General features: G+C 44.6%; 2 protein-coding genes and 1 pseudogene across 6 annotated transcripts; 1 reads left to right on the forward strand and 2 right to left on the reverse strand.

The window, feature by feature from the left end:
* Positions 1-10,322: 10,322 nt before the first annotated feature.
* On the reverse strand, positions 10,323-13,250 carry LOC105476907 (E3 ubiquitin-protein ligase RNF126-like; annotated as a pseudogene).
* A 41,142-nt stretch (positions 13,251-54,392) lies between these two features.
* LOC105476792 (serine carboxypeptidase 1) lies at positions 54,393-84,069 on the reverse strand. 5 transcript variants are annotated; one of them, XM_011732983.3, is made up of 13 exons: positions 83,943-84,069; positions 80,933-81,081; positions 75,712-75,801; positions 73,660-73,815; positions 73,220-73,294; positions 70,368-70,440; positions 66,512-66,549; positions 65,895-66,023; positions 64,484-64,577; positions 63,037-63,150; positions 60,355-60,492; positions 59,166-59,329; positions 54,393-54,985 (listed from the first exon to the last, which is right to left on the reverse strand). In XM_011732983.3, the coding sequence occupies exons 1-13, from the start codon at positions 84,016-84,018 to the stop codon at positions 54,923-54,925; spliced, it is 1,359 nt and encodes a 452-aa protein (XP_011731285.2). In that variant the 5' UTR covers positions 84,019-84,069; the 3' UTR covers positions 54,393-54,922. The 5 variants fall into 5 exon arrangements, with proteins under 5 accessions (XP_011731285.2, XP_070939000.1, XP_070938999.1 ...); XM_071082899.1 differs by lacking the exon at positions 64,484-64,577 and adding an exon at positions 65,048-65,140 and having other exon boundaries at positions 65,849-66,023; XM_071082898.1 differs by having other exon boundaries at positions 65,838-66,023.
* Positions 84,070-98,399: 14,330 nt separating this feature from the next.
* LOC105476791 (coilin) lies at positions 98,400-121,501 on the forward strand. Its single transcript, XM_011732981.3, has 7 exons — positions 98,400-98,674; positions 109,429-110,533; positions 110,655-110,741; positions 110,989-111,036; positions 114,049-114,118; positions 118,156-118,244; positions 121,281-121,501. Exons 1-7 carry the CDS (start codon positions 98,430-98,432, stop codon positions 121,362-121,364), a joined length of 1,728 nt encoding a protein of 575 aa, XP_011731283.2. The 5' UTR covers positions 98,400-98,429; the 3' UTR covers positions 121,365-121,501.
* The last annotated feature ends 395 nt before the right edge of the window (positions 121,502-121,896 follow it).

The raw sequence follows: 121,896 nt of genomic DNA on the forward strand, positions 1-121,896 counted from the left end.
GTTTTTTGTTTTTTGTTTTAGTAGAGATGGGATTTCGACATGTTAGCCAGGCTGGTCTCAAACTCCTGACCTCAAGTGCGCCTCCTGCCTCAGTTTCCCAAAGTGCTGAGATTACAGGCATGAGCCACCGTGTCTGGGTAATTTTTCTACTTTTTGTAGAAACAGGGTGTCCCAATGTTGCGCAGGTTGGTTTTGAACTCCTAGGCTCAAGTGATCCTCCCATCTTGGCCTCCCAAAGTGCTGGGGTTATAGGCATAAGCCACCGCTCATGGCCTAAATAGTTGTAATACACTGTTTATTTGTTTGTTTTGAGATGGAGTTTCACTCTTGTTGCCCAGGCTGGAGTGCAATGGCGTGATCTCAGCTCACCGCAACCTCCATCTCCTGGGTTCAAGCGATTCTCCCGCCTCATCCTCCCGAGTAGCTGGGATTACAGGCATGCACCACCACGCCTGGCTAATTTTGCATTTTTAGTAGAGACAGGGTTTCTCCATGTTGGTCAAGCTGGTCTTGAACTCCTAACCTCAGGTGATCCACCCGCCTCAGCCTCCCAAAGTGCTGGGATTATAGGCGTGAGCCACTGTGCCTGGCCCCAAAGTCCTGGGATTACAGGCATAAGCCACTGCTCATGGCCTAAATAGTTGTTATACTCTATTGTTTAAAAAACAACAATCAAAAAAAGTCTGTACATGTTCAGTAGAGATACAATATTTTAAAATATGTTTGATCCTCGGTTGGTCGAATCCATGGATTTGGAAACTACAGATATGGAGGGTCAACTGTATATCCAAAGTAAATGAAATCAGTATCTAAAAGAGATATCTGCACCCCCGTGTTCATTGCAGCTTTATTCACAATAGCTAAGATGTGGAAACAATCCATGTTCATCAGCAAATGAATGGATAAAGAAAATGTGGTATATATACATACATAATGGAACATTATTCGGCCTTTAAAAAGGACATTCTGCCATTTGGGACATGGATGAGCCAGGAAGATATTATGCTAAGTGAAATAAGCCAGGCGCAGAAAAACAATTACTCTATGATTCCACTTGTATGTGGAATCTAAAAAAGCTGAACTTGGCTGGGCATGGTGGCTCACACCTGCAATGCCAGCACTTCGGGAGGTCAAGATGGATTGCTTGAGCTCAGAAGTTCGAGACCAGCCTGGGCAACATGGCAAAACCCCATTTTTATAAAAAATACAAAAATTAGCCAGGTGTGGTGGCATGCACCTATAGTCCCAGCTACTTGGGGGGATTGAGGTCAGAGGACTGCTTGAGCTTGGGAGTTCGAGGCTGCAGTGAGCTGTGGTACCACCAGTGCACTGCGGCCTGGGTGACAGAGCAAGACATTGTCTCAATAAATAGATAAATAAAATAAATAAAAATTTAAAAATTAAAAAGTTGAACTCATAGAAGCAGAGTAGAATGGTGGTTACCAGAGGCTGGGGTGTGAAGGAAGTGAACAGATGTTGATGAAAGGGTACAAACTTTCATTTATAAGATGAACAAGTTCTAGGGATCTAATTTACAATGTAGTGTACCTTACGGTATCATTTACTTGAAATCTGATAAGGGAACAGAATTTAAATGACCTCACCCCACCACACACACACAGTGGTAACTATGGATGATGACAGGTATGTTAATTAATTTGATTGTGATGATCATTATATAATGTATATGTATATCAAATCATGTTGTACATATTGAATATATATAATTTTTTTTGTAATTAAAAATATTGACTGCTGCAAGCTCAAGAGACTAAAAGGAAAAATGAAATGGATTCTGTGTCTCAGACATCTCCCGGTTCTTCATTTACCTGTAGCTTTGCACACACTTCTTGCCTCTCCCTGCAACGGACCCATAGCTGGTCCACAGCCACTTGGGAGCACCCTCGAGTTAGGGCTAATCTGTTCTTCCTCCTAACAGGTGCTTCAGATCCCAGCCAGCAAGGATCATTTTCAGAAACTTTCACTTTCGTATCTAGCCAGAGCTGGGAACGGGGCATGTCCTTCCAAACACTTGGCAGGAAGCTGGTTCCCAACCGTTAAGAAGCAATAAAACCAAGGCCACTCCTGCAGAAGAAGGCTTCTAACAGCACAGGATTCAAGCTGTGTAGAAGTAACTCCCAGCCCAGCAGTGTTTGCAAGTGTGGCTGGATCAGTATTTCAGAGTTCCCCTTCACTCTTATCAAATTCCCTTACGACCTCCCTGCACACCTCACCTTTTGAGACTGAGTCACCCGCCTACAGAACCAGAAAACAAAGAAGGTGAATTCAGGACAGTTACATGCAAAAATGCTGTTGGGCTGAGCCAAGACAAAGATTGGAGGACACATTTGCAGAGGAGTATGATTATTGTGTTTTTTTGTGTGTTTATTTGTTTGTTTGTTTTTGTGTGAGACAGAGTCTCCCTCTGTTACCCAGGCTAGAGTGCAGTGGCGCAATCTCGGCTCACTGCAGCCTCCACCTCCCTGGTTCAAGCGACTCTCCTGCTTCAGTCTCCCAAGTAGCTGGGATTACAGGCATACGCCACCATGCCTGAGTAATTTTTGTGTTTTTAGTAGAGACAGGGCTTTGCCATGTTGGCCAGGCTGATCTCAAACTCCTGACCTCAAGTGATCCACCCGCCTCGGCCTCCCAAAGTGCTGGAATTCCAGGCATGAGCTACAGCACCCTGCCCTGATTGTGTATTTTTGGCTGTCTTTTAAAGTTTTTAGGATTTCCATTTTTTTCCATTAATCTGTAATGAGAACTTGGAGTCATTTGGAAAAAATCTGAATGTAGAATCCTTCTAGATGGAAACAGTTTTCTTCCAGTCATTCATAGTCATTTCAACCAAATCCTATTTCAATGATTTTTTTTTTAGCAATTCTCCCTTTTTGAGAAATTCCAAGACATCTAATATGGATCTTTCTTCTTTTCTCCTTATCTTTAAAAAAATTTAACAGACATTGTCTTTTAGAGCAATTTTAGGTTTACAGAAACACTGAGCAGAAACTACAGAGTTTCTACATACCTCCTCTTCCCAGGCACAGTTGCCTCTACTATTAACATCATACAACGTTAGTTATTACAAATTAGTGTGCTACATTTGTTACAATTGATGGATCGATATCGACACATTACTATTAACTCAGGTTCGTAGTTTATGTTAAGGTTCATTCTTTGTGTTGTACAGTTCTATGAGTTTTGACAAATGCATAATGTCATATACAGTATCAGAATAGTTTCACTGCCCTAAAAGTTCCCTGTGCTCCACCTATTCATCCCTCCTTCCCTTCTATTCCCTGGCAACCACTGATCTTTCTACTGTCTCTATAGTTTTATCTTTTCTAGATTATTGTCAGGGTGCGTGGCTCATGCCTATAATCCCAGCACTTTGGGAGGCCGAGGCGGGTGGATCACCTGAGGTCAGGAGTTCGAGCCCAGGCTGGCCAACATTGGAGAAACTGTCTCTACTAAAAATACAAAAATTAGCCGGGAATGGTGGCACACGCCTGTAGTCCCAGCTACTCAGGAGGCCGAGAGATGATCAGGAGGCCGAGGCATGAGAATCCCTCAAACCCAGGAGGCAGAGGTTGCAGTGAGCCAAGATCACACCACTGCACTCCAGCCTGGGCCATGGAGCCAGAATCTGTCTCAAAAAAAAAAAAAAAAAAAGAATATGTATAGTTGTTGAGTCGCACAATATATATAATTTTCAGATTGGCATCTTACATTTAGAAATATGAATTTAAGGTTCTTCCATGTCTTTTTTATCTTGTTTTTTGATTTTTGAGATGGGGCTCTCACTGTTTTTCCCAGGCTGGTTACAAACCTCCATGTTTTTCCCTGGCTTGATGCCCCATATCTCCCCTTCCCATTTTTTTTTATTGCGGTAAAATACATACAACATAAAATGTACAACTGTAACTTTTTTGTTTTGTTTTGTTTTTTGTTATGGAGTCTTGTTCTGTCACCCAGGCTGGAGTACAATGGCATGATCTCGGCTCACTGCAACCTCTGTCTCCCGGGTTCAAGCGATTCTCATGCTTTAGCCTCCAGAGTAGCTAGGATTACAGGCACACAGCACCACACCCAGTTAAGTTTTGTATTTTTATTAGAGACATTGGCCATGTTGGCCAGGCTGGTCTCAAACTCCTAACCTCAGGTGATCTACCTGCCTCGGGCTCCCAAAAAGCTGGGATTACAGGCATGAGCCACCATGCCCAGCCCACTGTAACCATTTTTCAGTGTACAGTTTAGTGATATTAAATACATTCATAGTGTTCTGGTACCATCACCAGTATTCAGCTCTAGAACCCTCTTCATCTTGTAAAACAGAAACTCTATATCCATTAAGTAATAAAATTCTCCTTCCTCTTTGTTTTTTAGAGATGTGGTCTCATTTTGTCCCCCAGGCTAGAGCACGGTGGCACAATCATAGCTCACTGCAGCCTCAAACTCCTGGGCTCAAGGGATCCTTCCACCTTAGCCTTCCAAGTAGCTGGGATTACAGGTGTGAGCCGCTGCAGCTGGCTTGCTTTTCTGACAGGTTCTTGAAGGGAATCCATTAAAGCCTAATTAATCAGAGGTATCCAGGAGTGAACTTTCCTTCACCCTTTTGTATAAAGCTTCTCTTTGCTTTGTGAAGATCTGAGTGGCTATTGTTACAATGTGAATCAGGTTTCACTCTTAGGGAGTGGGTTCAGGAATAGAAAAAAACACCAACTTGCTCAGACACGTGTATCAAATGGCAAGATGATCTCACCAAGCACTGTCCTCCTCAGAATTTATTTTGGGTGCAACACACATTAAGGACATAGTGGTAAACCAGGCTTGGAAGCCATCTGTGTGAGAGATTTGCCAGAGGCATGAAGACATCGTATCCCCAGTGTCTCTGAAAAGGAGAGCTCTTTGCCTTCCATCACAGGCATAGGCAAGTACCCTGCAAATCGCTTCCCACTCAACACAATAGTTCTTGTTGCTATTTTATTTGTGAGCTATGTCATACATGCAGAGGAGTAAAGAAAACATATGTGTTGTTCAATTGTCAGTATAAATTGAACACCCATATAACCACCACCAGGTCTAGAATAGTATTCAGCCCCCTCCCAGCATCCCTTGTGTGTCCCCCTATTCCATCCCCTTCCCTCCGCTAGAGGTGGCCACTATCCTAACTTGTGGAAACCATTTTCTTTTCTTTCCTCTTTTGTGTTACAACTAAGTGTGCCCCATAAACAAGCATCAGTTTATGAATGTCGTATAAATGGAATTAGACCGGGTGCAGAGGTTTACTTCTGTAATCTCAGCACTTTGGGAGGCCAAGGCAGGTGGATCACCTGAGGTCCAGAGTTCGAGACCAGCCTGGCCAATGTGGTAAAACCCTGTCTCTACTAAAAATACAAAAAACGTAGCTGGGTGTGGTGGCAGGCGCCTGTAATCTCAACTACTCAGGAGGCTGAGGCAGGAGAATCTCTTGAACACTGGAGGTTGCAGTGAGCCAAGATCACACTACTGCATGCCAGCCTGGGTGACAGAGGAAGCCCCTGTCTCAAAAAAAAAAGAAAGAAAGAAAAAAGAAAAAGGAATGATATCGTATGTATTCTTTGTGACTTGTTTCTTCCTCACTATTGTTCTCAGACAAGGTGTGAAGAGGCCTTTTTGGTGCCTCCTGATGTTTTCTAGGATGGTGGATTCAGGAGTATGCTGTCTTCAGAAACATTTCTGGCCTCAAAGTCACACTGAGCAGCTTGGGCCTCCTAGCTCAGCCACTTACTAACGGCGCGACCTTTCTTGTCCTCCTTTGTAAAATCAGAACAAATTATTCCTGTAGACATGAGCACCTCAAGAGCAGGAGTGTTCCTCATTTGCCATTCTGTTCTCAAGAACTCACAGTGCCTGGTGCCTAATGAATCCTGAGTGAACACAGGAGACATGGTGAGATCGTGTATGTAAGGGCCTAATGCCACCCCTGATTTATAGCAACTGCTCAATACATGAGATCCAATCTTATTATTGCCACAGTGTTATTTATTTGAATACGGGAGGCAGCCTCTCAGATGGCCGCCAAGGAGTCCCACCTCCTGGTATTCTTGTATTTGTACATCCCTTGACTGTACACCGGATATATTCACTTACTCCTAAGAAATAGAATGCAGCAGAAGGAATGGAATGTCACTTCCAAAATTATAAAAGACCATGGCTTTTATTTTGAGTCCTCTTTCTCACTGAGGTCTCTTGGACTGCTCACCCTGGAGGAAGCCAGCTGCCATGTCAAGAGGCAGCCCTGTGGGGAGGCTCATGTGATGAGGTGACCGAGTCCTGTAGATAAACACAAATTGTGAGCTTGGGAGTGGATTCTCCATCCAGTTGAGCCTTTGGATGGGGCTGTGGTCCAGGCTGACAGCTTGACTGCCACCTTATGAAAGACCTTCAGCCAGAGGCACCCAGCTAAGCCATGCCTGGATTCCCGACCCACAGAAACCGTGAGATAACAAATCTTTGTTGTTTTCCACGACTACATTTTATGGCAATTAGTTACACAGCGATAGATAACTAATGCAGTGCCTTCTCTTGGGTGAAAGTGTGCTGACAATGTTTAGAGCCTGTGGCAGACAAGGAGATGCACTGTTCAGATCCCCATTTAACGGTGGACTCACTGCCCAGCTGCAAGGAGTTCAGTTCACTGACAGCCTTCAAGTCCACCTCAGCTTTCCAGCCAGATCATGCTCTTCTTGGGACATTCTCCCTGGCCAATGACTGGGCAAGGGTTAGAACAATGGCCTAGCCATCTCTGCTCAATGCTAGACCCCTCGAATGGGTAGTTTTTGCTTCAGAGCTTCCTGTTTGGCTGGTAGAGACTTTGACAGGTCTCCTTCCATGGGTGTTGCTCCCCAATAAATCTTTCTGTTCCATCCTCATCATAGCTTCTGCTTCCAGAGAATCCATTCTGTCATGAAACATCTACCACACAGAAACTCAAGCTTTCAGCCAGGTGCAGAGGTTCTCACCTGTAATCCCAACACTTTGGGAGGCCAAGGCAGGAGGATCGCTTGAGCTCAGGAGTTCAAGACCGGCCTGCGAAACATAGCAAGACCCTGTCTCTGTGACACACACACACACACACATACACACACACACACACAAATTAGCCAGGCATGGTGGTGCATGTCTATAGTCCTAACTATTGGGAGACTGAGGCAGGAGGATCACCTGAGCCTGGGAGGTCTAGGCTGCAGTGAGCCATTATTGTACCTCTACTCCAACCTGGGCAACAGAGTGAGAGCCTGTCTCTAACAATCAAACAATCAAATAAAGCCTCAAGCTTTGTAGCCAACCCAGACCTGAGTCCAAATACAGACTCTGCCCCTTGCTAGCTCTGTGACCCTGGGCAAGTTACTTAACTTTTCTGAGCCTTGATTTTCTCACACATAAAATGGATGACAAATAACGTAGGAGCTGAAATGGGATACTTATAGTGTAAAACAGAGTTCCCAGCTTCTAAGAATAGTTAAAGGATAATTTTTTTCTTTTTTTTTTTTTCATTGCACTACTTTGTCACCCAGGCTGTAGTGCAATGGCGAGATCTCGACTCACTGCAACCGCTCTGCCTCCTGGGGTCAAGTGATGCTCGTGTCTCAGCCTCCCGAGTAGCTGAGATTATAGGTATGTGACACCATGCCGGGCTAATTTTTGTATCTTTAGTAGAGATGGGGTCTCACCAGGTTGGCCAGGCTGGTCTCAAACTCCTGACCTTAAATGATCCACCCGCCTCAGCCTCCCAAAGTGCTGGGACTATAGGTGTGAGCCACCGTGCCCAGACAGGAGAACTATTATCTATCCACAGACTACACACCAACTAGTCGCTTTACATTTTGCATAAAATGTTACTGGCAATTGATTCAATACATTGCCTATTATATCTATAGTAGACCTTTGACATTTGTGAGGATTATACCCTTTACCTTTGTGAAAATACCACTGTAGCACATATTGTCACATATAAAAGGAAATAAAGTACAACTCAAAAGTACACATTACTTTTGTGTGTGTGTGTATGTGTGGGTGTGTGTGTATGTGTCTAGACAGGGTCTCACTCTGTCACTCAGCACCCAGGCTAGAGTACAGTGACATGATCACAGCTCACTGTGGCCTCGAACTCCTGGGCTCAGATAATTCTTCTACCTCAGCCTCCCAAGTAGCTGGAACCACAGGCGCACATCACCACACCTGGCTAATGTTTATTTCATTTTTATTTTCGTAGAGACAGGGCCTTGTTAGGTTGCCCAGGCTGATCTTGAATTCTTGGGCTCAAGTGATCCTCTTGCCTTAGTGCTAAGTACTGGGATTTAACAGGCGTGAGCCCCTGTGCCTGGCCTTCATTACTCTTTTAGGTCCTTAACAGTTCTATAAGTAAGGCACTAAAGCTGTATAAAGCTATTAAAAATAAGTATGGCTTCAGTAATGCCAAAGCAATTTGGAGGATTGTTTCTCTTGTTGGCACTGAACCTTATCACATCAGAGGGCTGAGCCACTCCTGAATGCCACCCTTTTAATAAACCCAGACATCTGAAATGTAACAGGTCAAAACCTGTTTCTCCTACAGTCTGTGTCACCTTGATAGATAATTCCAAGCCAGAAAACAGGAAGCCATCAGTGATAGCTCCCTCTTATCCCTCACCTCCAATCCAACATCATGTCTTATTTATCTATTTGTTTTCCTTCAAAATGGCCTAAATCCCCTCACCCCTTTCCATCCTCACTGGTACCACCCCAGCTTCTTCTCTTTGAAGAGCCTCCTCACTTGCTCTCCTCTAGTTTAGTATCCATGCCACAGCCAGATAGCTCTTTTTAAAATGCAAACAATGATGAATTTCCACAATTCCCCATGCATTTGGAATAAAGGCTATACTCTTTATCAAGACATCTGAAGCTCTGCGTAAGCTACCCCCAGCCGCTTTCCACAATCTGACCTGCACTCCCCAAACATTCCCTTCCAGAAGTCAATTTCTCGCTTGTCTTAGATCCATCCAACCCATAGGCATTCCCTGTGTCTGGAACTCTCTTCTACACACTCTGACTGCAGGCTCCTTTTTCTCCTTCGGGTCTAAGCCTAAACATCACCTCCACAGGGAAGCCTTTATTAAGCATCCTCTGAAATAGGTTCTATCACATACAGCTTCCTCCTATTATTCACAGCCACAGCACCCACATCATTTCTTTCTTTGCATGCATCCCAGTTGGTCAGGACACACTTACTGGTTTATTGGAGGTTTCTCTCCATTTGTTGCATTTTCTTTGAGTGCAGAGGCCTTATTCCTTGTGTTCATCCAGAGCCAATCCCAGTGCTGACCACAATACAGACTTCATAAATACAGTAAATCCAGTAGTTCCCCCTTACCCCTGGGGGACATGTTCCAAGACCCCCAGTGGATGCCTAAAATCACAGTACCAAATCTTTTTTTCTCTCTCTCTCTTTGTAAGTAGTGTATTTTAAATAGCTTTCAAGATACACATATTTTTTCTTTAAAAAATGTCTGTTGGTGGCCGGGTACGGTGGCTCACACCCGTAATCCCAACACTTTGGGAGGCCGAGGAGGACGGATCGCGAGATCAGGAGTTTGAGACCAGCCTGGACAACATGGTGAAACCCCGTCTCTACTAAAGATAGAAAAAAAGAGCCGGGTATGGTGGCGGGCGCCTGTAATCCCAGCTACTCAGGAGGCTGAGGCAGAAGAATCGCTTGAACCTAGGAGGCGGAGGTTGCAGTGAGCCGAGATTGTGCCACTGCGCTCCAGTCTGGGCGACAAAGCTAGACTTAGTCTCAAAAAAAAAAAAAAAAAAAAAAAAAAAAAAAAAAAAAAAAAAAAGTCAGTTGGAGCAGTTTTGTTCTTGAATTTTGCTGATCATTCTCATGGTCCCGAGCCCCCGAACTCCGGGTCGTGGAGGTAGCCGAGGGGGAGGCTGGGGGCCTACGCGGCCTGTCCTGGCGGCGCTCACAGCGCTGGTGGAGCAGCTGTGACCCGTCTTGTCACAGATCATGCATGGCCGTCATGTGAGCTAAAACTTCCATTTATTTCAAAGCAGTAATAATTTAAAATTATAAAAATCTTTCCACCGCTGAACGTTTAGAGGGTGAGGTTAGACAGAGGACGGGGAGGATGAGGACGTCCCAGAAGGGACGATGTGGCCCACGCCTTCCCGAGCCAGGGAGCCGGTGGGCCGGGCCAGGATCCTGCCCTGGAACAGGCGGGGGCCTGTAGCGCTGACCAGTCAAGAGTGGCGCCGCTGGGGCACCCGGTCTGTGAGCGCCGTGTGGCGCTGGCTGAGGCCCCGCGGTCTCCCCGCAGCCTCAGGCGCAGCGGGCACGGGTGGGTCCCGGCCGACGCGCGCTCAGGAATTACTTGTGGCGTTCTCGTTGCAGGGTGAGCTGGAGGAGGAGGAGGACAACGAGGAGGAGAAGTTCATCCCAGTCAGGCCCGGGGGGGTGGGTTCGTGGCCGTGTTGTGTCCCGGGAGGCTTTTTCGGCAGGCGGGGCAGCTGTCGTACTGCTCCAGCAGGTGCACGATGCAGCCATCGTGGAACAGGTGGTTGCAGGGCAGCTGCTCGCCCGGCGCGTCGTCGTCCTTGCACACGGGGCACTCGACCCGGGAGCCTACGTGCTGCTCGGTGACGGGGTCGGTGGGGAGGGACTGGATTTTCTCTTCATCTGCCGGTGGGGGGCCGGTGTTTTAAAGCCGAGGAGCTGTGCGACGGCCCCTCAGGCGTATTCGCCCCTCAGGCGTATTCCATAGGGTTTGAGTGCAGGACTCCCCAAGGACCCAGGCTGGGGATGGTGGCGGACGTGATGATGCCGTTGACGAGCTGCTGGATGATCCCTTCTAGCGTGGGGAGGCCTTTGTACCGGGCAGTGGCCCGCCGCGTGGGGAGGCGGAGACGGGGATGCCGGGCTCGGTACGGGGCCAGGACTCTCTCCCACGGTCTCTCAGAGTCCTTGCTGCCCCAGGAGGGCACGTGGGGATCTCGAAGCTGTCGTCAAAGATGACAAAGATGCCGAAAGCAAACTGTCCGTAGCCCTGCGGCAGCGTGAACAGGTGCGGGTCCACGTTCTCCAACGGCGGTCGGCTCTGGTCCGTGGGGACGGTGGCAGGAGTAGAATCGTTTTCTGTGCTCCTGGTCTCTTCAGGAAGCTCCTCGATAAAATCAGACGTGCATCTTGGACAGATATAATCCGACAGGCGCGGGACGATGTCCAAGGAGCAGCAGAGGCAGAAGAACCGTCCAAGCTGCGGCGACGCCTCAGCTTGCTGCTCCCTCGCTGATCGACGCCCAAACCTTTTATATACTATGTTTTTTCCTACCTACATATTTATGATCAAGTTTAATTTACAAAATAGGCGCTTACAAAGTAAGCGATTAACAACAATAACGAATAATAAATAGAACAATTGAGTCAAATAAGGGTTTCTTGAACACAAGCACTGCAATACCATGGATTGGTCTGATAACCAACAGCTACTAAGAGACTAATGAGCAAGTAGCATCTACAGTTCAGATACACTAAACAGACGGAGGATTCACATGCCAGGAGGGGTGAAGCAAGATGGTGTGAGATTTCATCACCTCACTCAGAATGGCAAGCAATTGAAAACATGAATTATTTCTGGAATTTTCAATTTAATATTTTTGGACTACAGTTGACTGCAGGTAACTGAAACCGTGCATAAGGGGGTACTACTGAATCTGTATTTTGAATTTTCTAGCTAAGAATATCACTTTTTTTACTTTTTTGAGATGGAGTCTTACACTGTCACCCAGGCTGGAGTGCAATGCCACGATCTTGGCTCACTGCAACCTCCACCTCCCGGGTTCAAATGATTCTCCTGCCTCAGCCTCCCAAGTAGCCCGGATGACAGGAACCCGCCACCACACCCAGGTAATTTTTGTATTTTTAGTAGAGACAGGGTTACATTATGTTGGCCAGGCTGTTCTTGAACTCCTGACCTCAGGTGATCCGTCCGCCTTGGCCTCCCAAAGTGCTGGGATCACAGGTGTAAGCCACCGTCACCGGCCAGAATATCACTTTTTTACAATTTTTTTTTTTTTCCCCTTAACTTTGAGACAGGGTTTCTCTTTGTCGCCCAGGTTGGAGTGCAGTGGTGCCATCACAGGTCACTGCAACCTCTGCCTCCTAGGCTCAAGCAATCATCCCGCCTCAGCCTCCCTAATAGGTGGGACGACAGGTGCCCATAACCATGCCTGGCTAATTTTGTGTTTTTTGTAGTGAAGCATTTCACCATGCTGCCTAGGCTTGTCTTGAACTCCTGGGCTCAAGTGATTCACTTGCCTCAGCCTTTCAAAGTGCCAGGATTACAGTCATGAGCCACATGGCCAAGAATATCACTTTTACCTTTAACAGATATTTTTCTTTTTCTTCTTCTTTTTTTTTTTTTTTTTTTTTGAGACAGGGTCTCACTCTGTTGCCTGGGCTGGAGTGCAGTGGCATGAACAAGGCTCACTGCAGCCTCAATCTCTTGGGCTCAAGTGATTCTACCACTTCAGCCTCCTAAATAGCTGGGACCACAGGCATGCATCACCCTACCTGGCTACCTTTTAAAATTTTGTGTAGAGACCAGGTCTTACTATGCTGCCCAGTCTAGTCTTGAATTCCTGACTCAAATGATCCTCCCGTCTTGGCCTCCCAAATTGCTGAGATTACAGGCATGAGCCATCGCCCCTGGCCAACAGTTATTTTTCTTTACTGCAAGAGCATTACGTTGTCATGGTAGAAAAGATTAGACTCCATAGATTAAATAAAAACATAAAATCATGTTACCCCACATTTAGAGATAGCCACTATTAGCCTTCAGATATATTCCTCCAGGGCCTTTTTAATGAATCTCAATGCAGGGATATACATGCTCCCAAGTCCTTCAACTTTCTGTGGTTGCCTGTTCTTTGACAGCCAGATAAAATATCTTGGTCTCATGCCACGTGCTAAGGGACATCAAGCCTTCTCCTGGTAATTTTCCAATCCCTGATTCAGCCAGATTCCACCTCCATTTCCTAAAGTTGCTGTCTGCTCTCTTCTCTGCTTTGTCCCTGCACCCTCTACTCCATCTATCTCCTCCTTTTGTCCCAAAGGTCACCAAGCACTCAGTGGATAACAGATTCTTCTTTACTGGAGTTCGGGATCAAGAAGGTGACCCCTAACCAAGCACAAAGTAGGAGATGACATAAGGTTCAGCGCTGACCATTGCTGTCAGCAATGGAGATTTCTTATGGACTTCTGTGTCCAAGGTCTTGCCCTGCTGCCATCTTGGTCTTCTCCCTTCCACCTCTAACCAGGTCCTTCTCCACTTTGCTACACATGTCAGGACCCTGAAAATAGAGTCTTTCTGACCTATCAGAAAGAAAGATCAGATTCCTGGCACTTCTGTTGTGCAGAACAGCTTAGCTCATCTATACATCTATACTTTTCTCTCCTAATAGAGCTTGTCCAGGTACCTGTTCTTTCATAGTAGGGGGAGGGGTGATAGTGGGATGGGGATGGAGACAAAAAAAGACAGAGATATCAAGAGAGTTTCCAAAACTAAGAAACAAGGTGTCATAGGGCCCTACGACCACCCTCTGTTTCAAAGACTCATTTGAATGACTCACAGAACTCAAAAAAATGGCTAGACTCATAGTTTAGTTCATTGCATTGAAAGAATACAGATTTACATCCTGATCTAGTTTGAAGGAAAAAGAAAGAAGGAAGGAAGGAAGGAGGGAAGGAAGGAAGAAAGGGAGGGAGGGAAAGAATACAGATTAGCAGCCTGGGCAACATGGTGAAATCCCATCTCTACCAAAAATAAAAACAAAATAAAATAAAACAAAATAAAATAAAATAATTAGCTGGGTGTGGTGATGGGCACCTGTATTCTCAGCTACTGGGGAGGCTGAGGTGGGAGGATCACCTGAGCCTGAGAGGCAGAGGTTGCAATGAGCCAAGATCACACCACTGCACTCCAACCTGGCAGACAGAGAGAGACCCTGTCTCAAAAAAAAAGAAAAAAAAGAAAGAAGAAAGAGAAAGAAAAGAAAAAGAAAGAAAAGACAAGACAAGACAGGAAGGAGGGGTCGGGCGCAGTGGCTCACGCCTGTAATCCCAGCACTTTGGGAAGCTGAGGCTGGCGGATCATGAGGTCAGGAGATCAAGACCACCCTGGCTAACACGGTGAAACCCCATCTCTACTAAAAATACAAAAAATTAGCCGGGCGTGGTGGCGGGTGCCTGTAGTCCCAGCTACTCGGGAGGCTAAGGTGGGAGAATGGTGTGAACCCGGGAGGCAGAGCTTGCAGTGAGCCGAGATCGTGCCACTGCACTCCAGCCTGGGTGACAGAGCGAGACTCCGCCCCCCAAAAAACAAACAAACAAACAAACAAAAACAAAAAAGAAAGGAGGGAGAGAGGGAGGGAGGAAGGACCCTTATTTACTTAACTGATCCCATATTATTAGACATTAACTTGTTTTCCTTTTTTACTGTAATGGATAACACTTTAACAACATCCCTGTAATTATGATGGTGGTGCTATGTCCAGTGCTGTTATGACTCAAAGAGAAATTCCCACATGATTACACCCTGGTTCACCTTATGAGGAGGGAGAGCTCCCCTCAGGCTAAGTCCTAACACATCCTGTCTAGGGCACCTTACAAGTGTTGTGGCCCCAGGATAGTTACAAGGAAGCTGTTTACAGACAATGGGACAATGAGAAGCTGGCTGCCTTGACTCCCTACCCCATCCTCCAAATGGAAGGTGCCTCTCTCTAGAGTCCATCTTGAGGGCTCCGGTTTCCTCCTCATTTTCCTCTTCCTCTGTTGTCCCTCCCCTCCCCTATCCCACACCAAGCCCAGGTGCATCTCATCTTGGAGTTGTGAGGGAGAAGGCGCCAGACCCTTCCTGTGTCTCAGTCCAGCAACTGCTTTTACAGAGCTGTAAGGAGGGAGGAAAGCAAACCAAACCTTAGGGTACAGTGAATGAACAAGAGAAGGAGAGGAATACATCAAAAATACTCATTGTGAGTTGGGCACGGTGGCTCATGCCTGTAATCCCAACACTTTGGGAGGCCAAAGCAGATGGATTGCTTGAGCCCAGGAGGTCGAGACCAGCTTAGGCAACAAAAATTAGCCAGGCATGGTGGTGTGCACCTGTAGTCCCAGCTACTTGGGAGGCTGAGGTGGGAGGATCACCTGAGCCCAGGAGGTTGATACAGGACTAAGCCATGATCTAGCTACAAAACTCCAGCCTGAGTGACAGAGAAAATATGCATTGTGACATTTGGAGCTACAACTCTGCCACAAAACAAAAGCAGCATCTGCATCCTTCATTCAATATTTCCTTAAGACAGTTACTATATATTAGGCATTTATATGGTTTGACTGTGTCCCCACCCAAATCTTATCTTGAATTGTAGTTCTCGTAATTCCTAAGTGTTGGGAAAGAAAGCCGGTGGGAGATAATTGAATCGTGGGGGCGGTCCCCCATAGTGTTCTCGTGGTAGTGAATAAGTCTCACAACATCTGATGTTTTTATAAGAGGTTTCCCCTTTCGCTTGGGTCTCAATTATCTCTTGCCTGCGGCCATGTGGGACGTGGCTTTCTCCTTCCACCATGATCGTGGGGTCTCCCCAACCACGTGGCGCTGTGAGTTCATCGAACCTCTTTTTCTTTGTAAAATCCCCAGTCTCGAGTATGTCTTTGTTGGCAGTGTGAAAACAGACTAATACAGGCATTGACTGTTACAACTGCTTTCCAAATATTAACTTAATTTCCCTAGTATCCTATGAGTTTAGGAACTGTTATTATCCCCACATTACAGATGAAGAAATTGAGGCATGAGGACATTGAGTAATTTGCTCAAGGTCATGCAGGTGTAATTGGCAGAGATGAGATTCCAACCTAGGCTGTCTGCCTCTGTTTGCTATGTGGCCTCTGCTTAGGAGTGAAATTGAAAAGAATGCATGCATTTCAAGGGTTTCAAAACAGGTGCCCTCCTGAAGGTTGTTACCTATTTTAAACTTCTGTGTAAACAGAACTGTATTCATTCAATAGTTATTTGTTGAGTGCTTACTACATGCCAGATGCCGGGGCCACATCGACGAACCAGACATAAACCTGCTCTCAAGGAGTTTCTAGAAAACAGGACAAATGCCATACTTGGCTGGCTGTGCTGTGGTATAGACAACAGCAGGGTGCCCTGGAGCAGTCAGAACCATACTTAGTTTAGTTTTAGGGTTAGAAAAGACTTCTGGGCCCAAGTGCAGTGGGTCATGCCTGTAATTTCAGCATTTTGGAAGGCCGAGGCAGGAGGACTGCTTGAGTCCAGAAGTTCAAGACTAGCCTGGGCAGCACAGTGAGATCCTGTCTCTACAAAATTTAAAAATTAGCCAAGTATGGTGGTGCACGCCTATGGTTCCAGCTACTTGGGAGGCTGAGGTGAGAGGATTGCTTGGGCCTTGGAGGTCAAGGCTGCAATGAGCCATGATTGCGTCACTGCACTCCAGCCTGGGCGACAGAGACCCTATCTCAAAAAAAGAAAAAAGACTTCCTGCAGGGCAAGATTTATGAACTAAGAGCTGGACTGATGAGGAAGAGTTAGCCAGGAGAGTGGGGACTTTGGAAATGTAACCAATGGGGCTACATTATAGCTTTTGAGGGTCCTAGGCATTTCACTTTCATGGCCCCTCCCTCCCTTAAACAAACATATTAAAATACATATTTTATGGCTGTGTTGGTACAAACACATAAATTACTATTATATATTAAAACACCTTCTGCGATTTAAAAGTTCATTGTTTTTCTTTCTAATTTTAAAGAAATTAAAACATGTTCATAGATCCCTAAAAATACTGTGGTCCCCAAGTGCTGTGCCTTCAGAAGTCAGCAGAAATGGAGCCTGGAGGTGGCAGGTGCAGGTGAGAAAGACCTTTGTCAGCCAAGGAAAGGGTTTAGATGTGATCCTGAACGTTCTGGGAGCTACATATGGATTTTAAGGAGGGCAATGTGAACGGGTTCATTTCAGAAAGATCCTGTAGCTTCAGTGTGGAGCATGGCTGGGAGGGGAGGCTGGAGGTGAAGTCATGAGCTCTGAGTGTGTCAGAGGGATCCAGGGGAGATCTGAGGGCACACACAACCAAGGAAGGAACCCAGGGAAGGGGACAGACAAACTTAGAGACTAACGGGGTAAAATCAATGGGACTTGGCAATTGGTCGAATGCAGGGGTGAGGAGAGGATGCATCCAAGGAGATTCCCAGGTGTGTGACTTGGGCCCCTGAGTAGAGTCATTTGTTACACTGCAGATGAAAAGGAACAGATTGGAGGGCATGGTAGGAAAAAATAGTTAAGCTTTTATTTTTTTAGCAGTATTGAGTTTGTGATGCCTTTGAGACATCCATAGGGAGAGATTTTTCAGAGGCAATGGGTCAAATGGTTCTTAAAAAAATTGCAGTGATTTAAAAAGTATCAAGCCACTATCCACTGTCAATAGAACATATACTCTATATTTTCAAGACATTTTAGATTTCTTAAGGTAATGTCACATGTGTTTTCATTTTGTGCTTACACTATCATGGTTAAGAGCATGAACTCTAGGCCAGGCATGGCTCACACCTGTAATCCCAGCACTTTGGGAAGACAGGGTGGGCAGATGGCTTGAACCCGGAGTTTGAGACAAGCCTGGGCAACATAATGAAACTTTATCTCTATAAAAAAAAAAGCCAGGTGGCATGGGCTTATAGTCCCATCTACTCAGGAGGTTACGGTGGGAGGATCCCTTGAGTCCAGGAGGTTGAGGCTGCAGTAAGCATGATTGTGTCATTGCACACTCCACCCTAAGTGACAGAGTGAGACCCTATCAATAAAAAGAAAGGGAAGGAAGGAAGGAAGGAAGGAAGGAAGGAAGGAAGGAAGGAAGGAAGGAAAGAAAGAAAGAAAGAAAGAAAGAAAGAAAGAAAGAAAGAAAGAAAGAAAGAAAGAAAGAAAGAAAGAAAGAAAGAAAGGAAAGAAAGAAAGAAAAGAAAAGAAGAAGAAGAAAAGGAAAAAAGGAAAGAATGAAGGAAGGAAGGAAGGAAGGAAGGAAGGAAGGAAGGAAAGAAGGAAAAGAGAGAGAGCATGGGCTCTAGCCACAGACTGCGTGGTTCAAATCTCATGAGTGCCACTTTGTAACTGTGTCATGTTGGGAAAGTTATTTAAACCTTCTTTGCTTCAAGTTTTCCATCTGTAAAATGGGTGGAATAACAGTCCCAGCTCAGAGGTATATGATTAAGTGAACAAACAGCTATAAAACACTTAGAGCAGGTGCCTGGCATTTAGCAAGCACTCAATAAGGACAACTGTTCCTATTCCCACCGCAGCAGCAGCGCCTATTATATTCCCCACTTCCCTAGACCTTTCTGTGGTAGCGGAGTTTGCAGGAATCCTCATCTGCAATATCTTTCATTGCATCTCCTCCTGGCCACTGTTGCAATATCTGCCATATTGATGAGAAAGGAGTGTGAAGGTGATCAGGGTTTTCCGGAGGGTCTATGATGGGGCTTGGCATCCTGGGAGAAGTCAACATTACAAATGGTGGCATTCAATGGCAAAAGCCTTTATGAAGGTCTCCGAAGGAGGGAGGAGTTGCTAAAATGGAGACCTGTTCAAAGCTGGAGGAAAGGGGGAAACATATGGTTCATGGTAAATGAGCTTGACTTCGTTTAGTCCATGTTAGCTAATAAAAGCTTCCCAGAAGTTCGCAAAGCAACTCCTGTTGCTGCCCTGACACTGCAGCTGCAGTCAGGGTTCAGCCAACCTGCATAGCAACACGCTGAGGTGAGGCCAACTGGCTTCCCAGATAACACAGAAGCAACAAATCCCAGAGTTTGTTTAATTCCGGCCAAACTTAACCAAATGTAGAAAAAAAAATGGATGGGCCGGGCGCGGTGGCTCAAGCCTGTAATCCCAGCACTTTGGGAGGCCGAGACGGGCGGATCACTAGGTCAGGAGATCGAGACCATCCTGGTTAACACGGTGAAACCCCGTCTCTACTAAAAAATACAAAAAATTAGCCGGGCGCGGTGGTGGGCGCCTGTAGTCCCAGCTACTCGGGAGGCTGAGGCAGGAGAATGGCGTGAACCCGGGAGGCGGAGCTTGCAGTGAGCTGAGATCCGGCCACTGCACTCCAGCCCGGGCGACAGAACGAGACTCTGTCTCAAAAAAAAAAAAAAAAACAAAAACGAAAAAAAAATGGATGTTCCTAGGAGGTCTGAAAGCTATTGAGAATATGTGTATAGTAAAGCAGACTAGGGCAGGGGAGTCACCAGATCATCTTGTGATTAAATCAGATGGACAGGACTTTGCCAGGCACTTTTTGTATTAGTTCACCCTCCCAACAATCCCACTAGCAAAGTGTTATTCACCTCTTTAACAGAAAAGTGAAATAATTTTCCTGCAGTGATCCAGCCAGGAAGGGGTAGAGCTGGGATTGGAGCTGGGTCTATTTGACTCTAGGACCTAAACTCTTTCTGTGGATCAAAAAGATGGATAGGCTGGGTGCAGTGGCTCACCCCTGTAATCCCAACACTGGGAGGCAGAGGTGGGAAAATTGCTTGAGCCCGGGATTTCGAGACTGGCCTGGGCAACATGGTGAGACTCAGTCTCCAAACTAAATAAATAAAATAAATAAAAAATTAGCCAGGCGTGGTGGCATGTGCCTGTGTTCTCAGCTACTTGGGAAGTTGAGAGGGGAGGATCACTTGAGTCCAGGAAGTTGAAACTGCAGTGAGCTGTGTTTGCAACACTACGCTCCAGACTGTGCAACAGAGCAAAACCCTACCTTGAAAGAAAAATTAAAAAGATGGATAGCAGTGCTGAGCTTTGGGGCCGTTCATGGCACTGTTCTGTGTTGTCATTAGCAAATAATAACAACAATGAACGTTTATTGCCCTGTGCTAAGACTCTTATGTATATAATTTCATTTGCTTCCCCTAGTAACCCTATAGAGAGGGTACTACTATTGCCTTGCTTTTGCAGATAAGATTAAGGTACAGGGAATCTGCATAATGTGTCCAAGGTCATGCACCTAGTAAATGGCAGAGCTAGGACTCAAGCCCAGGGAGTCTCCAAAACCCATGCATTCATGCCGCATGCTGTTCTCCTACCAGAAACAGGAACCAGCAGCTCTTGGCACTAACCCTAACCCCAACAGTTCTGAAGTCCTGTTCAAGGGCAGGAGGAGGGACTTGCAGGTCCATGTAATTCCCGCATGAGCTTTGGAACCAGGCAGCGCTAAATTCACACCGAGCCTGGCAACTCATGGTGAGGACTGCTTCTCAACTTGGCCTCCAGCCTCCTCTTCTCCACCCAGATCCAGCTGTGGCTGCCTGCTCCTTTCTGCCATTTTCCAGGATTGTTAAGTGAACACACAGGGAAACAAAAGTGCTACAACCCTGTCTGTGTCCCGCCCCGTCCTCTCTTGCTTTCCGCCCAACATCAACAGACCACAGCGCCCCCTCAGTTTCCCCAGAAAGAGGTTGCTCACCTACACTCACAATAGTGAATGATGTGAAATTTACTGAAAGTTTCAAGGCAGAGCTGGGGAAGGGGATCTACTGAAAACAATTTCATTTTTATTCTTCCATACTTCTTTTTAGCCTACCACCCATTTCTTGTCACCCCACCACCACCACCACCACCTGGCTTTTCTCCCCACACATTCCCTGCCATGGTAGGGGTGGTGACCCAGAGGGGCTTCTCTCTTCTCCATGTCTTGCTCTTCTCTGCGGTTTTTCTTGGACCCCTGCTCCAGTTAACCACCATCTTTTCTTACCCAGCACACCTTTGGGTGCCTCCCTCCAGCCCAGGTGGTTTGTTAAAGTGTTTCTTCTGAGTAAGTGCCATTCTTTCCCTGCAAGGGGCTTCCTTGGCCAGTAACCATTTGTTAATGCTCTTTAGTAAAAGGACAATGATGAAAATGGCCATTATAGCCAGAGCTGTAGTGCTTATCTTGGGAAGGGAAGCGCAACAGACTTTGCCTGCAATGGCCTTTCCCCTACTTCCTCCATTTCCAAAGGTCACTGGTTTCAAAGGTCTTGGCAAGTCTGCCCGAGCTCCTCTTTTCCCATCTGTGGGTTTCTAGCTCCTCCTAACAGCAAGACGGATTTGTCTCTGAAGGTTGCCAAAGGGAGTGGCAAGAACCTCTCAGAGAGCAATTACGCTGAAGAGCCCTCCCTGGAGAATAGGCTCTTTCTCTTCCAAATTGGAAAATCCTCACATTGCGCCAATTAGTCCAGAGGGCACTTGGAACTTCACCAACCGAAACACTCACAACTCTTAAAGGGAAAATGAACAAGGAACAAAGGCAAACTTCAAGGGGCCGTGGCAGGAGCCAGGTGGCTTTTAGAGAAAAAGCACAAGGTAAGAATGAGCTGTGACCCTGGTGGAACACGGCGTTAAATCCATCTCAGAAACAACCGTCACTGATTCAAGTTAAATTCGGGGCTTCTTTCCCTGAGAAAGTGTAGATTTCATTGCCAAATGCTACAGCCAACCCCAGTACCCTGGAGGTGAAATGTCTATTTTGAAAAAGATGTAACATCAGAAACATCCTGCTGCCCATAAGTGAAGGGATCATATGACCCACTGAAGGTTAACTATTTGTTATAGTAACAGAATGGCCCCAGCCTGGACAACATAGAGAGACCCTGTCTCTACCAAAAATTTAAAAATTGACTGGGTGTGGTGGTGCTCACCTGTGATCTCAGCTACTTGGGAGGTTGGAGGATCACTTGAGTCCAGGAGGTCGAGGCTGCAATGAGCTGTGATTGTGCCACTGCACTCTAGCCTGAATGACAGAGCAAGACCGTGTCCCCCCCCCAAAAAAAAAAGAATGACTGTCCGGGCACTGCACAATGACTCACATCTGTAATCCTAGCACTTTGGGAGGCTGAGGCCAGTGGATTGCTTGAGCTCAGGAGTTTGAGACCAGCCTGGACAACATGGTGAAACCCCATTTCTACAAAAAATAGAAAAAAATTTAAAATACAGGCATGGTGGCTTATGCTTGCATTCCCAGCTACTAGAGGGCTAAGGTGGGAGGATCCCTTGAGCTCAGGAGGCAGAGGTTGAAGTGAGGCGAGATTGCGCCACTGTACTCCACCCTGGGTGACAGAGTGAGACCCTGTCTCAAAAAAAAAAAAAAACAAGAATGGCAAACATGGTTACATGTTCCTTTTTAATCGTATTGGCTTTGGGATGCAGTGTAAGATTTATTTTGAAATATATTTGCTGCCTTTCTTACACTTTGCCAAAGACAACATCCAACTTTGTTTGCTGTCCCCAGGTGAACAGCAGCTGATTGTCTGGACGAGTCTGAAGGTATGCAGGCTGGCAGAAGGAAGCTGGCTTGGATGAACATCTTGCCATATGGAGTCACAAATTGAATGGCCCCTTTTCAGCTTGGTTGAGAGCAAGCTCCTGAAGCTTCAATCTGGGGTCAGTTTGGGGAAAAGAAGAAATCTTACAGAAACTGTCCAGGACGCATCACATGTAGGTTGGAAGAGGGACATTGACAGGGGCAATCTAGTCCAGGGCGAGCTCTGTATGCCAGAGGACATCAGACCAAGGTATATCATTGATGATACTATTTAATTCCAGAGGCAGTCAATCGGATACAGCTCTTGCTTTTGAGTCTAGCCTTAATGTTCTCAGCTGACAAATTTCTTTTTTTTCTTTTGAGGCAGCATCTCACTGTCACTCAGGGTGGAGTGCAGTGGTGCCATCACAGCTCAGGCGGTCCTCCCACCTCAGCCTCCCAAGTAGTTAGGACTACAGGCATGCACCGCCGTACTTGGTTAATTTTTGTATTTTTTGTAGAGACAGGGTTTCACCGTGTTGCCCAGGCTTGTCTATAACTCCTTGGCTCAAGCAATCCTCCCACCTTGGCTTCCCAAAGTGCTGGGATTATAGGCATGAGCCACCGTGCCCAGCTTGGCTGACAAATTCTAATGGCAGAAAAAATGAAATACCAAGTTTGTTTGTAAACATCACAGCAAAATATTGCACTTATTTCACTGCCCCCTGAAGTGACCACATTTTTGTTTTGTTTTGTTTTGTTTTGTTTTGTCACAGGGGTCTCACTCTGTCACCCAGGTTGCAGTGCAGTGGCATGATCATAGCTCACTGCAGCCTCAGCTTCCTGGGCTCAAGTGATTCTCCCACCCCACACTCTTAAGTAACTGGAACTACAGGCATGCACCACCATGCCTGGCTATTTTTTTTATTTTTATTTTTATTTGTAGAGATAGGGGCTCGCTATATTGCCCAGGCTGGTCTAGAACTCCTGGGCTCAAATGATCCTCCCACCTCTGCCTCCCAAAGTGCTGAGGTTACATGTCTGAGTCATTGCACCCAGTCAGTGACCACTTTTGAGAAACAAAAAAACAAATTCCCAATCCTAACATATCATGGATCTGAGCCCCAAAGCATGTGTGTCTTCACCAGATTTAATTTACTTTAACTAAGTACATTCTTTAAAATAAATAAATAAAGGGTCTCCCTATGTTGCCCAGGCTGGTCTTGAACTCCTGAGCTCAAGCGATCCTCCATGTTGGCCTCCCAAAGGGCTGGGATTACAGGTGTGAGCCACTGCATCTGGCTTTAACCAAGTACATTCTAACACAACTTCTTTTAATTTAGGGTTTTGGGGTTTGTTTTTTTTTTTTTCTTTACTTTTTTACATTGGTGTATTAATTTTTAAATATTTTCTCAGCAGTTGCTTTTTCCTAATTCAGATGAAAACAGGGCCTGGCTTGGGCTTTAGCAAGTTAAAACAGGTTATGCTTCTACGAGCAGAGTTAAATGTGTTCCCAGAGAGTGGCCGGTGCCACTTTATTTTTGGTTACAGTTCTCTCAAGAGTACCTTTTAATAGCTCTTGAAGTAGGGGCAGTAATCCTTGGAAACAAAACAAAGCAGTTTTCTCCCCTCTACCCCACAACCCCCTTTTGCCTTTACCTGAAGCAACTAAATTAGAAGCTGAATGTCATGAATCCCATCGTTTTACTTGAAATTTCCTGCTGCTGACACTGAGGTTTCCTTTTTTTGTTAGAATCAGGAACACTTAAAAAGTCAAACCTCCTCATGACCTGATCTCAAAGTACATTTGAATTTTTCTTTTTTTTTTTTTTTTTTTTATTGAGATGGCGTTTTGCTCTCGTTGGCCAGGCTGGAGTGCAATGGTGCAGTCTTGGCTCACTGCAGCCTCTGCCTCCCAGGTTCAAGTGATTCTCCTGCCTCACCCTCCTCCTGAGTAGCTGGGATTACAGGCACCTGCCGGCACACCCAGCTAATTTTTGTATTTTTGGTAGAGACGGGGGTTTCACCATGTTGGCCAGGCTGGGTCTTGAACTCCTGACCTCTGGTGATCCGCCCACCTCAGCCTCCCAAAGTGCTGGGATTACAGGCATGAGCCACCGCGCCCGGCCTGTAATGTTTTTTTCCCATGGCAATATTTCTCAGCGACTCTGGGCTTATGAAGAAGAGTATAACAATGCCTTTCCCAGTTTTAAAACCACATTGTATTTAGTCACAATTAGGCAAGGCTGTGAGTGATAGAAAACCCAAACCCACGGTAGCTTAAGACAGAAATTTATTTCTCTCCCATGTAAAGCAAGAAAAGGAGTACAAAGGTGGAATGGTGGCCCAGTCCTCAAAATCCTCAGGGACCTCGGCTCACTCTAGCATATCTTCCTACCATGATCCCAAATGGTTGCATTCACATTCCAGCCAGCAAAATAAAAGATGGGGAAAGAGAACAAAAGGCACACCAAAGGGGACAGTTTCCAGCTGCTGCCAGAAGAACACTTCTGTTTATATCCTGGTGGCCAGAACTTAGTCACGTGGCCACACTTAACTGCTGGGAAATGTAGTATTTTTTTTTTTTTCTGGATGGCTGTGTGCCCAGTTAAAAATTCTGCCTCTATGCCATACACCCTAGGGCCTATGGTCTTAAAATTTACCAATTTCTATCAATTTTACCTTGAGAATTTGAAACACCTCTTACGATTACTAAATAACAATATAAGGTGGTATAAAATCAGTATCAGAAATACCCCCACCCTTTATAATATTCATACAACATTTTACCAGAATTTTGCTTTGGGAGTCCATAGGAATTGAATAACTCTAAAACCAGAAAAAGCTTTAAGCAAAAACAATGTTCATCACAGTTATTTAAAATCAGAAAAACTGAAATGACACTTTGAGAGGCCCAGCTGGGCAATTGCTAGAGTCCAGGAGTTTGAGACCAGCCCAGGCAACATGGTGAAACCCTGCCTCTACAAAAAAATTTTTTAAAATAATCCAGGCATGGTGGTGCACACTTGTAATCCCAGCTACTCGGGAAGCTGAGGTGGGAAGATCACATGAGCCAGGGATGTCGAGGTTGCAGTGAGTCAAGATGTCACCACTGCACTCCAGCTGGGTGACAGAATGAGACCCTGTCTGAAAAAAAAAAAAGAAAAGAAAAAATGAAATTTGAATAAATGTCAAAATATGGAGGACTGGTCAGATGAAGTGTAGAACATTATTTATTGGAATATTATGTATCTGTTAAAAATGATGTTTACAAGGCCAGACACAGTGGCTCAGGCCTGTAATCTCAGCCCTTCAGGAGGCCAAGGCAGGAGGGCCACTTGATGCCAGGAGTTCAAGACCAGTCTGGGAAACAAAATGAGACTTTGTCTCTACAAAAAAATTGAAAAATTAGCAGGCTGTGGCGGTGGCACCTGTAGTCCCAGCTACGCGGGAGGCTGAGACAGAAGGATCACTTGAGCCCAGGAGTTCGAGGCTGCTGTGAGCTATGACCATATCACTGCACTCTGCTCTCCAATTTGGGCAACAGAGCAAGACCTTAGGTTTTTAAAAAAAATTATATTGCAAAGAACCCACAGTGATATAGATAAATTCTTATAATGCCCCGTTAAATAAAAATATGGGGATATGAATTAAGCCAAATGACTTTTTTGGATAATGAGACTTTTAATAACTATTTTTCCTACATTTCTTTATTTTCTAAATTTTGTTACTATTACACTTATTATTTTATTAGAAATAAAAAATGCCGCTGGGTGCGGTGGCTCATTCCTGTAATCCCAGCACTTTGGGAGGCCAAGACGGGTGGATCACCTGGGGTCAGGAGTTGGAGACCAGCCTGGCCAACATGGTGAAACCCTGTCTCTACTAAAAATACAAAATGAGCCGGGTGTGGTGGCACATGCCTGAAATCCCAGCTACTCGGGAGGCTGAGGCAGGAGAATCGCTTGAACCCGGGAGGCGGTGGTTGCAGTGAACCAAGATGGCACCATGGCACTCCAGCTCGGGCTACAAGAGTGAAACTCTGTCTCAAAAAAATAAATAAACAAATAAATAAATAATATCCTATCCCCTAGTCTCTCTGGGTACCTACACTTTACAAATCTTTAGGTACCTATACTCTACCCATCTCTAGATACCTATACTCTACCCGGCTCATAGGGCTCAGTTTAATCTGACCTCCTGTCCAAAAGCTTTTCTGGCCATTCCCTCTCTTCTACATTATTGCTGACACCACTTGTAATGGGAAGTCGTTTCTTAATTTTTTTTTTTTTTTTTTTTTTTTTTTTTTTTTTTTTAGAAGAGCCTCAATTGGTTGTCCAGGCTAGAGTACAGTGACATGATCATGGCTCGCTACCTTGACCTCCCAGGCTCAAGCGATTCTCCCACCTCAGTCTCCTTGAGTAGCTGGGACTATAGGTGCATACCACCATGCCTGGCTAATTTTTAAACTTGTTTGTAGAAACGGGGGTCTCCCTATGGGGCCCAGGCTGGTCTTGAACTCCTAGACTCAAGCAATCCTCCTGCCTCAGCCTTCCAAAGTGTTGGGATTACAGATGTAAGCCACTGCACCTGGCAAAAGTCTTTTTTTTTTTTTGTCTTGCCAGCAGAGGGGGAGTCCTCTGATGAGAAGCTATTTGGGCCTCAAGGAGGTTAGACCTTTCCTCTCTCTCCTCCTTGGTAGATACAGAGTAGTCCTGTAGGCCCACTAATCAGATGCTCCAGCCCAGGACTTTGGACTTTGAATTGGTGGAAATAACTCTGTAGTCTACGTGGGCTTTGGATATTTGAGGATATTAAGATATTTTTAACTTGGGGGGTGGTAGGGGAGTGATAATGGTATTATGGTTGTTTTTAAATTTTATTTTAAAAATGTAGGTGTTCAAGCCCAGCAGAAATGTCCTATCTCCCCATCTATTGGAATCTAATTGCCTATGGGATAGTACTAAAGAAATGGGGCTAGGGGCCGGGGCGGTGGCTCACGACTGTAATCCCAGCACTTTGGGAGGCTGAGGCAGGCGGATCACCTGGTCGGGAGTTCGAGACCAGCCTGGCCAACATGGAGAAACCCCGTCTCAACTAAAAATACAAAAAATAGGCCGGGCGCGGTGGCTCAAGCCTGTAATCCCAGCACTCTGGGAGGCCGAGACGGGCGGATCACGAGGTCAGGAGATCAAGACCATCCTGGTTAATACGGTGAAACCCCGTCTCTACTAAAAAAATACAAAAAACTAGCCGGGCGAGGTGGCGGGCGCCTGTAGTCCCAGCTACTCGGGAGGCTGAGGCAGGAGAATGGCGTAAACCCGGGAGGCGGAGCTTGCAGTGAGCTGAGATCCGGCCACTGCACTCCAACCCGGGCGACAGAGCGAGACTCCATCTCAAAAAAAAAAAAAAAAAAAAAAAAAAAAAATTAGCCAGGCGTGGTGGAGCATGCCTGTAATCCCAGCTACTCAGGAAGCTGAGGCAGTAGAATCGCTTGAACCCGGAAGGCAGAGGTTGCAGTGAGCCAAGATCACGTCATTGCACTCCAGCCTGGGCAACAAGAGTGAAACTCCATCTCAAAAAAGAAAAAGAAAAAGAAAAAGAAATGGGACTGGCACAAGTGCCTCTTGCCTGTAATCTCAGCACTTTGGGCAGCCGAGGTGGGAGAATTGCTTGAAGCCAGAAACTCGAGACCAGCCTAGTCAAAATAGTGAGACCCTGTCTCTACAAAAAAAAAAAAAAAAAAAAAAATTAAAAAAAAAAAAAGAAGAAGTAGGGCCTTTAGGAGTGATTCGTTCATGGGGGTGGAACCCTCATGAAAGGGCTCTCACCAGACACCAAACCTGCTGGCTTCTTGGTTTTGCATTTTCCAGGCTCCAGAACTGTGAGGAATAAATTTCCATTGTTTATAAATGCCCTAGTCTAAGGTAATTTTGTTATAACAGCAGGAAGGGACTAAGACAGTATGTAGCTTCAATGACACCAGACACAAGGCATTTAGAAAAAAGGGTTTTTCTTCTTCACAACGAAAGGAAGCACTTAGTACTTCACTTGTGACACCAGATATGTGTGTGTAGTGGGGGTTCCTATGCCAAGCAATTCTCCAATTCTCTGGAGACACCAGCTGGGTATCCTACAATTCAATTCAATTCTGACATGATCTATCTGAAGTTAGTACCGACCCCACAGTTGGTTGCCAGTCAAAAGTCCAGGTTGTCACCTGGTGTTTCTGACAGGCTATGAGTCAGAGGGTCCCATGATCCCTTTCTTGAGTTTAGTCATTTGCTAGAACAGCTCACAGAACTCAGGAAATGTTTGTTAATCCATTCCCACATTGCTATAAAGAAATACCTGATTGGGAGGCTGAGGTGGGCGGATCACGAGGTCAGGAGATTCAGACCATCCTGGCTAACATGGTGAAACCCCATCTCTACTAAAAATACAAAAAATTAGCCGGGGGCAGTGGCAGGCACCTGTAGTCCAAGCTACTCTGAAGGCTGAGGCAGGAGAATGGCGTGAACCCGGGAGGCGGACCTTGCAGTGAGCCGAGATTGCGCCACTGCGCTCCAGCCTGGGCGACAGAGCGAGACTCCGTCTCAAAAAAAAAAGAAAGAAGTACCTGAGACTGGGTAATTTGTAAAGAAAAGAGGTTTAATTGGCTCGTGATTCTGCATGTTGTACGGGAAGCATGGTGCTGGCATCTGCTCAGCTTCTTGGGAGGCCTCAGGAAACTTACAATCATGGTGAAGGTGAAGGGGGAGCAGGCACCTCACATGGCCAGAGCAGGAGCAAGAGAGAGACTGAGGTGCTGAGAGGCGTTTGAACCAGAGCGACTCCATCTCGAATAGGGACTGGATGAAATAAGACTGAGACCTTCTGGGCTGCATTCCCAGGAGGTTAAGTCATTCTTAGTCAGAGGATGAGATAGGAGGTCAACATGAGACACAGGTCATAAAGACCTTGCTGATAAAACAGGTTGCAGTAAAGAAGCTGACCAAAATCCACCAAAACCAAGATGGCAACAAGAGTGACCTGTGGTTGTCCTCACTGCTACAGTCCCAGCAGCATCATGACAGTTTACAAATGCCATGGCAATGTCAGGAAGTTACTCTATATGATCTAAAAGGGGGAGAAACCCTCAGTTTTGGGAATTATCCATACCTTTCCCAGAAAACTCATGAATAATCTACTCCCTTGTTTAGCTAAAAATGGGCAACCAGCAGCCCTCAGGGCTGCTCTGCCTATGGGGCAGCCATTCCTTTATTCCTTAACTTTCTTAATAAACTTGCTTTCACTTTACGCTGTGGACTCCCCCCAGATTCTTTCTTGCGTGAAATCCAAGAACCCTCTCTTGGGGTCTGGATCTGGACCACTTTCTGGTAACATCTTTCTGGCAACCACAAAGGGACTATGCTGAAGAGACCCCTGACCCACAGGAAACAGACTGCAGCACCATTTGGCTGACTTTGGGTAAATGATGGAGTACCCGAGGATGGATGGGATTGGGTTAGAGGCCCAACTTAGGGGAGTTTGAGTCTCTCCTAAGACAGAGAGGGTTAAAGGCCCCTCTCAAGAAAAGGCAAGGATGCTTGACCCGACCTGGGTTCGAGGCCCAACTTAGGAAGGTTAGAGTTCTTCCTAAGATGTAGGTGGTAAAGTCCCCCTCAGCTAAGTACAGGTTTGGCACTATGGGATGTTAACTGCTCTTCTATTTGGATTAATCTGCCTTGCACTCTGCTGACAGCTGTGGGTGACAGGATTAGGCATGCACAGGACCGTGGGACATGGAGAACTATTTTTTTTCCCCAAAAGGGGAAACTTGAGAGCTGATGGGACTGCTGGAGAAGTTCCCTTCATGACTAACAAGCAGCCGCCTGAACTTTTGGGTCAGTGTTGCTGCAATGGGTAGGTCTTTCTCTGGCCTCTCTTATTGCCTCACCTTCCCCACCCTGCTGCCACCAACGCTTTTCTCGCTTTCTCTCCTTTTCCTACCTTTTCTGTTACTCAGGGTGATCATCTTGCCCAGAGACCACATATGGAAACTCCTGGTCGGAGGTTAAATTAAAGATGACAGGGCCCAACCTGGGGCAAGTTTGAGCTTTGCCAGTTCAATGTTGGGTGCTAAGCAGAGGGGCTAATGTCTATGTTTTGTCACACATATTTTACTCTGGCCGGAATGGAAAATGTTAATTCGGGTCCCCTGTGTAGCCGATTGGATGTCAACTTACAATATTGAGAGGCTTTTGCCTGTGGTTCCATGATTTTCCTTTGTGTCGCCGCTTGGCCCCCAGGGCTTTGATGCAGCAAGCAAGGTCGCTAAGACTGCTCAGGGGACTGCTCAGGGAAAGAAAATCCAGAAACCTCATGATGCAGAAGTTAAGGAGAAATTACTTAGGCAGATAGTGAGGATACAGAAGTCCTCAGCAAGGTTTTCCTTTTAATGAAAAGCAGTCCCAAATCATTTTCCTTTCTAACAAGGAGCAGTCTACAAAATCAAGCTGCAGACGTGGATACCGGCAGTCATGCCAATCACGTTTAAAATGGCGGCTCCATCTTCCCTTCTCTGCCAGCCATGTGTAGGTTAAGGAGCAGGCAAGATGGCACCGACCAAGGGGAAAGTTCATTTGCATAATAAGATTAGGGTGGGGCAGCCAGCCGTCCCAGTGCACTATATAACCATCATACCTGATGGAACCAATCTGTGAGTCCTGTGTAAATCAGACATCACCTCCTCAAGCCTGATTATAATATCTGGCGCATCCACCACCAGCCAGTCTCTCACTAGAGAGAGAGCAGTTTTCCTTTCTCTTTTTCTCCTCTTTCTTTTGCCTATTAAACCTTTGCTCCTAAATTCCTTGTGTGTGTCCATGTCCTAAATTTTCTTGGGGCGAGATGGTGAGCCCCAGGTATTTACCATAGACAACATCACCACTTCACTGACATGTCAGCAAAAGGGTAAGGATTTCTTACCAACCTTCTGGCCTCTCTGTGGGTGTGTGTGCAAACTGGTTGAATAAATGGTAAAAATCAGTTTTTTGTTTTTTTTTTTGACATGGTGTTTCACTCTTGTTGCCCAGGCTGGAGTGCAATGACACGATCTCGGCTCACCGCAACCTCTGCCTCCAGGGTTCAAGCAATTCTCCTGCCTCAGCCTCCCATGTAGTTGGAATTACAGGCATGCGCCACCATGCCAGCTAATTTTGTTATTTTTAGTAGGGATGGGGTTTCTCCATATTGGTCAGTCTGGTCTCGAACTCCCAGCCTCAGGTGATCCACCCATCTCGGCCTCCCAAAGTGCTGGGATTACAAGTATGAGCCACCGTGCCCAGCCCAAAAATCACTGTTTACTACCTTCACAGTTTTAATTAATGAGAAAAAGGATTCATGAGGCTAGTCTTAAGCTGTAGCAAATCTGGTATGCTTTGTGTGTTTTTATGTATTGTTCTGTCAGAAAGAGGGGCACCTTAGCATGGAACACAGGCCTAGGACCCCATAAGCCCACTGTTCAAGATGACTCAGCAGATTGTTCAGTTATGTCCTTGGGAGCTTGACCTTGTAACCACATGACAGTACTTTCTCTTAGTTTCTGCCATCCAGGGAACAAGAATTTTGAGGTTCATGTTATAGTTAGCCCTAGAAATTATCTTGAGCAGTTAAAAGCTTTTGCAGGCTCAAAATTGGCTGCTCTGAGCCCTTCTGGGAAGTGCAATAGAAACCACCCAATCCTAGCCGGGCGCGGTGGCTCAAGCCTGTAATCCCAGCACTTTGGGAGGCTGAGACGGGCGGATCACGAGGTCAGGAGATCGAGACCATCCTGGCTAACACGATGAAACCCCGTCTCTACTAAAAAATACAAAAAACTAGCCGGGCGAGGTGGCGGGCGCCTGTGGTCCCAGCTACTCCGGAGGCTGAGGCAGGAGAATGGCGTAAACCCGGGAGGCGGAGCTTGCAGTGAGCTGAGATCCAGCCACTGCACTCCAGCCTGGGCGACAGAGCCAGACTCAGTCTCAAAAAAAAAAAAAAAAAAAAAAAGAAACCACCCAATCCTGTAGCTCAGCAGCTAAGGCTCTGCTGTTTTACAATGGCAGTCTGGGTTCAATTCCCGGCTTAAGGAATGAGTCCTTTCTGGTTTGATATCTGCATAACTTTCACCATTTGTTAATTCTCTTCCCCTCCATGAACAGTCTTGAATTTTCCTTTGTCTAAGCACCCAGGAGGTTACCTTTGGTAAAGTGCAAAAACCAGAAATATTGGTTGTTTTGCCTGGCTAGAGTCTGGTAATAAAAGATTTATAACAGCCTTTTATTTTACTTTTAATTTTATTTTTTAATTTTTTGAGATGGCGTTTCGCTCTTGTTGCCCAGGCTGGAGTGCAATGGTATGATCTCGGCTCACTGCAACTTCTGCCTCCTGGGTTCAAGCAGTTCTCCTGCCTCAGCCTCCTGAGTAGCTGAGATTACAGGCATGCGGCACCCACCCGGCTGATTTTGTATTTTTAGTAGAGACGGGGTTTCTCCATGTTGGCCAGGCTGGTCTCAAACTCCCGACCTCAGGTGATCTTCCTGCCTTGGCTTTCTGAAGTGCTGGGATTACAGGCATGAGCCACCACACCTGGCCAAAACAACCTTTTTTAATTTGTATTTTTTATTTATTTATTTTTTTTAAGAAAGAGTCTTGCTCTGTCACCCAGGCTGGAGTGCAATGGCACAATCTTGGCTCACTGCAACCTCTGCCTCTCAGGTTCAAGCGATTCTCCTGCCTCAGCCTCTTGAGTAGCTGGGATTACAGGCGCCCGCCAACACACCTGGCTAATTTTTGTATTTTTATTAGAGACAGGGTTTCACCATGTTGGCTAGGCTGGTCTTGAACTCCTGATCTCAGGTGATCTGCTTGCCTCGGCCTCCCAAAGTGCTGAGATTACAGGCATAAGTCACCACGCCTGGCCCAAAAACAACCTTTTTTTTAAGAAGAGAACTGTGGTTAAAAGTCAGCTTAATTAAAAGTGGGTATTCAAGCTCTAACAGCCTGGGATTCCTTAGGAAAAATAGGAGGCACCACAGACCCCATTTTGGGAAAAATGTCTGTTGTCTTCATGGAACCCCAGGAAACAAAAGTGGAGAGATTCCTCTCAAAATCTAAGGCTTTATCCTGTTTTGCATTGCCTTATCTGATGTTTTTAACTTTTTGGGGTATCAGAAATTACTTTGCATTATGAGAGAGCTTTGATGTATAACAACTAGGTAGGAATATACTTTTGGGGATAGCTAATGGCAGTTTTGGGGGAATACGTGTCTGTTTGCACGTTTGGATTAGAGAAGCATGCTCTTGGCTACCTAGAAGGTATGGAAAAGACCCCACCCCCACTGAGAGAGAAGACTCCCATGGGAGATGGACTGATTCTCTCTTTTGGGGATCCAGGATTTGGTATAAATATGGGACCCTTAATTTTTGGGAATCTGTTTTGCTTTCAGCTGTGCCTGCTTATTAGGCTGTAGAAACTGCATGCTTTCCTGGCTGTGTTCCTCCAAGGGCTCCACCCTGAAGCCAGTAATCCAGTTAAGAAACTGGCAAATGAAAAATCTTTCAACTACTGCATCATCTTCTTTGTATTTATATGTGTTATGTGTATAATGTTTCTATATGAAAGAGCTTTGATTAATTGGCTTAAAATAATAAGTGCTTAAATCAAATATTTTGTCAGAAAAATGAAAACTGTAATGCCTTTTGGTTCACATGACTTTAGTAAGTATTGGGAAACACAGTTTTTTTTTTTTTTGTTTGTTTGTTTGTTTGTTTGTTTGTTTGTTTTTTTGAGACGGAGTCTCGCTCTGTCGCCCGGGCTGGAGTGCAGTGGCCGGATCTCAGCTCACTGAAAGCTCCGCCTCCGGAGTTTACGCCATTCTCCTGCCTCATCCTCCCGAGTAGCTGGGACTACAGGCGCCCGCCATCTCGCCCGGCTAGTTTTTTGTATTTTTTAGTAGAGACGGGGTTTCACCGTGTTAGCCAGGATGGTCTCAATCTCCTGACCTCGTGATCCGCCCGTCTTGGCCTCCCAAAGTGCTGGGATTACAGTCTTGAGCCACCACACCCGGCCGGGAAACACAGTTTTAAAAATTATTGGTAAAACCCAAATGTTTTCAAAATTTAGGCATTTGGTCTAAATTATACATTAGATATTAGGTTTGCTAAATGCGTTAAGGTCATAAACTGCTTCTTTGACTTTCAAAAATTGTTCAATTTGCCTACTTTGGAGCATTAAGTTCTATATAAAACCTGGGGACATGTGGAGCTAGCCATACACCCTGGCTATGCTGAAAAAAGTCAGACCTTATTTGTACTTCTCTCTGGGTCCTAGGCTCCACACACACCTGGTACATAATTAAAATCACTTATTGGCTGGGCACGGTGGCTCACACCTAGAATCCCAGAACTTTGGGAGGCTGAGGTGGGTGGATCACTTGAGGTCAGGAGTTTGAGACCAGCCTGGCCAACATAGTGAAACTCTGTCTCTACTTAAAAAAAAAAAAAAAAAAAAATTAGCTAGGCATGGTGGTGGGTGCCTGTAATTCCAGCTACTCAGGAGGCTGAGGCAGGAGATTCACTTGAACTGGGAGGTGGAGGCTGCAGTGAGCTCAGATTGTGCCACAGCACTCCAGCCTGGGCAAAAGAGCGAGACTCTGACTCGGAAAATAAATAAATAAATAGATCACTTATTAACCATGTTTTTCACCAAAAGTAAAAGTTGTTAAAAGTTAACATTGCAACATGTAACTGAGACTACTGAAGAAACAATTTTGCATGTAAGGTATAAGGAAAATAAAATGTACTTTTGGTAAAAGATTATAAGGTATGAGAATGTGGATTTTTCTGCCTAGATTAAAGCATTAAAGGATTGTATTAAGTTAGGATAAATCTAAAGGTTTGGACAAGTTAACGAAGTTTTGTGAAAAATTATTCTTGTAAAAGAAATTCTACGTGTGAAAATATTGGCTAAAGTTAAAGGGATATTATTCAGTTTTCCCATAAATTGAACATTAAAATAAAATCACAATGAGGTTTTCTCTCAGAGGATTGATCTGCTCTTTAACAAAAATTGTAAAGGTTATAAAAAAGATCTATGAGAATCTTACCTTATGGTCAGACATTAAAATTGGATAGATTTATCTGTAAGGTTTTATTAAGAATTGGGTTTGACATCAATAATGCACTAATGCAATGGTAAAGTGTGGCTCATTTGGTATAAAACCATGCAGGAAACAATGTCGACTATGAAATGGTGTTTGGCTTGCTTTGGGCTGTATATGTATAAATATGTTATCGGTATGTGTTCAAAAACTATGCAATTCTAATATAACAGTGCATGTTATTAATAGTTATAATTGTTATGTAAAATTGTTTATGCCACAGAAGTAACCAAATTTCCTAGTCAGTTGTGGCTTTAACAGTGGCTGTCCTAAGATGTTTCATCATCCACAAACAATTGTGGTCTTGTTTTGATCCTCTTTAAACGGTGGTTTGTAATCAGCTATAGGGCCCTAACAGGTGTTCTCAAATGCAAGTTTCTGATATCTTTGGAGATTGTGACATTAGAATAGAGGAAAAAAACTTTCAGTGTTCATGGAGAACTGAAATGTTCATGAATATCAAGTAGAACAGAAGTTAATTGCATGGACTGAACTAATAGAATAATGAATTAGCCTCCTTTTTCTTTTTGCTTAAAATGTTGCTGATCCTTTGTTTTGTTTTTCAGAGTTAAGGAGAATTTTCTTTGGAGCTGTTTATAGCTTTTAACAATTGAGTAAAGAATACCTGTGAACAAAATTTGAAGCATATTTGTTTCCCTCTACCTGATTTATCCAGAATTTAGAAACTATTTGTTGAGTATTCTTAATTTGTGGCACTATAGTTATCTGCATAAGTGCAGTAAGAATTTGTTTTCTTTTATAACATGACACGACTGGAGATACTGGTTATTTTACCAAGGCTTTGACTGGAATGGTGTACTTTCCTTTAAGTAATCAAAATTGACTTACAAAGCCAATAAAGCCCCTTGGGAAAACTGGCCTCATACCTTGCCTACATAGTCCCTGTACAGGGTTCCCGACCTGTGGTAAGTAAAGAATGTCACTTTCTTACAGGTCCAGGGGCCCCCAGTTGTCTTGGGACCTCAAGAGGAGAGGAATTCACCCAACTCATAGGTATTTGAGGGTATAAACGCATGGGCTGGGCTTGACTTTTTAAAAAGTCTTATCTGAGATTCCTGATAGAACAGAGTCCATTAAAGACCATTTTAGTTCAGACTCCATGGCTCACACCTGTAATTCCACGCTTTGGGAGGCCAAGGCAGGTGGATCACCTGAGGTCAGGAATTTGTGACCAGCCTGGCCAACATGGTGAAACTCTGCCTCTATTAAAAATACAAAAATTAGCTGGGTGTGGTGGCAGGTGCCTATAATCCCAGCTACTCAGGAGGCTGAGGCAGGAGAATCATTTGAACCTTAGAAGCAGAGGTTGCAGTGAGCCAAGATCATGCCACTGCACTCCAGCCTGAGCAACGGAGAGAGACCCTGTCTCAAAAAAAAAAAAAAAAAAAAAAGCCAGTTTTAAAGCTTATGTGAACAATAATTATTCTTGCTGCTCTTTATAGAAATAATCAGGCCAAGTATAATAAAGCAAATTGGTCTTGCTATGATTTATTTTTAATAAAAATGGGAGACTAGAGAGAGAAAAATTCCATTTCAAAAATTTTTTCTTAGATTCTAGTCTCATCAGTTATTTTTCAGTTTTTTCCTGTGATTTAGACTAACCCTGCTTATTTCTGTGAACCAATCAGTGATCTCTGGCTGCAGTTCAGAAGAAACAAGAGGGATGGGTAATGTAAATATCTGGATGAATGTTCTAATTCTGGTCACATATTGGAATCAGCTAATGTCCCCATACCAGCTTGGTTTCAACAGTTGCCCAGTTCATGGAAAGTCTTCTTACTTAGTTTACTTGGGATAATTTTACTTATTTTGCTTTGCTGTTGTGGAACATATTGTGGTTGTACTCTTTGTGTAGAGATGCAGGATATGCTTACGTAATGTTTTCTTAAATTGAACACTTATTAATTTTCCAGATATCACTTTTTCTCAGAGTTATGAATGGTCCTCACCTTGCCTATGCCTTCTGACTGAGCTCCTCTCTACCCTGGATGCAAAAGACACTAATAGTCAGCCATATCATTGCCTCTATTCAGCCTTAAGAAGTTACAGAGGATACATCTTTATCCCTCACAACCCTTAGGATTAAGTGTTCTTTTATAAAAGGAAGAGGAGAAACATGTCAGAGGCATTTGAACCAGAGCGACTCTATCTTGAATAGGGGCTGGGTAAAATAAGGCTGAGACCTACTGGGCTGCATTCCCATGACTTAAGGTATTCTAAGTCACAGGATGAGATAGGAGGTCAGCATGAGATACAGGTCACAAAGATCTTGCTGATAAAACAGGTTGCAGTAAAGAAGCTGGCCCAAACCTGCCAAAATTAAGATGGTGATGAGAGCGACCTTTGGTTGTCCTCACTGCTACACTCCGACCAGCGCCATGACAGTTTACAAATGCTATGACAATGTCAGGAAGTTACACTGTATGGTCTGAAAAGGGGAGAAACCCTATGTTCTGGGAGTTGCCCACACCTTTTCAGAAATCTCAGGAATAAACCACCCCCTTGTTAGCATATAATCAAGAAATAACCATTAAAAATGGCAACCAGTAGCCCTTGGGGCTGCTCTGTGCCCCCAATTTTTTCTCTTTTCTTTTCTTTTCTTTTTTTTTTTTTTTTTTTTGGAGACAGAGTGAGTGCCATGTCATCTCATTCCAACCTCCACCTCCCAGGGCTTAAGCAATCCTCCCACCTCAGCATCCCAAGTAGCTGGGATTATAGGCATGTGCCACCATGCCTGGCTAAATTTTTTAATGATTATTTTGGTAGAGATGGGGTTTTGCCATGTTGGCCAGGCTGGTGTCAAACTCCTAGGCTCAAGCAATGTGGCCACCACAGCCTCCCAAAGTGCTGGGATTATAGGTATGAGCCACTGCACCTGGCCTCATCCCAAATTATTTCTTGCAGGAGATTGAAGAGCCCTCTCTTGGGGTATAGATGGGGACCCCTTTCCAGTAACAGTGGCACCCAGTTTTAAACAGCCAAATCTTATGAAAAGTCACTCATTATGGTGAGGACAGCAACAAGGGGTTCGTACTAAACCATGTATGAGAAATCAGCCCCCATGATCCCATCACCTCCCACCAGACCCCATCTCTAATACCAGAGATTACAATTCAACATGAGATTTGGGCAGGAACACATATCCAAACTATCACTCTTCATTTGCTAGATTACCAGATTGTTATAAAAGGATACGACTCAGAAACACCCAAATGAAAGAGATGTATGGGGCAAGGTATGTGAGAAGTGGTGTGGGGCTTCCACGCCCTCTCCAGGCATACTGCTCTCTCAGCACCTCCACATCCTCACCAGTCTGGATGTGGCCCTTTGGGGTGTTTATGGAGGCTTCATTATGTAGACATGACTGATTAAATCATTGGCCATTGAGATTAACCTAATCTCCAGCTTCATCTCCCCTCCCCTAGAGATGGGGGTGGGGTGTGGGGCTAAAAGTTGTGACCCTCTAATCACTTGGTTGGCTTCTCTGGCAATCAGTCTCCCACCCAGAGGGGGTTTCCAAAAGTCACCTAATTAGCATAACCTTTAGTGTGGTTGAAAGGGGCTTGTTAGGAAAAACAAGATGCTTTTTCACTCTTACCACTTAGAAAATTCCCAGGGTTGTAGGAGCTCTGTATCAGAAATGGGGTTGAAGTTCAAGTATACATTTCTTATTACAAATCACAGTATCACACAAGGTGATCTGGAATAAATTCTAATAAGGGCATTGCTGACTTTCCCCTGCTTGCTTTGTCAATAGCTTCAGGATTTGCATTGTGCTATGATTTGAACGTAGCCCCAAAAAGCATGTGTTAGCAATGTAATCCACCAGTGCAACAGTGTTGGGAGGTGGGGCCTAATAAGAGGCAACTAGGCTGTGAGGAATCTGCCCTCATGAATGGATTAATGCAGGAGGGGGCTCCACATAACAGGATGAGTTCAGTCACTTTATTGCATTCTCTGTCTCTCAATGTCTCTTCTTCTGTCACAGGCTGACACAGCAAGAAAACCCTCACCCGATGCTCATCCCTTAGTCTTGGACTTCTCAGCCCCCAGAACCATGAACCAATAAATTTCTCTTGATTATAAATAAATATTATAAATAGAAAGTCTCAGGTATTCTGTTATAGCAGGACAAACTAGGTGCTATTAAAACAACATGACTAAGAGAAGTTATTTTTCCTGCTTTAGTAAAACTATTTGTCAAGACTCTAAAGAGGCCAGACACAGTGCCTCATGCCTGTAATCACAGCACTTTGGGAGGTGAGGTGGTTGGATCACTTGAGGTCAGGAGTTCGAGACCAGCCTGGCCAACATGGTGAAACCCTGTCTCTACTAAAAATACAAAATTAGCCGACCGTGTTGGCATGCACCTGTAATCCCCATTGCTTGGGAGGCTGAGGCAGGAGAATCCTTGAACCTGGAAGGCAGAGGTTGCAGTGAGCCAAGATTGCACCACTGCACTCCAGCCTGGATGACAGAGAAAGATTCCGTCTAAAAAAAAAAAAAGATAATGGAAAAAAAAATGTAACCCAAGATTTTCAAGTAGACCAACACTAATGTATAATAGACCTAACTCTTTAGATGATACAAGGAATATGCTGCATCTGGCAAGAGTTCATCTAACGTCTCAGAATGATGCAAGAGACAGGTGAACCATAATTTATTAAGACAAGCTCATCAATGTCTGGGGTGGATTGCATGGTGAAAGGGATCTCTCATATCACTTAAGTCCCAAAGGAAACTAGATGGAAACCATTAACTGGAAATGCAGTTCTTAATTTCTTAGTCAAGCTCCAGGTTCTCAGTGTGATACTCCCAATTTAGTTCAGTTCGACAAATATTTACCCAGTGCTATGTGGCAGGCACTGGACCAGGTGCTAGAGATGTAAAGCTGAGTAAGACACATTCTGCTCTTGGAACCAAACTGCCTAAGGCCAGTTCCTGGAATTCTTTAAGTGAAAGGCATGGCTCAAACATTATGGCATCAGTGAAGTACTAGTATAGGTTTTGTGATCAGTGAGGATGCATGAAATAATGCTCTAGTAGGGGTGAGCTGAAGCCCAGCCCCATTACTACTCTGTCTCATTCCCCACTGAGAGATTTCACTCTCCTTATTCTTAAGGAGAAAGGTCCAAAGATCTCATCTTCTGAAGCTACTTCCTGCTGAAGTTACTTCCTACCTAACCTTGCAGGGCATGGAGATCTCTCCCTAACTGCTCTAAAAACCTGTAGAGACTAGGCACTGTTGAAACCTGGAAGACATAAATTTTAACCATCCATACTCCTATTGAATATAACAAACAATTATTTTAAAAAATTAAATAATACCCAGTGATAATAACATGCTTAAGCTCAGTTTGATAATTCTTGTAAGAGATCAGCTGCCATTAATTTAAGTGAATGGGCCAGAGAACCAGTCTCCTGTTGCCTGAAATATAAAGCTAACAGATTTTTAATAAGAGGCACTTCCCAAAAATGGAAGAAACAGGAGAAAAACAAACGTTAATAGTGGGCATAATCCATCCAGATGTTAGACTCAAAGTATCTTAGTTACAGAGGAGGAAGGCAGTGACAATCTGACATGTTCTTATCACGTGTATCACAAGGAATAAGCTTCAGCTTGCAGGGCCTTTGGAAAAAATTCTATTGAGTTTGTAAACCAAAAAGTATCTGAGACAGGTCTCAATCAATTTAGAAGTTTATTTTGCCAAGGTTAAGGATATGCCCGGAAGAGAGGTCTGTGCCTTTCTCCAAAGATGATTTTGAGGGCTTCGATATATAAAGGACAAAAATGGACTGGAAGGGAAGAGGGAGGGTATGGTCACATTACTGAATCACATATTACGGAGTAGGTAGGGGAATCGTCAATTAGGTATTTGTCTTGCACTCAGTAAGACAGAACTTTGCATAAGATAAGGTGAACGTAGAGTAGCGACCTGTGGAGATACTTAAACTTTTATCTGTAGCTCTCTGCTTTGGAACAAAAGGAAAGGCAGTTTCTTGCATGACTCAGTTTTCAGCTTAACTTTGTCCTTTTGGTATAGTAAATTGGGGTCCCAAGTTTTTATTTTCTTTTCACAAGTTTAAGTTAGAAAAATGGAAGAAAAATTTCCAAACATTAGTTGGGAGACTTGTAGCCCTGAAAATATTTAAGATCCCGTCCATGTTGTAAAAATCACATTTAAAAAACTCAAAAATAACAGACAAGACTAGAACCTAATAGAAGGTATATTATAATATTTTTTCTCTCGTCTTTCATTTTTAATCAAAGACAAGTCATGGTAGGACCAATGTGTTTGCAAAATAAGTTTTAGTCATATTATACTTGGCCTGATTATTTGCATAAAGTGCAGCAAGAATAATAATTTGTCATATAGGTTTTTTTTTTTAATTGACTTTGCTAAAACTTTGTTCCATAGGAATCTCAGATTAGATTGTTTAAAGCCTGGAGCCCAGCCATGGATTTATCTCTGCCTGCAAATTCCTGTATGAATTGGGTGAATTCTCCTTTGGTGGTCCCAAGATAACCTGGAGCCCCCACACTCAGTCCCCACCGGGGCACTGCCTAGTGGAGCTGTGAGGAGAGAACCACCCTCCTCCAGACCCTAGAATGGTAGATCCACCAAGAGCTTGCACCATGTGCCTGGAAAAGCCCCAGGCACTCAACGCCTGCCCGTGAAAGCAGCTGTGGGGGCTGGACCCAGCAGAGCCACAGGAGCGGAGCTGCCCAAGGCCTTAGGAGCCCACTGCTTGCATCAGCATGACCTGGATGTGAGTCATGGAGTCAAAGGAGACTATTTCCCATCTAGATATTACACACCAATGCTAAAAATGTTTTTCAGAATGCAAGGCAATTTTTGATGCCCCCAAGAGTCAAGATGATCCAGGTAATACGATGCAAAATGAGCAAAATGAGCAGATTTTGAGAGGGATCTGTCCAATTATAATTTTGGGGGTTATGTTAGGGAAATAGGAGCATAGCAGAGCCAGAGTGATGCCATTTTGAGTTCAGTTCATCTCGAGACTAACAAGGCGCATTCCATGCTTGTCACAACCCACAGTCATGAGATGTTTACAGTTCAGGAAACAGCTTGAAGATACCTGCAAAAGACACATTCTTACAATGATGGAAAGTCCAGATGTTCCAATATTCACAACAATACATGCTTTTAAGACTGCTATGCTTTGGCCGGGCGCAGTGGCTCACGCCTGTAATCTCAGCACTTTGGGAGGCCAAGGCAGGTGGATCTCTTGAGATCAAGAGTTCAAAACCAGCCTAGCTCACATGGTGAAACCCCATTTCTACCAAAAAATGCAAAAATTAGCCGGGCATTGTAAGGACAGCTGAGAGAAAGGACAAGAGAAAGAGACCCAAGTTCAGGCAAGTAAGTTTATTGAACCTGCTGGCTGCTCCATTACAGAAAGAGGAGGCAGCCCTGAGTTTACAAAATGAGGGGTTTATTTTGGGGAGAGAGACCCCGGGGTCGTTTGTTGGTTAATTCTGCCACATATCACCTTGTGACGTTTATGGTACCAGAGGGTGTAGGTAAAGTTTGTTTATGCTTCCCACGACCTCCCGCTGTGGGGTCCAGATGGTTTCTAATTAGGGTTTGCTTTATAGCAGCAAGTCCTGATAGGTGAAGTCTGCTGGGTTCACTGCAGTGCCTCGATAAGGGCTTAGAAATGTAAAGAGGCTTGGGGCAGCATGGAGAGGAGTTGCAGAGTGGGGAGGGGCGGGCAGCACGAAGAAGCTTTTTGGGGCAGTTTGTCTCTAACAGGCATCGTGGCAGGATTGGAATGAGAGCCAACAGCAGGGAGAAGCCTGGCAGAGGGGCAGGCACTTTTGAGCCTAAAAGGGCAGGGAGGCCTTCCTGAGCCCCCAGGAGTGGGGACTTGTGGTGCCTCTTCTGAGTGGGCCCATGGACCAATCGGCATACACTTCCTCCCCTCCGAGATCCATAAAAGCCGCGGGCTCAGCCAGAGCAGGGCAGAGGATGGAGAGATGATGGGATGACCAGCTGCAGGGAGGAGCTATCCTCTCTGCTGAGAGCACAGACTTCAGGATGACCAGTTGCAGAGCGGAGCTTCCCTCTTGAAGGCCTCCTCTGTGCTGACAGCTGAACACCCGAAGAGATGACCTGTCTACAGAGGAGCTACCCACTGCAGGTCTCCTCTGAGCTGTTGTAACACTCAGTAAAGCTCCTCTTCATCTTGTTCACCTTCCACTTGTCTCTGTACCTCATTCTTCCTGGACTCAGGACAAGAACTCAGTCAAAGGGGCCACCAGCCACAGAGGTTTCCAGCCAGAAAAGTGACACCCCGAAGATCTCGTAACACTATCTCAGAATCACAGGCCAAAGCCTCTTAAATTTCTTAATTTTATAGTTAGTTAACAGTTTGTGTTCTGAACTTTCCTCAGTGTTTAGAAAACCAATACGGACCATCACACCCAGGCCTCCCTGGTGCCTTCCTGAAAGCTATCTGGGTGTTTCTGGCACCCTGTCTCAGGCAGTCTCTCCAAACCAGCAGGACTACACATTCGGACAGACTCCGAAAGAGAGAGAGAAAGATTTTCTTGGGACTTGAACCCAAATCAACTTAGGCCAGGGGATGAGTGTAACTCATCCCACTGCCTGCTGGGTTGACCAGACTCGGATGGTCAACCAGACTCGGATGGTCAACCCTTTTAATTCGTCCTGTGTGGATGTTTATTCAAGTGACCCAGACCAGTAAATCAGGAAAATCATGTCAACCCATCCCTTATGGATGTCTAATATGGCGACCCAAACCAGTAGCGATTAGAAGAGGGGGGCAAAGCACCCCAAGTGACAGAAAAACTAGAAAAGGGATAGGAAACAGGCCAGGCGCGGTGGCTCAAGCCTGTAATCCCAGCACTTTGGGAGGCCGAGACGGGTGGATCACGAGGTCAGGAGATCGAGACCATCCTGGCTAACGCGGTGAAACCCCGTCTCTACTAAAAAATACAAAAAAACTAGCCGGGCTAGGTGGCGGGCGCCTGTAGTCCCAACTACTCGGGAGGCTGAGGCAGGAGAGTGGCGTAAACCCGGGAGGCGGAGCTTGCAGTGAGCTGAGATCTGGCCACTGCACTCCAGCCTGGGCGACAGAGCGAGACTCCGTCTCAAAAAAAAAAAAAAAAAGAAAAAGAAAAGGGATAGGAGAGAAAGACAGAGAAAAGGGAGAAAAGTGTTGCCTTGTGGGGTGGGCGAGGAGTTCCAAGCGGGTGGAGACTGATCTATTGTGGTGACATTGAATCAAAAGTTCAGGCATCTGCTGTCGGCCACTAACGGATATTGTCCAGCAGTCCCATCAGCCCTCAAGTCTCCCCACTAGCGGGAGAAAAATCTCCCCATGTCCCCTGATCCCAGATGAGCCCTCAAAGAACATGTTACCAACCATGGGTTCTTGGGTTCTCAAAGCAATAGAAATTGACCTGAGCCTGAAAAAGGTTTCCCAGACAAGGCCTCCTTGGAGCTTATGTCCTGAGGTAAGGGAGGCATAGAGAGCCAGTAGGGCTTTTGTTGTTGTTGTCGTTGTTGTTATGCAAAGCATGAGGATTGACAGTAGGGTAGGATATGCAGGCGGGGCTGAGCAAAGCCCGTGAGGGGTGGGGTATGCAAGGCAGCCTATCTAGTCACGATGACTATCTTGAGTAATGGGCCACTTGGTGGTCTGGCCTGCAGCAACAAGGCTGCAAATCAGTTGTCCATTGTCCAGCATCCCTCTCCTAGGTGGGACACTCCACAACCTTCATTATCTCCTAAGACGCATGCTGGGATTCTCTTTTTTTTTTTTTTTTTTTTTTTTTTTTGAGACAGAGTCTTGCACTGTTGCCCAGGCTGGAGTGCAGTGGCGAGATCGCGGCTCGCTGCAAGCTCTGCTTCCTGGTTCACGCCATTCTTCTGCCTTCGCCTCCCGAGTAGCTGGGACTACAGGTGCCCGCCACCACACCCAGCTAATTTTCTGTACTTTTAGTAGAGACGGGGTTTCACCGTGTTAGCCAGCATGGTCTCCATCTCCTGACCTCGTGATCCACCCGCCTTGGCCTCCCAAAGTGCTGGGATTACAGGCGTGAGCCACTGCGCCTGGCCCCATGCTGGAATTCTTTAAGTGAAAGAGGAGTGAGGTAGTGGTGTGGGTTTTGGGATCAGTGGGGATGCATGAAAGAATGCTCTAGAGCAGGTGAGCTGAAGTCAAGCCCCATTTCTACTCTGTCTCAAGAAGACTGAGGATTACAAAGTATAGGTAGAGTGCTTAGAGAGTGAGCAAAAGGGGGTTCTACCTTAGTCTAGGGGATCAGGGAGGGCTTCTTGAGAGATTTATATTTATTCTGAGAGCTGAAGAGAAATCAGAAAGTAGCTAGGTGGAAGGGGCAGGAGGTTTCCAGAAAGCTGGGCACATGGAACATTCAGTGTTGAGGGTTGAGGACCTGGGAGAGTAAAGGTTTCTTCCCCTTTTCTTGCTTCTAAAGAAGAGGCAAAAGTGATAAGATGTCACTTCTGAGATTTCATTATAAAAGATCGTGACCTTTATCTTGCACATTTGCCCATGCTCTCTCTCTCTGGCTCTCTCACTCTTTCTCTCGCTGTGTCTGTCTGATGAAGCCAGCTGCCATATTGTGAGCTGCCCGTGGAAGGGTCCACATGACAAGTAATTAAGGGAGTCCTTCAGCCCAACAGCCTATGAGGAACTGAATCGTGCCAATCATCTCATGGCTGAACTTGGAAGCACATTCTACCCTAGTTGGGCCTTGAGATGACTGCAACCCTGGTCGACCCTTGATTGCAGCCTTGTGGAGATCGTAAAGTAGAGGACCCAGCTAAGCCACAGCCGGACTCCTGACATACAGAAACTGTCAGATAATAAATGTTGCTTTAAGTCACCAAGTTTCTGCGTAGTTATTTTATTTATTTTAACTTTAAAAAAATTAATAGGGACAGGGCCTCGCTACGTTAACCAGGCTTGTTTTGAACTCCTGGCTTCAAGCAACCCTTCCACCTTGGCTTCCCAACGTGCTAGAATTACAGGCATGAGCCAGCAGGCCTGGCTTTCTGTGTAATTTTTTACACAGTAATAGATAACCAATATATTTATCAAATAAGGAGTCCCTGGATTTCTCACGGACTTTGCATCTTACCAAAGTTTTGGGTTCATCTTGAAGCTGGGAACACAACAAATTCTGAGCACTCATGTCATTAGGAAGGAAACACTCCCTAAGTCTTAAGGGACACAGGAAATAAGTTTCCAATAATTATTATCCAAGAGCTGGGCATTCACCGCCCTTAGGCCACTGAAGAGCTGTGAGGACCATATAGCTCCACCACATCCAGGCTTCCTGAATAAGAATTAAGTGGACAATCTGAAAAATAACCAGATGATCAATTAGATGATTCTATAACTGCCCTCATTCAAACATACATACACATAAAAAAGCAAACACATAAACATGGGGAAAAAAACACCTGCAACTAAAATGGAGGAAAATAACACAAAGTACAAAAGATAAATGAGGGACAGTCCTTGGAAGCTTTGCACGAGGAAACTACAGATATTTTTCTCCCTCTCAAGGAAATTAAAGCAAACCAGGAGCCTATGAAATAAGAAATGTAAATGAGATGAAAAGATAAGGTGAAACAGCAGCTGGCATAAGTAGGGAAAATAAGTTAGAGAGAAAGATAATTATAGAAGTTAAGAATCTTTTAGAAACTCAAAGTCTGGCTGGGCGCAGGGGCTCACACCTGTAATCCCAGCCTCCACAGACAGATCATGAGGTCAAGAGATCAAGACCATCTTGGCCAACATGGTGAAACCCCATCTCTACTAAAAATACAAAAATCAGCTGGGCGTGGTGGCGGGCACCTGTAGCCTAGTTACTCAGGAGTCTGAGGCAGGAGAATTGCTTGAACCTGGGAGGAGGTTGTAATGAGCTGGGATCGTGCCACTGCACTCCAGCCTTGGTGACAGAGGGAGACTCCATCTCAAAAAAATAAAAAGAAATTCAAAGTCTAGAGTGACATTACCGAAAATGAAGTAATGATGTTGATGGGAGTCTGGAGAAAAAGTATCTAGAATGAAAGCTAAAGGACAACAAAGTGGGAAAAAGATCTTAAAACAATATTCAAATAAATACTGGAAAGCATTGCTGAACTGAAGATCAGAGCCTGGGGATCCAAAAGCTCACGACACATCAGGCAAAATTAATTAAAAACTAAACATCAATGTAACCATCAGAAGTTCCTGATTTACACAATTCAACAAAAAGATTTACAGCATCCACTTATTAAACTGGTTGGCCAGGTGCGGTGGCTCACATCAGTAATCGCCGCACTTTGGGAGGCCAAGGAGGGCGGATAGCTTGAGTCCAGGAGTTCGAGATCAGCCTGGGTAACATGATAAAACCTAGTCTCTACAAAAAATACAAAAAAATTCGCTGGGCTTGGCAGCAGGCCCCTGCAGTCTCAGCTACTTGAGAGGCTGAGGTGGGATAATCACCCGAGACCGGGAGGTTGGGGTGGCAGTGAGCCAGTATCATGCCACTGCACTCCGGCCTGGGCAACCAGAGTGAGACCCTGTCTCAAAATAAATAATAAAAAAATAAACAAAATAAACTCATTATTTACAAAGGTGAAAAGAGGCGAACTGGTTTCAAATTTCTCAGCAACATTAGATGGTAACACTAAGAATGATGTGACTGAGAATTCTGTATCTGATCAATTGATGCTCACAAGTATAGGCAACAGAAAGACATCAAATATGCAGATTCCAATTGTGGAGAATTTTGAAGCCATTAAAATAATAAAGTTTTATATCAATCAGGATTCAATCAGCAGCTGAGCACAGTGGTTCCTGCCTGTAATCCTAGCACTGTGGGAGGCTGAGGTGGAAGGATTGCTTGAGGCCAGGAGTTTGAGACTAGCTGGGCCAACATAGCCAGACCCTGTCTCTACAAAAATAAAACTTAAAAAAGAATTAGCTGGTGGCCGGGTGCAGTGGCTTACACCTGTAATCCCAACACTTTGGGAGGCTGAGACAGGCGGATCACAGGCCGGGAGTTGGAGACCAGCCTGGCCAATATGGCGAAACCCCATCTCTACTAAAAATATGAAAATTAGCTGGGCATCACAGCACGTGTCTATAATCCCAGCTACTTGGGAGGCCGAGGCAGGAGAATCACTTGAATCTAGGAGGCAGAGGTAGCAGTGAACCGAGATCATGCCACTGCACTCCAGCCTGGGTGAGAGAGTGAGACTCTGTCTCTAAATAAATAAATAAATAAATAAATAGAAGAATTAGCTGGGAGTGGTAGCATGCACCTATAGTCCCAACTACTTGGGAGGCTGAGGCAGGAGGATGGCTTGAGCCCAGGAGTTCAAGGCGGCTGTGATCGCACCACTGCACTAAAATCAGATAATCCATGGAACTGGAGTGACAAAGCAAGACTGTATCTCACAAATAAAAAAGGATTCAATTAGAGAAGCAGAACAATGTGTGTGTGTTTGCATGTGCACAGCTGTGTGTATTGGGGAAGGTGTACCAGGGATTTGACTTATGCAGTGTGGAGCTGGTTAAGAAGTCTTCACAAGCTTTTGTCTCCAACTCTGATGCTGGAGATTGAAGTACACAGGGCAAGCAGTCAGGAAGGAGCAAGGAATGTAAAGTGGAGAAGGACAAGAACAATGTGAATCCCACAAGCAAGAGATGGAGTCCATGGTACAGAAACACATGTCAGTTCTTGGGTCCCTCTTCACAGTGCTGAGCACACTCACCTGGCCCGGGAAGCAGACATGCTCTAGGAGGATCCGAGGGAAGCGGGAGCAGCAGAGTTCAGCTGAGCGGAGCCAGCAGAAAAACGACAACATGCATGAGTGAAAAGTGGTTGCTGCTTCCCTTCACCCTCCACATTTTCCCAAGAATTTCTCTTGCAGGCCACCCTAATCAGAAACATACAAGGAAGGTAATTCTGAAAAACTTAGCCTAGGCGAGTTGAAACATTCCAAAAACACTACAGTCCACCCCTTGTCAACCTGGCACCCATAACACTGCCTTAAACCACACTTAATCTCCAAATGAAGTCAATAACAAAGTCATACTCTGCTTACCATGACACAACTGTCCCTCCTACACTCAGAAATACACATCTTTTTCCCCAGAAGAGCATCAAGATCCATTTTTTGTCTTTGGATGATGTTCATTCTTTTACTAGCTGTTTCACATTCCTTCCTTGACATCTTGTAATATAAATATTTATATGTAAAGTTAGGTACAAGCATTTTGGGAGGCCAAGGCAGGAGAATTGCTTGAAGCCGGGCGTTGAAGACCAGCCTGGGTAACACAGCAATATCTTGTCTCAAAAAAAAAAAAAAAAAAAAAAAATCCAGGCACAACGATGTGCACCTGTGGTCACAGCTACCTGGGAGGATCATTTGAGCCCAGGAGATTGAGGCTGCAGTGAGCCATGATTGCATCACTGCACGGCAGCCTTGGTGACAGAGCAAGACCCTGTCTTAAAAAAGAAAAATAAAAAAGGTTAAATACTATTAGCACATCAGAGATGAAAAAGGAATGAGAGATAAAACCAAAAATATTTGGTTCACCAGATGTGGTGATGGCTTACACTTGTAATCCCAGCATTTTGGGAGGCAGAAGCGGGCCGATCACTTGAGCCCAGGAGTTTCAGACTAGCCTGGGCAACGTGGTAAAACTTCATCTCTACAAAAAATACAGAAATTAGCTGGGCATGGTGGTACATGCCTGCAGTCCCAGCTACTGGGGGTGCTGAGACGGAAGGATCACTTGAGCCATGGAAGGTGGGGGGGTCAAGGCTGCAGTGAGCTGTGATTGTGCCACTGTACTTCAGCCTGGGTGACAGAGCATAACCCTGTCTCAAAAAAAAAGTTTTTTTGTTAATATTTATTAAAATAGATTCACATCAACAGAAGAAAGAAATACTCATAATTATTACAGTCCTCGTTCCTACAGTGGGTCACAAGGTCAGAGTACTTATGACTGCCCTCATCTATGATTTATGCCATGTATCTTTTGGCCTCGGCAAGCACTTCAGTTGGCCATGGCTTTTTGCCTGATGGAATGACTTAAATCTTCTTTTGTGAAGGGTCTGGGCCATTAGCGGTCTTAATAGGGTTGTTGTAGCTCTCCATTGACCTTAATCAGAGAATATGGCAGTACTAAGGGGTGCCCCAAAGGATCTCCTGCATTCTCCCTCCTTCCGTCCATTGTGTAGGAGTAACCCCATTTCCTTTTGATAGTCAGGATCAATCACTGCAGACAGCACTTTGCCTGTTGATGCAGTGCCCAAAGAGGCCAGATGGTGGCTTCAAGCTCCAGTGTCATGGATTATCTGCTGTGTCTCCTAGAGAAAACATTTCTCCCGTTGTAACTAAGACGTCTGGATCAGCAAAACCTAAAGTTGCAGGGATGGGAAGCAAAAATGTTACCACTGGATCACTAGGGTTAACAGCGAGAGGAGTCGCTTTCAGTTTTATCCCTTGATTACTGGACTCATGAATCTTGGGTATGGGAGAAACAAGGCTGTTGATTTAGAGCATATACCACATACTGGAGGGCAGTGCCCCAGCCCTGCAATCTATCCCCACCTAGCTGGCACTGTAGCTGAATTTTCAGCCATTCAACCATCTGTCAAGGCAGTTGCTTCAAGAGGATGGGAAACATGGTGAGACCAGTCAATTCCACATGTATAATTTCACCGCTGCCTTTCATTTGCTGTGAATACCATGGTCATGGATAAGGCACTCCGTAGGTCCACAGATGCTAGTTTTGGCAGAAGCATTGTGGGAAAGGAAGGCACATCTATGTCCAGAGCAAGTGTTAATTCCATTGAAAACACAGTGCTGCCTGCCTCATAATAAAAGTGGTCCAAAGTAATCAGCCTAACACCAGGTAGCTGGCTGTTCTCTTCAGCAGTGATGCCGTATTAGGGGCTCAGTGTTTTTTCTTCTGCTGGCAGATGGGGCACTCAGCAGTGGCTGTGACCAGGTCACCCTTAGTGAGTGGAAGTCCATGTTGCCAACCCCATGCCTAGCCTCCATCCCCACCACCATGGCCACTTTGTTCATGAGTCTACAGGAGGGGGTGAAGGAGGCTAATAGCCACAGAATGGGTCAACTACCCACCTGATTATTAAAATCTTCCCTTGCCCTAGTTGAGTATTCAGATGGAAAACAATGATCTTCATACTCAGCCATTCAGAGATCTAGTCTCATAACTCTTCCTCAGAGCTTCTTGTCATCAATTTTCTAATCAAGTATTTTTTCTTTTTGAGACAAGGTCTCACCCTGTCACTCAGGCTGGAGTATAAATGTGGTTCGCTGTAGCCTCAACCAACCTCCTAGGCTCAAGTGGTTCTCCTACCTCGGCCTCCTACGTAGCTGAAACTACAGGGGTGCACCAACATGCTGAGTTAATGTTTTTATTTTCTGTAGATACCGGGTTTTACCATCTTGCTGAAGCTGGTCTTGAACTCCTGGACTCAAGGGATTCTCAAGGGATTTTCCCACCTCAGCCTCCCAAAGTGCTGGTATTATAGGCATGAACCACTGTACTCAGTCTTCTAATCAAGTTTCTTCCAAGTCCCTGAATACCCAGCTAAACCAGCAGACTTATTCTTCTGTTTATTTCCCCTTCCAGGGACAATGAAGAGCTGAGTGCACTGTTCCAAGATCTGTACACTGGGAGGATTTCCCTTCACACCATCTTTCAGGGCTGTCCTGGAGTGTGGCCATGGTGCTACAGCTATGCACGTTCAGGTGATGCACGCATTCTGTGGAGCACTGTCTGTAAATCAAGCCTGAGAGTTGCCTTCCCTTGTCAACTGATCACAGGGATTCCCTAGGAAGGTAGGGGTGTGGGTTGAGGGAGAATGTTATACAGCAGGAATAAGAGCCCTGGGCAAGTCTAGGAATTTACTATAGGGTCTTAGGGCAAGACACGATTAACCTGCCCAGACAGCCATGGAAGGGCTGCTTCTAATGGCCAAAAAGGTTTGAGGTCCCCTAGCTTCATTGAAATCTGCCCAGGTGACTCATCTCAATGTTCAGAATTACATTTCTTCCCAACCAATGCACTAACTTTTAACAGAAGAGACTCTGTGAGGTTGGGAATTCAACTTGTTTTATAATTCACTGCTTTGCTGGATGGTTCACCAAGACTCACAAGGCTCAGTAGCAGGTTATACTAACAGCTAACTTTTTGGAACAAAAGATGCACATCACAAGCAGCAGGTAAAAAGGATACACATTGGTGACATCCAGGGGTATCCAGCACAGGCTTCTAAAGTTCTTCCTTTCCACGGGCACACTGGAGTTCTTGCTAACTGTGAACCATAGGAAAATGTGTAGTCTCTGCCCCAGGAGACTGTTTTTAGTCTCAGGGTGTGAAGGGGCTGGTCACGTAGACATAACCTGCTGTTAACTCTTTCCTCACAGTCTGCAGCTATAAGCTTTGGGTTTTTTTTTTTTTAATTTTTCTAATTTTATTTATTTATTTATTTATTATTTATTTATTTGCTTTTGAGACGGAGTCTTGCTCTGTCACCCAGCCTGGAGTGCAGTGGCGCGATCTCGGCTCACTGCAAGCACCGCCTCCCTAGTTCACGCCATTCTCCTGCCTCAGTCTCTCAAGTAGTTGGGACTACCGGTGCGTACCACCACACCCGGCTCATTTTTTTTTTGTATTTTTAGTAGAGACGGGGTTTCACTGTGTTAGCCAGGATAGTCTTCATCTTCTGACCTTGTGATCTGCCTGCCTCGGCCTCCCAAAGTGCTGGGATTACAGGTGTGAGCCCCGGCTGTTATTTTAAATTTCAACCCTTGGCCAGGCTTGGTGACTCAAGCCTGTAATCCCAGCACTATGGGACCCCAAGGCACGCGGATTGCTAGAGCCTGGGAGTTCGAGACCAGCCTGGGTAACATAGTGAGACCCCAACTCTACAAAAAAATTCTAAAACTTAGCTGGGCGCGGTGGTGCATGCCTATGGTACTAGCTACTCAGGAGGCTGGGGCAGGAGGATCACCTGAGCCATGACTGTGCCACTGCACTCTAGCCTGGGTCACAGAGTGAGCCCCTGTCTCAAATGAATGAATGAATGAATGAATGAATAAATAAATAAATAAAATATCAGCCCTGCAACTACAAGAGGTGGTATTTCTTTTCAGACAGTCCTAGAAGCTATTAGATCCCTTACGCAGAATTTTTTTTTTTTTTTTTTTGAGATGGGGGTCTCTGTGTCACCCAGGCTGGAGTGAGTGGCTTGATCATGGTTCACTGCAACCTTAACCTCACTGGCTCAAGTGATCCTCCTGCCTCAGCCTCCCGAGTAGTTGGGACTACAGGTGTGTGCCACCATGCTCAGCTAATGTTTTTACTTTCTTTGTAGAAATGGGGTCTCCCTATGTTGCCCAGGCTGTTCTTCAACTCCTGGGCTCAAGTGATCCTCCTGCCTCGACCTCCCAAAGTGCTGAGTTTATAGGTGTGAGCCATGGCGTCGAACCTCCTTATGTGGATCTTGAGCTATGAATAAAAAGTTAAAAGTCCTGAGCTAATTATTTTGATTTTAAGGAAATGTGGCAATCCTTGGACTAAATAATTACACTTTTATGAATTTATTCTAAGAAAATAAGGAGGTACAAAAAATCTAACTATCAGGGTGAATCAACAGAGCACTGTGTATAATAGCAACAAACTAGAAATTATTATACTTGTCCGAAGCAATTGGGAATTTTGTAAATAAACTAGCGTATAACCATAAAGTAGAATGCTCCACAGCCATTAAAAATGTTATAGAGGAACATTTATTGACATGAAAAGGTGTTTTGGATATACTGATATGTCAAACAAATAGTGAAACAACATACAGTAATGATTCATTTTGGTAAAAAATATATATGTATATATAGCAAAAAAAAAAAAAATCTGCAATGACATATGCTAAATTGGTAACCCTGGGAAGGGGGTATACAGGTGTTGATTTATTCTTTGTGTACCTGTATTTCCCAGTTTTTCTATAAATCACATCATTTGCGTCTGTCATAAGAAAAAGTAATAATCTATTATCATCCTTCATTTTGATGAAAACAAATCCATTTTTTAAAAAAATCTTAGGTTTTTTAAGCAGCAGAAATAATTTCCAAATTGCCTCCAGAGACAATGATTTTTATCCTCGGCGGCAGCTGGTCAGAACCTTCTTGATCACTCAGGTAGATACAGGGAAGAATGGCGCTTCCTAAAGCTTCAGCGGCCTCAGCTCAGCTCTGTGCCCCAAGGCCAAAGAAACCAGCTCATCTCCAGCCCCATTCACCCTATTCTTGCTGAGTCACCAGTCTCATCATCTTCAGAGCCATGTCCCCTTGGTCAGAAGGAACCTAGAAAAAACCAACATCTGAGTTAGTGCTCCTGGTGCTATTCCTAGGACTGGGGTCAGAGGCAACATCCTGAAACCTTGCTCCCAAAAGGGAGCCAGGTCTATGACAGCAACCTGTGCAGACACCTGGGCACATCCCTGAGAGAGGGTCCTTCCTGAAAATGACTCCTGCACTGGATGAAAGCTCTTCTGGGCCCTGACTGGGTTGGGTGGCAGGGACCTGGAGAAGTCAGCGTTTAAGGCAAGAACCTTCTACTCCATATGGGGCTGATCTGTTGATTTCTTTTTTCTTTTTTTTTTTTTTTTTTTGAGACGGAGTCTCGCTCTGCCGCCCAGGCTGGAGTGCAGTGGCCGGATCTCAGCTCACTGCAAGCTCCACCTCCCGGGTTCACGCCATTCTCCTGCCTCAGCCTCCCGAGTAGCTGGGACTACAGGCGCCCGCCACCGCGCTCGGCTAGTTTTTTGTATTTTTTAGTAGAGACGGGGTTTCACCGTGTTAGCCAGGATGGCCTCGATCTCCTGACCTCGTGATCCGTCCGTCTCGGCCTCCCAAAGTGCTGGGATTACAGGCTTGAGCCACCGCGCCCGGCCCTGTTGATTTCTTGGTAAGGGTCATGCTCATGATACTGAGACCTAGCCTGTTCAAGGAAGAAGGAAGATTCCAAACATTTTAAAGGAGTCTGTCTAGAAGGGATCCCGGATTGAGAACAGACAAATGGCTGAGAAGGAAGCTCACAGGAGAGAGCCACAAATAATAAAAACAAACAGGGGCCTTTGGATGGGATCCGATTTTCACATTGTTATTCAACTTTCTTTTGTTTTCCCCCAGATTTTTAGAATAAGTCCTTTAAAATTTCCTTCCCACACAGCATCAAAAGGGGGAAGGGCAGAGGCCTCAGTTTCTCCCCTACACAGAGGGGGTTGGAGTATATGGTCTCCCTGTTCTGCAATTCCCTGGCCCCATGATTCTCTATGGCACACCCATCCTTGACTCTTCTGCCAAGAGTCCCCAGGAAGCACAGGCACGGTAGGGCATCCTAAAATGTCATTTAATTAATGAAAGGGGAAGTGGTTTGGGGACGACTTAACAACAGTCTCCAAGGGCTATTTTAAGCCTGTCCCCAACTGGTCCGTTGTTCTATATGTGACACACCAAGAGGAAATGGACCTGAACTCTAGTACATGAGAGTGTGGTTGGCTTGTTCCATGCCCTCCTACCAGCCTCGCCAGGGACTTCTCTCTAGTGCAGGCTGAGCATCCCTCACTGGAAAATCCAAAATGCTCCACAATTCCAGCCTTTTTGAGTGCCACCATGAGGCCACAAGTGGAATATTTCACACCTGCCCCATGGGGGGTTGCATTCAAAATGCAGGCGCACAACACTCTTTATTTCTGCATCCCCAAGGGGGTTACAGTACAGTAACCTTTTAATCAAAACACAGCATTGTAGGTAGAGACTGAAAGCTGCTGTTGCTTGCTGTTGCTGTTGTCTAGCAGCTGACACAGGTATTCTGGTGATGCTACTGTACTGCTCAGTTACTCTGAACACACAATTTTTCCACTGTATTAATGGTATGTTGTATGTCTTACTGTGAAGTACTTATGTGTGACTATGTGCAAGAAAAAGATTGCTTATTGGCAGCATATACATTTGGAGTCAGAAATGATATGATGCTCAACAGCCACAGATTGGTTGAAGAGCCATGGGTGGCTGAAATAGCCACCCTTTGCTCTCTAATAACTCAATGCACACAAACGTTGCTTCATGCACAAAAATATTTAAAACATTGTACAAAAGTACCTCCAGTCTATGTGTACAAGGTGTATATGAAACATAAATGAATTCCATTGCCTAGACTTGGGTCTGATCCCCAAGATATCTCATTATGGATATGCAAATATTCCAAAATCCAAAAAAATTAAAAATCTGAAACATTTCTGTTTCCAAACATCTCAGATAAGGGGTACTCAATCTGTAACACTGCTTTGCTCTAAGACTTCCTAATTTTTTTTAAGTCAATATTGAAGGTACTCAAATCCTGAGAGCCATAAATAATGCCCTCTCCCTCTGTGCCCTGCTGCCTTGTTTGTTCTCCCTTTAGATTAAGTCTATTTGTTTGTTCATTTATTTATTTACTTTTGGAGACAGAGTCTCGCTCTGTCACCCCAGCTGGAGTGCAATGGCACGATCTTGGCTCACTGCAACCTTCGCCTCCCAGGTTCAAGCGATTCTCCTGTCTCAGCCTCCTGAGTAGCTGGGATTACAGGTGCCCACCATCATGCCCAGCTAATTCTTGTATTTTTAGTAAAGATAAGGTTTCGCCATGTTAGCCAGGATGGTCTCGAACTCCTGACCTCAGGTGATCCATCTGTCTTCACCTCCCAAAATGCTGGGATTACAGGTGTGAGCCACCACACCCAGCCTAGATTAAGTGTCTTTTAAGAGTGGGCTGCTTTCTCTGGCTTCTTAAAGGAAGCTGCTGTCTCTTCTCCTCACTACTCATTCATTTTCTCCAGTCTTTACATTCTGGCTTCTGAGTTTGCCACCTCACCAAAACATCTCACCAACGCAGGTGCCAAGGATATCGGTGTAAGCACATCATCACTCACGTTCCAACCCTTCCCCTGAGTTCTCACTTGGCACTACGGACCCCTCCCTGCTTTGGGGATGCCATGCATCCCTGGTCTCCCTTCTCACTTATCTGGCTGCTCCTTTCTCAGTCTCATTTGTAGGCTCTTCTTCTGCCTTCTGTTCCATAGGCAATTCAAACTTAGCTTGTGCAAATTGCCTCCATCCCAAACCACGATGCTGGAGCAGAAACCTGCAAGCCATCCTTCAGTATTTTTCCACCCCAAATGATTACCAAGTCCTGCCAATTTTCCCTTCTTTACACTTTACCAAATCCATCCACTTTCCTCCTTTCTGGATTTACCTGACAGCCTCATTGACTGGTCCTTGGCCCCAGGCTTGCCCCATGCCCTCTACTGCTAGAATGGTATTTCTTGGACAAATCTCTTAATTCCACTCCCTTACTTAAAACCCCTGCTTGGTGTTTTAACTCCTTAGTGTGGTATGAAAACTTCCCCTCTGCAGTCACCTCCCTCCAGTGTCCATTCCAAGGCCTCGCCGTCTGAGGCTCCTCTGGACCTTGTATTCGCTGTTCTCCATGCTCCCCACCTCCTCCTCTTTCCTTAAATCACTCCTACGCATCACGTGGGGCACAATCTTCCAGATCTGCAAGCCTGGGCAGGGCACCCTTCCCTGGGCCAAGCCCCCTCTTAGCATTGCTCACCCCATGCTGTTGACAGTCTCCTTGCCTGTCTGTCTCTAGACCACAAGCTCCTTGAGGACAGGGACTGGGCACCACTCATCCTTGTGCTCGCAGTGCCTAGTGCTAATAGCGGAATTTTGTTAGGAAACTCAAAACACTCCCAAGCCCTAAGTATTTCTTTCTTTTTCTTTTGCTTTCTTTCTTTCTTTTTTTTTTTTTTTGAGACAGGGTCTCGCTCTGTCAGGCTGGAGTGGAGTGGCACGATCTTGGCTCACTATAGCTTCTAATTTTCAGGCTCAATCAATCCTCCCACCTCACTCAGCCTCCTGAGCAGCTGAGACCATGGGCATGCGCCACCGCACCCGGCTAATTTTTGTTCTTTTTTGAGACAGAGTCTCACTCTGTTGCCCAGGCTGGAGTGCAGTGGTGCTATCTTGGCTCACCGCAACCTCCGCCTCCTGGGTTCAAGCAATTCTCGTGCTTCAGCCTCCCAAGTAGCTGGGATTACAGGTGTGTGCTACCACACCTGGTAAATTTTTGTAGAGACAGGGTTTCACCATGTTGCCAAGGCTGGTCTTGAACTCTGGAGCTCAAGCGATCCACCCGTCTCAGCCTCCCAAAGTGCTGGGATTACAGGCATGAGCCTCTGTGCCTGGTCTAATTTTCATATTTTTTGTAGAGACAAGGTTTCTCCATGTGGCCCAGGCTGGTCTCAAACTCCTGGGCTCCAGCAATCCACCCGCCTTGGTCTCCCAAAGTGCTGAGATTACAGGCGTGAGCCACCACACCTGGCCCTCGGGCCCTCGTACTTCTTACAAGACCCGCCTGGGCAGCGGACAGAGACATAGAACTGCCTGTGGCTTCCCTCTCAGGATGATTTTTAAGTCTGGAACAAAAGCTGTCTCTTACCATGTGACCAGCTTTCAGAATCCAGTAGAAAGCCAGGTTCTTGTGGGACTTAACAAAAGCAGACGTTTCCAAAGATTTAGGGTCACTGTGCAGGGCCTTCCACTTCAGCTGACTGAATTTAGGCAGTTCTGGCCACTTCAGTTTCCGCAGCCAGGCCTCCTGACCTGGTGAGAAGGACAAAGAGAAAGGCCTGGCATGAACAGCTGGGTAGAGTAGGAAAAAAGTCGAGGTCCTAAAAGTTGGTGCTTCCCAAACTGCAGTATGCATGAAACTCACTCGGGATCTTGTTAAAATGCAAACTCGGATTCAGAAGATCAGGGTAGGGCCTGAGCACCTGCATTTCTGACTCCCAGTGAAACCTAGGCTGCTGGGAGAAACCTAACAGCTGCAAAGCCTGACTGCTTTTGCCTCTGTATCTCTCCCTGCCATCTGCTCTTTAGGAAGGGAACTGGGGACCTCTGGAGGCAGATAGGCCCGTGAGGAGGACTGAGAAATGTCAGGAATGAGATAGTGATAAGGATCACCTGGGCTGTTCATGGAGCAATGCAGCAGCTTTCCAAATTGTCCTTGGTGTCCCTTGCTTACCAGTCACAAAAATATTCAATCCTTCTGGTTTGACAAGGCGCATCACACCCGTCAGACCTTGCGCCTCAATTAGCCTGCCAGGTCAGGGAACCTGTCTCTGAGCCTCCACCAGGCCCTATTTAATTTGGAAGTGAGCAAATTAAATAGGTGGTAGGTGATAGGGCAGCAGTCGGGATTCCACAAAGACCATTTCCCCTGGGTCTTCAGGGTTACAGTCATTAGGGTTTAGTTTTAATTCACTCTGCAGTGGTCAACATCGACTGTGATGTCGCACAAAAATGAGGCTCTCCCTTAATTAAATAGTGCACTTGCCCGATAACCAGGAAAATGTCTAAGTTTCGTGGTAGAGACAGGTGCTGTTCTTTTCTTTAATCATACCTAAGGAACCCCAAACCCGGATAGGCCCAGGCTTCTGAGGGGTCACAGCCACATGCAGCTCCCCACTCTGAATAATCAAGGTCAGGGGTAGGTGAATATAATGGGAAATGGCCTTCCTCCTGGCATGTCAACATCATCCACCCCAAGACTGACATGTCCAAGGCCAGTTCCCTTCCAGTTGAACCCATAAAACTGCCTCTATGTGCCCCTCAGAGTCAATTCCTACCCATGGTATCTACGATGAGATCAAGCTGTCCATTATACACGGTCACGTTGATCCCTGCCTTCAGCAACTTGTCCACAATGCTAATGACTGGCTTCATGAAGTCCTCCTCCATGTTCACAAAGACGTTGGTAGCCTGGCCTGCACGTGGGGAAGGAGAAAGAGGGAGTAGCTTGGAATCTGCCAAAACAGGAGATACCTTTCAGCCCAGAGCATCTTGGGCTCCAGCACCGAACAACGACTGAATGCACAGATGCTTCACAAACAGGGATGAACCAACCCAGAAATTTGTGCCGACTGGTCAGGTGTAAGGCACACATAAATAGCTCATGTGGTCCATTCTCTTGAGAGCTTGAGATGATAGCAGGCGCCATCTTTAATGAGGAATTGACACCTGGAATAGGCTACTGTCCAAGGAAACAGGGAGGGAGAGACCCAGGAAATACTCATTAGGCTGGTACACTCAGGGAATAAACTGTGCTTTGGGCCAATGTCAGTTTTCCTGTTTTTTTGAGTAACACCAGGGCCAAGTTTCAAGTCCTGAACAAGTGGGCCTACCTTATAATAAACCAGATCAAACCTAAACCAATTCAGAGCTGGCCCTCAGGAAAGCCAAATGAATAACAAGCCCCAGGCAAGACAGGAGCTAGTGAGCACACTCTCGCTGGCTCCTGCCCATCAGCATTATCAAAACACTGAATGACAGCAATAACAGTGGCAGCCACCATTATTCGCTACTCACTGCCAAGGAGGCATTTGACAAGCAACATACCATTTTCTTCTTCATTGTCCTAGGAGATAAGAAATCTTTTTTTTTTAATTTAATTTTTATTTATTTATTTATTTATTTATTTATTTATTTATTTATTTGAGACAGAGTCTCACCTTGTCACCCAGGCTGGAGTGCAGGGGCACAATCTCAGCTCACTGCAGCCTCTACCTCCCAGGTTTAAGCAATCCTCCCACCTCAGCCTCCCAAGTAGCTGAGACTACAGGTGCACACCACCACACCCAACTCTTTTTTTGTTTTTCAGACAGAGTTTTCAGAGGTTACAGGCGTCTGCCACCCCACCCGGCTACTTTTGTATTTTTAGTAGAGCCGGGGTTTCTCCATGTTGGTCAGGCTGGTTTCGAACTCCCAACCTCAGGTGATCCACCCACCCGACCTCCCAAAATGCTGGGATTACAGGCGTGAGCCACCACATCCAGTCACACCCAGCTCTTTTTATTTGAGCTAATTTTTCTTCATTTCTAACATTCTCTCAGCAGTCAGGAGTAATGAAAAAACCAGGGATAGAATGAGCCCTCTGGTGACTGCAGGTTGGGAGAGGAGGACCCATGTCCCCTGAGAAAGCTCCCAGCAGCCGCAAATCGTAGGCTCCCAGCAGCAGCCACAGGACCACTGACCCCATATCCTTGGGGTATCTTGAACACACATGAAACAAAACCCTCTTTAGCTCGGAGTGTTTTCCCTTCAGAAACCTGAGATCTCTGCTTGCTCAAGGCCTCCCTACAGGAATAAAGTAGGAACTTATCCAAGATTTCTACCTGGCTCTGGTCTCTTAAGGATTTCATCATTTCCTCACCACAGCCTTGAGACCAGAATGCAGTAATGCCCGGCCACATCTAGTGTCAGGATGCCTGGGGAGGTCAGCAAGAGAGAGCTGGTCACTTGGGCTGTCTGACATCCTGCAAGGACCTTTGGCACGAAATCTCATCTGCAACCAACTGTGGCCTTGGATGTAGCTTTTTTATTATGAAAAATTTCAAATGGATACAAAAGAGTAGTGTACAACGCTCCGATGTACCCATACCAGGCTTCAATAATTATTAACTCACAACCAATTACGCATTATTTCCCTCCCCACTCAGCTCCCTGCCAACCCCTCATTTTGAACCAATTTTGACAAATCTTTTTTTTCCCTTTTTTAAGAAACAGGATTTCTCTGTTGCCCAGGCTGGAGTGCACTGGCACAATCATAGCTCACTGTAGCCTCAAACTCCTGGGTTCAAGCAAGTAGTTAGGACTATATGCCACATACCACCATGCCTAGCTAATTTTTCTTTTTTCTTTTTTTTTTTTTTTTGAGACAGAGCCTCGCTCTGTCGCCCAGGCTGGAGGGCAGTGGTGTGATCTCGGCTCACTGCAAGCTCTGTCTCCCGGGTTCACGCCATTCTCCTGCCTTAGCCTCCCAAGTAGCTGGGACTACAGGCGCCTGCCACCACGCCTGGCTAATTTTTTGTATTTTTAGTAGAGACGGGGTTTCCCTGTGTTAGCCAGGATGGTCTCGATCTCCTGACCTCGTGATCCGCCCGCCTCAGCCTCCCAAAGTGCTGGGATTACAGGCGTGAGCCACCACGCCCAGCTAATTTTTCTATTTTCTTGTAGAGATGGGGGTTTTACTGTGTTGCTCAACTGTGGCCTCAAGCAATCCTCTCAACTCAGTCTTCCATAGTGGTGGGATTATAGGCGTGAGCCACTGCATCCAGCCCTCACAGCCCTGACAAGTCATTTACTGTCTCTATATCTATTTGCTCACCTACAAAATGTGGATAGTAATATGGTTTACCTGTAACCTATCATCGCCAACAACAAAACCCATCCTACAAATTCAGGTCTCTGAATTTGCACCTCTTTTCTCCCCATAACTCTACAAACGGCACTTAATTAGGTCGCATAAGTACCTCCCCAGGATTGATCCTCAGGAATAATTTTGAGCTTCTTTCTGATGGGGCCATTCATGAGCTGGCTTAGGGCGTCTTGTTGTAGGTGTCTCACGTGGCGCTGACAAAGACGAACTAAAACCAAATTGGTAGACGGTGAGTCAAAGGACTGGAAGTAAGGACAAGAGGACGTCGTTTTTTTTTTTTTTTTGAGACGGAGTCTCGCTCTGTCTCTCTCTCGCTCTGGAGTGCAGTGGCGCGATCTCGGCTCACTGCAACCTCCGCCTCCCGGGTTCAAGCGATTCTCCCGCCTCAGCCTCCCGAGTAGCTGGGACTATAGGCACACGCCACCATGCCCAGCTAATTTTTGTATTTTTAGTAGAGACGGGGTTTTGCCATGTTGGCCAGGATGGTCTCGATCTCCTGACCTCATGAACCGCCCGCCCGCCTCAGCCTCCCAAAGTGCTGGGATTACAGGTGTGAGCCACTGCACCTGGCCATGAGGACATCTTTACCAAGCCGCTGGGGATGCTGCACAGCGAGAGGGAGTTTCAGATTCAGCTGGAAGAGGGAAAGCGTCACCTTGATTCACCCCCAGCGGGAGGAAGAAGGTCAGAAACACACTGAAAGTGGAGAGGCTTTAGTATTAGGTTGGTGCAAAAGTAACTGCAGTTTTTGCCATTAAAAGTAATGGCAAAATTTCTAAATTTCAATAGCACTCCAGCCTGGGCAACAGAGTGAAACCCCAACTCTTAAAAAAAAGAAAAAAAAAAGGGAAAAAATAGATTTGTCAAAATTGGTTCAAAATAAGGGGTTGGTAGGGAGCTGGGTGGGAAGGGAAATAACGCTTCACTGGTTGTGAGTTAATTGTTTTTGAAACCTGTCAAAAACCGCGGTTACTTTTGCACCAACCCAATAGTATTGACTGTACACTCTATAGACCTGGGGGCCGTTGGGATTCTCCAGAATGACCAAAGGGAATCACCTAGGAAGTGGAACCTAGGGTATCCTGCAGCCTTTATACGCTTCTTGGTTGGCTGAAAGACAACTAAATTCAGCCTTGAATTGATGTTGTAATTTGGTGTATGGAAGCTGGTTTCTAAACTTTAAAAACATCATGTTATGTGACAGAAGCCAGTGCAAAAGACTATTGTGTGATTGTATTCATATAAAATGTTCAGAAGAGACAAATCTAGAGAGACAGAAGGCAGATGAGTGGTGGCCTGGGGCTGGGAGTGGGAATGAGAACTGTCTGCAAGCAGACACGTGGGATCTCTTTGGGGTGACGGAAATGCTCCAAAACTGGATTGTAGCAATGACTGCACAACTCTGGGAATATACTGAAAACCACTTACAATGAGTTAATTTCATGGCATGCAAATTATACGCTAATAAAGTTTTTTTTATAAACAGGTTTCTTTTTGCATGGAGGCTGAGGCAGGGACTAATAACTTCAAGGTTCACTCACCTAGGTGGCTCTGTGTGAATTCTAGACTCGACTCCACTGTAGACGTGGGAGTGCTTTTAGTTAAGATGTTATAGAAGTTCACCCCGTCTGTGTTCTGAAATATAAAGTTTATTTGGCTGTTTGTTTTGTTTTCCTATCATCAAAGCTGCCAAACAGAAAGGCACATGGCTCTTTATCTTATCCAAGGACAGCTTTAATTTTGTAAATTTGCTTGGATCAGAAAGAAATACAGCTTTGGCTGTGCCTGGTGGCTCACACCTGTAATCCCAGCACTTCGGAGGCTGAGGTGGGTGGATCACTTGAGCCCAGGAGTTCGAGACCAGCCTGGTCAACATGGTGAAACCCCTCTCTACTGAAAACACAAAAATCAGCCGGGCGTGGTGGTGCTCAACTGTAGTCCCAACTACTCTGCAGGCTGAGGCATGAGAATCACTTGAACCCAGGAGGCAGAGGTTGCAGTGAGCCGAGATCAGGCCACTGCACTACAGTGTAGTTGACAGAGCCAGACTTGGTCTCAAAAAAAAAAAAGAAGGAAAGAAAGAGGCCAGGTGGAGTGGCTCTCACCTGTAATCCCAGCACTTTGGGAGGCTGAGGTGGGTGGATCACCTGAGGTCCGGAGTTCAAGACCAGCCTGGGCAACATGGTGAAACCCTGTCTCTATTAAAAATACAAAAATTAGCTGGGTGCAGTGGCGCATGCCTGTTATCTCAGCAACTCGGAAGGCTGAGGCAGGAGAATCACTTGAGCCCAGGAGGCAGAGGTTGCAGTGAGGCGAGACTGCGCCATTGCACTCCAGCCTGGGTGACAGAGCAAGACTGTCTCAAAAAAATAAATAAATAAAAAAAGGAAAAAATAAAAAATAAAAGAAAGAAAGAAAGAAATGCAGCTCTGAAGTTTCAGAAACCAGCTGTGTCAGCCTACTCTCCCTGGAGTGGTAAGCATCTCATATGAGCAGTGATCAGGCCCCGCAGGGAAAAAAAACCAAGGGCCTAGGTGTTAATTTATAAGGAGAACAGAGCTGCAGAGGGGCCTACACTCCCAGTCCTTAGCCAGCGCGTTCTTTCCTTCTGGTTCTCTGGAGTCAGAATGTTGGTTGGCAAGGGTCCTAATAAGGGAATCTGTTGTCTCCACACACTTACCTCTGCAAGATAGTCTTTTTTTTTTTTTTTAAATAGAATCCATACATTTAGTCAAGGACAAGCAAGTCTTGCAGGCCTGGGTGGCTTTCTGACTCTGTAAGAAGCCACTACATCACTGCTCAGACCCAAGAGATGTATTATCTAGCATGCAATCATTTGCAGATACGTGGGGAGGCTCAGGATAGACCCCAAGTTTGACAATACCAACAACGTACCCTGTACCCACCAGAAAAAGCCAAGCACGCTGGCCTCTGAGTTTGTCCCCTTTTTACCCGTTCAATGATCATTTCTGCTTTCCCCCACAGCTCTGTGGCCTCTCTGTAGAGCCCCTTATTTACGGCACTCAGGACTTGCTCTGCAACCTCGGACACTTCTGCCAGACCTTTGTCTTCGAGAAGAGACTGGAATGCAAACCAAGAGCAAAAAGACCCGCTTTACTTGGGAACATCAATCTGGTGCTGCTGCAGTTAGGTAGGGGTAGGAGAAAGAGGGGAAGGAAGGAGAACAGAAGCTCACATATCAAAGTATATTGTTACAAGCCACATGTTTATTGGAGGAAATACGGCAAACTGTCAACTGAACCTAAGAAGGTATTCACAGTGATCTGTCAACGTTTCTGCATATTTGAAAATTTTTGTAATAACAATTTAGGGACTTGGAAAAATGTGTTTCTTGTATCTGGAAAAAAGTGATGTGTGCTGATTTTCTTTCAATTTGTCCCTGAGGCAAGCTCTTGCTTTGGGTCTCCAACTCTATATGGATGAGTAGTCCCTAAAGAGCAGTGTCATCCACACAGGCAAACTCATCCAGCATCTCTTTTCCTGGGGTCACAGCCGGAAGAGATCGGCTGGGTTGTTTACCCGCAGGGCGCAGATGTATATCTACTTACCATGCTGTACAGGTAAGGTCCCCAGGAGAGCACCGAATCTAAAGGAAACCACATATGTACAAATCAAGTATGTCATACCTCTGTCTTTCCAAAGACAAACCTAACTGTCTTCTCTCCAAAGAAGAAAGAGACAGAAGCAAGAAACCTGGTAGCTTTGGATTGGAAGGCTCCTCAAATCACCTGCACCCATGCAGGAGGCGGGCTGATGACACAGTGGCTGGAAGGTGGGATGAGGGTGTGAGGGCCTGTCTGTTGACTCTTAAGAATAATGGCACATTAATTTGGCCTGATACTGGCCCAGCAAGTGAGTCATTGCCGGTGACAGCATCCCCATAGGCAGGCTGTAGGTATGCAGGTGGAGGCTCTTATCTGTGGACCTCTAGGCCTTTTGACAGCTTAAAATATTTCTCCACCCTCACATTTCTGCTCTGCATCTTATTTGCTCTTCCAGTTTGGAGATATTAGGTTCTGCCAAGGAGCTAAATAAGGAAGATGACTAATGAGTTTGCAACAACGCAAGTGGCTATATTGCCAATTGGCTCATTCCCATCCCACAAACACATTGAGAATTTACTAAGGGTCTGGAGGCAGCAAAAGCTTAAGATATAACTGTGAGTAACATAATGCCTGTCCTCAAAGAGAACAGTAGTTGACCTTGGTTTAGACAAGCTCACAACTATTAAATACTATATCACTAGGTAAGACAAGTGCTATTGAAAGACACGCCAACAAAGAATCAAGGACCTCAACTTACAAAGCACATTTGAGTATGTCTCTCCTTAGCTTAAAAGTATTCAATGGCTCCTTAAGGCAAAGTGTCTCAAAGTAGGTTTCAAGTAGTCTTAGTTCTGCAGGAACTAAGTCCATGTTGCCCAGTCTGGTCCCGAACTTTTGGGTTCAAGCAATCCGCCCGCTTTGGTCTCCCAAAAGTGCTGGGATTACAGGTGTGAACCACCACGCCTGGCCTGGACTGGTATTCTTTTAGAGTACACTGTGAGAAATGCAGGCACACCAGGACTTCCGTGGCCTAGCTGTTAATCACCTCCTGGGCTTAACCTTCAAACTTGTGCCTTAGTTTCTTGAAACAGGTTTGGTTGCAGTTCTCCAATGCATCCCACTTCCTGTTTGATCTGGGCCAGAGATTGGTAACCTTTCTGTAAAAGGGCAGATAGTAAATAATTTTGGCCCTGTAGGCCAGCCTATCTCGGTTGCAACTACTCAACTGTGTTCTTACAGTCTCCAAACAGCCACAGACAGTAAATGAACTTTTACCGGCCGGGTGCGGTGGCTCACGCCTGTGATCCCAGCACTTCGGGAGGCCAAGGCGGGCAGATCACCTGAGGTCAGGAGTTGGAGACCAGCCTGGCCAACATGGTGAAACCCCATCTCTACTAAAAATACCGAAAACATTAGCCAGGTGTAGCGGCGGGAACCTGTAATCCCAGCTACTCAGGAGTCTGAGACAGGAGAATCGCTTAAACCTGGGAGGCGGAGGTTGCAGTGAGCCGAGATCGCACCATTGCACTCCAGCCTGGGCAACAAGAGCAAAACTCTGTCTCAAAACAAACAAACAAACAAACAAACAAAAAACCAAAAAAAAAACGTATTTACCAGAGCAGGCGGCAGGGCAGACTTGACTCATGGGCCCTTGTTTACCAACCTTTGAAGTAGGCCTGCGTTGTTCAATAGAACTTTCTGCAGTAATGGAAGTGTTCCATATCCGTGCAGTCCAAAATGCTAGCCAATAGCCACATGTGTCTATGGAGCACTTGGGTGTGGAGAGTGCCACTGAAAAACTGAAATTGTATTTAAAAATTATAATTAAATTTATCTAGTCACATGTGGCAAGTGGTTACCATACTGACATGGTCACACGGGCTTAGTGACAGTGCAGATCAAGACCTTCTTGAAGATCAGGAGCATATCTATGTGTCTTTGCCTAGCACCTAGAACAGTATCTACTACTTAGCAAGCAATTAACAATTGTTCATGGAAATTAACAATACTTCTTCCTCAAAAACCAATGTTTCTGGTATAGAGGGGCAATACTTAAAGTGGATCTGGAAGGATGGATTACAATCCAGACAAACAGATTCATAAGGTAAAGTGGGTCACGGCAAGGAGGAAAAGGTAGATTCCAAACAGGAGGAAAAACACTTGCAAAGCCAGGAAGCAAAGCTTACTGATCTTGGAGAGACCGTGTAGCAAGGTGGTTAGGTTGCTTGGATTCCAGTACCTGCTGCCTGGATTTGAATCCCAGTTTTACCATTCAGCTGGGTGACTCTAAGAAAGTTGCTTAACCTCTCTTGAGTCTCAGTTTCATATTTACAAAATTAGGATAACAATAGCATCCATCCCATGGAATTGTTGTAAGGATTACATGAAGTTAGCACATGCAAAGTACTTAGTGCTATCGTGAAACTGAGAAGACCCCATGAGGAAGTGAGAGGGCCAGCATCGTAATTTTGAGTCATAAACAACTCTCATCTGTGTTCCCAATGAGGATGCTCAGTTATGAAACAGCACACCTCTCGGTTGCCAAGACCCGATGGAGACTTTGTCTTGTCATCAACTTGAACAAAAGAGCAGTATCTGACAAGAAACTCTCATGCTGCTGACCTAGGCTTTTGCAGTTTTATGATGTCCTATGAGATCCACCCAGGAAGGAAAAACAGATAAACAAATAGCAGCCCTCGTCTTCATGCTGACTCAGTTTTATGCTACTTCAGTCCTACCCTGCAGATGGCAAACATAAGGGCAAGAAATAACCGTTCCAAGTTGTAATGGTTACTGGGAACATGGCTCTGTAACAAGCGAATCCCTACCTTTTAGGGGGAAATATTACCTTTTATAAATGATTATTTTTAAAAAACTGAGCCATAATCACAAATCACAAGTGTACCTTCGGAAGAGTTTTGATGAATGCATATGCCCGTGTAACCACCCCCTGCAATCAAGATATAGTTCCTTCATGTCCCTTTCATGCTTATTTCCCGCCCTTGCCCCTAGGCAGCCTCTCTTCTGATTTCTAACTCCGGAGTTTGGTTTTGCCTGGGGAAAATCACGTTTGGTTAGGTTAGAACAATGGTTCTCAATCAGGGATGGTTTTGTTCCCCAGGGAGACATTTCTGGTTGTCACACTGGAGTGGGTCTACTAGCATCTCTTGAGTAGAGGCCAAGGATGCTGCTGGTAGTATCCTACAATGCACAGGACAGCCTCCCACAAAAAGAACTATATGACCCACAATGTCAATAGTGCTGAGAAATCCTGTGTTAGAGTGAATGCCACCAGGATGATTGTTTCAGATGTCTGGAACCACACCCTGGGTGTCTGCAACATAAACAACTCTTATTTATGCTCGCAACACGGATGCTCAATTACGAAACTGCACACCTCTGAGTTGCAAGACCAGACGATAACCTTGTCTTGCCATCAATAAGCATAACAGATGGAAATTTCACACCAAATGCTTATGTCAGCATCAGGGAAGTAGAGGGGGCGGATGACAAAACAGATTTGCCTTTGTACTGAGCCGCACAGACCCGGATTTGAATCCTGACTAGGCCACTCATCCTATGTTGCAGAGAGCATATTTCATGACCTCTCTGAGTCTTCAGAATGCCTCCAAATGTAAAATTTGATCCTTTTGTTGTGATAATTAAAGAAAACTCAGTTCAGCCCTTAGTGGTCCATGGTAGGTGCTCTGTCCCTATATTTCTTGGATGCAGCAAACACTTTCTCTAAGGGCCCAGAACGTTCTGCTGCTTAGCTCTTTGATCTGGACAACACAGCCCAAAGTCCCAGGAAAGCATGGGCAAAGGGGAGTGAAGAAATGCCTGAAAATGTCAGACTTACCAACAGGGGAGATCCAGGAATCGCCCAAGGCAACCCCGGAAAAGTTGCACTTGATGGTCCCTTGCTGAACAGCCTGAAAGATGAAACAAGAAACGCCCTCAGGCCAGGTGCAGTGGCTCACACAGTAATCCCAACAGTTTGGGAAGCTGAGGCAGGAGGATCGCTTGAGCCTAGGAGTTCAAGACCAACCTAGGCAATGTAGTGAGACCCCATCTCTACAAAAAGTTAAAAAATTAGCAGGGCATGGTGGCATGCGCCTTATAGTCCCAGATACTCAGGATGCTGAGGTCAGAGGATCACTTGACCCCAGGAGGTCGAGGCTAGCCTGGGCAACATGGCAAAACCCCATCTCTACAAAAAATACAAAAATTAGCCAGGCACGGTGATGCTCGCATTTAGTCCCAGTTACTCAGAAGGCTGAGGCAGGAGGATTGCTTGAGCCCAGGAGGCAGAGGCTATAGTAAGCTATCATCACGCCACTGTACTCCAGCCTCCAGCCTGGCTAATAGAGCAAGATCCTGTCTCAAAAAAAAAAAAAAAAAAAAAAAAAAAAAAAAAAAGTCTGAATATTTGAGATGAAAATTTACAGAAATAGAAAGTTGAGAACTACTGATTGAAGAAAGCAGGCTGAAACCAGTATGTATAATATGATCTCATTCAGCTAAACAATTCTATATAAATGTGCACAAGAATATTTAGAAACCTATTACCTATATAGTTAGCACAGGTGCTAACTATAGTGATCTCCATCAAGTGGGATGGTGAAGTTTTCATTTTTAATTTATGCTTGCTGTAGTTTCTAATATTCTATAAAGTACATATGCCACTTCTATAAGTTTTTTTAAATTAGTAAATCTTAAAAAAATCGCTTATTTAAGCTCACTGATATTCAAACATAGGAGATAGAAGAAAATGTGAAAGTCTTTTACTTTTCCTCATTTGTGCCCTCACACTCACCAACTGACTGCAGTTAAGTGTGTCATGTATCCTTTTACCCTTTTGTTTGCCATCACAGCGTGCAAATCTATCTCCACATATGGAAGTGTTTTTGACTTACAAACAAGTTTATCTCACATTGTTCCACAATTAAATACCCAAAGGACAACTTTCCATACTCAGTACATATAGCTCTCTGTATTCTTTCTTTTTTCTTTCTTGTAGAGACAGGGGTCTCACTCTGTTGTCCAGGCTGGTCTCTAACTCCTGATCTCAGGCAATCCTCCCACCTCAGCCTCCCAAAGTGCTGAGATCCAACCTTTTTTTTTTTTTTTTTGAGAAAGAGTCTCGCTCTGTCACCCAGACTAGAGTGCAGTGGTGCAATCTCAGCTCAGCTCATTTGCAACCTCTGCCCCCTGGGTTCAAGCAGTTCTCCTGCCTCAGCCTCCCTAGTAGCTGGGATTACAGGCATGCACTACCATGCCCAGGTAATTTTTGTATTTTTAGTAGAGACGGGGTTTCATCATGTTGGCTTGGCTGGTCTCCAACTCCTGACCTCGAGCAATCCACCCACCTTGACCTCCCAAAGTGCTGGGATTACAGGCATGAGCAGGATTATAGGCATGAGCCACCGCACCCGCCTGGATCCATTCTTTACACTGGCTGCAAAGCATTTCATCTTGGAAAGATGTACCTACTTTATTTAAGCAATCCTTTACTGACAGCCAACCAGCTGTTTTCAGTTTATGAACATTATAAACAATGGCATAATAAACATTCACTGACATACACATATGTATAAGTATTCCCATAGGATAAAATTATTGGGTCAAATGACACATACATTTAAAAAACTGACAGACATTGTCAAATTGTCCTTTTAAGTTTAAATTAATTTGTATTCCCATCAAAAGTGCACAAGAAAGCTTATTTCCCTGACTTCTTACCAAAACTGGGTGTTATCAGTCTTTTAAATATTTACAAATCTCATGGACTTGGCTTACTAATAAAAGTTGAAGATTTTTCATATGTCTAAAGGCTGTTATATTTCTTTTATAAATTGCTTGTCCACATTTGGCTTTGCCCATTTTTCTACTAGGACGTTGTTGTTTTTTGTGTGTGTTTTTTTTTTTCCTGAGACATGGTCTTGTTCTGTCACCCAGGCTGGAGTGCAGTACCATGATCACAGCTCACTGCAGCTTCAAATTCTTGAACTCAAGCGATCCTCCCACCTCATCCTCCCAAGTAGCTGCGATTACAGCCAGGAGCCACTGTGCCCGGTTGATTTTTTTTTTTTTTTTTTAGAAACAGGATCTCGCTACGTTGCCCAGGCTGGTCTGGAACTCCTGGTCACAAGCGGTTCTCCTGCCTGGTCTTCCCAAAGTGCTGGGATCATAGGCATGGGTCACTGCATTCTGTCCCAATTTTTATTTTTAAGTTTAGATTTTAATCTATCCAGAATTAATATTTTATACAAGGCAAGAATACAAGTTTTCTATTTTCCAAAGTGATAGACATTTGTCTCCATAACATTTATTGACATTCTATCCATGCTTCAATGATTTGAAGAGTTATCTTATATTTATATATGATCATATACATATAATACAAATACATGATATACATACATATATATGTGCGTGTTTCTGGATTCTGTATCCTGTTGCAATTAATCTATTTGTCTGTTGCTATGTCAGTACCACATTCTTTTACTCACTCAAGCTTTATATCTTGTTCCAGATCTAGTAGGGCAATCTTCACTTTTCTTTTAAAAACTTTTCATGATTATTACTACAGATTTAATCTTACTCTGCATGTACATGGCCCTATTCAAAGTGTATTTAATATCACGTGTGTATATAAAAGTAACAAGATTTTCTGTCCAAAACCATAATAACAAAGTTATTTTCCATTACCTTATAAAGCTCTAGACCAATGCCAGCTGCCATTTTTCCTCCATAGGACTCTGAGAAAATGTAGAATGGAACTGTCTAGTAAGAAAAGGAATTTATACAGAATTAACAACCGTGATTGCTTTTTGAGTCACGTAAATTAATTTCAAATTTCTACTGCATGTAATGGCCAGAAAAAACAAATCTGCTTTGTCTTCCTCCCCCATCACTCCGATCTGATTATTGCATCTGACTAGAATGCCCATTCCAGGGTCATTCTTTCAAGTTAAATATCAACTTTAAAGATGACAGAAACAAAAATCCACAACCCAATCTTGGAAATAAAAAGGTTTTCTCAGAAATCAGCTAGGCATTAAACTCTGGAGGCAGTTCAGGTTTATGCTGATGGATGTAGAGTTGCTATTGCCAACCCTTTACTTAGCTATTCCTGAGTCTTTGCTTACCTGGAATTCTTTGTGGCAATCGAAGAAGGTCTTCAGGAGAACCATCATGTCTGAGGCCACCGTAGCTAGGTCCTTGGCATAGGCACCACTACCATTCACGTAACTGAACCCAGTGCCCACAGGATTATCCACAAATAGGAGACTGGCGGCCTGGAGCTATGTGCCACAGAGGAAAATGAAATGTTGCAATCAGTTGTTTGGTCACCAATTATCTTTGGATCATTTTCTACTAGCTCAGCAAAACCCACATAGTGAGGATAACAGTGTGGCGATGATATCCCTGTTGCCAAAAGAGATTTTTAAAAATAAGGGACAGGAACATAGGAAAAAAACAAAACAAAACAACAAAACAAAACAAAGAAAGCCCCCCCCTCCAACTCCCCCCAAAAAAAGGGAGAGGCAAGAAGGAAAGATTAACACACACAGGAATCAAATAATCTGGGCTGTTGCTTTTCACACAATACAATGTACTAAATGTAACAAACTAGTGCAGAAAGAGGCATGCAGAGACAGTCTATGCACTAACTCGAAGAAGCCAGAGGACACTCAAAGTCTGGACACACATCAGTTTTCTTGGAAATGCATCCAATTTCCACATTGGCCTGGCTTCTCTGTACACTGCAAGAACAGAATTTATTCTAATACCTTTTCCAAAGAGGTTGAGAGTTATAAAATTTACATAAAAAAGATCCTGAATAATGACACAGTCCAGTCATGTCCCTTGCTGATGAGGAAATTAAAGCCCAGAAAGAGCCCAGAATGTGTCTAAGGTCACAAAATTGGACAGGCAGTGGCAGCACCAGGACTGGGACCACGGTCCTCACTCATATGGCCCTTTTAGTTCCAGAAGGCTTGGAGACAAGTTGGGATGGGGGGTGAAGGTAGGGGATGACTCTACAACCACTCCTGGAAGTGAGATTTCTGTTGGAACCAAGTACAGGAAAGGCCCAGGCCAGGAGGACAGCATGTACAAAGACCGTGAGGCAAGAGTAGGAAACCCTTAAGACAGACAAGAAAGTGGCCGGGTGCGGTGGCTCACGCCTGTCATCCCAGCACTTTGGGAGGCCAAGGCGGGCAGATCACGAGGTCAAGAGTTCGAGACCAGCTGACCAACATGGTGAAACCCCGTCTCTACTAAAAATACAAAAATTAACCGGGTGTGGTGGCACACGCCTGTAGTCCCAGCTACTTGGGAGGCTGAGGCAGCAGAATCGCTTGAACCTGGGAAGCAGAGGTTGCAATGAGCCGAGATTGCATCCCTGCACTCCAGCCTTGGCGACAGAGGGAGACTCCATCTCAAAAAAAAAAGAAAGACAGACCAGAAAGCTTAGCTCCCAATGTGAGAGGGAGGCTGGAGGAGGAGCACTGAGGAAAGTGGAAAACATTCATAGCAATAGGTGCAGCTGGGAGAGCCGGAGCACAGAGAGAGGAATAGCCACAAGCCCTGAGTAAGGCCCACGCTGTGTAGCAGCCCTAGGGCGGGTGCCCAGTTCTGATCATGGGCAGCCTGGGGCGTCAGGGCTAAGCAGGTGGACAGTGGGAGTGACCCAAGGCTGTAAAGGGAGAAGGATACGGGAGTTGACCACAGACCGGTGAGGGAAGGAAGAGATGCTAAGAATGAGGGGGAGGTGTGAGCAGGAGAGCAAGAGAGACATCGAAAGAGGAAGTCAAGATACAAGTAGGAGGAGAGGAGAGAGAAAAGGACTGGGGGCTGTGGCTGGAGGGTGCAACCCTGGTGTCTGAGACTGCAGAGATGGCCAGCATGGGTAACGCAGGGTCCCAGGTGTCTGCTGTAGTAAGTTTTTGAAGGCAGCTGGAGAGAGGGGTTGTCTTGGAGAAAGCGAGGCAGACTGGGGCAAGATAAGTTGTCCTGAGAAATGGGAGAAGCTGGGCCAGAGAGGAGGCCTGCGGACAAGTGCCCATGGCCTCAGTATTCACAGGAAGAGGAAAGGGATGGTGAGGGATTGCTACATCTGTGGCCCCTCCAAGAGTTGGGCAGGGCCTCTCAGAGGCCACGGGGTAAGGTTTAGCTCAGGACCGTCCTCACTGTACCCAGGTGGTTTTCCGGGGTTTGAGATCACTGTCAAGGGGCCCAATTTCCTCAAAGTTTCCAAATCCAGTGCTGGAACCGCCTGGACCGCCCTGTGGAAGAGAGAAGAAACAAACAAAAATTTTAGTCAAACTTAGTCTCTACAATGAATGACCACATTTGCTATAGATGGTTTATGAGTTAGTGATGGCTGGGTCAATTTGCATAAAAGACACAATTTCTCTGGTGAACCAGGGACTTCCATATGAGAAGCTCCCCTAGTAACTGCTGAGGCTTTTCTCTTTGAAAGGAGCAGAGCTGAGCTAAGAGGTCCTCAGTGGAATGTTCTTGACTCCTGATTTTTTCTTTTCTTTTCTTTTCTTTTAAGACAGGGTCTAACTTTGTTACCTAGGCTGGAGTGCAGTGGTGCAATCTCAGTTCACTGCAGCTTCTACCTCTGGGATTCAAGTGATCCTCCCGCCTCAGCCCCCCTCAAGTTGCTGGAACTATAGGCGCACGCCAACACATCCAGCCCAACTAATTTTTGTGTTTTTTGTAGAGGTGAGGTTTCACCATGTTACCCAGGCTGGTCTTGAACTCCTAGGCTCAAGCAATCCTCCCGCCTCAGCCTCCCTAAGTGCTGGGATTACAGGTGTCAGCCATCATGCCTAGCTGCCTCCTGATTTTCTGAGCTGGAGCCGTGGCCTGCCGCAGGCCTTGCTGACCTGAAGGAGCTCTACCAGGACTAGACACTGGGCCTTCTGACTCTTCCTCCATCACCCCCTCCCCAGGAGATGGGAGACTCTTCAGAATCCCTGTGGATTAATAAAGGACCCAGACTTAGGAGCAGTTTGATCAAGCAGATTCTCTGGATATAATGCAGCAGATTCAAAAGCTCCAGGGCAGGGAGAGTTTGATACTGTGAACGTCCATGGGAGTGGGAAAGGCAGGATTCTGAACCGCAGCTCGGTGCTAGGGGCAGTTCTAAAGGCTCTGAGGGCTTCAGAGAGGAAAGAATCTAAGAGGCAAATAGGACAGGTTGGGTGGGCTTTCTTTTTTTTCTTTTGAGATGGAGTCTCGCTCTGTCGCCCAGGCTGGAGTGCAGCAGCGCGATCTCGGCTCACTGCAAGCTCCGCCTCCCAGGTTCACGTCATTCTCCTGCCTCAGCCTCCCGAGTAGCTGGGACTACAGACGCCCGCCACCATGCCCAGCTAATTTTTTGTATTTTTAGTAGAGATGGGGTTTCACCATGTTAGCCAGGATGGTCTCATCTCCTGACCTCGTGATCCGCCCGCCTCGGCCTCCCAAAGTGCTGGGATTACAGGTGTGAGCCACAGCGCCCGGCCTGGGTGGGCTTTCTAATTGAGACAAGAGGAGGCCCTTTGGGAGGTGGTCAGGGGAAAAGATGGTCAGTGCTTTTTCTGGACAAATCCAGGGGCCAATTGAAGTGGGGAGTCTATGAGGAGGGCCCTGTCAGTTAAGGCAAGGGAAAGGGCTGAGGACCTAGAATAAAAGGATGTGGCCTCTCTGTGCACTAGCAGGATGAGTAGGAAAGGGAGATACGAAAAGACAAAACGGGGGCCAGGCGCAGTGGCTCATGCCTGTAATCCCAGCACTTTGGGAAGCCAAGGCAGGCAGATCACTTGAAGTCAGGAGTTCGAGAGGAGTTCGAGTCCTGCCTGGTCAACACACGAAACCTTGTCTCTACTAAAAATAGAAAATTAGCCAGGTGTGGTGGCAGGCGCCTGTAGTCCCAGCTACTCGGGGGGCTGAGGCACGAGAATCACTTGAGTCCAATAAGTGGAGGCTGCAGTGAGCCGAGATTGCACCACTGCACTCCAGCCTGGGTGACACAGCGAGACCTTGTCTCAAAAAAGAAAAAAAAAAAAGATGAAAGGGAATAGCTTGGGCAAAACAGAAGCCAGGGCAGTTTGTGTAGTAGGGAAATCTGGAAAAAAAAAAAAAAAGACAAGATAGAGTCAGGGCTAAAGGGCAACTAGCAACAGCAAGAGGGCCCCAAAGGGAAAGACTTTACAACATTAATGTTTTGAACCTGAACCAACCTAACTCTGATAAAATTGGAAGGCTATAAATCCGCCGATCATATGCCCTTTGTATCTTAAGATTTTCTAACACAGCAGTAAAAAGTTCACAAAGCAGATAACGATGTTAACCGCAGTCCCATTCAAAATAACAACAGAAGTAAGGGTGCAACTCCAATGTCCCCCAGTAGGGGAACAGGTTAGGCACCCACAGCACATCTACAGCATGGAATGCTACCCTGCCACTTAGAATCATGAACTCTGAAAAACGATGTGGCAACATTGAAAAATATTCACAATGCAATATGCAATAAATTAAAGCCAGAGATCTACCCTCTAATGAAAGCTGGGTTCCTTTTTCCTCATGGACTTAATTAGGATGAGGTAGGATCAAAGCAAAAGGGGAAAAGCTGGAAATCCTAAGGGTTGGGTCTTTGTGGGAGAAATCTCAGTTCTCCTCTGCTTCTGGTAAGCCATAGAGACAGCAGACGACCTCTCCCTCTCCTCATCCCCCTCTCCTCAAAAGGCAATGAGATGCTGGCTGGAGGAAGCCTCTGTTCTACATGAATATATCCTGTTGTAAAACCCGTTTTTTGTCCAGAACTTTGGGATAGGGTGCCAGCATGGTCTAGGGCTATCCAGAAACTCTGAGACACAGTCAATGTGTCAGTGGACCAAGTGAAATGCTTCAAAGACTTGAAAGTATCCCTAACATAGTTTGCTAACCCACTCAGAAGACGTGACTTCGATTCTCAAAGATTCCCCCCAGAGAAGTCAGCACACATGTCCTCAGCAGGCTGCTAAAATAGATCTTCTTTTCATCTAAATTAGTTATTTCTTCTGTAAGCATAATCTTTTTTCTTCTCTCTTGGGCCTCTGGGTAAGTGGAGAAGAGCAATTTATTCTCTTTGACTGGTAAACTTCAAATAGCATCTCAGCTCGTCGGGTGCAGTGGCTCACGCCTGTAATCCCAACACTTTGGGAGGCCGAGGTGGGCAGATTACCCGAGGTCAGGAGTTCGCGACAAGCCTGGCCAACATGGTGAAACCCCGTCTCTACTAAAACTACAAATAAAAAAATTAGCCGGGTGTGGTGGCACACGCCTGTAATCCCAGCTACTTGGAAAGCTGAGGCAGGAGAACTGCTTGAGCCCAGGAGGTGGAGGTTGCAGTGAGCAGAGATCCTGACACTGCACTCCAGCCTGGCTGACAGAGGGAGACTCTGTCTCAAAAAAAAAAAAAAAAAAAAAAAGCTTCTCAGCTCAAAGGTCAACTAAATGTTGCAAACCCAATGGCCTCCAGAAGCCCGGCAGAGGCTGTGGAGCAGAGCAAATCAGAGGGTGGCAGAGGGGCACCTTCCTCCAGCAGCTCCCACCCTCTAGGAAAAGGGGCCACCTACACGCAACTTTGGGGACAGCGAGTTCAGGCCCTAAATTACTGTATCTTGTGATTTTTGGAAAGAGGAAGCAAATGTCCTCATTTTAAAATGTTAACTAATTTAACAATCCCACTCTGCCATCAACCAAAAGGATAGCTTACAACTTCTGAAATTCAGCGTTTGTTTCAAACTGTTTTCCTAACAGCTCAGAAAGTATCCCTGGGACAAAGGAGAAGCCCCTGCCTCAGCACATCTGCTGTTGTCCGCTTTGTCTCCCCTTTGTAAGCTTTCATTTGGGGGTAAAAAATAAAAGTTCTGCTAATGAACAAAAAGTTTGAAAAACCACCAAAATCCCCCAGATTAGATAGCCAAGGCCCAGAGAAGGAAGTATCTTGCCATGGCTCTAAGTGGCAGGTAGGCACTGAAAACCCAGGGCCTCTGATGGCAGGCCTGAGCTTGTCCACGGCCTGGCTCTCCCTGCCAACTGTGCCGCACCTTTGTCTCCAGCCACCAGAGGTGAGCAGGGCTCCCTGGGCTGAAGCACAAGGGTTCTTCTTCTGCAGCATTATCATATCTGCACCTGGGGCTGAGCCTCAGCTCTGTCCCTCAGAGGTGGCACAAGTGATAATTCCAAAAGAGAAAGGCCCCTCCCTGAAAACTGCTCATTTTCACCCTATCTCACCAGAAAGTCTGCATTGACCATCCTGGCAGGCAAAACCCAGGCGGTGGGAGGCTGCTTATAAATACCAGCATTGTTGGAAGACGTCCCAATAGCATCCTATGGAGGTGAGCGCCAGGGTCCCTATTTACTGATGAGGGGCCCAGAGCTCCAGCTGGGCCATGCCCACATTTTCCAGAGGCAAGACCATGTTCCTTAATTCCTCCCTGGTGAGGGGTCTTCCAGGTGGGGGTAGGCCATCTCTGGACACATTTCAAAAATGCCAGAAAAGAGCCTCTGCCTGTCCCTAAAAATCTTTCCACCAGCTCCCTGCCTTCCATCCTACAATCAGAGCTCAAGGTTAAAATGCAAACACACTGAGGGAAAGGGGGAGGGTGCAACAGTCACATGAAGGTACAGAAGGCTGGTAGCAGTCCCTTCGAAAGATCAGCTTTTCTTGGGGTAAGAAGTTAGGGTCCAGGAAAGGATTGTGGGGAGAGGAAGGCAGGGTCAGGCTACCTCAGGTCTTTGCTTTGGAACCTTCCATAAAACTTTCTTTTTTTTTTTTTTGTTTTTGAGATAGGGTCTTGCTCTGTCACCCAGGCTGGAGCACAGTGGCACGATCTCAGCTCACTGCTACCTCCGCCTCTCGAGTCCAAGCAATTCTCATGCCTCAACCACCTGAGTAGCTGGGATTATAGGTATGTGCTACCATGCCTGGATAATTTTGGTATTAAATATTTTTAGTAAAGACAGGATTTCACTATGTTAGCCAGCCTGGTCTCGAACTCCTGGCCTCATATGATCCACCTGCCTCAGCCTCCCAAAGTGCTAGGATTACAGGCATGAGCCACTGTGCCCGGCTGTAAAACACTTTCTTCCACTATGTTATCAAATGTATCATCAGGAGTTTTCAGTGAGCCTTCTTGCAACCATCTGGAAATATAAAGAGACTCTGACAAAAGGCTAGAATCCCCTCGCCCTCTGATATAGCCTCCTTGGCTATACCATTGCCTCAGCCTGCCTCAGAAGCACGCCGAACTCCCAGGCCACACTGCTGGACCAAACCGGCCCTTCACTGCTGAGACATGAGCCCGAAAAGTAGGCAAAGAGCCACATAGGGGAGACTTGGCCTGGACCTCAGGCCAGGGTGGGAAACTACTTTACCTGAAGCCACATGACCAGGGGCAGTTCTGAGAAGTTCTTGCAGGAGTTGGTGGCATAATAGAGCCACCAGAACATGTAGGCATCCTTGCGGACGGTCACATAATCCCATACTTCCTTGCCCTCCTCTGTGGGCCAGTCAATGACAGCTCCTGAAACAGAAGCTCAATTTCACTTTCCAGAAAAGTGCCTAATGTACAGGTAAATTCCAAGCCTGGCAGAGACAGCCATGCTAGGCTAGAGATGATTTGTTTTACAGTTTGGTAATTTATCCACCCCAATACATTGCAGGAATAATGAAAAAAATCTCGGCTATGAAAAAAGAAACCAAACTTAATAGTGGCATAGGAGGCCAGGGGCTTTCAGTTTTTTCTCTACACCTTTCTGTAATGTTTGGATTTTTAACAATAAATACGAAACACTTTTTTTTCTTTTGTTTTTTGTTGAGACAGAGTCTCGCTCTTATTGCCCAGGCTGGAGTGCAATGGCGCAATCTCGGCTCACCACAACCTCTGCCTTCCGGGTTCGAGCGATTCTCCTGCCTCAGCCTTCCGAGTAGCTGGGATTACAGGCATGTGCCACCACGCCTGGCTAATTTTGTATTTTTTTAGTAGGAACGGGGTTTCTCCATGTTGGTCAGGCTGGTCTCGCACTCCTGACCTCAGGTGATCTGCCCGCCTAGGCCTCCCAAAGTGCTGGGATTACAGGAAATACTTTTATAATTCTGTAAAAACAAGAGAGATTTATATTTTGAATAAAAAAGTAAAAATCTCAGAATGCAATACACTGGTTTTTATATCGTATTTAATACATGAATAAGATGCCAGTCTTGGTGGCTCACTCCTGTAATCCCAACACTTTGGAAGGCCAAGACAGGCTGATAGCTTACGCACAGGAGTTCGAAACCACTCTAAACAACATAGCAACACCCCATGTCTACAAAAACTACAAAAATTAGCTGGGCGTCATGGCACACGCCTGTGGTCCCAGCTACCCAGGAGACAGAGGTAGGAGAATCGCTTGAGCCCAGTAGGTTGAGGTTGCAGTGAGCTGTGATCACACCAGTGCACCCCCCAGCCTAGGCGATAGAGGGAGACCCTATCTCAAAAAAACAAAAAACCAACCAACCAAGGAAACAAAAAACACGAGTAAAGAAGCATCACAAATTAGTGGAGCGGAGAATATTCAATATACAGTAATGGAGCAACAATTACCTTTTGTGGAGAAAAAAAGAGAAATTTAGGTCCTCTCAATACTATAAACAAAATAAGTTCCATGTGGATCAAGTACTTAAATTTTAAAATTTAAACACTAAAAATAATACAAAAATATAGTTAAATATATTTCTGATAGCTGGATGAGGAAAGAATCTAAGCAAACCCCGGAGACTGTACAAAAGAAATATCGATGGAGGTGAGAACAGAAACTTGTTATATTTCTACACAACAAAATTTCTGTACATCAAAAATAAAAAGGCAAACAGCAAAGAGCTACAACAAATACGAAAAAGGGCAATTTTCCTAACTCATGCAGATGATCTTTTTAAACTGAAGGATATATATCTATGTGTGTTTAAATATATGTATCCTATAATCCCCCACTCCAATTTTCCTTACTTAACTTTTCTAGCATCCACAAAATACATATTAGAAAAAAGTAGGCTAAAAACATTTTCTTTGTCACTTTTTGCTAACGTAACAATTTCCAAGTTATAGTATCTTTTTTTTTGTTCCTCAAAAACCACTCTGGGAAAAAAAAAGTAGGGAGGCTGATGTTAAAAGATGATGGGAGGGATCCCCTCGGTGACTGGAGTTTTCTGCCTTCTACTTCCTCCCTTCTCAAATTTCAAGGCCCATTGGTAAGTAAAAGAGCACTGGTCCCAACAGCCAAGAGACAGGAGTAGAGAGGAAGACAATGAGACCACGTCTTGTAAATAAGAAAGAGCCAGGGTGGTGGCCTGTGTCTGTAGTCCCGGCTACCTGGGATGCTGAGGGAGAGAGATCACTTGAGTCAGGCAGTTCCAGACCAGCCTGGGCAACATAGTGAGACCCTGACTCAAAACAAAACAAGAATGGAGATTAAGAAAACCAGAAAGTGTCCTGAGGAGCGAAACAGATGGCTAAAACATTACAGACTTAGCTATAAGGTTCTATATACAAGTAACACACGATTATATTGTCCTTGACAATAATAGATAAGTCTGGGGTCCCTTGAGAATGACAGATAAGGCACAGGTCCCTTTTGACCTAACCCCAGGCACTTCTCCGTTGCCTGGCAGTGACTACTGGTAAAACTGGCAAAGCAACTAATTTTACAAAATCTCCCAGACACTCTGGCCAAAGGGCCAGATGATCCCCATTTTACAAAAGGGAAAACAAAACTGTTCAACAACTTGCCTAAGATCACAAGGCAAGCTTGTGGCCAGTTCCAGTCCTCAGTTCTTGCTTCAGACTAGGAGAGGTTTTGCTGAATGAAGAGTGAAAATCAATTTGCAAGTCATCCTATTTTATTAAACACAAATCTGTTTTTTGCCAAAAAAGATCGCTGTGGGGGAAGATGTTATCTTGTTTGTTTTGATCAAGAGAAGAAAGGGCCTTATCTCAATGAAATGTCCCATTCGTGGTAGGATTTAAGGGTATTTTTGACCGCAGATTTCAGCTCAAAATAAAAAGACCTTATATCCTCATTTAGCAGCCAATCGCGGCCTTTGAATCAGGGAAACCTCATTGACCAGCAGTTTCCCCAAATTATACATTTCTGCACACAGCTTCTATCTAGGCGTAGGAGAGAACGGAAGCACTCAGACCACCCAGAGCCAGAAAACGATAGAAAAAGCACTTTGAATTTGTTAAGGGAAAAAAAAAAAAAAAGCGAGATTTAAAAGCAATATAATTACACAAGGTAAGAACCGAGGAAAAGAGATGCGTTTTCAAAAGCACAACCCCACTAACAAACTCTCATGCCTGGAGAAAAAAGAAGCACGGCAGCTGGTTCGCCTCTTGCTTGAACCTACCTGCGCTCAGGCCCAGCAGCAGCGGCAGCAGCAGCAACCACCCTGGGACTGCAGAGCGCCGCAGTGCCAGCTCCATGACGAGTACCGCAGGGCAGCATCAGCAACAGGCTGGACCCGGCGCCCCGTCACGTGAGGGAGGCGGACGGGGCGGGGCCGGGCGGGGTGGGTCGGGGGCGGGGCCGGTGGGTCGGGGGCGGGGCCTGAATGGGCCGGGGGCGGGGCCTGGGCGGACGCGTCAACTTCCTGAGACCCGCACGCCCTCTGCCCGGCAAGCCCACCAGGACACCTGCAAATGCGCAGGGGCCGTTCTGTCCACCTGGCCAGGTTCTCTGTCATTTTAGGGAAAGTATTTCGGAAAGGAGACATTTGATGCAGATGTTGGATTTAGGTTGTGTGACCGGATCGAAATACTAAAGGCAATAACCACCGCCCTTTCTACCCCTCCCATCTCTTCCTTCCCTCAGCAAAAGGACTGATATTTTCCAACACTGCTACATCTGCGAAAAGTCAGATTAAGCCAGCTGGTCGTTGCAAACAGCGGGGTTTCATTTTCAGATATGTATTTTTAAAATTATTTTTCTTTTAAAATTATGTTATAAACGTTTTGGAAATGTGAACAAAAAAGTTAGACATAACTATTGTCGGCATTTGTTTTCCCATAGTCTTTTACATCATTTTTAAAACACTAATAAAGATTTTTATTTCGGTTTTTTCTTTTTTGATAATTTGTCATTAGCATTACTTTGTGTTGTTACATTACCTTCACAACAGTCATTTTAAAGAGAGAATCGAGGGTCTGGGGACGGGAAAGGAAGAAAAAGTGGATGACAGATATGTTTTCCTCCGTGTGTGTGTGTGTGTGTGTGTGTGTGTGTGTGTCTGTCTGTCTGTCTGTCTGAAGGTCATTTTTATGTTAAAGGGTACTGAATAACTCACCTCACAGAGCTAGGAGACAAGCTACAGCAGGGGCTGTAGGAGAGGCTACTTCTAAATACTGTTTCAAACGTACATGTAACAAAGCAAAAAACAAAAATGTGGCCACTTCTCTTTTCCTGCTCCTTTCTCCCTCCCCTCGCCCTTGCCCTGCCATAAATAGAAGTGCTTTTTACTCTGCAGCCATTGTCTGGACAGAGCCCTGACCCCGCCCTGCCGGTGAGGTGCCCCTGCGCTGAAAGCTGCGGCAGAGAAAAATATGACGCAGGGTTCTGTCATGCTTTAAGCATGGGATGGTCCCGAATGCATAAAATCCATAATGGCTGGGCAACATATTGAGACCCCCTCTCTACAAAAAATAACAAAAATTAGCTGGTGTGGTGACACGCGCCTGCTATCCGAGCTACTCAGAAGGCTGAGGTGGGAGGATCACTTGAGCCTAAGAGTGCCACATGTAGAAACCAGATTATTGTTATCTTTACAGGTAATGGCAAAATTCCAATCTTCAGGATTGGAGTGGTCTTTAAGAAAAATACCTCCTTGGTTCATTGAAGTTGGAGTTGGGAACTGATGGCATAGGAGCTGCAGCAAAGGCAACAAAAGATAATTGCCAAACTGTGCAGCCCAGGAGAAATGCTGTTTTGCTCCTAGGAGAGGAAAGAAGAGAGAAAGATGAAAAGAAGTGAAGGCTATATAGAGAGAAAGATTAGCCAAACAGAGCTGAGGCTGGGAGAAGAGCCAGTGGAAATTTCTCTGATGAGGAGTGGCTATGTAACCCCCCAGTAGGTTCTTTTTGCCTGCTGCCCAGATAGAATCAGCCAATTTATGAAGGCAGGAGAATTGCAATGGGGAAACAGTTTAATTCATGCAGAGCTGGCTGAAAGGGAGACTGGAGTTTTATAAATACTCAAATCAGTCTCTGAGGATTTGGGGGCTAGGATTTTTCAAAGATAGTTTAGGGGCAGGGGCAGGCGTGGCTAGGCAATGGGGGCTTGCTGCTGATTGGCTGGGTTGGAGATGAACTCACAGGGAGTTGAAGCTGTCTTCTTGTGCTGATTTGCTTCCAGGTAGGGCTGCAGGAGCAATTGGTAGGTCCAGGTGGAGCCAGGTGTCAGACATGCAAAAAAACCTGAAAAGATATCTCAAAAGGCCAACCTTAGGTTCTACAATAGTGATGGTGTCTGCAGGAGTCATTGGAGAAGTTGCACATTTTGTGACCTCAGGAATAATGGCTGACAATCCTTAGCAGAATTCAGCCTCCTCTATTTTCTTAGCCTGGTGGTCATTTAGCGTAACGTTTGGGGAAGGGCTATTATCATCTAACCTATAACCTAAATGCCTCCCAAAATTAGCTTGGCCCAGAAGTCCAGGAATAATCAAAGGCAGCTTGAAGGCTAAAGGCAAGATGAGAGTTGGTGAGATCAGATCTCTCCCACTGACATAAAGTTCTCACTGATACAATTTATGCAAAGGCTGTCAGCTACAGAACATTTTTTAAAAGTTATGCTTGTGGTTCAATTTGAAGTGTATTGCATTTCTACAATGTAAACCTGTCCTCTTGGGGCAGCTAAGAACTATAATAGGACTTGGCTGGGTGCAGTGGCTCACGCCTGTAATCCCAGCACTTTGGGAGGCCAATGAGGGTGGATTGCCTCAGCTCAGGAGTTCCAGACTAGCCTGGGCAACATGGTGAAAACCCATCTCTACTAAAATACAAAAAATTAGCCGGTTGTGGTGGCGTGTGCCTGTATTCCCAGCTATTCGGGAGGCTGAGGCAGGAGAATTGCTTAAACTGGGGAGGTGGATGTTGCAGTGAGCCGAGATCATGCCACTGCACTCCAGCCTGGGCGACAGAGTGAGACTCCACCTCAAAAAAAAAAAAAAAAATTATGTATATATATAAAATAGGGCTACAAGGGAGGCAATAGGACTGGAAGAAAGATACTGGGTACTGAACCTCAAAACTGTTTTTAAAATTGTATGTTTATTCTGAGAGGGGTTTGGGAGGCTAATGGAAATTGGTTGGGAGCTCCTAAAGGCCCATCCATCGAATTCTTGGTGCAGATGCTTGTGGTAAACCTTGGCGTTACGTGACTATCTTCTCACGTGTCTTCACATCATCTTCCCTCTGAGCGTGTCAGTTTCTGTGCACTTGTGTCAGGCAACCTAACCAGAGTGACTCCATCTTGAATAAAGGCCAGAAAAAGCCAAATCTGCTGGGTTATATTCCCAGGGGGTTGGGCACTCTTGGTTACAAGATGTTTATGGTTAAGGGAACTAGTTAATAATGCTAACTAACAGCACTTTCCCAAAACAAACCCCCTTCTCGCCTGGAGACTAGACTGCCCTTGCAGGACTAACAAATTAGCCCCAAGGTTAGAAATTATGGTTTAGGAGTAATGAAGCTGGAGGCTGCAAGATTCTGAGCCTTCCCAAATAGATCCTGGGGATAACATCACTATAGTTAAACCTAAGGTCAGTGCTTGAGATATTCTGCAGACCCTGCGCTGGATGGATCAGCTGGCATCACCCAGCTTGATAAATTGGCTCATCTATTCTGGTGGCCCCCACCCAGGAACTGACTCAGCACAGGAGGATAGCTTAGATTCCCTATGATTTCATCTTCGACCTGACCAATCAGCACTCCCGACTCACTGGCACTCCACCCACCAAATCATCCTTAAAATCTCTGGTCCTTGAATGCACAGGAGACTGATTTGATTAATAATAAAACTCCGGTCTCCTGCCCAGCCAGCTCTGCATGAATTACTCTTTCTGTATTGCAATTCCCCTGTCTTCATAAATTGGTTCTGGTCTAGGCGGTGGGCAAGGTGAACCCACTGGGCAGTTACAGCAGGGGCCACACTGTTCAGCCCCAAAATTCTTTTCTTTTCATTTCCATCCATAAAACTCTACTTGATGTAGAAAACAGGCTCAAAACCAATTCAAAAGCTGGTCAACCAAAATTCAAAGTGGGTATATGTATGAGCCCTATTGCTTCCCTTGGTAGTACCAGACAAATGGCTTAACAAGTCCAGATAGGAAAACAATAGGCTCGCGATTAACTCACCCTTTGAGTGCATCCAATCCTGATCTCCATTCTTCCCCAGCAGTGAAAGGGACATGCAATTTTGTGCATGAAACGCCTTCAAGAGGGTCCCTGGGAAATCTCACTGGAAGCTGCTGGGATCCTTCTGAAGATTGTCTCGTTGCAAGCTGCTAACTGCTGAACACAGCACCATCCCTGTCTCTGCTGCCTGGCTTGCCAAATTTTGTTCCCAGACCAGAGTGAGGGTCAGGCTGCTATTTCTCATGGCCCAATAACGAGATCCAGATGAACTGGGGAGAAAGAGAGTTTTTATTTCTGCAACCGATTACAGGGAGAAGGCCTGGAAATTGTCACCAGACCAATTCCAAATTTCAAAGTTTTCCAGAGCTTATATACTTTCTAAGCTATATGTCTACATGTTAAGTGTGCATTCATCTAAAGACAAAAGTGATTAACTACTTTTAATCTATAATTAACGTCTGAGTCCTGAGGACCTTCCTCTGGAGCCTCAGTAAATTTGCTTAATCTAAATGGGTCTAGGTGCTGGGGTGATTACCCTTCTCTTATCTCCTGCTAAATCATGGAGGTTTGGGGAGTTCCTTCAGACCTCCAGTAAACTTGCTTGCGGAGGCCTGGAGAGATTCTTCAGACCCATGATAAAACTTGTTTAATCCTTAATGGGTCCTGTTAAGAATTCCTTCATTATTTTGTCATGCTTTAAGGCCCAGGAAAGGCCTACACAAAACTCTTGGTGGGTTTTTTGTTATATCCCAGCCTTTGTGTAAGGGCACTGGCTTTTAATACTTAACCACTCAATCAGTACTGAAACAGTTGTTATGGAGGCCCGCATTAGTGAGACGTGGCCTGCCACACTAGTACTTTAGGAGGCTGAGGCAGGAGGATGGCTTGAGCCCAAGAGTTTGAGACCAGCCTGGGCAACATAGTGAAACCCCAACCCTAACAACAAACAAACAAACAAAGAGAATTTGCGAAAACCTACAGCTAACATTATACTTAATGGTGAAAGACTGAATGCTTTCCCCCTAAGCTTGGGAATAAGGCAAGAAATGTCTACTGTGAAAGGAAAATACTTTGGGCCCCCAAAATCACTAAGCTAAAGGGAAAATTCAAGTTGGGAACTGCTCAGGGCAAATCTGCCTCCCATTCTATTCAAAGTCACCCCTCTGCTCACGATATAGATACACATTCTGATTGCCTCCTTTGGAAAGGCTTATCAGAAACTCAAAAGAATGCAACCATTTGTCTTTCGCCTACCTGTGATCTGGAAGCCCCCTCCCTGCTTCAAGTTTTCCCCACCCTTCTGTACAGAACCAATGTACTTCTTACATATATTAATTAATGCCTCATGTCTCCTTAAATGCATAAAATGAAGCTGTGCCCCAACTACCTTGGACTCATGTCATCAGGACTGCCTGAGGCTGTGTCACAGGCACCCATCATTAACCTGGGCAAAATAAACTTTCCAGATTAACTGAGATCTGTCTCGAAATTTTCAGGGTTCACATTTTGATAACCACAGAAAAATTCTGAGTGGAGTTGCCCTGACCTTTGACAAATCTCCTATCAGTGCTTGGTACCAGCATGAGCTACCTTTATGGCTCAAACCAATAGGACAATTTGCTGAGGTCTAAGAGCACCCCTCCAGAGAATCCCTAATCTCCCAAAATTTGGTTGAGATCTAAAGTATATTTTGCTGTACAACTACTCTTTTTTTTTTTTTTTGTAGTTTTACTTGCTTCCAACACAAGGAAGGCAAGTTTTTTCCTGTTTTCATGACAATGGAAGTCAGGTAACTCCTTTATGGAGTTTGAGCTGTCTTGCAACAGGGAAGGTGAGGTTTTTTTCCTGCTTCTAGAATGGTAGAGAGCAGTCTTTAGCCTGAGACCCATCCCTAGGTAAGTAACTGAATTGGGGTTTGTTTTGGCTAAAGTTAAGATTAACAACCAGCTGGTTTTAGTTTCTCCTTACCATTAGAGCACTCAGTGTTCATATTGTTGGTTTTTTTTTGTTGTCATTGTTGTTGTTTGTTCCAGTCTTTCCCCCACAGGATTTGACCAACTCCACCTGACTTGGTCCAATCCAAGTGAGAATTCCAAATTGTGGGTAACAAGGCCTCTCTAAATTGACTAAAATTCCTTGCAGTTGCAAAACAAAAACAAAAACAAAAAAAAACGGGGAAAAAACAGAAACAAAACAAATCAAAACAAAACAAAACATGTGTTTGGTTTCTGTGCTTGCTTTCTGTCTTAAAAAAATTGTCCTTTTGTGGGCCGGGCGTGATGGCTTATGCCTGTAATTCCAGCACTTTGGGAGGCAAGGTGGGCAGATCATGAGACCAGCCTGGCCAACATGGTGAAACCCCATCTCTACTAAAAATACAAAATTAGCCAGGGGTGGTGGCAAGTGCCTGTAATCGCAGCTACTCCGGAGTCTGAGGTAGGAGAATTGCTTGAACCTGGGAGGAGGTTGCAGTGAGCTGAGATCATGCCACTGTGCTCCAGCCTGGGTGACAGAGTGAGACTAGGTCTCAAAAAAACAAAAAAAAAGTTATAAGAAAAAGAGGAGTTTTTTGTTTTGTTTTGTTTTTGTAAGAAAGCTTAAAGAGAAATAATTTTATATAAGAAAGAATCTTGTATGGTAAATTCAGTCCTAAAATAAAATGACTGGTTGTTTAAAAAGGAGGAATGTTCAGGGTAAACCAGAAAGTCCAAGCATGTCATGAACGGCTGGTGTAAGAAACAATAAGAAGAGATATATATATATATATATATATATATATGTGTGTGTGTGTGTGTGTGTGTGTGTGTGTATATATAATCTTTTATATGATCAAGTTGTCATATTATTATTAAGTTTTGGTTTGCTTAGAAAAAAATTGAGATAAAAAATTTTTAATTAAGGTTATTACATCCGTTTATCTCCCTGTATGTGCTTTTAAAGACCTTGTGACATTGAGTTACAGGGCTTTGACTCCTTGGTATAAAAAAGGACACCAAGTCCTGCTAAATCTTAAACGCTGACAGCAATTAATGCCTCATGTTCAGGCCTGGTAGAAGATGCCAATCAAAATAAATTGCATTCCTGAGACAAAGGGCTAGAAATTAAAGCTATTTAACTCTTTCAAGTACCAGTGACAATCGTGAAAGAGGTGAGATTGCATGTGAGATTGCAAGGGCCTATTTTGAGAGATAAAATAAGTTCAGTTTCTCTATAAGTTATCATTAATATCAAAGACACACTGATGCAAACAAGTGTATAAGCCCCTGTGTCAGATTAACAAGGTTTTCCTGAAGTATTAACTGAATCCTCAATAAAGGTTATAAAGGTTATAAAGGCTTATGGAAGTTATATCTTATGGTCAAGATAATAATTTTATAGATTGTTTATAAAATTTTGAAAATCAAATTTAATTGGCTTCATGCTGTCTTTATTAGGGCTTACTGTTTGGAAAACTAAGTCTCCTCTCTCAAACAATGAAGGTTTTCATCTTGTTAAAAAAAAATCCTTGAGTTATCAGCTTGGTTAAATTAATGACTTATTTTACAATGACCTGAGATCCTATTTTGTGATATCAAGTGTTTTAAACCTTTGATATTTGACAAACTTTCCAAAATCCAATTATAAATTATATCTGTTTCTGACCTAATTAATCCTTTAAGATGTTCCATTCCATAAGTCTAAAATGACATATTTTGGCTTATTTGGTATAAAAATTATACAAGAAGCATTGTCAAATAAGAAATGGTGTTTGGTTTTCTTTGTGTTGTATTTGTATAAATATGTTATTGGTATGTGTTCCAAAATTATGGGAAGCTCCTATAGTTGATATAACTTAGTGTACATTATCAGTCACCTGACAGTCCACACTGTTAGAGCACACCTGGCCTAAAGTTATCTTTTCAACTTTTACTTTAAACAGTGCTAATCCTTTGTGTTGTTTTTCTGAGTCTTAAAATTTTTCTTTTGAGTTGTCAATAGCTTTTAACAATTTAGGGCCAGGCACAGTGGCTCATTCCTGCAATCTCAGCACTTTGCGAGGCCGAGGTGGGTGGTTCACAAGGTCAGGAGTTCGAGACCAGTCTGGCCAACATGGTGAAACCCCATCTGTACTAAAAATACAAAAATTAGCTGGCATGGTGGCGTGTGCCTATAATCCCAGCTATTCAGGAAGCTGAGACAGGATAATTGCTTGAACCCAGGAGGTGGAGGTTGCAGTGAGCTGAGTTCATGCCACTGCACTCCTGCTGGACCACAGAGCAAGACTCCGTCTCATGGAAAAAAAAAAAAAGGCTTATCTGAGATTCCTTCTATGGAACAAAGTTCCATCAAAGCCAATTTAAAAGCCTATGTAAAAAATAATTATTCTTGCTACACTGTTTATAAATAATTAGGCCAAGTATAATAAAGCAAACCAGTCCTACCATAATTTGTCTTCAGTAAAAATACGAAACTGGGGAGAGAAAAATTATGTTTCAAAACTATAGTACACCTGTTGTTACATTCTAGTCTTACGTAATGTTTTTCAATGTTTATTATTTTCTACAGTTTGGACCGAATTCTAATTTTTCTTGTTCAGAAGTCATTAGAATAATGTTCTAAAATATTTTCCCTCTTTCTTTCCCTTTTTTCCTAATTTGGAGTCACTGAAAACTAAGCTATGCTTTCTTAAAGCCCTATGAACTGAAGATAGACAACTTAAACTTCAGAATAACAGCAATCTATTTACAAACATAAGCCACTTTCATATCTGCCTACTGATGTATGAACTTCAAAGTAATGTGGTCTATATCAATTTTTCCAGGATTGTTCTTTTGTTTGCTGTTGTTTTTCTCCCTTCCTCCCCCTATTTTTCTCTTCACAGGACATGAGATTTCACAACCTGCTAAAGATGAGCTTTCAGGACCTACTCATCTAGGAATAAACTGTCCCAGCCATGAGAGATCAGACCAAACCTGAGACCAGAGACTCATTTTCTTCTAAAATGCTCTCTCCAAAAGAATTTTAAAAAGAAAAGGTGGGGGTATGTAAAAGGAAAATATTTGGGCCCCCAAAATCACTAAGCTAAAGAGAAAATTCAAGTTGGAAACTACTCAGGACAAATCTGCCTCCCATTCTATTCAAAGTCATCCCTCTGCTCACTGAGATCAATGCATATTCTAATTGTCTCCTTTGGAAAGGCTTATCAGAAACTCAAAAGAATCCAACCATTTGTCTCTCACCTACCTGTGACCTGGAAGCCCCCTCCCTGCTTAGTTGTCCCTGCCTTTCTGGACAGAACCAATGTACTTCTTACATATATTACTTAAAGTCTCATGACTCCCTAGATGTAAAAAATCCAAGGTGTGAAGCCAGGCGCAGTAGCTCACGCCTGTAATCCCAGCACTTTGGAAGGCTGGCGGGGTGGGGCGGGGGGGTGGATCACAAGGTCAGGAGTTCAAGACCAGCCTTGCCAAGATGGTGAAAGCCTGTCTCTACTAAAAATACAAAAATTAGCTGGCGTGGTGGCATGTGCCTATAGTCCCAGCTACTCCGGAGGCTGAGGCAGAGAATTGTTTGAACCCGGGAAATAGAGTTTGCAGTGACCCAAGATCATGGCACTGCACTCCAGCCTGGGCAACAGAACAAACCTCTGTCTCAAAAATAATAATAATAATAATCCAAGCTCTATCCTGACCGCTATGGGCACATGTCATCAGGACTTCCTGAGGCCGTGTCACGGGCTTGCATCCTTAACCTTGGCAACATAAACTTTCTAAATTAACTGAGACCTGTCTCAATTTTGGGGGTTCACACTACTTTTATCACTCATATTCAACATAGTACTAGCACTTGTAGTCAGTGCAATAAGGAAAGAATAAAGAAAAGGCATACAGGAAGGAATGGAAAGGAAGAAATAAAACTGTCCCCATTTGCATATGATATTATATAAATAAAAAATCCCGAGGAATCTACACACATACACACAAGGAAATATGTACAAATAAATGTAACAATACATATATGGGGTTTGTGTGCTTAAAATCACACAACGCTGATGAAAGAAATCAGAGATCTGAATAAATGGAGAGACATAATGTGTCGATTCATATCAAATTAATATACAGGTGTAACACAATTTCTACCAATATCTCAGCAAGAGTTTTTGGAGATATACACAAACAAGATTATTTTAAAATTTATAAGAAAAGGAAAAGGAAGTAGAATAGCTAAAGCAATTAGGGCAAAACATAAATAGAGTGAGGCTGGGCGCAGTGGCTCACACCTATAATCCTAGCACTTTGGGAGGCTGAGACAGGCGGATCACCTGAGGTCAGGAGTTCGAGACCAGCCTGGCCAACATTATGAAACCCCATTTCTACTAAAGATACAAAAAATTAGCTGGGCGTGGTGGGACGCGTGTATAATCCCAGCTACTTGGGAGGCTGAGGCAGGAGAATCGCTTGAACCAGGGAGGCTGAGGTTGCAGTGAGCTGAGATCGCACCTTTGCACTGCAGTCTGGGCAACAGGGTGAGTCTCCATCTCAAAAAATAAAATAAACATATAAATAAACAAAGTGAGTGAAAGTTATCTACCTGATTTTGAGGCTTACAAAAATAACTATGGTAATCAAGACTGGCCAGGTGTGCTGTTTCACACCTGTAATTCCAGCACTTTGGGAGGCCCAAGTGCAAAGATCACTCGAGGCCAGGAGTTTGAGATCAGTCTGGAAGACATAGCCAGATACTGTCTCTTTTTCAAAAAAATTAAAAATTAATGGGCATGGTAGTCCTACGTACTTGAAAAGCTGAAGTGGGAGGGTCACTTGAGCCCAGGAGTCTGAGGCTACAGTGAGCTGTGATTACACCACTGCACGGCAGTGTGGGCGTGATCTGTCTCTAAAAGAAAACAAGGGCCAGGTGTGGTGGCTCAATCCCATAATCCTAGCAGTTTGGGAGGCCAGGTGGGTGGATCACTCGGGGTCAGGAGTTCCAGACCAGCCTGGCTAACATGGTGAAACTCTGTATCTACTAAAAATGCAAAAATTAACTTGGTGTGGTGGTGCACACCTATAGTCCCAGCTACTCGGGAGGCTGAAGCAGGGAGAACTGCTTGAACCTGGGAGGCAGAGGTTGCAGTGAGCCAAGATCATGCCACTACACTCCAGCCTGGGTGACAGAATGAGACTCTGTCTCAATAAAAAAAGAGAAAAAGAAAAGAAAAAAGACTGTGTGGTGTTGGTGGAGGGATAGACATATAGATCAATGAAACAGAACAGAGAATCCAGAAATAGATGTACACAAATATGCCCAACTGATTTCTGACAAAGATTCAAAAGATTAAAAAATGGAGGACATACAGTGTTATTAACAAACGGTGCTGGAGCAATTGGACATTAAGAGGCAAGCAAACAAACAAAAATGAACCTTGATATAACTCTTATACAAAAATTAACTCAGGCTATGGCTCACATGTGTGTTTCCATTGCTTTGGGAGGCTGAGCTGGGAGGATTGCTTGAGCCCAGAAAGTAGGGGCTGCAGTGAGCTATGATCTTGCCACTGCACTCCAGCCTTGACAACAGAGCAAAAAACAAACAAACAGGCTGGGCATAGAAGCTTCCGTCTGTAATCCCAGCTTTTTGGGAGGCCGAGGTGGGCAGATCACCTGAGGTCAGGAGTTCAAGACCAGTCTGGCCAACATGGTAAAACGCTATCTCTACTAAAAATGCAAAAATTAGCTAGGCGTGGTGGCAGGTGCCTGTAGTCCCCAGCTACTCGGGAGGCTGAGGCACGAGAATCGCTTGAACCCGGGAGGCAGAGGTAGCAATGAAGAAGAAATTGATCGACTGGACTTTTGGCCTATGATAGGCCCTATTAAGAGAATGAAAGGAAAAAAAAAAGCTCCAGAGTCGAAGAAAATATCCGCAACCCACATATCTGACAAATTACTGTTACTGGTGGAGGGTGTCCAGGTTCCTGGCATCTTGAACACAGAAGTGGACAAAACGCACAAACAAAGCAAGGAAAGAATGAAGCAACAAAAGCAGAGATTTATTGAAAACGATAGTATGCTCCACAGGGTGGGAGTGGGCCCGAGTACAGGGGCTCAAGGGCCCTGTTACAGAATTTTGGGTGGCTTAAATACCTTCCAGAGGTTTCCACTGGTTTCTTGGTGTATGTCCTATGTAAATGGAGAGGATGAGGTAAAGTTACAAAGTCATTTACTCCTCGTATGTCCTTTGTAAATGGAGAGGATATTTTCTGTCACAGCTGAAGTGTGAATCGGCCTTGTGTTCCCTGCCTCCAGACCCTATTTTTCTGCCTCAGTACTACTATTTAGGATATATAAAGAACTCTCAAAATTTAACAATCCAATTAGAGCAGGTGTAAAAGACTTGAAGAGAATTTCACTGAAGAAAGCACATAAACACAGGAAAAAATGTTCAACATTATTAGCCATTAGGAAAATACAAATTAAAACCACAAGAAGCTGGGCATGGTGGCTCATGCCTGTAATCCCAACATTGTGGGAGGATAGCTTGAGCCCAAAAGTTTGAGACCAGCCTGGGCAACGTGGCAAAACTCCGTCTCTACAAAGATTACAAAAATTAGCAGGGCATGGCAGTGCATGCCTGTAGTCCCAGCAACTCAGGAGGATGAAGTGGGAGGTTCATTTGAGCTTCAGAGGTGAAGGCTGCAGTAAGCCTTGTGATCACGCCACTGCACTTCAGCATTCGAGACAGAATGAGACCCAGCCTGAAAACAAAGAAATAAAACCACAAGATACCACAACACATCTACCAGAATGACTAAAAAATACTGACAATGCCAAATGGTAGTCAGGATGTGAAGAAACTGGGATTACAGGGGTGAGCCACCGCGTCCGGCTGGAAATGCCCGGAAGTTATCCTGTATGGTCTAAAAGGGGAGGAACCCACAGTTCTGAGGGAAATCCCTGCCCATTTCATCGGGATACAGAAAACTCATGAATAATCCATCCCTTGTTTAGCATACAATCAAGAAGTAACTATAAGTATACTTGACTGAGTATACTTATAGTACGGGCTTGCTGCTCTGTCTATGGAGTAGCCATTCTTTTATTCCTTTAATTCTCTAATAAAGTTGCTTTTGGTCAGAGGTGGTGGCTCACGCCTGTAACCCCACCACTTTGGGAGGCCAAGGCAGGCAGATTGCTTGAATTCAGGAATTCAAGACCAGCCTGGCCACCATGGAAAAACCCCATCTCTACAAAAATTACAAAAAGTAACTGAGCATGGTGGCTGACGCCTGTGGTTCCAGTTACTAGGGAGGCTGAGGTGGGGAGTCACTTGAACCTGGGAGGCAGAGATTGCACCACTGCACTCCAGCCTGGGTGACAGAGTGAGACTCTAAAAAAAAAAATCCAAAAAACCCTACTTTCCATTAAGACATTTTGTTTCATCTACTGACTCCCTGATATCTACAACTTAACTAGTCTAGTGAACTTGGGGAAGTTACATTTTTTTTTTTTTTAAGACAGAATCTTGCTTTGTTGCCCAGGCTGGAGTGCAGTGGCACGATCTTGACTCACTGCAACCTCCACCTCTTGGGTTCAAGTGATTCTACTGCCTCAGTCTCCCAAGTACCTGGAATTATAGGCACATGCCACCAAACCCCGCTAATTTTTATATTTTCAGTAGAGTTGGGGTTTCACCATTTTGGCCAGGGTGGTCTCAAACTCCTGGTCTCAAGAGATCCGCCCACCTTGGCCTCTCAGAGTGCTGGGATTACAGTCGTCAGCCACTGCTCCTGGCCTCTAGTTACTTCTTAAACTCTCTGAACCTTGTTTTTTTTAAATCCTCTAAATGAGGATAATAGTTCATAATTCCTAACTTTTGTCATGAAAATTAAAGAGTTAATATATATTATGTGGAGAAATGTAAATTCTAGTTCAAAAAATATAAGAAATAATGTAAATTCTGATTTACTTATCTGGTGAGAAATGCAAGGACATTTTTCTTTGGTTGTGGGTATTAAAAGGCTAAGGTATTTATATTCCACTGGATACATTTGGAAGAATGATTACCAGTTTTATTTCAAAATTTCAACATTGAGAACACACTAGGACTTACATCTTTTTCAACTCATGATGAAAAATTTTGTAAGCGAAATGTGTTGTTACGATTGTTTTATAAAAATCTTTTACGTCGATGAGCAAATATCTTAGAAGACCACTGCTGAGGAGAAATGTTATTTATCCAGAGACTTGCCTTAATTAGGAGACCCTACATAGCGCCCAGTAGAAATGTAATAAAGGCATTTCCCTTATTCCCTTTCTCAGCCCTGCCGTGAACAAACTTGAATGAAAAAAATCAACCACGCTCCGAGTGCGCGCCTAGACGCAGCCTGTAGTAGTCAGGTTCCACCACTAGGTGGCACACGCCAAAGGCTCCGGGGGGCGGGCCGCCCGAGCACGCCTCTCGGTAGCCCCGTGGTATCTCTCGGCTTCCGTTGAGCACCGAGCAAGATGGCAGCTTCCGAGACGGTTAGGCTACGGCTTCAATTTGATTACCCGCCTCCAGCTACCCCGCACTGTACGGCCTTCTGGCTTCTGGTCGACTTGAACAGATGCCGAGTCGTCACAGATCTCATTAGTCTCATCCGCCAGCGCTTCGGCTTCAGTTCTGGGGCCCTCCTAGGCCTCTACCTGGAGGGGGGGCTCCTGCCCCCCGCCGAGAGCGCGCGCCTGGTGAGAGACAACGACTGCCTCAGGTGCGCGGCGCAGGGAGCGGGACGGCCGGGTGGGCGGTGGGAGGGGGACGCGCCTGCGCACGCCCGGGCTTGAGGCCGCTAGACCTGGTTGTGGAGGGCATGGGGAATGGGGAAGGGGACGAGGGTTAGAGGGGGTGGGGCTGTAAAAATGCACGTTCGCTAACCCGGGAGATACTGATTGGTGTAGTCAACTTTGGGGCTCAGGAATCACATTTTATTATTTATTTATTCATTTGAGACAGAGTCCTGCTTTGTCGCCCAGGCTGGAGTACAGTGGCGTGATCTCGGTTTACTGCAACCGCCGCCTCCCGGGTTCAAGCAGTTTTCCTGCCTCAGCCTCCCGAGTGGCTGGGACAACAGGCGTCCGCCACCACACCCAGCTAATTTTTGTATTTTTAGTAGAGATGGAGTTTCACCACAGTGGTCTAGGTGGTCTCGAGCTCTTGACCTCAGGTGATCCGCCAGCCTTGGCCTCTCAAAGTGCTGGGATTACAGGCGTGAGCCACCCCACCCTGCCCCTATTATTTTTATTTTTGAGACTGAGTCTCGTTCTGTTACCCAGGCTGAAGTGCAGTGGCGCGATCTCAGCTCACTACAACCTCCACCTCCCGGATTCAGTCGATCCTCCCACCTCAGCCTCCTGAGTAGCTGGGATTACAGGCGTTCACCACCATGCCCAGCTAATTTTGTTGTTGTTGTTGTATTTTTAGTAGAGACAGGGTTCACCATGTTGGCCAGGCTGGTCTTGAACTCCTGACCTTAAGTGATCCTCCCGGCTTTCCAAAGTGCTGGAATTAACAGGCGTGAGCCTCTGCGCCTGGCCGGAATCTGCATTGTAACCAGCAACCTCCCCGGGATGCTTCTATGACAGGAGAATCAAACTTGGAAAAACCCTGATGCCTAAGGGCAGGGCCAGGGTTTCTTTCAGCCTTGATTTAGCACATCCACGCTTAGCTAGGCACTGTGGGACTCTGTTCCGTGTCCTTGGTGCAAATGTGCGGGAGACCCAGCCTTACCCTTGGTGGCCTTCACGGTCAGGTGCAGGAGACACAAGCTGATAAAGGGGAATCGTCGCGTTTTCTTTGTAACATGCTGTTGTCCAGCCTTAGTTCTCTTGTGCCCGGTGTCCCCTGAGACTTCTGGTGGCGTATCATTTTGTGTCTCACCCAGACATTTTGGGGTTTTCTCAAATAAGTGTCTTGAGTCCTTTTGGGCTGTAAATTGGGAACCACAAAATAATCTTAAATGTGCTTTTGGAAGTTAAAAAAATGATAATGAGGTGAGTATCCAGGAGCAATTGTAGTATGAATTGCTGAAATGTGGTTGAGTTGCCACAGTCAGATGATGGTATCACCAGTTTGGATTCATGTCTTGGACCGATTTATTCAGGCTTTTTTTTTTTTTTTTTTTTTCTTTTTTAAACAAAGAGACTGGGTTTCCCATGCCCAGGCTGGAGTGCAGTGGTGCGGTCATAGCTTGCTGTAGCCTCGACCTCCTGGGCACAGGCAATCCTCCCACCTCAGTCTCCCAAGTAGTTGGGACTTCAGGCCAGGCAACCACGCCTGGCTAGTTTTTGTATTTGTTGTAGAGACAGGGTTTTGCCATGTTACCCAGGCTGATCTCAAATCCCTGGGCTCCAGCTGTCCTCTCTTCTCAGCCTCCCAAAGCACTGGGATTACAGGCGTGAGCCACTGTGCCAGCCTTCCTTCCCCCCACCCCCTTTAAGCTTCAGCTACAGTGAATTAATTCCAGAGTTGTGAACCAGGCTATTTTCTCTTGCTGCCCTTTGTTGTTGAATATTCCTTACCCTCGAGCATATCAGATTCTGTAAGATTTCTTCAGAACATCAAGGAATTTAATTTGGAACAATAACTGCATCTTCAAATCAGGATGTTATGATTTATTGCATAATGTTCAACTGTTTCAAATGACAATTTGAAATAATCCGAATTTCAAAGAGTTTTTCCCCCCTTTTTATCGACTGTGAAATAGGTCTCTATTCTCTCTGCAATTGAAGGATTATTTAAATATTACAATTCTTTTTTTTTTTTTTTTTTTTTTTTTTTTTGAGACGGAGTCTCGCTCTGTTGCCCAGGCTGGAGTGCAGTGGCGCGATCTCGGCTCACTGCAAGCTCCGCCTCCCGGGTTCATGCCATTCTCCTGCCTCAGCCTCCTGAGTAGCTGGGACTACAGGCGCCCGCCACCGCGCCCGGCTAATTTTTTGTATTTTTGGTAGAGACGGGGTTTCACCGTGGTCTCGATCTCCTGACCTTGTGATCCGCCCGCCTCGGCCTCCCGAAGTGCTGGGATTACAGGCGTGAGCCACTGCGCCCGGCCTAAATATTACAATTCTAAGGATTGTGTCCCATCCTATTAAGATTACTTTCTGCACTGTCCCTTGACTAATGAGTTAATAACTTGTGCTAGCTAACTAGAATTATACTTTAATGAATCATCTGGGCATTACATTCTTCATAATGAAGTTAACAATGACAAAAACCATGAAAATTGTTATAAGTAATAATTACAACACGATGACAGGCAAATCCTTCCTAAATACTTCAAATGCACAGCTGCATGTGGCAAAAAAATACCTCTGTAGTGGCTTCTGTGGCAAATGGGCAGACTATAGAAAAAGATGAATCTGGAAAATTCATCTTTATTTTTGTTGTTTTATGCCCGCAATCATTGTTTTTTCCTAACAGATTCACTTTTCTTCAGAGCTACAGAAGAAAACATAGTCTCTGTTCTCAAAGTACCCAATATCGTTGGACTGGGACCCCAATAATGAGTTTCATGCTTTTGTATATTACCTTCTGTGATACGGGCAATTAGACTGACTAGTTAGACCAAGTTATACTGGTAAGTGCAGAAGCTGGTTGAGAAAAGGGAGATCAGCATGGAACAAAATGGTCAGGGAATTGAGCAGTACCTTGAAGAATGGGTGGGAAATGTTGGATGATCAAAGCACAGCTGTAGAGACAAAAGCTGGCTGGACTTGGTAAAAAGATGAATCTGACCAGCCAAAGCATTCTTTGGGATCGTTGGCAGTACTTAGAAGTCTAACGAGGAAAAGTGGAACCAGGTTGTGGGAATCCTGAGAAACAGCCTTTGAGGCTTTAGATGTACCACACACTTGTATTCCACTGCTGTTTCCTCATAGCCCATTCTCTTAAACCCCAGGAATCTGGCTTCATCTGCCCCCACGTTTCTGATAGTGAGTTCCTAAAGGTGGCCTCTAACTCTCCTGGGAGGAGGAGGAGGTGCTTATATTGCCTTGGAGCCCCCTGCGTTAGTTTGCTGGGGCTGCTGTTACAAAATACCACAGACTGGGTGGCTTAAAAAATGGAAATTTATTTCTTACTCTTTTGGAGACTAGAAGTCCAAGATCAGGGTGTTGGCAGATTTGGTTTTTTATTTTTGTTTTTATTTATTTATTTATTTATTTATTTATTTATCTATCTTGAGATGGAATCTCACTCTGTTGCCCAGGCTGGAGTGCAGTGGCACAATCTTGGCTCACTGCAACCTCCGCCTCCTGGGTTCAAGTGATTCTCCTGCCTCAGCCTCCCAAGTAGCTGGGCTTACAGGCACCCGCCATCGTGCCAGGCTAATTTTTTTGTATTTTTAGTAGAGATGGGGTTTCACCGTGTTGGCCAGGCTGGTCTTGAACTTGTGACCTCAAGTGATTTGCCCTCCTCAGCTTCCCAAAGTGCTGGGATTACAGGGGTGAGCGACTGTGTCTGTCAGTTTTTAATTTTTTAAATTATTATTATTTTTTAATCGTGCAGCCCTCAGAATTACAGTAGATTCAGAGAGATTCCCTTATTTTTTGAGACAGGGTCTCACTCCATTGCCCAGGCTGGAGTGCAGTGGCACAACCTTGGCTCATACAGCCTGGAACTCCTGAGCTCAAGGGCTCCTCCTGCCTCAGCCTTCCGAGTAGCTGGGACTACCAGTACAGTTTTTTAATTTTAGTAGAGAGGGCTCACTAAGTTGCCCAGGCTGGTCTCAAACTCCTGGGCTCAACCAGTCCTCCTGCCTCAGCCTCCCAAAGTGTTGGGACTATAGACCTGAACCGTGCACCCGGCCTGAGAACTCCCTTTTGAAGAGTCAATTCTGTAAGGAAACAAAGTGCATTCTGTCTTCTCTGACCCTTTTAACTCTGGCAGTTAATACTTAATTAAGGCTGGGCACCATGGCTCGTGCCTATAATCCAGCACTTTGGGAGGCTGAGGCAGGCAGGTTGTCTGAGCTCAGGAGTTTGAGTCTAGCCTGGGCAACATGGTGAAAACCCATCTCTACAGAAAAATACAACAAAATTAACCAGGCATGGTGGCACATGCCTGTAGTCCCAGCTGCTTGGGGGGCTGAGGTGGGAGGATCTTTTAAGCCTGGGAAGTAAAGGCTTCAGTGAGCTGACATGGTGCCACTGCACTGCAGCCTGGGCAATAGAGTGAGACCTTATCTCAAAAAAACCAAAACAAAAACACATTGATTAAATATTAGAGATGGGCCAGGCATGTTGGCTTATGCCTGTGATACCAGCACTTTGGGAGACTGAGGTGGGAGGATCACTTGAGTCCAGGAGTTTGAGACCAGCCTGGGCAACATAGGGAGACCCTTGTTCTACCCACCCCGCCCCCCTCAAAAAAAAACAAAACAAAAATAAAGCCGGGCTCAATGATGGATGCCTGTAGTCCTAGCTACTTGGGAGGCTGGGGTGGGAGGATCACTTGAGCCTTGGAAGTTGAGGCTGCAGTGAGCCATGATTGTGTCACTGCACTCCAGACTTGGCAGCAGTGCAAGACCCCATCTCAAACAAAACAAAATATTAGAGATGAGTTCTCATTTCACATTGCTGTAGTTAGTGGCTCCTTGGATAATCCAAGGTAAAAAGTTTCCTACTTCTCTTATAATAAACTTTTTCCCACACCTCGCTCTCCAGAAGTATCCTTGGTTAAGTTTGGGGTATGGGGCATATCTTGCCAGATTTCTATACATGTGCAACCATATGTACTTATACTTTTAAAATACAAATATCATAACATACTGTTCTGCACCTTGCTTTTTCACCTATCATGGGCTATCTCAGTATATAAAGTATGTAAGGTACATCATTCTTTTCTGTTTGCTACATAGTGCTTTTGTGAATATTCTTGTGTATTTTTGTGTACTGGGAAAATGATTCAGTTGGATTTATTCTTAGAAGAGACACTCATTGGTCTAAGAGAAGGTACATATAAAAACTGGTAAGTACAGTCAAATTAGCTTCCAGAAAAGTTGTACAGACTTGTACAACTTTTAAAAATTCACCAACTTACCCATCATAGGACTAACAACATTCATTGTGTTAATAAAAATTAGAGCTAACATTTGGATATCACTTGTTCTGAGTCAGGCATGCTGTCTCTATAATAATTCACTGAGTACTATAATTATTGTCATTATCCCCATTTTTATAGATGAGAAAGGCTGAGGTAATGATTTTTTAAAAAGTTACAGTGGCAGAAATAGCGTTTGAACCCAGGCATTCACTTTGGCCTAGGCAGGCAATGTGTAGGGGGTATCAGGTTTGACAGATGGGCATGTCAGTTTTTCTGCATAACAGAATCCTAGAAGCTAAATTGTGGATTTTAAGGGTGGATTTATGTTTTGATAATACCACCCAGTTTGCTGTGCAGAGAGTTAGAATGAAAAGTGGGGATGGCTGGGCACGGTGGCTCACGCCTGTATTGCTAACACTTTGGGAGGCCGAGGCGGGTGAATCAATTGAGGTCAGGAGTTCAAGACCAGCCTGATAAACGTGGCAAAACCCCATCTCTACTAAAAATACAAAAAGTTAGCAGGGTGTGGTGGCAGGCGCCTGTAATCCCAGCTACTTGGGAGGCTGAGGCAGGAGAATTGCTTGAATGCAAGGGGAGGAGGTTGCAGTGAGCCCATATTGTGCTGCTGCACTCCAGCCTGAGCGACAAAGTGAAATTCCATCTCGAAAAAAGAAAAGTGAGGATCTGTTTTTTTGTGTTTTTTTTTTTTTTTTTTTTTTTTTTTTTTGAGACAGAGTCTTGCTCTGTCGCCCAGGCTGAAGTGCAGTGGTGCAATCTTGGCTCACTGCAAGCTCCGCCTCCCGGGTTCACGCCATTCTCCTGGCTCAGCCTCCCATGTAGCTGGGACTACAGGTGCCCGCCACCGCACCCGGCTAATTTTTTGTATTTTTAGTATAGACGAGGTTTCACCGTGTTAGCCAGGATGGTCTCGATCTCCTGACCTCGTGATCCTCCCGTCTTGGCCTCCCAAAGTGCTGGGATTACAGGTGTGAGCCACCACGCCCGGCCACGTGAGGATCTGTTTTTAAAGTTTCTTGGAATCAACTCTCTTTCGTCACTAGTGACCTAGGTAATTCACTTCTACTTGTGAAAGGACAACTGCATGCACTTCTGTTTGTAAAAGGATAGTTCTATTCTTTGTGATCCAAGTAAAGAAATAGAGAATATTGCCAGGGAAGGTGCACCTGACAGGGATGGTAACTAAGCAGACCCAGGAGAACCATTTCTTTTTCCCTGGATGGTATTTTGCCTTTCAATCTTAATATTTTCTTTCTTTCTTTTTTTTTTTTCTTCCCAGATGAGAGCTCACTGTGTTGCCCAGGCTAGTTTTGAACTCCTGAGTTCAAGTGATCTTCCCTCTGCCTCCTGAGTAGCTGGGATTACAGGCATGTGCCATGACACCTGATTATTATAATTTTTTTTTTTTTTTTTTTTTTTTTTTTTTTTTTTTGAGACGGAGTCTCGCTCTATCGCCCAGGCTGGAGTGCAGTGGCCGGATCTCAGCTCACTGCAAGCTCCGCCTCCAGGGTTTACGCCATTCTCCTGCCTCAGCCTCCCGAGTAGCTGGGACTACAGGCGCCCGCCACTCGCCCGGCTAGTTTTTTGTATTTTTTAGTAGAGACGGGGTTTCACCGTGTTCGCCAGGATGGTCTCGATCTCCTGACCTCGTGATCCGCCCGTCTCGGCCTCCCAAAGTGCTGGGATTACAGGCTTGAGCCACCGCGCCCGGCCCTGATTATAATCTTAATATTTTAAAAACTGAAGTTATTCTCTTGGGGAACAGTAGGAAGTGGGGCTGCAGCAATCACAGGTCATACCTTCAAGCCAAATAGCTGTAGAGGCATGGTCTTTTTTTTTTTTTTTTTTAAGATGAAGTCTTTCTCTGTCACCAGGCTGGAGTGCAGTGGCACTATCTTGGCTCGCTGCAACCTCGCCTCCCGGATTCAAGCGATTCTCCTGCCTCAGCCTCCCGAGTAGCTGGGACTACAGGCGCGTGCCACCACGCCCAGCTAATTTTTGTATTTTCAGTAGAGATGAGGTTTCACCATGTTGGCCAGGCCGGTCTCGATCTCTTGACCTCGTGATCTGCCCGCCTCAGCCTCCCAAAGTGCTGGGATTACAGGCGTGAGCCACTGCGCCTGACCAATTCATGGTCTTAAGAATGGGTGAGATGATGCTAAGAGCTGCTTTGGAAGGCGTGAGGATGTTGCCAGCTCCCAGGAAAGGAAGGGGTTCTCATCAACTGGATGTTACATGTGCTGTTTTCCAGGCCCTTAATAAACCACAGTGACTGAACAGAGTCTTGCAACCATTTTCAGAATTTGACAGAAAGTTTGGTCCTATTTGGTCATCTCAGAATTGAACCTTGGATCATTGCTACAAGTAAAAACAAATTTATCAGAAATGTCAAGAAAAAAATCTGATATTGTAGGCTTTCCATGGTAGTTCTTAGATTCGCAGGATGCCAAACTGACTTTTGCTAGATTAAGAATTATTTCCTTGCTATTAGATGCCAAGGTCCCCAGCTGGGAACAGAGGGGAATGTGTTTTTGTAATTTAAAATGCCTAGTCACTTAGCATTTTATTTCTCTCTTTATCCTACTGCTGATATCAGTAACTCTTATTTTATTTTATCTCGATTTGTGTATCTGTATAGTTATGTTTTCTGAGAAATAATTGAGGATTTTTTTCAACTACCGCATTGAGGTAAATCCACAGGATTACTATGCCTTAAAAATTTAAAGAATGCTTGTAACATATACTCCTATCATTCACCAGTTGTTCTTTATTTTCAAATATGATTGTCTACGTCTTTCCCTGGTCACTAAAAAAACTTGATGAAATATATAGCTGGATGTAAATGCCTTGTAAGTATAATGTGTGTTTTCAGCAATGGTGCAATTACAGCTCACTGCAGCCTCGACCTCCTGGGCCCTAGTGATCCTCCCACCTCAGCCCCCTAGGTAGCTGGGACCACAGGCATGTGCCAACCATGCCTGCCTATTGTTTGTTTGTTTGTTTGCGACCTTGCTCTGTCGCCCAGGCTGGAGTGCAGTGGCACGATCTCGGCTCACTGCAAGCTCCACCTCCCGGGTTCATGCCGTTCTCCTGTCTCAGCCTCCTGAGTAGCTGGGACTACAGGTGCCCTCCACCATGCCCGGCTAATTTTTTTGTATTTTTAGTAGAGACGGGGTTTCACTGTGTTAGCCAGGATGGTCTCGAACTCCTGACCTCGTGATCCGCCCGCCTCAGCCTCCCAAAGTGCTGGGATTACAGGCGTAAGCCACCGCGCCCAGCCTAATGCTTGTATTTTGTAGAGGCAGGGTCTCCCTATGTGGCCCAGGCTGGTTTTAAACTCCTGGGCTCAAGCGACCCTCCCACCTTAGCCTCCCAAAGTTTTGGGATTTCAGGCATGAACCACCGTGCCTGGCCAACAGGCATTTTTGAGTACTTACTATTTGCTTAACATCGAGGACACTCTCAAGACTTCCATCATTATCAGACTGCACATTCTAGGATTAACTGTTGTCAGTTGATAGAGGAATGAAGTTGCTTTCCTATAGTGGCATTTTGGATGAAGTAGGGTTATTCAGAGAAACATAACCAGTAAGAAACACACACACACACACACACACACACACACAAATACTCACTCACTCACAGACATGGGATTTATTGTAAGGAATTGGCTTATAGGATTGTGGAGGCTGAGAAGTCCTAAGTTTAGTTGGTAAGCTATAGATCAAGGAGAGCCAGTGGTATATTTCTAGTTCAAGTTCGAGTTTGAAGGCAGGAGAAGACCGATGTCCCAGCTTGAAGAGTCAGGCAGAGAAGCGAATTCTCCCTTACTCCGTCTTTTTGTTCTATTCAGGCCTTCAGCAGGTTGGATGAGCCCCACCCACATTGGAGACAGCAATGTACTTTACTCAGTCTAGCAATTTAAATGTTAATCTCATCCAGAAACAACCTTGCACATACTCCCAGCATAATTTTTTTTTTCCCACTGAGGCAATATATTTGTAAATATGTATTACATCCTTATAAAAAGAATCTCAGGATTTTTCCTCCTGTGTGTTTTTGTCTTGCTTCTTCATGGTATGTGATGCCAGCCAAGGTTGTCAGTACAGTGAAACCAAACTGGTGGGATGGGAGCAGATTATTCTGCCATTTTTCTAGATCTTTGAGTTGCACATCAAATCTGGGGCTGATTACTCCATACTTGTTTAGCCTGCCTATGAGGTTCACAACAATTTTCCCAGCTCTGTGATCACCAGTGATTTCAGACTTGCCAGTGTAACCATGCTTCATCATTATAGTTGGAAACTGGATGATGGGGCTGGGCGCGATGGCTCATGCCTGTAATCTCAGCACTTTGGGAGGCCAAGGCAGGTGGATCACTTGGGCACTTGAGGCCAGGAGTTCAAGATCAGCCCGGCCACCATGGCAAAACTCCATCTGTACTAAAAATACAAAAATTAGCAAGACATAGTGGTGAGCACCTGTAATCCCAGCTATTTGGGAGGCTGAGGCATGAGAATCTCTTGAACCTGGGAGGGAGAGGTTGTAGTGAACTGAGAAATGCACCAGTGCACTTTGCCCTGGGTGACAGAGTTGGGCCTCTGTCTCAAAAAAAAAAAAAAAAAAAAAAAAGAAACTGGACAATTACTTTGGAGCTCGGGCTAATAAGAACCTGGCATTTACCTTGCTTTTCAGCTTTGTTGATGCTCTTAAGAGCATCAGCCAGGACATTCATGTGCACCACTGTGGTGGTGTGGAAAGAGCCAGTGTCATTTTAACCAGGTATCTGGACACCCAATAGCCCAGACAAATTGATACATAAAATTAAGCTTCATGGAGTATCATGGAATTGTACAGATGGCTGTCAATACCCCAGAGAACATAAATTGTTTAGTATTCATCTAAATTAAAACAAGAGTAAAATATTGTTAAAGAAAGCAGCCCACATTCTGAAACAAAATGGATAATCAGCATTATCACCTTTTAGGGTAGGTGACATGCATATCTTAGAAAGATTGTGAGTTTGAAGTTAGACAAACTGAAGTTTGAATTGCCTTTCTGCTACTTATCAGCTCTAGATTTGGGGCAAGTAACTTGTCTGAGCTGTAATTTTGCGATCTGTAAAATTAAAAATATCTACTTCGTGTTGATGTTTAGATTAGAGAAAAACGTATAAAAAATGTTTGGGATGCAGTAGCTATTCAATAAAACTAGTCATTTGAAAGTTGACTGTGAGTAATGCTGTATGGGCCATTTTGCCAGAAAGAGTCTTTTGTCTTTAATTGATATGACATTTTTTCATTGACTGATGGTAATTACATTTTGTAGAGTCATCTCAGTATATAACTATGTCCTGGAGATGTGTTTACAAATTGCTCACTCTAGTTTTCTCTCTTGTTCTGTTGACAGAGTTAAATTAGAAGAGAGAGGAGTTGCTGAGAATTCTGTAGTCATCAGTAATGGTGACAGTAATTTATCTCTTAGAAAAGCAAAGAAGCGGGCATTTCAGTTAGAGGAGGATGAAGAAACTGAACCAGATTACAAATATTCAAAGAAGCACTGGAAGAGGCAAGAGAACAATAACAATAATGAGAAGGTCTTGGATCTGGAACCAAAAGCTGTCACAGATCAGACTGTCAGCAAAAAAAACAAGAGAAAAAATAAAGCAACCTGTGTCACAGTGGGTGATGATAATGAAGAGACCAAAAGAAAATCACCAAAGAAAAAGGAGAAATGTGAATATAAAAAAAAGACCAAGAATCCCAAGTCTCCTAAAGTACAGGCAGTAAAAGACTGGGCCAATCAGAGATGTAGTTCTCCAAAAGGTTCTGCTAGAAACAGCCTTGTTAAAGCCAAAAGGAAAGGTAGTGTAAGCGTTTGCTCAAAAGAGAGTCCTAGTTCCTCCTCAGAGGAGTCTTGTGATGAATCTATCAGTGATGGGCCCAGCAAAGTCACTTTGGAAGCCAGAAATTCCTCGGAGAAATTACCAACTGAGTTATCAAAGGAAGAACCCTCTACCAAAAATACAACTGCAGACAAACTGGCTACAAAACCTGGCTTTAGCCTTACCCCCAGCAAGGGCAAGACCTCTGGAACAACATCTTCTAGTTCAGACTCTAGTTCAGAGTCAGATGACCAATGCTTGATGTCATCGAGCACCCCGGAGTGTGCTGCGGGTTTCTTAAAGACAGTAGGCCTTTTTGCAGGAAGAGGTTGTCCAGGCCCGGGGCCATCATCACAGAGTGCAGGTGCTGCTGGATGGAGGCGTTCTGGCTCAAACGGTGGCGGACAGGCTCCTGGTCCTTCTCCCAGTGTGTCTCTCCCCGCTAGTTTAGGAAGAGGATGGGGTAGAGGAGAGAACCTTTTTTCTTGGAAGGGAGCCAGGGGACGGGGCATGCGGGGGAGAGGTCGAGGACGAGGGCATCCTGTTTCCTGTGTTGTAAATAGAAGCACTGACAACCAGAGGCAACAGCAATTAAATGACGTGGTAACAAATTCATCTACTATTATCCAGGTAAGTATTATTTTTTGTAAGTTACCTCCTCCCTTTCCCCTTAGAATGTGTGTGGAGTTCATGTCATGGGTTCACATTTTCTCACCAGTAATGATGTCACATGACTAACACTGTTTTTCAGAATCCAGTAGAGACACAGAAGAAGGACTATAGTCTGTTACCACTGTTAGCAGCTGCCCCTCAAGTTGGAGAAAAGATTGCATTTAAGGTATATTTCAAAACAACGGTCACAGCAAAAAAGGTTCATTCCCCTTCCAAATAAACTTACTTAACAAATCAGGTTTAAAGTGTTTGTAAAAGCCCTTCCCACTGGAACCGCAGTGTTGTCATGGGTTCCTGGTAGGGCTCCCAGGCTGGTGGGGGTGGACACCCCAGCGTGGCATGATGGAGGAGCTGTGGGAATGTGAGAGGATAAGAGGGCTTATGTATTTGTGGGTTTTTTCCTTCTTTTTTAGCTTTTGGAACTAACATCCAGTTACTCTCCTGATGTCTCTGACTACAAGGTAAGGATGTTTATTTAAAAGTAAGTTGTCAGTATATTAATAAAACTAAAGTCATATTTCATACTACTTGTATGGATAATACAGATTTGTTTTTTTACTAAATAAAAATGCCAGAAAGTAGAAAATGAACACATTATTGAAATGTCAACTTTTTAATAGTATCACTGTGAAGTCTCCCAGTGTTATTTGCCTTATATTTGGGAAGAATAGAGTAGGAGAATGATCTTAATTTTTACTTTTTAAAAAAAATATTAATTTTTTATTTTTAAATAAAGACGGGATCTCTCTATGTTGCCCAGGTTGGTCTCAAACTCCTGGGCTCAAGCAGTCCCCCCATCTTGGCTTCCCAAAGTGTTGGGATTACAGGTGTGAGCCACCATGCCCAGCCAGTTTAATTTTTTTAGTTACTGTTTTCTAATTAGTTTAGACACACCAACTTATTTGGGTATTCATTCCCTCATGATTCTAAACTTTGAAAGAAAATAATAAACAGTTCTCAGCAAGAAGATTTGATTATTTTCATCATGGGAATCTATTTTACATATTTGTGAATTACTTCTGGTTATTATGATCTAGTATGATTTCTTTTGCATTATCAGTTAACCACAGGTAATTCATAAATATTATCCATGGAATTTACTTACTTAATATCTGTATGAGTCTTTATATTGGCATGTGAGGTTTTTCATAGTTCAATAAAAGCTTAACTCAGTGGGATCACAGAATTACATATTTCTTTTTCACCCACCAAAATTTGTTGAAAATCTTGTTAAAGTGCATCCTTTCTTTTTTTGATGTACGATATGGAATGTAAGACTATTTTTTAAGGTAATAATTAGTAATGTTAATATAGTAACATAGATAAAACACAAGGGAATTTGATTTAATCTGGATTGATGCCTTGGAAGACTTTTAAAATCTTTATAAAAACCTTTCCTCCGGGAGGCTGAGGCAGGAGAATGGCGTAAACCCAGGAGGCGGAGCTTACAGTGAGCTGAGATCCGGCCACTGCACTCCAGCCTGGGCGACAGAGCGAGACTCCGTCTCAAAAAAAAAAAAAAAAAACCTTTCCTCAAGGCTGGGCGTGTTGGCTCACGCCTGTAATCCCAGCACTTTGGGAGGCTGGGCGGGCAGATCACAAGGTCAGGAGATCGAGACCATCCTGGCTAACACAGTGACACCCTGTCTGTACTAAAAATACACACACACACAAAAGTTAGCGGGGCATGGTGGCGGGTGCCTGTAGTCCCAGCTACTTCGGAGGCTGAGAGCAGGAGAATGGCATGACCCCAGGAGGCAGAGCTTGCAGTGAGCCGAGATCACGCCACTGCACTCCAGCCTGGATGACAGAGCGAGACTCTGTCTCGGAAAAAAAAAAAGGAAAAAAAAACCTTTCCTCGAAAGCAGGCTGGAAGAATCAGTTAATGAAGGGATCTGGTGGGTTAGTTCTAGGTCATTGGTGTTTTGTTTTTATCTTCTTAGGCACTTACTATCTCCTGTGGATGAGGTGATCATGTAATTTATCACCTAATTCAGGATACTTGTGAGTGAAGGGGAGTGCTATTAATAGTTATGCTGGAAAGATGAACAGACCTGTCTTGAACAAACCAGGGTGTTTTGTCACCCTGCCATAGATAACTAATTTAATTGTGTGATATATGAGGAAATGGAAATGAATATTGTATTGATACGTCCCACAACCTCTGGGAATTGTAATTCTAGATGATACTGATTTTTAAAAATTGCATATTAACGGCCAGGTGCAGTGGCTTGCGCCTGTAATCCCAGCACTTTGGGAGGCCAAGGTAGGCGAATCACTTGAGGTCAGGAGTTCGAGACCAGCCTGGCTAACATGGCAAGACCCCATCTCTACTAAAAATACAAAAATTAGCCTGGCGTGGTGGCATGCACCTGTAGCCCCAGCTACTCAGGAGACTGAGGCACAAGAATCACTTGAACCCAGTAGGTGGAGGTTGCAGTGAGCTGAGATCATTGCACTGTACTCCAGCCTGGGTGACAAAACGAGACTCTTTAAAAAAATTGCATATTAAATTGGTGTTAGTCATCATAGTTATTAACGTTGGAAGGTGATTTGCCTACTTTAGCTGACAAAATTTTTTGAAGATTTTTGAAATTGCCTTCACAATCATTTTAAGAATGAAAATTGGTCCTACTTTTTTGCTTTGACCTCAAACACAGTTATCCAGCTTGATCATCTGCTTTTTTCATTAACCTTGTCTCCAAAAATTAAATTAGTTAAAGTCTGTACTCAAAAATGTAGTCTCCCAAGCTCCTGATTCCCTGTTGAGTCTGGTTCTAAAAAACACTGTTGACTGTGCTCAGAAATTCTAGATAGAGTCAGGAGGAACTGGTTGCTTGGCCTCTCAGTATATACCCCCAGAGGCTACCATGTGTCTCCCCATCGCCCACATGCATGGGCAGTGCATCCTCTTGAGGCATTAGAAAATCAGCTCCCACACCTGAAGACCTGGGAGAGGGGGAATTGGGATCTTACCAGTGATAAAGTGCCTTCTGGTTTCTCCTGAGGGGTTGTGATCACTGTTTTAGAAGGGTTCTAAAAGCATCAGGAACCGAGGCAGCACCATTAGGATATATCTAGCCTCTCCTGATGAATGCTGTGATGGTCAGTGGTCACTTGAATATATCCACCTGGTGTGATTTTTCCTCCTTTTCCCGTATTCACTCACTTTTGGTTCCCTGGTGTAATCTTACTTTCATTGAGTTATTTAAGGTAGTGTCTGCCATTTATGATTTAATTGTGTCTATTTTGCCTGTAAAGATGTTTCTGTATATTCACATAAAGGGTTTATTAGTCTACTTGTTTTTATTTTCTCTGTATGTGGATTTATTTTTAAATTTTTCAACTGAGATAAAATTCACATAACATAAAATTCAACATTTTAACCATTTTAAAGTCTACAATTCAGTGGTTTTTAGTATATTCACAGTGTTTTACATGTTGATTTTGACTTGGACTTTTATTTTTGAAAGGAAGGAAGAATATTAAGCCACAATCCAGAGACCCAGCAAGTAGATATAGAAATTCTTTCATCCTTACCTGGTGAGTCTTTTAGAAAAGAATTTGAAAATTTAGGCTCTTTCTATCTACAGTGGTTTATGAATAGCTTTTATAGGCAGGAGATGTTCTCTTCCTTGGCCTCTATATAACTGGTGCTCCCCACTTCTTTCAGCACACTGTAACCCTGGGGATTCATAAGAGACGTTGGATATATTCCAAAACTGTTGGGCTAGTTCTTATTACTGTAATTATATAATTTCATAAAAGTTGGTATGAACTGATGAAAATTGATTATAAAAATAATTATTCCTAGGAAGCCTAAGTTGAATGCTGACTCAATAAATGCTATGAAATTATGGATGGGTGGGTCAGCTATAAAAGATTGGGAGGAATTTTGTAAAAACTGAGGAAGATTCTGCACTTAGATTGTCTTGCAAATTTTTGCAATCTTGAATTATTTTAAAAAAGCCCAGGCTGGGCATGGTGGCTCACGCCTGTAATCCCTGCACTTTGGGAAGCCGAAAGTGATGGATCACTTGAGGTCAAGAGTTTGAGACCATCCTGGCCAACGTGGTGAAACCCTGTCTCTATTAAAAATACAAAAATTAGCCAGGCGTCATGGCACATGCCTGTGATCCCACCTACTGGAAAGGCTGAGGCAGGAGAATGGCTTGAATCCGGGAGGTGGATCGCACCACTGCACTCCAGCCTGGGTGACAGAGCAAGACTCAGTCTCAAAAAAATAAAAATAAAAAAAACACCAAAACTGTAAATTGTGGAAATTGCAGACAATACAATGGTATGGTTTATAAAAGAAAGAGCTCTATTCAGTGAACTCATAAAACCTACTCAGCTCTATTTCAAAAGATTGTCAAATGAATATACTTTCGTATATTAAGTCAAAACAAAATGTCTAAACTGTGTGTATACATACACTTTCACATATCATTTTAAATAGTTACTGGCTTTCTCTCTGATTAACCCACCTGTTACTGGAACTGAATGCCTGGAATAAGAGCGCTTTTATAATATGTAGCTTAACCTGGAGTGTATTATAGGGGGTCCCTGGCCAGAGGACAGGGGAGATGCCTTTTCCTTTAGCAGATCCTAAAGCAATTAATTGTTTTCTCTGTGTGTGTGTGTGTGTGTGTGTGTTTTGTTTTGTTTTGTTTTGTTTTTGACAGAGTCTCACTCTGTCGCCCAGGGTGGAGTGCGGTGGTGCAATCTTGGTTCACTGCAGCCTCTGCCTCCGAGGTCCAAGCAATTCTCGTGCCTCAGCCTGCAGAGTAGTTGGGACTACAGGCACACACCACCATGTCCAGCTAGTTTTCATATTTTTAGTAGAGATGGATTTTGACATTTTGGCCAGGCTGGTCTTGAATTCTTGGCCTCAAACAATCCACTCGCCTTGGCCTCCTAAAGTGCTGGGACTATAGATGTGAGCCACCATGCCCAGCCTGTTTTCTGTTTGTTTGTTTGTTTATTTTAGAGACGGAGTCTTGCTCTGTTACCCAGGCTGGAGTGCAGTGGCGCGATCTCAGCTCACTGCAAGCTTCACCTCCCAGATTCACACCATCCTCCTGCTTCAGCCTCCCGAGTAGCTGGGACTACAGGCGCCTGCTGCCATGCCTGGTTAATTTTTTGTAGTTTTAGTAGAGACAGGGTTTCACCGTGTTAGCCAGGATGGTCTCGATCTCCTGACCTCGTGATCCACCCACCTTGGCCTCCCAAAGTGCTGGGATTAGAGGCGTGAACCACCACACCCGCCTTCTGTTTATTTTTAAATAAGGGATTTAATAAAAGATTCACTTGACAGAAATCAGTCAAAAGAGTTTTTCAACAAAGTTCCTTTATGATATTAAGTAAATGTTTATATATAACTTATACTAGTTTCCTAGCCTTCTTCTGATGAGGTTTCATTTATAGAAATCCCCTTTTTTAAGAATGGTGGACAGAAAAGTTTGTCCACTGTCAAATTCTGCACATACAGCCTGATCAGTGCTTGCCAAGTGATTAATAGTGATAATGTCCACTTAAAGTTTTTCTTCTTTAGGGCATCAAGAAATGACTTTGGAGGCCAAGGTGGGAGGATCACTTGAGCCCAGGAGTTCAAGACCAGCCTGGGCAGCATAGTGAGACTCTGTCTCTTAAAAAAAAAAAAAAACATAGCTGAGTGTGATGGTGCATGCTTGTAGTTCTCACTACTTGAGAGGCTGAGGTGGGAGGATCACTTGAGCCCAGGAAGTCGTGGCTGCAGTGAGTCATGATTGTGTCACTGCACTCTAGCCTGAGTGATTGAGCAAGACCCTGTCTCAAAAGCAAAAAAGAAAGAAAGAAATGGATTTATCTGTTCTCTAATAGCAATGTCAGTTGTCCTTGATGTGGTGGTTCTGATATACATAAATTTCAGTTACTATGGTTTAGTTAAGTAATACCAGTCCCGCAGCAACATTGCGTATGTTAACTGAGTAAGTGCATAAAGTACTGCCAGTAGCTCTTTAGTCCACATATAACTATATAACGTAAATAACAGATACACGTCACGATCCATGACCCATCAAGTCAGTGCTTTCAGAGTCTCAGTGACTGGTCACTGTGCATCTGTTATTCAGTTCACATACAGAGCAGAGCATGCAGTTGTGGTGCCTCCTTGTCTCTCATTGATAAAACTGCATGACATTTTACAACACTTATAATCGAAGTAAGGAATAGGCCCACAAAGATAAAGGCACAGCAAAGAAACAAAAGTGGTGATGCTGAAAGTACCATCCAAACTGAGTTTAAGGAGAGTCTGTAGAAGAAAGAGCTCACTGTGGGAATGCTGACACTGCCAGTGAGGTGAACTTGTTGACTTGAATGAGGAAAGTGGTCGTGGCAAAAAGGATGAAAATGTCCCCAAAGTGACACCAGCAAAAACAAAGATTTTACAAAGTAAAAAACAAATTCTTTGAGCTATTTCATGACATTAGAAGTTCAGAGGATAAAATGTAGACAGCAGTTTCAAACTTAGAAAAGAGTACAACAGTTGTACAAAGCACAGAGAAGGTGCTTGCGCTGTATCATAAGTTACAGGGCAAGAGCACAAGCACTGTTCAAACTTCCCTTGATAAGTTTCTTACAGAGAAATAAAACGCCTAGAAAGAGAGAGAGAAAGTTAGCTCTCAGTGTTCCTAATGTAATTACAGTGTACTCATAAGTTCAGTGTTTTTACTTTACTCATTTTTAGTTTCCCTATGTAGTAAAGGTTTTTAATGTTTTGGCAAAATGTTTTAAAACTCCTAAGACAGTAATAATTTTTCCTATTGATTGTTAAGATTGTTTTGTGTGGTTTCAGCTTGTACAATCATTTTTCCAATCCCATTCTACCATAGAAAGCAAGGACTGAGGCCGGGTACGGTGGCTCATGCCTGTAATCCCAACGCTTTGGGAGACCGAGATGGGCAGATCACTTGAGGCCAGGAGTTTGAGACCAACCTGGCCAACATGGTGAAACCCTGTCTCAACTAAAAATACGAAAATTAGCTGGGCATAGTGGTGCATGCCGTGCCTGTAATCCCAGCTACTCAGGAGGCTGAGGCACAAGAATCACTTGAACCCAGGAGGTAGAGGTTGTAGTGAGCCGAGATTGCACCACTACCCTACAGCCTGGGCGATAAAGCAAGACTCTGTCTTAAAAAAAAAAAAAGGGACTGCCTGTGTTATCAAGTAGTAGGAAGCATATGTGATTTCTAAGGACAGAGCAGCATTTCATATTACCTTCCCTTGTTGAAACACATAAATTAATTAATTTTGGGGATTATATTGTGGTGCCATATTCAATTCTGGTAGTACTAATGACAGTTCATCAAGCTTATGAAGGAAAGGTTTTCTCTGATAAATGGCTGAGAAGTCCCCCTGGTCCAGGCTTTTTCTCAGGATCCCCCTGTATTGAGCACCCCGTGCTTTCCTGTACATACCCAGCCTTCACATTAATTGACAGTTTGTGGCTGGTATCTTAATGATAGAAATTCCCTGTAGAGGAACATTTTTAACTATTGAGAAATAACTTACCCTCTTTCCTCCCTATCTTCTTGTTTCAGCCTTGAGAGAACCTGGGAAATTTGATTTGGTTTATCACAATGAAAATGGAACCGAGGTAGTGGAGTACGCTGTGACACAGGAGAGCAAGGTAGGTGTGCTTCTCTTCTTGCGCTGCTTGGCCATACGTTCTCTCTTGACCGATTACCTGTGGTTTGGAAGGTGACATTGCACTACAGGCCCTGGAGGGAATCTATGGTATGGCAATACCAGTGCTAAGTGCCAAATCAGGGCTCCATCTTGGCCCTCATAGAGCCTGTGTGACAAGATGCACAAATAACAAACTTTAAGAGTGTACAGTTGTTTAAAATTGTAGCTGTATAAGGATTCCAGCAGGAAAGGGTAGCGTATTTAGAAACTTTATTGGCATATACATTCAGAGAAGCGCATATAATTACATGGCTGGAACAATTTTCACATGCACGTACCCATGTAACCAGACCCAGATCAGGAAATAGAACATCACACCCACTCCCAGAACCCTCTATTATGTCCCCTTGCAGTCACTACTGTCCCCCAAGTGTTACCACAGTTCCAACTTTTATTTTTTTGAGAGTGTCACTGTGTGGCTCAGGCTGAAGTGAAGTGGCATGATCTTGGCTCACTGCAACCTCCGCCTCCCAGGTTCAAGTGGTTCTCGTGCCTCAGCCTCTGGAGTGCCTGGAATTACAGGCACTTGCCACCTCGCCCAGCTAATTTTCGTATTTTTGGTAGAGACTGGGTTTTACCATGTTGGCCAGGCTGGTCTCGAACTGCTGACCTCAAGTGATCTGCCCACTTAGACCTCCCAAAGTGTTGGGATTACAGGCGTGAGCCACCGTGCCTGGCCTGAGAGTTCCAACTTACAATAGCACAACAGTTTGAAGAGGGACATAAAATGATGATCCCGTCCTCTGACTTTAAATCCTTAAATTGCCATTTTAGGAAGTATATGGTTTATACCTTTTTAAGCAGCCAGACCTACCAGAGTTGCTGGCAGTGGCTAGCTCATTAGGTTATGGTGGCATTAAATAGAAGTTAGATTTAAGAAAATGCTCTCTGTTAAGGTGTTTATACTTGAAATGTTATAGATACTATTCTGTAAATTTCAATATTGCAAACATTTTTTCTGAAGTGTGAACTTGTAGAAACCTTAGCCAGACTGTATGTTTTACCTTGTCTTTAAGGTAGATGACACTTTTAGGGATTTATTCCAGAAACACGTTTTTAGTGTTTGTGGTAGGATCAGCAGATTTGGCCTGGTCTCCTGTACTTCTTTATTTTTTTTATATATATATATATATGTGTATTTTTTTTTTTTTGGTTGAAATTGGAAACTGCATTGGAAAATTAAACCTTGGAGGCTTTTCTCTCTATGCCCTAAACAGAGGCCTGAAGTAGAATAGAAAGCCTGTAATTAGGCCGGGAACCCTGGTTCATGCCTGTAATCACAGCACTTTGGGAGGCTGAGGCGGGCTGATCCCTTGAGTCCAGGAGTTCAGACCAACCTGGGCAACATGGCAAGACCCCGTCTCTACAAAAAATATAAAAATTAACCGGGAGTGGTAACACATGCCTGTAGTCCCAGCCACCTTTGGGGGTGGTGGGGGCAAGGCAGGAGGATCACTTGAGCCCAGGAGGTCGAAGCTGTAGTGAGTCCTGAATGCCACTGCATTCCAGCCTGGACTGTAGAGGTGAGACCCTGTCTCAAAAGCAAAAAGCCTGTAATTACCGTTTTTGACACTAGATGTCCCTCATTATTCATTCATAGGACCAAGCCTTAGCGTTTGCTTTCTCTTGGTGGGCTGTGAAATAGTTCGTATTTTTTTGTTTTGTTTTTCTTTTTTTTTCTTTTTTTATTGTTGTTATACTTTAAGTTCTGGGATACATATGCAGAACATGCAGGTTTGTTACATAGGTATACATGTGCCATGGTGGTTTGCTCGACCCATCAACCCATCATCTACATTAGGTATTTCTTCTAATGCTATCCCTCCCCATGTCCCCACCCCCGCAACAGGCCCCAGTATGTGATGTTCCCCTCCCTGTGTTCGTGTGTTCTCATTGTTTAACTCCCACTTATGACTGAGAACATGTGGTGTTTGGTTTTCTGTTCCTGTGTTAGTTTGCTGAGAATGCCCCTGCAAAGGATGTGACTCATCCTTTTTTATGTCTGCATAGTATTCCATGGTGTATATGTGCCATATTTTCTTTATCTAGTCCATCATTGATGGACATTTGGGTTGGTCCCAAGTCTTTGCTACACACGTATGTTTATAATAGTTCCTGTTTTTAGGTAAGTTAGGATAAGAACTACAGAGCAGTGCGAAAGGGCATCAGCATCCTAGTGATACCCATCTGGACCGCATCTAGTTCCCAGAAGGTCTCCAAGCCACCTGTCCACAGGGCAAATCAAATGGAGGGGTTGGGGGAGCTACTCCCTCCTGCAACCCCTCATCCCCTGTTCTTAATCAAAGAAAGATGAAATATATTTAATGTAAAATTTAGCTTCATTCTAAGTAAATGAGTTATTTATTTATTTATTTTCCCAGCACAGAGTTTCACTCTGTCACCCAGCTGGAGTGCAGTGGCGCAATCTCCGCTTACTGCAACCTCTGCCTCCTGGGTTCAAGCAATTCTCCTGCCTCAGCCTCCCGAGTAGCTGGGACTACAGGCATGCGTCACCATGCCTGGCTAATTTTTGTATTTTTGCAGAGACATATATTGGCCAGGTTGGTCTTGAACTCCTGACTTGAGATGATCCACCTGCCTTGGCCTTCCAAAGTGCTAGGATTATAGGCATGAGCCACCATGCCTGGCCTCTTTTTTTTTTTTTTTTTTTTTTTAATTAAAAAAAAATAGAGATGGAGTCTCACTAGGTTTCCCAGGCTGATCTTGAACTCCTGGGCTCAAGCGTTTCTCCCCCTCAGCCTTCCAAAGTGCTGGGATTATAGGCGTGAGCCACAGCGCCTGGCCTAAAGAGTTACTATACCCTAATTGAACTCAATTTATTGGAACCCAAATTATTCCCATTCTTCAATCATTCTACACTGATGGAAAATTTACTTGGCTAAAAATTTTAACTTACTAAAACCTGTATGACCTCAAAATAAAGTGCCTAAACTGGGGATTTTGTCTTTTTCCTTAGATCACTGTATTTTGGAGAGAGTTGATTGACCCAAGACTGATTATTGAATCTCCAAGTAACACATCAAGTACAGAACCTGCCTGAGTATGACCTCTCCACCTTAGAGTTTATGAATGTCTTATTTGTGAAAGTGACTCTAACCCGAACCTTTTTTTTTTTTTTTTAAAGAGGATTTGGAAGTTGTATGGATTTTTATCTTCACTTTACTGCATAGGAAACAATCTACCTCATCATTTAAAATGACATGGGTGTTGGTTTTGTAGATCTTTGGGTTTTTTTGTCAGGTTTAATTTCAGCTAACAAAATGTAAAACATGACATTCCTTGCAGACATTGTTGTATACCAGTATGGTTTCTTCTCTTTTAAATATTTTTGGCCATCAAGTAGCAGTCGTCGGTAGGAGTTTATAATACCAAGAATGTGCTGCGTATCTTGTCTCAATAAGTTTTAAGTAACACTTAAAAATATTAAAGCATGTTACTTGATCTAATTTTTTAGCATTTGAGTTGTTCCATCAAATGGAGCATCTCGTAAATTTCAAGTATTTTATACTTGGAATTGTTAAGAGTTAGAAAGGTAGTTGGATGTGTCACAGACAATGAGTTAAGGAATCCTT

The sequence above is a fragment of the Macaca nemestrina genome, chromosome 17 (assembly GCF_043159975.1).
Source record: "Macaca nemestrina isolate mMacNem1 chromosome 17, mMacNem.hap1, whole genome shotgun sequence".
Lineage (NCBI taxonomy): Eukaryota > Metazoa > Chordata > Mammalia > Primates > Cercopithecidae > Macaca > Macaca nemestrina.

Excerpts from the sequence above, each read along its gene's own strand:
- LOC105476792 (XM_071082898.1), bottom strand. The coding sequence starts at position 84,018 with ATGGAGCTGGCACTGCGGCGCTCTGCAGTCCCAGGGTGGTTGCTGCTG. Across the intron at positions 81,082-83,942 it reads GCTGCTGGGCCTGAGCGCAG|GAGCTGTCATTGACTGGCCC; the intron begins GTAGGTTCAAGC and ends CTTCTGTTTCAG. Across the intron at positions 63,151-64,483 it reads ATTCACACAGAGCCACCTAG|TTCGTCTTTGTCAGCGCCAC; the intron begins GTGAGTGAACCT and ends ATTTGGTTTTAG.
- LOC105476791 (XM_011732981.3), top strand. The coding sequence starts at position 98,430 with ATGGCAGCTTCCGAGACGGTTAGGCTACGGCTTCAATTTGATTACCCG. Across the intron at positions 98,675-109,428 it reads AGAGACAACGACTGCCTCAG|AGTTAAATTAGAAGAGAGAG; the intron begins GTGCGCGGCGCA and ends TTCTGTTGACAG. Across the intron at positions 110,742-110,988 it reads GAGAAAAGATTGCATTTAAG|CTTTTGGAACTAACATCCAG; the intron begins GTATATTTCAAA and ends CTTCTTTTTTAG.